This window comes from Vanellus vanellus, assembly GCF_965231255.1.
Source record: "Vanellus vanellus genome assembly, chromosome: 1".
Classification (NCBI taxonomy): Eukaryota; Metazoa; Chordata; class Aves; order Charadriiformes; family Charadriidae; genus Vanellus; species Vanellus vanellus.
Window position 1 is genome coordinate 218,528,618 of NC_138905.1, and position 143,428 is coordinate 218,672,045.

General features: G+C 48.1%; 3 protein-coding genes across 3 annotated transcripts; 2 read left to right on the forward strand and 1 right to left on the reverse strand.

Moving 5' to 3' along the window:
• Window positions 1-45,518: 45,518 nt before the first annotated feature.
• GAB2 (GRB2 associated binding protein 2) lies at window positions 45,519-88,417 on the forward strand (the record flags this gene model as incomplete). Its single annotated transcript, XM_082498170.1, has 9 exons — window positions 45,519-45,795; window positions 75,138-75,378; window positions 79,142-79,728; window positions 80,769-80,863; window positions 81,608-81,890; window positions 82,912-83,002; window positions 85,437-85,539; window positions 86,395-86,520; window positions 88,274-88,417. The coding sequence occupies exons 1-9, from the start codon at window positions 45,534-45,536 to the stop codon at window positions 88,415-88,417; spliced, it is 1,932 nt and encodes a 643-aa protein (XP_082354296.1). The 5' UTR covers window positions 45,519-45,533.
• Window positions 88,418-98,899: 10,482 nt separating this feature from the next.
• On the reverse strand, window positions 98,900-115,901 carry USP35 (ubiquitin specific peptidase 35; the record flags this gene model as incomplete). The annotated part of the gene is made up of 10 exons (XM_082489332.1): window positions 98,900-99,070; window positions 99,739-100,954; window positions 101,533-101,639; window positions 103,216-103,309; window positions 103,434-103,627; window positions 104,344-104,502; window positions 107,403-107,504; window positions 108,857-108,986; window positions 113,849-113,984; window positions 115,052-115,901. 10 exons carry the CDS (start codon window positions 115,899-115,901, stop codon window positions 98,900-98,902), a joined length of 3,159 nt encoding a protein of 1,052 aa, XP_082345458.1.
• Window positions 115,902-136,193: 20,292 nt separating this feature from the next.
• On the forward strand, window positions 136,194-137,092 carry KCTD21 (potassium channel tetramerization domain containing 21; the record flags this gene model as incomplete). Its single annotated transcript, XM_082495263.1, has 1 exon — window positions 136,194-137,092. One exon carries the CDS (start codon window positions 136,194-136,196, stop codon window positions 136,974-136,976), a length of 783 nt encoding a protein of 260 aa, XP_082351389.1. The 3' UTR covers window positions 136,977-137,092.
• Between the last annotated feature and the right edge of the window lie 6,336 nt (window positions 137,093-143,428).

Genomic DNA, 143,428 nt, shown 5'->3' on the forward strand with positions numbered 1-143,428 from the left:
GTTGTGTTACTGGGGCTGAAAATGAGTATTTGTCATAGGGCAGATAGAAACTGGACCTCGTGTATTGGTCTGGGTTGGAGCTGATAAAGGGACATAAAGCAAAATGTATCCTGTGCTACGCGTAGGATGTTTATGAGGCTTTTTGTATGAATTTTTAGTTAACTAGGGCGTTTGATGAAAACACCCTGTTCGTGATGTTTCTCTGTCCATCCTGCTTCTTGGAAGAGTCTGCTGTGACCCACTTGATGCTGTTAAATGCCGTCATTAAGGCTAGGTGGGGCGAAGCGTGGATCTGCTGCTCTGACACTCTTGTAATTTCAGATAGGATCGAGTGGTTGAGTACCACTTGGGGATGAGAAGCTTCGAGATTTGCATTTGTAATTAAGAAGAAGAGCTTTTAAAGCCTATTTCTTTGCATTTCTTTGTACCTGATGCCTCCCACTAACCAACCGTAGCGCGGGTTGTGGAGGAAGGTGAGAAGCCAGAACGACGTGTTTGGGGTTTACACTCCGCGTGCATTACTGCTGAATCAGCTGTAATGTAGGCAAGGTTTAACCTTCTTTTTTTGGTGTGGAAGGGTCTGATCAAAACCTTGGAGTTGTTTCCTTCAAAGCATGGGAAAGTTTTAACCAATTCTATGTATTTAAAAAAAATAAAATATGAGTTTGCTAGAAAACCAGACTCCAAAGCATGATCAGAAACGCAGCTGCAGTGCTCTCCAAGTTGTATCTCAGGCACCCGTTCCCTGTTGGTGTATATTCCTGGATATCATCGTATCTGCTTCTCGCATTTTCCCACCTTTATCCTTTTGTACCGAAAGCCCAGTGGTGTGGGCTGGGCTGGGGTTCATTTTCTTTCCCCCAAGCTTTGGTCCTGGCACTTTCAACTCTCACTAATATTCGTCCGACTGCCCTGAATGTTACAGGGTCTTGGCATTACGGCACCGAGGTGGGTTGCAGGATTTTCACCTTGCACATCCTAACAGGGCAAAGAGGGTGCAAGGGGTTGGACGCTCAATGGGTTTCCAACCTTTCCACCCAGGCTGCTTGGCGGACTCTTGGATCGTTGCTGTCCCTTTGCTTTATAAATAGGGAGTTAAAGCGTACGTGGATTAAGTGAACCTTTCAGGGTCTGCAGCAAGTCCATCACAGAATTGCTGAGGTTGGAAGGGACCTTTAAGATCATTAAGTCCAACCTAAGACTGAGGAGCTGGGAACCAGACGCAGAGCTGGGAACCAGACACTGAGCTGGGAACCAGACACCAACGTCCTTCAGTCTCATCTCCATCTTCCCCGTTTCTAAACTGCATCCCGGAATGCTCTGTCCCTGCAAGTCTCGTGTTGAGAAAGTCCGAGTTTTCTGAGCCAAGTTCACCTCGCGTGCGCCTGGTCCATCGGATGAGGTTAGGAGCGAATGCAGCCTGTTTAAAAACTCAGTCCGGCTGCCAGACAGGAAAATCTGAGGAGCGGAAAGTCAATCAGACGTGGGAAAGGAGGGGGAAAAGGCGAGCGGTTGTTGCCGGCGCTGCGTTTCGTTGTGGGTTTGGCAGCGGGTTTGTGCCACATTGCAAAATTCAGTGGATTTACTCTGTTTCGGGAGTAAACACGTGGCAGCGCACACGTGTGTGCTGGTGGGTGAACTCAGTTGGGGTAATAAGAGTAAATCTTGCTCTGCTTTTGAGAGACTGGGACTAAAACATGGTGTAATAGCGACGCGTATAATTTTGTACAGTGAGCCGCTAATTTACTGCGCTGTTTTGGCCATCAAGCACAACAGCTAGAGGCTGTTAAGATAATTTAGTGGAGGTTTGGGGTTATAAATGCGTTTCCATTGTGACTAAGGGTTCTAATAGATATTAAATTCAGCCAAGGGATTTTTAGTATTTTGGGTTTTTTATTGCATACTCCCCAGTGTTTCTGTTTTGACTTATTAATCTTAAAGAATAAGCTGAGGGATGGCCATTAAATGTTTTTTACCGTATAAAATAGGAGTTGTAAAATAAAAAAAAACAACAGTGGCTGATGCAATTAATTTAGAGTAATCCAGTTGTTCAGCAGTGGGGCTCTGGGCTGTCCTACTCTTGGCTACTGATACTACAGCGTTGGGCGACATGCAAAGCTATTGTAATGCAATTCTTTGTCATATACATGTTTTTCGCTTGGAATATTTTGGGTAAAAGGGAAAATAGTCTTTCCCATCCACCTTGGCCTCATGCAAGATATGTTGTGCAGAATTAAGAACTGAGTTTTGAAATTTAAACACCACTGCATCCAAGTGTCGTGGTGCCTACATATCAGCTTGGGCTCTCAAAACCCCCCCAGGACGTTAGCCATGGATTTCCAGCCATGTCCTGCATCCATACAAAGACCTCCTTTCCACTGGTGAGAAGCAGGCAGTGTGAGAAGGGATGCGATCTGCTGTGGGAATGCCTCGGCTCTCCTACTCTGCTGTCTTAATCCGAATAACAACAACAAAAAGTTTGAAGGCTTAGTTTGGAATTGGATAGCTCTCCAAAAATAGGCTCTCCCTGGAGATATCTCCTACTTCCTGCTGGGCTGGAAAAGCTCTGCCGACAGCCTTTGCGCTTGGATATTTAGGCATCTCCTGGAACCTAGAGCTTAAAGGAATGCAAAATAACAGAAGAAATCAGTTGAACATTTCAGAAGAGCATTTGGTTTGAGCCTTCTGAAAGTGTTCCCCCTCCACTCCTCCTGTGTAGAAGGGCACCTGAGCCAAACCCCAATATTTACAAATATTTTTGAGATCTTCCAGGTTTTGCAGCTCAAAAGTTTTGGAGATCTTCCAGGCTAGACCTTCTTTCTATAAATAAGAGCTCTTGGCTTGAATGCATCTGAGCTCCTGGAAAGTGTGGACCCCAAACGGGGCTCCTTGCATCCAGAGCTGTGTTGGCTCCAATTCTGTTTTATTGTGGTCAGAAGTGGGGAAAAGCATTGCATTAAAAAAAAAAAAAAGCACCAAAAAAACCAACAACAAACTTATGTTATTTTGTTACGTTGTAAAATCTCTGAGTCTCAAGGAATAGCTGATACCATCTGGTATATTTTAGGGGTTTGTCATCAGGAGCTTTATCTTCTTCACTCGCCTTCAGGATGATGGGCTGAGCCTGGAGGCAGCAGACTCGGAGGTTTCCTCTCCGCAGCTCTCTGTGGGCTGCGTACTTTGGTACCCTCATCTTTCCAATTTATGTGAGTCTTCTTTTCTCCTTTTCTCCTAATTCTTAACATCTGGGGGGTTGTCAGCAGGAACCCATTTGTCCCAGTGTATGACTTGTGTTCTGTTTGCTGAGGACCCGGTTTTACGGCACTGGATAGAGCCGCCTCTGCAAGCGCAACTTCAGATGAGCAGGAACGAGGACAGAAAGGCTAAACAGGGGCCATCCCCATCCTGCAGAGCATCCCAGAAACCCACCATGAACCTCTACCTTAACATACAGACATGCCATGAGGAACAACCCCCCTTCCAAGCAGGACTCCACAAAGCCAAGGCCAAGACACAAAAAAGCAGCGTTCTTAACCTGACTCACCACGTGGCGAGACTGGGCTTGGGAAGCTGGAAAAATCTACATTTCCAACGGCGTTGATTAGGGATTTTCTTGTGAAACTCTTTCCTCCCTCCCCTCACTTTAAGGTTTGCACAGGGATTACTGGGGCGATGCTGGTGGCTGGTATTTCCCCCCGGCCACACCAGCAGCAGCTCTAAAACCGTGTCGGGAACAGAAGTTCAGAAACACAGTCTCAACCTTTCCCGGCTTGTTTTTTCCATCTGTTTTTAACAGCGTGTTCTCGCCACTTGGACCTTTCTGGGCTTGATCTTGTGATCCCTGATGTAGTATGACATTTCCAGTTTATTAGGAATGCTTTTGTTTATTTGCTGGGTGGGTTTTTTTTTTTCTTTCTTTCTTTTTTTTTTCCCCTTTTCCCTAGGTTGTGTGGAGGCTTTCTGCCTCGGCTGCCAATACAAACGTCCTCCGTGCCGGGAGGTGCCACCCACACCCGTCCTCTCTGAAATCAGGACGGTTATCTCAGCAGTTGCAAGCCCTTGGAGTGGTTTGGGGGCTGTTATTAAACAAAAAGGAAGGCCGTTGTTTTTTTTTGTTTTTTTTTTTCTGTCCTTTTCTACCATTTCATAATGAAAAGCCAAGTCCTAAAGCGCCGAAGCAAGTGAGTTTTTAAAAATCAATTGTCTTTTTTTCAGCTTGCTTAAGGAAGACCAGCAAGAAGGGACTCAGGGCTTGAGTTTGCTGGTGGCATATTCGGTTTACCCAGCCTGTCCCTGCTCTTCTTAGCGGACTGAGTGTATCGCCTGTTGTATGCAAGCTTGAGTCTGGTTCTAAGCTGGAGGTGGCTGGACCAGCCTTCACGTTGCTTTGTCTTTCCATTTTGTATAGAAATCACCGCGCTTCCCTCCAGCGCTGGATGAATGTCATCAGCTGATGAGTAGTATCAATGCCAGGGCAATACGGGGATTGTAGTTCAGCTCTGCCCATAGTGTGCTGCTCTCCTTAACCTGCGTGTCCTTCTCTAAAACCTCCTTTGTTCTCCATGAAATAAATCAAGCGATACCTTTCAGAGACCTGTATTCAGTTCCTGGCTGACTTAAATCCCACTGTAGGACTTCAAAGATGCTTAGTTGCTTTTTTTAAAATACTTTCAGCCGTACCTTACCAGCCCACAAAGCATGTGATGGTGTGAGAAATTGCAATCTAAGTCCACAGCGCTGGTGTTTCACTGGGGTTTGCATCCAAAAAAAAGCATTTTTTAAATGGGCAGGAGAGTCCTGTGAGCATCCAGCTGCGGGAGGACAGGGCTCATGGTGGCGTGGGCTCTCATGTACCTCACTGGAGCCGCCAGCCCTCGCACCATGAGGAGCAGGTGCTCCAAGTCATCTTCTTGACCTGTAGGTGAGGAAGACGCGGTGGGGCAGATTGTGCATCTCCATCAGGCTTATATTTATTAAACTGAACCGAATTTCAACTGCATTCCTAAGCTGGGAGGGTAAATCCAGCAACAAGCTGGGAGTAAAGATGAGGCTGATTCATTTTGGGTCAGTTCAGCCTGCATTTCAGTAAAGCTTCAGGACCAAATCCTTGGTTGCTGTGACCTCTGCAGGATGCTTTGATGAAGTGATGGTGCTGCCGAATCCCTCTCCTACACCTGTGGCCCTGTACAAATGCAACCCACAGTCGCGGTCATTTGCTCAACGTGTAGGAAATCTTTGTTCTTTGCCATCAGGATCAGAATTTGGGTCTGTAACCATACAGGTTTGCAACCAAATCATTTACATAGCTGAAACTACCCCATCCCCCCCCCCCACCCCCCCCCAAAAAAAAAAAGCCTGGAAAATCCCAGGGAGCTCAGATCTGCTGTGTCTGCTTTTTGATTCTTTAAACGTTGGCCTTCCCGGGAAAGCAGAGATCCCTCCGGAGACCCCGTGACTCGGGTTGCTTCCAGCCAAGCAGCAGGCTAGTAGTTTCTGTCCGGTGAATCTGTTTTCTTCATCAGCTTTCCCGGAGACCAGCCTTCCACCTCTCTCCATCTTTCCATTTTGTGTAGAAATCACCACGCTTCCCTCCAGCACTGGAGGAATACCATCAACAGATGAGTATCCATGCCAGAGCAATACTTGCTCTAAGACAAAATGAGCGTTTTAATATCCTTCCCAAAAATGAACTAGAGTCCCTGCCTGCTCCCGGGGATTGCTTGGGACATGCTTTGGGCAGCATCTGCCCAAGGATGCTCCTGAAGACCTCACCTCCTCCTGTGTAGATTAAGATTTGCTGGTACCCAGCACGAGACAAAGTCGAGGTGAACCTCATCTTCCTGTTGCGTTAATCAGGCTTGTTTAACGGCCGACGCTGTAAAAATAAAAGGAACCAGCTGTAAGAAGGACTGATTGCAAGTGCAGATGCTTTGGAGCAGGGTCAAGGAGACAAATCTACATGTGGCAGCCGGTCCTCAACTGCATGTCATGTCTGGATTCGGGACTGAGAGATATCGAGGGTAAAACACCGGGCAGTACCAGCCCGCTTGGGTGGATTCATCCGACTTGTTGCCATATGCTGAATTAGCCTTTATGGGTTTATTTTTAACACTGGGGAAGGCTTTGTCTGCTGGAAATAAAATCGATAGGCGCTCGGGGTCCTCGTCTGGCTTGAAATGGCCCCGTGATGGGTATGCACTGCAGAGCCCGTGGCCGTCGCTCTCGGCGGGCGCTCGGGGAGGGAACTCGGGGCGGCGGGGGAGGATGAGGATGGAGCGGATGCTGCTGAGCCTGAGTGGAATTTGGCCTCTGGGGGCTTTTGCCCCAGGGATGCCGTGGTTGCATGCCCACTCAGGGCCGGCTTTCATCCTGCAGCAGGATATTGAAAATAATAGGGGTTTTCTCATCCTTGTGGCCGCTTTAGGAGCCAGGCTCTGACACTGTCCCTCTTTCCCCAGGGGAAGCAGCTGCTAATTTGGTTTTTTTCTTCACTTGTTAGACTTGCCGTGGGTCTCCCTTCCAGAGGATTTCTGAACAAGGCTTTCAATATTCATAGACTTAACTACATCGTGAAAAAGGGACCATTAGTTCCTCCAGTTTGATCTCAGATCATTAACTCCGCGCTACTGCTTTCCTTTGCCATCTTTTATTCTCCTCGTCTTTCCTAAGCACTGTTTGTTTTATATCGCTCTGTGTATCCTTTCAGCAATAGTCCGAGCGTATTTATTAGTATTAATTGGCATGTGTGCAACAAATGTCACGCAAGGATTGCAGAAGCCGTTGCCTTGGAGAAATCAGTGTGTTTATCCCACATGGGGGAATCAGAGGCACCAAAGAAACCAGATGGGCATCAGCTGCAGGCATGCCCCGATGGAGCTCTTCCTGAAACAAATCCTAAATCTTTAACATTTCTTCCCAAAAGGAGTTTTGGACCTTGTGATCGTTGGCACGCGCTTGCTTTGGACTACTTCAGCTGTGCCTTGGAAACCAGGTGCTACCCAGGTCTTTATTCCAGCAAACCTGCCCCGGCTTTCACACCGCTTTCAGTCCCGCAACATGCGTTGCTCCCTCCCCGTTGTGCCACCCCAAACCCCAAACCCCCCCGGACCACGGTGGACTGGAGTGGTGCTGCGAGGGGAAAAAAAAAAAAAAAAGAAAAATAATAATAATAGGAGAGACGTGTTAGGAGAGACGTGTTCTGGAGATGATAATGATAATAATTTTCTCGAGGTGTCATTTCAGAGCCACTCACCTAGATTTAAAATGAACACAGGCAGAAGGACAAAAGTGGAGCCTTTGTGCGGACTTGGAAGGTAAAAGCAAAGCCAAGAGGGCAAAAAGTAAAGCTGAAGTCCTTTTATTATATTTTTACCCCACTGAGCTTCCTCTCAGCCTCGACAGGGGACAATAGGCACTTGTTCCCAGTAAATGTCCCCCAGCCGCCAGCCCGCACTGCGGAGGGGACTGGGAAAGGGGCTCGCCGGGGTTTGACCTCGGCCGTGAGCCCCCGGGGCTCGGCTCAGCCCGGCCGCCCGCCCGCGTCCCGCTGCGCCGGGGGAGTTTATTTTTCCAGCTCTCCTACTCAGAAACATTTGGCTAAAGGAAAAATTGTGGAGGAGGTTTAGCTCAAGCGAGCACAAAAACATGTGTCCGTGTAGTATATTGCTTACTGAGTGGTGGTTTGGGTTTTTTTTTTCTTTTTTTTTTTTTTTTTTTCTTTTTCTTTTAAGCATATCTGAGAGCTTGGGAATCATGTGAGGAGGGTGGGGGTGATGCCTTTCAGATGGACGCAGGGCTGTGTAAATAGAAGGAAGGGAAATCTTTTCTGCCTGATGCAAGTTGTCCCAGCCTGTTTTTTCTCTTTGTCATACTACTTCTTTGGATGAATGGGTGCGAAGGTGACAGAGTCTAAGGAAGTCTTTAAAAGCCTTATCTAAAACCCCTACCTTAAGCTACCGTTGTCCCCAGGGTGTCCCCATCCTCTTCCCAGGACCCCCAGAAGCCCCTGCATGAAGAGAAGGGCTGGAGCGTTGTGCCAAGTCCTCTTTTCTTGCCCCGTGAACTGGTTGCTGTGGGGGAAAAAAAGGGGCAAGATGCAAGGAAAGTTGGCTTCTGGGCTTTAAAACTGGGGAGCAGAGCTGCCCCCCTCCCTCTATCCCCAATTTATTCTCGCACCCAAGCTCCTCTGTCCTGCCCTCCACCGCTGCTTCACCCAGAGACGAGGTGCTGAGCAAACAAACTTCAGATGAAAATCTCCCACCTCCTTCCCCCACCGCGTTCCCACCTGTGCCTTTTTGTGCGCCATCCCCGGCTGCCTTTTCCCATGGCCCCTGCGGGGAGCAGGGCTGGGAACACCGGCTGTCGGCACAGCCAGCGCGGCCCCGCAGATGTGAGCTGCCTTTGGCAGCCGAAGGGTGGGGGGGTTATTTGGGGAACAGCTTGAATGCCTGGGCAGATGGTTTCCACCCTGTGCCGTGAGCTGGTGTTGGCAGAGTTGTTCTCGAAGGGAAAACGATGGCGCAGCGCCGTTCGGTCAAGCTGGTTGCAGGTGCCGATGTCCGAATTGAATCCGTGCTAAAGCCTTTCTTGGGTCTGTGCAGTGGCAACAGGGTGAGGAATAAATCCCCTCTAACCCTACAGGGATGTGGACAAGGAGCAATACACATGGGTTTGTCTACCCTGGGATGATGCATCCCAAGGAGGAGCTGTGAAGCTTGGCTGGTAGCAAGGCAGGGACTGTAAAAATAAATTAGATGAAAACTCTGAGCGTGCTGAGACAGCTGCTAGGAAGGAGAGGTGTTAGGAAAAGAGGAAACCGCAGGATTTTAGCAATTTGGGGGAGAAAACCAGAATATTATGTGTGCATCTGGCGTGGGGCAGTGGCTTAGCAGGGTGGAAGGTGGTTCCCTTCTGGCTTTATCCTTTTCTCTATAATATGAAGACTATTCGCTGGTCAAACCACCTTGTGAAGTTAAATTCACACCACCCAAGGAGTCTGGAGGGCTCCAGCTTACATCTCCAGCTGGTGTGATGGACCTGAGTGAAGTGAGCCTGAGGGTATTGCTCCAGAAGGCGGAGAGGTAGTGATGCAGAACCACTGCTGCATCTGCTAGTCCTTGACATCTGTGCTGCCTTGGCCAAAAAATCCATGACCCAGATAAAGACGGAGACGAGGGTTTGCAAGGTGGCTTATTCCACTGAGTCTGAAGCACTTGTCGCAGCCAGCTGAATTCTCCTCGGACTCTTTCCCTAGACAGTTATTCTGTTTTCTGTCCCAGAGCTGATACGAGGACACTAAATGAGGATTTAATAGTGAACTGACTCATCTTGACTAGATCAGGCTACAGGCACGCAAGTCAAATCACCATCTGGGAGGTTCTGTACATGACACTGCTGTGATACCCACTCATGGGTAAGGAGATATGTGGCCTTTACGTGCACAAGCCGTGCCCAGGATGCGACCTCCCATGAGCTGGTTTGTAGCTGGTCTGGTTGGTTGTCCTGGAGAGTTTGCAGTTTCTCTTGTGCCTGCTGTGGGATCGACCTGAGGTCGGTGGGTTACCTGGAGTACAAGACAGTGGTCCCACATGAATCCATGGTCCACTGGAATTCAGAAGGGAGGCAGTGGGGGTACTGGAGAGAGGACCAGCTTGCCAGCCCCATCTCTCTCATTCGAGTTGGTGAGCTGTGGTTTTGTCCGGTAGGGAATAATTTTGCTTCCGCGTGTGCTTCTTCTCCCATGTGAGTTCTGAAGGATGGGAGAGGATGCCTACAGGACATATCATGTTTAACCCCAAACTCCACTGCGTCCTGAACACAGCCACAATACTCCATAAAACAGTACAAGATGGACGTGTGAAAGGACCTTCTTGTAACAGACTTCTCACCTGTGTAAAGTGCCAATGTGGTCCCTACAATGAAGAGTTTCCGATTTATTCCCTCCAGATGGTAGACCTCTACGCTAGTCTGCCAGACTCAGGGATACACGGGCAAGGGTGCCAAGTCTTTTGAAAACTAATTATTTGGTTTTGTAGTGTGATTTTCTTTTTGTTTTCATCCTTGCCCCCACTTTTGAAGGTGCTGAGAAGTACCATCTCTGAAGGTGCTTCTCAGAAAGCATCATTAGATGTCTGTTTTTTGTCCTTGGGGTTTTTTTGTTTGTTTGTTTAAGTGTTTTGAGGGAAACTCCATCTGTTAGAGTACAAAGCTGATCTGAGGCAAAAGGGACAAGCTTGAACGTTAGCATGAAGATCTAGCAGGACATGGTGCAGTCCAATCTCAGTGGCTGCAAGACGTCATCTTGGAGTATAATAGATTTCCAAATGGATTGAGAAATCCAGCAGAAGATGGGCATCCAACTCCCTTATGTATATCTAGAAAATCATGCAGGAACAACGGTTTATCTCTGGCAGCTCCCTGCTGATGAGGTCCTTATCAACTGCTCATCTCTTGGATCAGCCTCACCTCCTCCCCCAAGCCTCCAGAGACTGCACATCCCAGAGAACTGCTGGGTAAAATGGGGGATTTCCTTTCTTACAAAGCATGGAAGCTGGGCATGTTTTATATCAAACGCTAGTGGTGTAAAATCTTGAATAGAGCTGTCAACATAAGCTGCTGGAAGATCTCAGCAGAGAAGGAGAAAGGGACTTTCACTTCTCGCATCCCTACCTTGCCACTTCCGAAGTTTTCCCGCATGGGTCAGTCAAACCAGTCCTTTCCCTAAGAGCACACACAGTGGAAATCTAACAATTTGGCTTCTTCCTGCAGCTTTCGTTGCTTCATCGGGTCCGAAGTGTTGACTCATCAGTCTTTCTTCACGTGACTCCCTTGAAATAGTTTCCCTCGGGCAGACAGCGTGAGGACTGGGCAGCCTCGTCGGCACAACTTCTCTTTGAGAAGCTGCTGTAGCAGCTGGTCCCTCCAGGGCGATTCTGGTCTCTAAAAGGTTTTTAACTTTTCCTAAAAGCATTTAGAGGAAAATCTTTTTCAGCGGTGTTCTTACCTAAAGGAGGACAAGTCTCATGAGTGACTTGAAGATAGAGCTGACAACGTTGTGTGCTGCCTGTCATCTGGGTCTCTGAAATGTTTTGAAATCCCGGATTAAAGGTCACTCATCCTGAAATGTCCTTCCTTCCTCCCATTGGACATGGGGCCAGCAGAAACCCTGACACTGTACGCGACCTCATGCACCACCTCTTCTGATATCATCAGAACCTTCCTAATTTAGACTTCTCTTGTCTTTTAGGGTCGCTTTTTTGGAGCAAACCCAAGGGTTTCCTGCAGGAGCCTGGGGCGGTTGTCTAGAGGAGCAGAGAGCAGTGATTGCTGCTGATGTTGATCTTTGGGATAACCCTGCAACCCATTGCTTGCAGCTTTCCCAGTGCTCCGGCCCCTCTCCGAACGCTTCCACGCTGCCCTGGGTGCCAGCTAGCATCACTGTCTAAGAATGAGAAGTAATTTAGTTCCTAAGCAACCTCTCGCCTGGCCTCTTGCTAAAGAGTGACTTAGCATTTTCCAAAAGGGAAAAAAAAGAGACCGGGGATAGCAATGTGTCAAGGCAGGTTCTTCGAATGTGCTTAACCCTCCGGATGCCGATTTAACGAGCATCCACCCAGCGTCAGCCAGCTGGGTCGCTGCCAAGGGGGCTCGGGGTGCTGCGGGAAGCCAAGTTCAGCCCATCTGTGGGGGAGCTCAAATAAGGATTAAAATCTGTAGCTGCCAGGAGTGTTTCTAAGATCACGAGGACCGTTTTTTTCCTTCTTTCTTCTCACTACTTTCATTTTTCTCCAGACCTTAAGTCATTTTACTGGCCGCTGTCAGTTTATTTCATCTTCCCCCTCGCCCCTTCAAAAACCCAGTAAAGTCAACAAATGTCATTTTATAGGGTGTTTCTGCTGTGGTGACTATTAGTTTTATTTCAAATCCAGCAATGCCCAGCCTGAAAAATGAATTGGTAGGTCACATCCCTGTCCTAACAATCTCTGTCTATCTGAAATATATTCCTACCACCTCCACTAGAGCTGTGCCTCAGTAAATTAGGATCTTTATTGTGTTTATCCTTTTCACATCCCCGTAAGACGGGATCAGGTGGATCATGATTTTCCCAGGTTACTATTGTGGAGAAGCCAGAGCCAAAGCATCAGGCTGGATTTGTACCTTCAGGGTACCCAGCTTTCACGTGGGACATGCTGACTCCTGACCTGCTGTTTTCATTTGCCTCCTCCTCCATCGAGGGTCTCAGCTCCACCGTTGAGGTTGGAGGGTGGGAGGGTGTTGTCTTCTGAGACATGACTGTAAGGAAAGGACAAGCAGCTTGCAAGGAAGATGAAGGAAGTGACACGGTGGAGGTCATCCACTGGACCCCAGAATCAGTGAGGCTGGAAGGGACCTCCGGCAACTATCTAGTTCCACCACCTTTCCTAAAGCAGAGTCACCAAGTGTAGATTGATTAGGATTTTCAGTATCTCCAGGGATGGACACTCCAAAATCTCTTTGGGCAACCTTTGCCGGTGTTTGACCATCCTCACAGCTAAAAAAAAAATTATTCTTATGTTTAAATGGAATTTCCTGTATTTATGCCCGTTGCCTCTTGTCCTGTCATTGAGCACCACCAAGAAGAATCTTTGTCGGTGACATGGACAGTGGGGTCGAGTGCACCCTCAGCAAGTTTGCAGATGATACCAAGCTGTTTGGCAAGGTAGACACGCTGGAGGGGAGGGATGCCATCCAGAGGGACCTGGACAGGCTGGAGAGGTGGGCCCAAGCCAACCTCATGCAGTTCAACAAGGCCAAGTGCAAGGTCCTACATCTGGGTCGGGGCAATCCCAAGCGTAAACACAGGCTGGGTGGGGAATGGCTGGAGAAGGGCCTGGGGGTGCTGATTGACGAGAAGCTCAACATGAGCCAGCAGTGTGCGATCACAGTGCAGAAGGCCAACCATATCCTGGGCTGCATCAGAAGAAGTGTGGCCAGCAGGTCAAAGGAGGTGATTCTGTCCCTCTACTCCGCTCTCGTGAGACTCCACCTGGAGTACTGCATCCAGTTCTGGAGTCCCCAACATAAGAAGGACATGGACCTGCTGGAGCGTGTCCAGAGGAGAGCCACGAGGATGATCCGAGGGCTGGAGCACCTCTCCTGTGAGGAGAGGCTGAAAGAGTTGGGGCTGTTCAGCCTGGAGAAGAGAAGACTCCAGGGAGATCTTCTTGCAGCCTTCCAGTACCTAAAGGGGGCCTACAGGAGAGCTGGGGAAGGACTTTTTACTCAGGCATGTAGCTATAGGACGAGGGGGAATGGCTTTAAACTGGAAGAGGACAGGTTCAGATTGAACATTAGGAAGAAGTTTTTCACTGTGAGGGTGGTGAGGCACTGGAACAGGTTGCCCAGAGAGGTTGTTGAGGCCCCATCCCTGGAGGTGTTCAAGGCCAGGCTGGACGGGGCTTTGAGCAACGTGGTGTAGTGAGAGGTGTCCCTGCCCATGGCAGGGGGGTTGGAACTCGATGATCTTCAAGGTCCCTTCCAACCTAAACCGTTCTATGATTCTATGATTCTATGGTCTTCTTTAATTTGCTCCCATTAGGTCTTTATACACATGGATAAGATCACCCTGAGCCTTCTCTTCTCCGGGCTGAACAGTCCCAGCTCTCTCAGCCTTTCCTCATGTTAGATGCTCCAGTCCATTAATCATCTTTGTGGCCCTTTGCTGGACTCACTACAGTGTGTCCATGTCTCTCTCGTACTGGGGAGCCCGGACCTGGACCCAGCACCTGGATGTGTCCCACCAGGGCTGAGCAGAGGGGAGGGATCCCCTCCCTTGACCTGCCTAACACAGCCCAGGAGGCTGGTGACTTTCTTTGCTGTGAGGACACGTTGCTGGCTCGTGGTCAACTTGGCCTCCACCAGGACCCCCCCAGTCTGGTCGACAAAGACGTTTTCCAGCTAGTCAAGCCCCAGTGAGACGCACCTTGCTGTCTAGTTATCTAGCCCATACATCACCAGTTTGTCTATGAGGATCTTACGGGAGATATTTTGAAAGAAAGCATTAGTATCATCCTGATAAGAAGCACCCACTGCTCTCACCAAGCCAGTTGTCTCCCCATAGAGGGCTATCAGGTTGGTCAAGGATGAATTAGGGGTCTTACTACAGAGGTACATAGGGTCAGAGGGGACTGCAGAAGGTTGAGGTGACATAGTGGTAGCTGCAACAGATATTTCAGGTTTGTTGGAGCATTTCAGCCTCGATATTCATGCTGTAGTAACATCTAGCAGCAGGGGAGGTGTCCCTGGGCAGGCACAGGGCTTCTTTGTGCAGCTCAGCAACACACAGGGGTTTCTCGTTCAGGATTTGCGCCCATGGCTGCCCCTATAATGGGCGTGCTGAGGCCAGCACAGATCTCCTGGTCCACTCATATCCCTGTCTGTGCCAGGAAAACAAAGCTCCTCTCTCTGTGCTGCTGCACGTGAAGCCATATCTCCCCTCTGTCCTCCATGCAATACAACACGCAACTCGGTTGATGTGCAGCGATGAGCAGTTTATATCCTTTTTCTTCGTTTTCCCCTCCTTGCATTGCTTTTGCAGGGATAAGAGAAATAGGAGTGACAGCTCGGTACACTCGTGAAGCCAAAGGCCAAGAGGGGCTTTGCCTGAGGAGCAGTTTGGCCGAGTAAAGCAACGCTTTCTAACCCGGCTGATTGAAGCCAAAGCAGGCACGAGCGTGTCCTTACATTAAGCAAGAGCCTCACCAGCTCTTGAGGGTCGGGATGAACCCAGGAAGACCCGGTGGCAGATTTGGGAATAGGTCCCAAGCAGGAGCTAATGGTTGCTGATGACCCCCTTTGCTGCATCAAGTTGTCTAGATATCCTAAGAAAGAAACACTATTAAATTTTATTCCCCTTTATTTAAAAAAAAAAAAAAAAAAAAAAACACAAAACAAAACAGCCTGGCAGAGAGTCAGCATGCAAGGAATGGGCAGGCACACTGCCTCGTTTGTTGGAACAGCCGACAGATTAAATTAAGGTTTAAAAAAAATAATAAATTAGAGATGGAGACAGAGAACAAGCGTTTTCTATGGGCAGAGTTCATTCGCAAGTCACTCATTTCTCTTGCTCTTCAGGGAGTGATATGAGACAATTAGCTAATTGGTTTGGGGAGGTGACCTGTCAGTGACTCAAGAAGGAAATGTGTCCTGTGCAATTTGACATAAAGAATATATTTTCAGCCCGTCGTGACAGCTGCAAGCACCCCCCATTAAAATCAAGCATGTAATGGCTGTAATAACGGCAAGCTTGGAATCCATCACAGCGAGGGAAAAGCAATGAAAAACCTGATAACACTCACTAAATTGCAGCCGGAGCTAGTATGTTATGTTGTCAGGTTTGAAATATTTCTGAATTATCTTATCATTAGCGCTGCGTAAGCATCCAAAGCCTTTCTGAGGTTAAAATCTGTCCCCGGTTACCTTTTTAAGCCCTCTGCTTCAGCAGCTCATCTGCCTTCAGGGCCAGGTACCTGCACATCTTCATGATGGAGCCGATGGTTGTGTGTGTGAAGTTGGGAGGACCTGAAATCCGTGATTTTAGCCCAAGCCTTTGGAAAGAGGAGCCGGTTGCTCGATTTGCTCAGAGGATGTGGATTTTCCACATTTTTCTATAAGTTCTCAGGACATGAGAGTCAACGGGGTGGCTTCCTGCGTTGGTCAGCATTTAGGGTAGGACTTGAGCTGAGGTCTTTGAAATGTCCCCATCAACCTGCCCCCTTAATTTTGTGCCTTTTGGCAAAAGCAGTAGGCTGGGAGGCAGCAGTGAGAAAGGAGAAGTTTAACCAAGAAGGCAACGTTGTCCTCATGCCCTCAGACCTGTGTGCCTGCGCACCCCCCTCGGCCACTGATCCAACCGACGTAGCAAAAACCAAAATACCGAAGCAAGTGCGTTGCAGAGAGACAGCAGTCATGAGATAATTAGACGAAGAAAAGCAGGAAGTCTCCTTCAGCCCAAGTGATGTAATTTTCCACAAACAGAACTTCATTCACGTGAATGTTTCCAAAAAAGAAAAGAAAGAAAAGAAATGCAAGTAGGGCAACTACAGCTTTAGCTACCAAGGTCAGAAGGAGGAGCAGGTCCCAAACCAGTGCTAGGAGGTACCTGGTTGTAACTGGTTTTCCTTATGGAGGTGGTTGGTCCTTTCTGAGTATCAGGTGCCTGAAAATTATTATTGTTGTTGTTGTTGTTATTATTATTATTATTATGATGTTTTGAAAATTTTGGCTAGCAAAGCAAGTCTGCATCCCTTCCCACAGCCCCACCATGCGCTCATATTTCCGTGTGCCGTGCTCCATGTTCACATGGGACTGGTTTAATGTTCATGCAAGAGGAATAGCCTTGCTGATGTTTGGTGGGTCTGAGTTTCCGCACCGACAGTGATGAGGGAGTGCGAGGAGCAGCCCTGGGGATGGGTACAGCAGAAATTGGAGATACAGTTAATAGGCACATCGTGTCTTGATGGCTTCTGGCCACCTGGCACGAATGAAAACATCCTCCCCATCCCTGCCCTCTGTGAATCCCTATGGGAAAATGCGCTGCTGGGTCGCCTGCATGGATGGGCAGGGCTTGGTGGAAGATCCAGGAGCACTGGGTCAGTCCAACACCTGCTTGGGTCGAAGCATTTAGGCAAACAGTGTTTATATGATAAATAAGGAAGGGCGATGTTTTTCATCTTGTTGGCGTGTCGGTGTCAGACAGTTTCGCCACGGCACAAACAGCAGACAGCTGCTATTTTAATCATTGCTACACAAGAGTTTCTCGTAAAGGTCGTAAAATTAAAATAAACCTCGACGGACTGACCCATCATTAGTGGTAAAACCAGCTATGCACCACTACAGCCACATCCCCACAGCAGGGCAACAGGACGTAGGAATGATTTACTCAAAAAAAAAAAAAAAAAGAGGGAAAAAAAAAAGACATTTTCCAAACCCATTAATTTGTGTTGCAAAAAACTTCTAAAATATCTAGTTTACTTCCTTTTGCCTGAAGTAACAAAGCTGTTTGAAGGGTATGGACAGGTCATGTTTCCCCATCCTACTGTTTTCATCCCTGAAGATTCCAAGCCAGAAAGAGTGGCAGAGCTGCACCGTTATGGATCTTACAGGGACTGGACTCACATTGAGAGGGAAATAGGAGTAAATAAAATAATTACAACCACATAGGGATTAGGAGAGAGCACCAAAAGGGTTTTTTTTTGCAGCATTCGAAAGAGGCTATTGCTCAGCCACCACTTTGTCACTTCATGCAAGTGGTGTTGATGTAATTTGATGACCAAAAAAGGTGAAGCTCTGTTTTATCTAATAACCCCGTGCAACATTTGGGTTTGAAGTTCCCAAATCCCTAAATTGTAGCCGCACTGGAAAAACTCCTTCCTGAGTGCCGAATTTCTTTAGGGTTTATTTTCTCTATTCCAAATACCGTACTCCAGAGCACTCCAGTAAATCTTCCGTGTGTTGTACAAGAAGAGGGATCAAAGCTCTTGTCAAAGAGCTCTCAAAACCTCTTTGTGCAGCTGAGGGAAGTTTCTGGCTGCTAAAGGGCTGATTTTCTTAAAAGTTTTGTCTGCAAACCTTGAAGTCGGGTACCTTGCCCAGAGCCTAGAAGAGAGGCTTATCTTGAACCCCAGGGAGTTGCGCATCAGGAGTTATGCTTTAAACTAGATGAAGGGCTGAAATCTCAATTGTTTTAATGAACTGAGGTGAAAATTCTTTGATAAATCATTTTTTGGGGTCAGAAAAGTTTAAAATTAAAAAAAAAAACCTACAGAGAAGCTTTGCTTTTCCTTACCCAAGAAGGAAATTTGGTGGAAGGGGGGAATAAAAACTCCTTTCTGGCCAGACCTGGGCACCATCTCCCTGGATTCAGGTCATCCCAGGTGTGGAGATCTCCCCATAGGGATTCCCCCCCAACTTTATTGATTGCTGTAGTGGACCTTAGTGGATTGATTGTAGTAGTGGACCTTCCGCCTAATTTTGGCAAGGGTAGGATGTTATTTTTTTTACGTTTGTCTTTGGCTGTTTTCCTGGGTCTGGCTCTAGTCTGCTCTGAGGGCACGAGCATTGATTAAAGCCATTTGCTGGGAGATATTTGCTGAAATGTCCACAGAGGTACAGCCGCGTCGGGAGGTTTCTATACATACCTCTCTCTGGGCTGACTGCAAACATCCTGCCGGGAAGAGGAAACATTTCCTCTGCCCCAGGATAACCTGCCTTCCTATAGAAAGAGAATTGATGTTTCCGGATGGAGCATATGGACATGGAAGAGGAGCCCGCGCGTGCTCTGGCTGTGCCCTGAGTGAGGGCCAGCTCCACCATTGGCCAAAGTCAATGGGGTGGCTTTACTTGTTGAGTGGCATTTAGGGTAGGACCTGCATGAGGATGCTTCTTGGGGATGTTCTCCAGGTGCCGGAGGGTGCTCAGGGCATTTGATTCCTCTATGCAGCAGCTGTGAATGCAACAGAGATCATAGAATGATGGAATCATGGAACGGTTAGAGTTGGAAGGGACCTTGAAGATCACCTAGTTCCAAATCCCCTAGATCCACATTGGTGTGCAAGGGTTGGAGCTGGAGGTAGATTGAAAGCTGCTGAGTGTCATGCCCTAAAAAGAATCACAAAAAACAGGGAAAACGGGAAGAAAGAAGAGAAACAGAGAGGAAGACTCCAGGAAATGAGGTGTTTTTTTGGTTGTTTTATGCTCTTTTTTTTTTTTATAAAATGTCCAAGAAAAGATTTCCTGCTGCACGAAAGGCACAACAGAGGGGGGAAGCTCTTCCTAAAAATAACCGGGAGCTGCCTGGCCTCACTAGACAGCTCCTCCGCGGGGACCCGCGGGTTTGACGGGGGATGGATCAGCCAGTTCCCGAGGGCATGTCCACTGCAGCCCTCTCATTCTCGTTCAGTGGTGATGCCTTGATCCAAAGCAGAACTGACTCTTCCTTCCCTCCCTTGCCCCAGCTCCAAAAATATCTGGAGGGCTGTCATCAGAGGTGATAGGGAGCCGTTTGCAAAAGGGAAGGGGCTGGGAGAAATCCTGGGGTGCTCACACGTGCCAGGCAAGAGGTTAGAAATAAAGAGGGTGGGATGGGATGTCTCACGGCATCTGAGGGTGTTGCGTATCGGAGAGCAAAATGCCACTTGCGGGTGTCGATGCTGTGAAGGTGGGTTAGCAACAGGGAGTGCTGCAGGTGACGCAACTGGTAGGTGAAATAGCGTGATAATTGGGATTTTGAGGGTGTTGACGCTTAGCATGGGCAAGTGGGACTACATTGCAGGACCTGGCTACCTGCTCATCTTACTCTTGCTGCTGTCCATCGATGGAAAGGGGGACCAAGGTGAGATCTGGGTGCAGAAGGCGAGAGATGAGCTCCTCTCACCATCTCTCCCTGCCATGCCCGGTGCTCGTCTGAAAGGGCGCTTCTAACCACCTTCTTCATGTCCTCAGAGAGCTGGCCGAAAAAAAAAAAAAAACACAAAAGGCAAAATAACACCAGGCAAAGAGCTAAGGATGGTTCCCAGCTTTGGCTACCGCAGTGGGCATTTCTTGCAGAAGACAAAAATAGTAATAATAATAAAAATTTCGCTGTTAAGTTTCCAAAACACTCGTGACAAAGGAGAAAAACAAGGAGAGAAGAAAATAACTTGTCAGTCCTTCCTGCTGGGGTTCAGTGGCACCAGCACCGGAGGGGTCACCACATGTTAAATAAATGACCGACAGCTTTTGAGGGGCACAGCTCCGTCGCTGCAGCTCAGCCCCATCCCTGCAGGCCCCGGGTTGAGTTTTTGAAATGCCACTTTTCGTTGCCGCTTGCTGCTTGGGTACAGAGCTGGCCTTGGGATTGCTCTGGCTCAACGCAGCAGCCAAAGAGGCTCCCGGAGGGAGTCGGTGCTTTTATGGGGGAGGAGATTGTCCACTTTTTAATGATGTCAAAATATAGACAAAAAGCTTTGTTATCTCATCCACTTCCCTGCGTCAGCCACAGCTGCAGTCAGGGGGCTGTTATGCCCCGTGTGCTGAGCATGTCCTCCGCTGTCTGGATTAAGGGGATGCTTTTCCCCAAACCAGGCAATTTCACTATTTTGGGTATTCCTCCACCTTTTCCTAGGATGTACGGAACTGGCCATGCTTTGAAAACAAGGTAGAGGCTGGAAGACCTTTGGCCATGACCCAGGCTAGCACATCCCGAGTGGCCCATGGGAGGATGTACTGAGCGTTGGGTGTTCAGCATCCCCAAGCCAAAAACCTCCCAGATCTGAGCAGGTTTTCAGATCTTCCTCTAGAAGACCAGAGGGCGTCACCCAGTCAGCAGGTGGGATATTGCTGCTTTTGAGCCACAAATTTCTTGCAGCAGCACTTATGGCTGAGGCAAGTGACAGGGAAATTGTTGCAGCACCTGGAAGAGTGCCGAGGGGTTGTAGCTTTCAATGGCCATGGTGATCCTTGCAACCTCTCTTTGATAGAGATATAAATCCAGGAGAGCTTAAAACCAGTGGAGGTTGTGTGGATGGTAGCCTGAGTGTCTGAGATGAGAATCTGACCCTAAAACTGTATTCCTGCTGCAGTAGTGACTTGGGCCAGGCTGGAGCAGGTTTGGCTGTTGAAATCATGACTTGTTTCGTATAAAACTTTCATCTTCTCCCTGGTGCTCCTGCTGCTGGGACACTCCCACGAGGGCATCACCATCCCATTCTCTATCCTTCATCCCGTCCCAGGACCCAGAGCATCCTGAGAGCAGTCGCATCCTCCTCGCTTCGCTTTAAACTTCTCTAGTTAAGTGATTCCTGTCTTGAAAAATGCAGAAAATCCCATTTCCTTGAGTTTCTCCAAACCACATAAAGCATTTGGACATATGAGAGACCAGGGCACGCAGGGAGTAGGTTGCTGGACCCGACCTGAGCTACAGTCTGGGTGCAAGAATCTTATTCTGTGAATAGCCATCAATTCTTGCTTATGTGTGGCATCCTGGACAAGCTTTTCATCCCACCTTGATCGACAAAGTTGCAAGCAAAGGACATTTTATTCATCCTATGAGGCTGTGCATAGAAAACACAAACAAATCCTTCCTGGGGTGTGGTTCTTATATGCTCTTCTTGTATAACCTTGGATGGTTCCCGGATGCTCCACATGGTGCCACATGATGAAATAATGATTGTAATCATCAGTAATTTCACATTCTTGCCCAAACAAACCTCAGGGCTCCCTGGAAGAGCTTCCCAGCTGCTGTAGGAACCCGCTTGGGGAGCACACAGGGGTGCCGAGATGTGTGGGGTGGGAGAAGATGGCTTTGTACAACCAAAGTGGTACTGTGAGAGGTGAAAAGGAGTGAAGAGGGCAGTTTTTGCAAAAAGCGGGTTTGAGATGGGGTTTGTTGCATGTAGCAAACACTGGGCATGTGTCTTGCGGTATAGTCCCTCAAGGGATTGGTGTCCCATCCTAGACCCGCGCTGCCTTTCTGTGAACCTACAGACGAGACAATCCCTTCCACCACTACGTGAGAATCACCCCTAAAGCCATGAACAGGGGTTCCTGGAGCCTCTTGTGGCTGCTGGACCAAATGCACAGCCATCTTGTGTCCCCCGAGCACCCCAAAACACATCAGGTTTTACAGCCGACGACAGCTCCGAAACAGCGGCGCTGGATTGATGCAGTGATGTTCGTCTTCCCCACCGCTGCTTGCAAACACGTCAGGAATCCAAGGGGGTAATTAAATCACAGGAGCGATTTACTGTAGGCCCATTCCACGCAGCTGCGAGACGGCTGCTGGTAAATATAAGAATATCAATATTGCGGAGCGATCACAGGTTTGGAAATCAGCGACGCAGCAAGCGCAAAGCATTTCAGTGCCGCAGAGGAGAGGAGGGAGGGATGCCAGAAGCCAAAGATGTGCCATTTGGAGGTAGCAACACACTAACGAGCGACATGTCGGAGCCTCATTAGGTCCTGAGGCAAATGCACAGTGCTCAGAGGGTTTTAAAGCTCTGTGTAATCTTGGAGGGGGGGTGGTGGCATCTCTGCAGCAGCTCAGGGAACACAAGTGCTCCAGGCTGCACGACGGCACCCTGGTGAACCCAGTGCTACCTCTGCCTTTTAGGAGAACATCTCTGTGGCACCTTAATTTTGGCAAATGAAGGCAGAAGCAAGTGCTGAGAGTTGAAAGCCTGGCTCCAGGCATCCACAACAGGAGTCACAACTCCTTTAGAGATGTACCACTCTGGCCAACGGGCAGCCTGCCCGCAGCAGGGCAATGAGGTTTTTCCACCGGTTCTGCCTTGATGCAAGAGCTAAGAGCTAGGTCTGGGAGAGTGCAGGGTGGTGGGATGCCAAAACTCCCTTTGTTGAGCAAAAAGTGCTGGTTGAATTCTGCCCAGAGCACTCTGTGAGTAAGAAAAAGCTGGGCAAATGGGTTTTAATCTCACCCGGGACATTCCTGTTTGCTCCTGGATGTATTTAAGGGAGGGAGTGGTGGCTTGTCTCCTGCTGCGAGTGAATGCGCTCGAATGTCTTCAGCTCCCCCACCACAAGCTGCGTCTTGTACCAGCTCTTTTCCCCTGTAATTATCCATTTTTCACATCCAGCACTGTGCAGACAGCCCAGGTCTGGGGTAATTCATTACCTTTTTGCCCCTAGAGAGCAAGAGGTCAAGACCGCATGAGTCATGCAGAAACTCGCCCCTTTGGGGCAATCTGAAACAGTCTCCCTTTCGTAATAAATCCCTGTGATTTCCAGGTGCTTCTTGCCCGACGCGGCTTTCCCTTGGCTTTCTGTAGCTGCGTAGAACAATTGAAATGGGGATATGTCCCACATGGACGCAGCTTCACAGAACCAGCTGGTACGTTGACGTCCATCAGCCCATTGGGAACAGGCACAGGAGTGTGCCATGCATCCGTCAGCAAGTGTGAGTTGCTTCTGCTGCCAGAAGACGGTATAGGATGTGGCATTAGGATGTCCCTCAATCTTGGGCATGAGCAAAGGGAGCAGGTCTTTTGCTGACCAGCGTGAGCCCAGCCCTGCCAAAACTGAGGTCACGGTGATTTACCTCTCACCCTTCCTGCCCCGTCATCCTCTTGGCATGTCCAGCATGACCATAAATTCAGATCTGTTAAGTGAAACAGCTGGGACTTTGCTAAGAAACTGAATTCAGACATTTTCCAGGGAAAGCACAGCCCGTGCGCATGGCTGGGTTTGCAGATTTGCTGCTTGGGAGGACAGAGCCATCAGGTCAGTGCCATCACCTCCAGACATCCCTCGGGAAGCCCAGTTTCCCTCCCCGGGATCCCCCCTAAGGTGGGACGTGAAGATAATTGAGACCTGTTTGGTTCTTACAAGCAGGATTTAACCACCTTAAATTAGTGTAAATGGATGGGGAAACATCCTATGATCTCCAAGCTATGCAGGTCACCTTTAATTTCCTTTTCCTTCCATCAGTGCTGCTGGCAGACAGGTGTTTGATTTATGAAGCGATGAATAATAGGGCTTTCATGAGTATTGCTGTCAGAGGGATAAACAGGCACCTTTGAAGGCAAGTTTCTGGGAGACGGCCGTGACTTTTTTTATATATATAAAACAATGCAGACACACACACACATACCCCCCATCCTTGGACATTCCCAATATTTTGGGCCCAGCCTGGCTCTCCTCCAGCTGCCTCGCACCGCGTTACGTGCTCGGAGCGACCATCCCCAACCTGCCCCGCTGGGAGGATGATTAATGCTTGCAAAGTGCTTTGAGAACATCAGATTAGTAGGACAGAGCCTCATTATTATATTAGCAATCACCGGTTCCTTGGCCTTTTTCACTCTCGGTGCACTTAGTGCAGCATCTAAAAGCCAAATGCTGTTTACAAGCAAACCTCGGTGCGTTTGGGATGCTTCGGGGAGAGCTTTTTGTGCTGTTCACAGGTTTATTTTTAATGGTGCACCTGTGGTCCAGACCCCGCCAAGGTCCCCGCAAACCACTGCCCTGCTTTTCATGCAAGCACTGCGCGGCTTAAAAATAAAGACCACTGGGTACTCACTGTTATAACTATAGAAACCAAATATTTGGTTCGACTATAAAAGGCAGGAGTGTTTATGACTATAAGGCCAAAGGCATTTCCAGCCAAAGTGGAATGTATTTTAGTTCTGCAGACTATTTATAGAGAGGCAGCCACTCTAAATTTGAATCTTCCCTTCCGTAAGCAATTTTTTGGTGCCTACTGGGATATATCCTTCTCATCTGGGGTTTAGCGACGTCACTATGGGGAGTCAAAACGGTTTGGAGTCACCCTATAAGACAAGATGGCTTGTTTTAGGGGGTTTCTGTGGCAGTTCTGCGAAGCTGGAGGAGAACTTTGCTTGCAAGATGAATAAATATTACCCTTGACTGTAGATTAAATATTTTGATTTGGAGCTACTGTTTTAACCCTTCCAATTTGAAAGTAGGTGTTACTTTCAACTGAAAAATCCAAACACGGTTATGAAATGCTAAAATTGATTGTTTCGGGGGCTTGGAAGGGAGTTTAAAGGATGTTTTCTCCAAGTAAATAATTTTGCAGAATTGATACGGATTAGCAAAATGTTTCTTGCCATGTCTGTCCTTCTGGGGTTTCAGCTAAAAATCATCACCCATCCCTACGCTTTAGACTTGGAGCTGGTGGTGACAGAAGAGAAAAACAGGGTGTAGGTGGGGAAACGTGCTTGTTGTGAGCAGCTCGAAGACCTGCCGAGAACAGGGCTGTGGGGTGTTAGACACCACTTGACCTTGCCACGGTGAGCTTAGCATCGCACCAACACCTAGAAACCTTCTCCTCGTTGGCATCCCCAGAGAAGAAACCCAATGTAAGGGTTGTGTGTGCTTCTCTGAGTCCCGTCATGCCAAAGCGGGTGGTACAAAGACCTATAGAGCAGCTATAAGATGAGGGTGCTTGAGCAAATTGTACATGAAGAGATCTAAGTTTCACTTAGCAATCATGGTGGGTTAGTGCCTTCACTTCATTCCTGCTCATCCCACTCCGTAAGCTCCCTTTGGTGATTTTCCTCTTGCCCTTGGTGTTTACACCCTTCAAATATTTGCAGACAGTTGAGTTGCCGAGCCCCTGCTAAGCTGCCGTTAGGCCAAGCTAAACACATTAGCTCAGAAAGTCAGTCTCTCTGACTCCGTAATAATATTTTGCTTTGTTCTTCTCTGAATTTCCTCCGGTTTATTGATATTTCTCTGGGATGGTGGAACCTGGCCCTGATGGTGATACAGGAGGTGCAGAAAACTGAGCAGTGGGTAGAAAATCCATGTGCCTGTGGCATGTGAAGCCAGAAGGGGTGCTGGGTTTCATGGGGTCTAGATGCCTCCTTGCCTTGTTTGAGTAAGTGCAGACAGGAGGTGGCCCCGTGGCCCCGTGGATAAACCCCGGGATCAGCTAGTAGAGGACTGTGGAGGTCAGTGGGTGCCTGTCTGATGGCCTTTCCCTGGACTTATCCCTCCTGTCTTCTCCTTAGTGAAGATGGAAACTTTGCCTGCAGCATCAAACGGGTCTTCAGAGCTTCTCTCCCAACTCAGCTATGCTGGGGGGAAGGTCCTTTCCTCAGCAGAAAAAAAAGACTAATAAGGCCTATCTCTAGACATAATGATACAGCTTTTGAAGCCCAGCCTGGTCCTGCTGCCCTTCCCCAACCCTCATTCTTCCATGCCCCTGCTGCTATAGTCTATCACTTGATCTTGCTGGCTGAAACAAGGAGACATCCTTGGCTTAGCGTAGGACTTCCTTTCTTCTGCATCCATGGATGCTAGGAGTGGTCATCAGGAGTGCCTGGGCTACATACACATGGAGCCCACCCTTGCCGGGAAGGAGAGCTGTTCTCCAGTGTTTGCTCTGGGTGGAGAACCCAGCAGGGTCCTCGTTGCTCATCCTTGCTGGTGGGAGGATGAGGAAGCCACATGTAGACAGGGCAGGGATCCACAATGGGCTTTGCTCCTATTTACTCAGCTGCAGAAAGTACTTGAGTCAACACAAACCACCTGCAGCAGCATGGTGGGGCAGCATCAGACCCCACGGAGCCAGTTGGGGGGTGCAGGAATGCATGGTGGGTTTAGGAAGCTCACGGCAAAAGCAAAGCCCAGGATCCCCTGCACATCAGGAGGTACCGTAATAAGGAGTGGCTTCCCTCGAACTTTTGCAGAGCACAGGTTTTTTATATATATATCTCCTTGGAAACACCCAGCCAAGGAATGTGGGGTATTTTATCCCAGTGCAGACTCCCCATCTTCCCCAAACCCAACAGCAAGTCAGAGCAGGAAAGCCCCATACCCCACGTATCCTCCAGCATGGCCAGAAAGGTCCCCGTATTTTAGTAATGTTAGTTTCTAAAGGTGGACTGCCTCCAAAGGAGTTTGCAAATGAGGTCCCGTGAAGGAATATGATAACTGTCTTATCATGGTGCTTGTAGGTGCAATCCCTGATCATGGCGTGCCTGACTGGAGAATGGCGCTGAAATAGGGAGGGTTATACTGGTGGGAGAGACATGCAAGCGGGATCAGATAAGCGGGAAAATCTGAACGCTGGGATGGAGGTGCAGCATCCCAAAGCGGAGCAGAAAACATCTTTCAACTTCACTGTGCACCTGCCCAAGCCACCAGGCCACAAAGCTCAGCCTGCCCCACCACAGGATTTGGGACAAAGGCTCCCATTGAGAAGTGGACCTGTTCTTCCCTGGCAGCCTGTGCAGGGCAGTCCTCACAGCTTCCGAGCAAATCACTCAGAGAAACTCTCCGCTCCCTTTGGAAAGCATCCATGACCCCATGTCACTTGAGGGGCACCTCCGAAGGCCATGCTTGGCTCAGCGAGTCAGCTCCTTCATACAGGTTGGCCACAAAGAACATTTCCTTCTGGCCTGCCTGGACCAGACAGCGTGTTCCCGTTCCAGGATTGATCCCAGATGTGAGTTAGCATTACAAATACATCTCAAAACCCTCATTTCCCCCAGCTGCCAAGTCCTCCACCCCCACCCCAGTCCCTCGTCTAGAGGGATGATTAACACATGCTGCAATAAAACTCATCGGTTACTGCTCTTTGCTGCAGGTTCAGGTTCCCACGCACTGTTTTCTACCTCTCGGTTTGCAGCACTGTTGCAGGCAGAAAAATTACTCCCCACCCATTGTATAACTACACTTTCCACCCCCAAAGTGTTTTTGCAGATAGAGGCTCAGTCGGTTTTTCGTAACATCCACTTGAGATTGGGTCTTGATTTGACGCTTGGAAAACTGCGGCACAATAGGGTAAAACCCCTTTCTCCAAGGGTTTTTGACAGATTTAATGGCAGCTGCAGCATCGGATCTCACAAACTCCTACCTTCCAATTTTGCATTCAGCTTTCTGCTGCATGTTATTCTGTCGAGTTCCGTTCTGTGTATTTATCTCATCTAACACCCAGGATATATGAACTTTATGAAGCTAAGAATAAGCAGGGATTAATGTGTTCCATGTCTATCTCCAAGGTCTCTCCCCAGGTCTTCTCCTAAAGGATGAAATTCAGGACACTGTTTAGGTGCCCTCATGAACCTTTCTCTACATACCCCCTTAGTATCCAAGTTTGTTGGCAGCCCATTTTCTCGAGATAAAGAGCATCATGTGAGAACGAGCCCCAGCAAAGCATTTATGCTTTAAAACACTCTCCAGCACGAACCTGGTGTGATGGTCAGGGCAACAAGCGGGGCACAGGATGGAGCTCCCAAACCCCCGAGATTTGAAGGCACCTCGAGGCGTCCTTTTGTCCTCGCTGCACTTTCCAGGCGCTTTCTCGGTGATGAAGCAAATGGAGATTTTGTGTCCTCTGTAATAGCCTGAGAGTCCTGTAGAATCTAAGCACTTTGCAGGCTGCCTTTATGGGAGGAGAGCGGCTTTATCTTTATGACACTAATGGAAAAACAAGACCTAATGACAGCTAATCCTGCTCATTTCACTTACAGGGCTACTTCTGGTGCCAAGTGGTGTTTACGCTGTCAGCTTGGCTTATCCAGTTTTGCCCTGCAGTGCCCTGCTCCTCCACACCCTGTACGTCTTAGTTTGAAGCAGGGATTGCTGTGGAGCAAATCTAGTGATTCCCTTGCTGGAGAAACCCAGGAGCAGAGAAGAGGACAGTCCAGGTGCAGGTTTGGAAACCTTCTGCTGAAGGATGTCCAGGATGCACCTCTGCTGTCTCATGAGCGCTGTGATTCCCAGTACGTGTGGATGGGTTCATCCACCACCCGTTGTCATGTTTTCCATTTGCATTTCTAGAGGAGTCAATGTGGGGAGGACTCAAGGTTTTTTCCACAAACCCACAGGTTTGGGGAGAGGATGAGCGCTGCGTAGGAAGGAGGACCGGGGACTCTTGTTTCTCTGGCTGTGTTCGTGCAGCGTATGGGCTGAATGTTTCCTTTGTGGTATGGTCTGTGAAGGCTTGTGTCTAACCCTTTGCTCTCGTGCCAGGGAGTCCCGGCACTTCCATCCTGGAGCTGTCTCGCTGGGACAAAGGGCATCAGTCTGTGTGCAACTTCCCCAGCTCTCCCCTTAGCCCTTCTGATGGTTTTGTGTCAGAGTGGAGCATGTTTAAGTGGGTCAACAAAGAGGTCATTTTTCCCAGCGCAAAGTACCCTAATAAATTAACCAGTGAGGATTTTAATAATACATGAAAGGAGAGAGGTTCACTGCTTTTGGAAAGGCTTTTCAGCTATTGACGGGGTCAGCAGCTGGGTCAGTGGCCATTGGGATTCCAGTGGAGGGAGAGGTGGTGGGCATCATCCTCCACTGATGAGCATATCTGTGCTGTTGGGCTGAAATAGAGCTATCTGCGTTTCCACCCACTGATACAAGTGTTGTTAACGGCTTTTCAACACACATTAACGGGCAGACGGAGGGAGCTGCTGTGGGGTGGTGGTGAGGTGGAGTTAGCACCCACCCTTCTGTCGACTCCTCTGAAGCCTGAAGCACATGGGCTTCCAGCTGGGTTTCCAAAAAGATGAGGCTTGTCTGATCAGTTAGGGGGGAACAGTAGACTACCTCAGTTGTGTCTGGCTGCAGCCACTTTTAATGGAATAATTTAAATTTAAGGAGAAAAGGCTAATCCACAGAGGTCACACCGAACAGTCCTGTTGATCTGGTAGCTTCTCAGCTGTTGTAAAGAGGTTTTCAGCACCTCAGCTGATTTATTCCTCTGTGGCTTCCTTGATTTTAAAGAAGTCTTTAAACAAGGCAATCTGTTACTGTGACCCCAGGTTATTTTCTGCCCCGTTCAGCCAGATTTGTGGCCATTCTCCAGATCAGAGTAGGAATATTTGATGTCAAGAGCCTGTTCTCACTGTGGTGTTGGTCAGGCAGGAAATAGGAATGACCAGAAATCCTGTAGCATCCCAAATATGGTATTGCAAGGGCTTCTATAGGCTCTAATTTTTAGAAGACAACAGTGACATGAGCACTGCCATTAGAAGTAGGTTATCTTTGAATAGGCTGTCTTCTCATCCATTTGACCTTCTCGTCTACGTTGGCTAAACCATACTACTGTTTATCAAGTGACTTATTAAGCACTTGACTTCCCAAAGCCAAACAGACTATTTGTGCTCCGGAATATCTTCCCCAGACTTTGCTTGCTGGCAGAAGGCAAAGGCTGGGGCAGAGACGTGGCTGATAAAGTGCCTCAGCACTGTTCCTGAAGGAGGCCATGATGGATTCTGCCAATGCACAGTCATACACCATCGCAGCATCCATCAGACCCTAACCATTTATCTGCCTTTGAGGTGCTACCTTCTGGAGAAAGTCTCTTTCTTCCTGCAAGGAAGTCCAGGACTTCCCTTGCTGTCTTCCAGATTCTGGGTGGATGATGTCTGGAGACTGTCTCTCCTAAGGCCTTCTGCCCCAACCAAACCTCTCAATGGCTATTTCCCCCTGATTTTCGGAAGGGGCCCCCTCACTGAAGGACCATGGAGAGATTTGAAAATCTGGTATTTGAAGAGGAGGTGAGCAGGGCAGTATGCAAAGTTCCTGCAGGAAAGCTCATGGAGGTCCTGGAAGGAGCAATCTTCTTGCCTTTCCACTGAAGCATGGGAAAAGAAGATAACAGCTTTCGAGATATGGGGAGAAAGGGATTAGGTTAATTCTGAATAATGGAATTACTTCCAACCCAGAAGGCAGAAGAAATGTTCAGAAGAGTCTCCCTAGGCAGCAAAAGGTCCATGCCCAGCACCAATCCTGGGCCAAGTGGTGTAGCCCCCATGGTTCCTGTACAGCCCAGAGCATGTGGCAAGTTGTTGCAGATGGAGTGATGCACTTCACTCATAGAGAGAAGCAGCGATACATTTACTGATATGAAACAGGGATTTAAGTTTGGTGGTAAACGCGACAGTGTTTTGACAAGATTCGATGGCGAGGCACACTTGGTTAGTTACTGCGTAGAAGACAGGGCCAGACAGAACTGTGAGGGAGACCCTCCTGTTGAGTCGAGGTTCAGAAAGGAAACCCTGCTTTCTAAACTGCTTCTCAGAGAGGAGTCTCGGTGAGGCTGAATCCAATCCTAGTCCCAGACTTGGTCAGCGGTTTGTGTCTAAAGGATTATATATGCACAATCAATCCCGTAGCTAAGATTTCAAAGTTTAGCGTGCTATTAGTCACTTACTGAGGATCTGTTGCAGCAAGCAATCTCTGAATCTCGAGAAGTAACCTTGAGCGGCGTTCCTACTCAAGGGGAGATCCTGGCGTGCAGCCTGCTGCCATGCAGGAGAGCTCAAAGGGCTCTTGGGCTCTTGGTTCACTATTTATGGGGGTAAATGATTGACCTACAATCATATTTGCATATCGACCACAGTGCCAGTGTTGTGGTTAGGTGGGCGCATTGCTTAAGTTAGCCCTTAGCCATTGTGTTGTTTTCTGTCTCCCCGAAACCATGTTGAGTCAGATGCAGCCATCACTACTAGATGCACCGTTGTGACCACCATGAGTGGTTATTGCTTGGGCAGGGTAACAGCTGCTAAAGGTCAGGTTGGCGGTGGAGCACACCGTCATACAAGTGAATTAAAATCTGATAGATCCCAGAAAGATGTCACCCTCAAAAGTGGCTTTTCTTCTTGCTATTTTTTAGGGATTAATAATAGTTCTCAGCATTTCTCTAAGTGAAGCAGGTCCGATGGCTCCTGCAGGGAGAAGCTGCCAGTGGCACAAAGGGTAATGAAACGGTAAATGTTGAAGACAAATTCATCAGACAGGGCAGTCTGGATCACTTGGCAAGCAGAGCCCATTTGAAAAAAAAAAAAAAAAAAAAGAGTTAGAAGGCAGCCCAATGCAAAATTGTACATCAAAGGAGAAGAAATGAAGATTGTTCCTATGGAAAGGGGCAGTGAATCACCAAATTCAGGGTTTTCTGGGTTTAGTAGTAAGCAACCACACAAGCAGCTCCTGACGTGAGTTGAGGCTGAGGCAGAAACAGCTCCTGCGACCTTTGATGTCTAAATGAACAGGTAGGAGGTGCATTTATTTCTCCTTATATACGGCAATGGCAAAGCGTAGTAGAGTAGCTGGCTACTAATGTCGATGCTGAAGAGGAAGAAAGGGAACATGAAAGTATCGCAGTAATAGTGTTTAGCACGGAAAATGCTCAGGCTGCCAGCTGATTAGGTTTTTGGAAGAGCTGAGAGGTTGGAGTGCACAGATGATTGTGATATTTTCTCCCCGTGAAGGTGCTGAGAGCATTCCAGTCTAGTGGAGAAGGGCATCACAAGAGCCCTTTGCAAGGTGCCAAAGCCACAAAGTGACAGATTGAAAGCAACCCCCTCCTTGCTTTTTCCTTCTGGAGATTGTGGCTACATACAAGGACAAATCAGGGGTTACCGGGGTCCGTATGGGCATAAATGAGCATTTCATTAAGAGCCAGTGACATAGAAGAAATCAGTTTATGATCATAGGATCGTCAAATGATTCAGGTTGGAAGAGACGTCAGGGGACCTGGACTGCCCGAATCTGTGATTCACACAGGTTACGGGGGGAACTTGGAGAAAATATTCTGTAGGCACAGGGTTGTGGGGCTGGAAGGGAGGACTCAACACAGACCCCGATGAACTGCTGTCACTGACTGTCGTGGTTTCGGCTGTTGGAGACATCTGGAGAGAAGTACCTCACTGTGACAGGCTTGAAACCAGAAATGTGAGTATTTTAGGTGGCCACCCTCCACCCAGCTGCACAACAAGGGAGATTCGGACCCTCGTGTTGTGCAGATCTGGGGTTGTCCCCATGTACACCCTGAATTATCTTCTGCTGCCCTCCAGCCCATGAGCCGAACTGCCTGAGCATGGTGCCTGCCAGGAGAGCCGTGGTCAGGGCCATGAGCTTGGCACGGCTGATGGAGGGCCTCGGGGAGTGTCTGGATGTGCATGTGCCTTCTGTGGGTGTCTCCTGGAAAACAGTAAATCCCTCAGCAGGTTTCAGAGGGGCCTGACAGCAGGATGAGATCATTGGGTCTCTACGAGTTTCATCTGAAAGGTTGAGCTGGAAGAGGAGAGAAATCCTCATTTAACTTTCACATGAGCTTACACATTATGAAAGACCAGGGGATCCACTCTTTAGGGTGCCCTTTTAAGCTGCAGGATTGAACCCCAGGTCCCCAAATCAACTAAGCCATGAGGAACCAGCCCACATGTGAGTGAGTACTGTTGGTGCTGGTCTCCGTGGAGCTGTCTTTCTCTTAGGGGCTTTTGACTTCATGTCTCACTTTTGCCCACACTTAATGTGTTTTGCCTCACAGCCTCTCGCTTCTCTGTCTTGCCAAAATACCAACCACAACCACGTTTCCTGAAGCAAAGCCAGGGCAGCATGTGAAAATGTGATGGTTGGGCTCTGCCACAACGGTCGGTGTGGACAATGCTGCTTCCCTTGCTTCTTCCAAGCCTGGCATATATGGACGTCGGTCGATAGTCAAACCCAAGTCCATCTAGTGTTGAACGTTGCACAGTGGTCCATAAGCAGGCATCTGGGGAAGACTGCCTCCTCCTCCTCTGAATATTTTCATCGTTGCCAACAGTTCTCAGTGCAGACTTCCATTGCTACACAAGATGGCACCCAGTAAACTTTGGGGGATTTTGTTCCTGTGATCTTGTTCGGTCTCCACTTGGGGACAGCTAAGCTTGAAGCCTCTAAAATATCCTTCAGCGAGGAGTCCCATGGGTCATTTCTGTGTTGCCCAAAGGAAAGTCTCCTTTTGTGTGCCCTGAGCCTGGCTCCTGTTACCTTCCTGTCATGCCCCATCATTCTTGTATTAGGCGAGAGTGAGTAGGTCATCTCCACCACCTTCTCCCTGACATTGATGGTTTCCTCAGCATCTCTTTTATCCCAGCTCTTTTCCAGACTGAAGAGTCCTGTCTCACTTAATAGTTCCTTGCAGAGAAGCCATTCCAGACCTTTGATCATGACCTTGTTGCCCACTTTGGAGCAACTGTGGTGCTGGCCATGCCGCTCAGCTAGCTGTCATGAGAAGCAAAGGGTTGTCCGGCAGACTGTGAGTTCAAGACGAGACAAATCAGGCAAATTCCTCCATTTTTTCATAGTTTACAGACTCAACAGGGCTGCTTCTCTTGCCCCTTCATCTGAAACATCCTCTAATGCTTCTGGTGTGCATTGATATGTTTGTGTTGTTTTCCCTCTGGGATGGCTACAAGAGGAGCACTGAGGCACGGAGTTCAACACACGTTGGTCTCTGGGTATGGTTGCCCCTGACCCACTCATGAGATACTTGCTCGCTCTTTGGACTAAGAGTATTCCCATTTCCTTCTCTCATCCATCCCATAGACCTGGCAAAAAGTACCCAGGTCTCTTGTAAAGCCCATACTGAAATGTATGGTCTATGCCAAGTCCCAAGGACACACTGATGTCACCATTGCCTTTGCAAAAGGCCTGGGTTTGGCTCAGGCTGCAGCAACTTTGTTCAAATTTAAATAATCTTAACCTGTTCACAAAAAACTTGGGTTTAATTGGAGGTAATTTATACGGGGTCATGAAGTCTACCATTTGTCATGGTCAAAAGGGAGCACGTTGCTTCCACAAGAACAGGTCAGTAGCTTGAAGGTGTTGAACCTCCTCCTACCTCCTGTATTTTGGGGCAGAAGGTGTCTTCTGGGTCTGATACCAACTGGAGGACATACTGGTGGCCCAGCCCCGCAGTAGCCTTATATATCTGTCGCCACTAGAGTCAGAGCACATTTGGACAGGGACAAATGGCTTCATTTCCTCTGAAAGGGAATCCATCTGGGTGTGCCAAAGCCACTTAACTACCTGAATCAACACCTAGAGATGAACGCATTTTTTTGTGTCAAAAAATGATTATTGCTGTGAGCAAACAGCTCATGCAGACACGTGCAAGTGGACCACAACTAGATATAAACTAGACATAAAAAGGGGAAATTTCCTCAAGGAAAAGACCATAGAGTCAGTGTGATTGTAGCCAAGGGGTTAAGGGAGTGATTTATTGGCTTGGGAGCCAGAAGGCAAGGAAAGGACCTCACTGCCGTCGCAGATTTGAGCATCCCTGGCTGGGTTAGTTCTCTTCTTTCGTCGTCTGCCTTTTCTCTTCCAGGCTGGCATCTCCGAGCTAATGATGTTTCTCACAGCATCTGGCACAAAGCAGCCCAGATTTTGGATAATGTCTCATGTTGGGGCTACTATGGTAATGTTTCCTTGACAAAAAAGCTACGGCAGGGAAAGATAAAGGTCCAAATTTTGTAAAGGCATGAGGATGCCTGATTCCCATGGTATCCCCGGGGATCTGGTGTTATTTTCCAGAGGGTTTGTGGGAATGTGTTAGGGAAGGTAAAAAAAAGAGAGATTTGAGGGAGCACGTTTCACCAAAGCAAACCTAAGCTCTGCAAAACCTCGCACAACGGGACCATGTGCCAGTTCCTGTGTGTTGGGTGGAAGTTTTGGCCGCTGGGAGAGCAACACCCCTTGCTCCTCTCCCAACTGGTGTCCCAGTAGTGCAACTGTCTTTCTCTCAAAAAAAGAGTCGGGCACCACGATGCTCAAGAAGTGCAGTTTTGTTACATCATCTCACTCTTGTAGAGGTTAGCCCAGCTGGAGATGGTTACACACTGAGACAACAGGACAGCACATTAAGCTGGCTGAAAATTAACAAGCTTTGTTTTTTTCTAAAATTAGAACTCATCCCTGGAAAGGTAAACGTATCCCAAATATACTGTTACAAGCCAGAGAAACCAGGACACCAGTCCTTTAGATGACAGAAGAAATTTCCTGACACTTACTACCATCTTCAGCCCCACAATACCTCCAGATCATCATCTCAAACCAAACAGGGGGTGGTGATTTTTGCTGAGCCTGTTAAGCTCAGAAGAGGTTCTGTGTCACCTTGTAAGACCCTTTTTCTGCAGCCTTTAAGCGAAGGAAGCAGCATGCCAAGGGAAGGGGGAAGCATCCTGACACACCTCTCATTCCTGTTGTGCACCTCTATGTCCATCTATACTTCCATCCGCCTTTACCTGGGAGATTGAGGGCAGAGCAAGGATTCAGTCCTAGAGCTGACACGGGTGCCTATTTCCAAATTATTGAAACTAAGCCTCAAATTGGCTTTTTCAGATTCTTTTCTTGGTTCAAAAGCGTTGTTTGAAATCAGCTTTGCTTTGAAACACAACCAGCCTTCAGGGTTTGGAAAGGGTTCACTGGCTACAAAACCTGTTTCTTATAGCAACCCCTTCCCCATCTCCCTCTGGGGCTCATGGATACTCATGGATGTGGGAAAAAAGAAAACAAAAATGCAATGGCCTGCCTGGAAAATATCTCACAGCTAAGCCCAACCCTGGTGAAAGCGAACCCTGTCCTGTCTTGAACATCTTCCTGGATGTTGCAGAGGGCTGGCGAGAGGAGACACAGGGTAGGAGAGGAGCCACAACCTCCAGGAGGAGGCAGAGGGGAGATGGGCAGCGATGTGTTTTTTCCCATCAAGCCCATCACTGGGCTCTCATGGGGGTGAAGCATCGCTGCAATGAGTTTTTTGAGGGCAGGGACTGGCAGTTCACTGAGGAAGTGGGGCAGGATCCATGGCCCCTGCCAGAATCATAGAAAGGTTTAGGTTGGAAGGGACCTTGAAGATCATCTTGTTTCAACCCCCCTGCCATGGGCAGGGACACCTCCCACTACACCAGGTTGCTCAAAGCCCCGTCCAACCTGGCCTTGAACACTTCCAGGGATGGGGCCTCAACTTCTCTGGGCAACCTGTTTTGGTGCCTCACCACTCTTAAAGTGAAAAATTTCTTCCTAATATTTAATCTAAATCTGCCCTTTTCCAGTTTAAAGCCATTCCCCTTGTCCTATGATTACATCCCCTTGTAAAAAGTCCTTCCCCAGCTCTCCTGTAGCCCCTTTAGGTACTGTAAGGCAGCAATAAGGTCTCCCCAGAGCCTTCACTTCTCCAGGCTGAACAACCCCAACTCTCTCAGCCTTAATGGTGTGTGGCTTTTTTGGGGCAGATCCCTATTCTTCGGGTAGCAATTTGGGGTAGCCCGAAGCAAGGGGCGAGGGAAGGGAAATCGCTGACAGCACTGTGGGATTTGTTTTGCCCTTGCAGAGGCCAGAAAGCTAGAAAAACTCAGTTATCAAAACGCTGTGCTCGGAGTCATTTGTTCGTGCCGCGTTCCCATGTCCAGCCCTGCTTGTGTAATGGCCGGGAAAGCGCTTATCAGAGCCTGATACCAAAGTCTCAGGAGGGAAAAAAAATCTCAGAGCAGTTTGCTTTTTCTACCAGAAACCCAAAGTCGAAAAAAGCAAAGTAAACTCTGCTCTCACTGTTGGCGCGCTCGCGTGGCGCGAGCTGATTTACCCCAGCGGGTCGGTCAGCTCTCGCTCACCTCCATAGGGTTGAGCATCATCAACGGTGGTGACCACATTTTGCAAACAGACTGGAGATGCACCAGTCTTGACATGCATCATGTAAAATAGATATAACTATAGTATCATAATATATATTAGAAATATAATATCACATAATAAGCCACTGGGGCATCCTGTTTGGTTGTCACAGCCCCTTGTCCATGTCAGCCTCCAAAGAGGTGGTGAAGTGCAAGCCAGCCCCCGTGGTGCTGTGCAGGCAACAGTGACGGTGGGGGACGAGGGCGATGCATCTTTGTGCTCAGTTCATCATTCGTGTGGCAGAGCCGCATGCTCGTGCCCAGCGAGACAACACGGCAGTGCCATCACCCCGCGGCTTGCTTCAGCGTCGAGTCAGGATGCGGCCAGGGCAGATGCAGGGGCCAAGAAGCACCCCTGGGGCCAGCATTGCTAAAACCAAAGCACCTCAAGGCCGAGAATGAAAAATCCCTTCAGTGGCCCTGACTTCTGGATCAGACCCAGATTAAACAGTCGGCTGGAGACTCGCTGCAATCCCTTCAGGGTCCCGGGGGTATCGCCTGTAGTGTTGCTTTTGTAGGACGTGGTCCCTGTCCCCATGCTGTTTTTCTCAGGCTTCGACAGAGGTGACAGCAGTGTCATCTTGTCGCTTTGCTGGGTGTCCTGCAGATCCCTAGGGAACTGGGGGCTCTGCCTGTCCCCACGCTGGGACACCCATCTGCCTGCACTTCCTTTGGGTACCGCTCCTGTACCCCCACAAACAGTGTGTGGGGTGAGAGATTTCGGCTAGGAATAACAGAGTGGAATACAGAACAGGGCTGAATAGCAGGAAATTCTTCCAGATAACAAAATCCATGGCACGATGGCAGGGACACGGTGGAGGCCCTGCACATGGACCATTCGTGGCCAGCCCCAGGGCAGGAGCTGGACTCCAGCTCGCTCCTTTTTTCCCCATGCTTTCCTTGCACCTTCCCGCTTGCAAAAGCACCTTGCCGCCTTCAGCAGAAGGAATTACCCAGAAAAGGTTACTTTACACAAGGAAAATTAAAAAATGCCAGCGCTGCCCTTTCTCATGAGGATGGGTGCACGATAGGGGACTGCGCCAGTCCCACGTTGGGGCTCAGGATCTGAGCAGTCTCATCACGTCTCTGTGTGACAAGTTCAACACTCCGCGCTGGGAGTTGGATCTAATTATGGAAAAGTAATTTAGATTCTGAGATAACTGAGGTCAGAAGGGACCTTTAGAGGTCTCCGGACCAACCTCCCACTCAAAGTGGGCCAAGCTCAAAGTTAGGGCCAACTGTAGAGGTAATTACATTATTCCTAGTCTTGTCCAGGCAGGTTTTGAATATGTCCAAGGATGGACATCACTCCATCTTTTTTTTTCATCCTACCATTCATTGTGAAGCCTTTTCCTTCCATCTAACGGGACCTTCCCATTGCCTCTCATGCTTTCCCCATGCATCTCCCAGAAAGTGTTTGGTTCCATCCTCTGTACACCCCCCAGGTAGGTGTATTCCTGGCCCACCCCAAGATGTCCCCTGTGTCCTCTTTCTCAGACAGTCACAGCTTGTCTGGCAGTGTAAATACAACCTCACTTCATGGTATTTTGTTTTTCCACCCCATCCTTAATCAGGCACTCCAGTATCCCAGCAGAAACGCAGTCGGCGCCCTCACGTCCCAGAGAGACATCTTTATTTTCCTAAGATTGACCATGAGCAGCGCTGAGCTACTGAAATCTTTCCAACTGGAGAACTCCCGTAAAATAAATACGGAGGGAAATGTTTTCCACATTGTGTCACTGCTTCGTCGCCCGTCGCGTTTGCAGAGCACGGCAGCGGGGAGTGGGTCCTCCAGCTCATACCAGCGTCCCTTTAGCTCCAAGCCATCCCAACCCCTTCCTTCCCAGGTAGAAAATCTCTGATGGCAGGAGCTGGTTTTGAAGCTTATGAGTTTTTAAGTGATCTTGCAAATATGTTTTAGTCTGTGCTTGAGCCTCACCTCTTTAAAGCCCAATCTCAGCCAGCCGTGAGTGATGCTCGGTGCGGGAGGTCTCACACCGGCCACGCTGCCCTGGGGTGGATTTTGCACGTAGCGATGCAGTGTGTGCTCTGAAGCCTAATTACGCCTCCAACAGTGGGGGGGGGGGGGGGGGGGAATCCCAGGAGGGAAGGTCAGCTTGACAGCCTGAGATATACACTGAGTTGGGGTTTTTTTTGTGTGGCCGTTACTTCCCCTGATTCCCCAGCGAGCTGAGGAAGAGCCGCCTTGTACACCAGCAAGGTTTCCCTTGCCCTGCAGGGTCTCGCCGCTGCAGCGCGGCGTTATTAACGCTGCCAATCAAGCCTCCCACAAAGCGATGCTGCTAACGAACTCACCATGAACTCAGCCACGGCAGACGCGTGATTAGCGGGGATCAGTCTCCATCCCTTTGAAGGGTGAGAGGAGCGGGGTTGGGACCCGTCTGTGCCCAGCATCGTGTCAAAAGGTGACGTGAGGAGGCAGCGGGCATGGAGAAGGTGCTTGGAGAGCCATGGGGGTGGGGGGGTCTGGAAGGGCAGGATGGGGCTCAGGGAGCTCCTGTGTGCTCTTGGGCTCGGGAACATCAAGGCTTTGTGGGGGCAATCAGCCAGCAGAACCGTGACCTGAGCAGACACGGGGGGCTTCCTCGCTGCTTGCAAATCTTCTTCCAAGCTGCATTTGCTTTGAGTTAGCGCTAACGCAGGGAGGGGAGAGGCGTTCTTGCATGAATAATAAAACCGGCATCCTTCTGTCCATCAGATGAGATAAAAAGCCCCCAGGGGCATAGAGGAAGACAACATTATTATACAGGTCACCAATAGGTTATTCTGCAAACCTCCTGAGTGAGGCTTCGCTCCCCAATGCTGGGAGCACCGGCTGCAGTAGGGGACCGTGTCCCTTGTGCAGGACTGTGGGGATGGGGTGGCCGGGGCAGGGTCAGCCCCAGTGTGGGGTAGCACAGTTCAACAGCTACAGTCGGTGCTGTTGTTGCACATGGCAAAAACACCACCACTACTGATTGAGCCAAACCACCCGAAACGTGCTCTCGGGGTACCTGCATTGTCTCTGTCCCCCTTTCCCAGAGGTGATCTTGCCAAGGTGGCTAAAATGGTGGCAGCTGGGAGCAGGCAACAAGGGGACACAGTGGCTGGGAAGAAAAGTGAGACCTTTCCAGGCGTCGCAGTCCTTCTCGTGTGCTCCTGGAGCATGAGCTCCTCTCTGCCACACCAGATGCACCAGGAGCCAGACAGCAAACGTGTTTGATGGGGTACAAGACCACTCTGCATTGCAGAGTGAAAACTGGGGGCATGTGGGGCTGGGACAGGCTTGGGGCTTTCCATGGACATGGTGGCATCGCCACCAGCAGCTGGTGGCCACGGGGGCAATGGTAAGAGCCGTCCTGCAACTGGAGCGTCTCTGGCTCTGGGCAAATCTGGGACAAAAGCACCCGCTTGCTCCACTGTGGGGTTTCCTGCTCGAGTCGTTCAGTCGCTGACTTCATCCTGGTGTGAGAAATTTGCCCGATGTCACAGCTAGGTCACTCATCCCGCCTGCCAGCTCGGATTAGATCCTGTGGTTTGTGTCAGATCAGATTTTGGAAGGTTTATTTCACACTGGTGGTGTGCTGTGCTCCTAGATACAAAGGTGGTGGCAGGGGGGGAAGAAGGAGCAGGGCAGAGAGATTTCCTGGGAAATATATATTATTTCTCCTCTCCTCTCCTCTCCTCTCCTCTCCTCTCCTCTCCTCTCCTCTCCTCTCCTCTCCTCTCCTCTCCTCTCCTCTCCTCTCCTCTCCTCTCCTCTCCTCTCCTCTCCTCTCCTCTCCTCTCCTCTCCTCTCTTCTCCTCTCCTCTTCTCCTATCCCTATATACACTATAAGGGTGTGATGGTAAAATTACTCATATTTAAGATTTGAGAGGTCTGGCTCAGAAGTTTATCCTAATTGAGAGAACATTCCTTCCAACTAAAAACTAACAGCCTCTGACTGTTTCCACCTCCTCGCCTCTGAGCGAGTACTGAGATAGCACTGGGTGGGCCACTCCTATAGGCGCCACCAAGAGCTATCTCTCCCTATTGTCACATTATTTACTGTTTGATTCCTTCTTAGGACTGTGGCAGGTAGCAAGCTCCCTGGGGGTGGACACCTGGCTTTGCTAACATTGAAATTATTGTTTTCCTCCCCTCTTCTGTTTTTCTGACACAATATATAGGCTGGGTCTCTGCAATCACTTGGCAGGGAACAGGGGAGCAGAGAGGGAGATGCTGGCTGAATGTCTTCTCGCTATGATCATAGTTCATAAATTTTCTGTCTGACCTGTCCTTAGTTGCACTTGGGTTATTATGCACTTGCAGTCCCCAGATTCTCTGTCAAGGGACTCTGCACTGACACCACCAGCTGTGTCACAGTGTTGCACCATCAGGACCGCCACAGGGGACATGAGGGACCTCACTCATGGTGTGGTTAGATCTCCCATGATGGTGTCTCAGTTGCTGAAGAGCAGCCACCACTCCAGTTGGGCTCTCCAGTTCCTCACCCAGCAGAGGGGACAGGAAGGGTCCCAAGAGCAGCCTGAGCCCCCCAGAGCATCCCTGCTAAGTGCACTCAGCCAATGAACCCAGGAGCACCGCCTCATCTCTGCCAACCCAACTCTCCAACCCATAAAACAACCAATTCCAGGTACCATCCAGCTGGAAAGGGGTCAGTTTCGAAAACTTTAATTTGCCACGGCACTGTTGAGGTGGAAAGCAATCAAGCAGCAGTCACAGTTCTCGGCACCCAGGGAGAATTTACATCCCGCTGGCAGCGGGAAGGGCATTTTTTTTAACAAACAAGTCTTTAAAAGAAGTACTTGCCAAGCGTCAAAATATTTCTCAATGATATTAAAGGCCGTTAGCAGCTGTAATTTAACTGTGAAGCAACCTGATGCAGGCAAAGGACCACACAGCTGGAAATTTGTGCCGCAAAGGCACCATTTTACGGCCGTTAAGCTGTTGGCCTCTCTACGTTGTAAAGCTGTTAAACAAACACAGCCCTTGGCTCACACCGCGTGTCGGTGAGGCACAGTGCTTTGGCAGGAGCGGGCTGACAGCAACAGGGGCTTCAAAGGAGCCGGGAAGAAATAGAAATAAAGAACAAAGGAAAGTTCAGGTGGAGGAGGAGATGCATGTTGGCCATCACAGCCCTGTGGTGGGAGAAGGTGGTCTTGGAAACGGAGTGTTCACGGGGAGTTGCATCCTCCTCTGGTTTGGCACGGACGTATGGATCCTATACATCCTACTGCTGTCACAGCTGGTGGTCGGTAGACCCTTAAACCACCCCTTTGAGGGAAGTTGATATTCTAGGGCAGCCTAAACAGGGAAGATTCAGATGATATTGATAGCTTTGAATGGGGAAATAGGTGTCCCAGGAGGGTGGGCCACGTGCTGCGTATCCTTTGCCACATATCGTGATATGTTGAAGCAAGTTCTGTTAGTGCCACAAGATGCTCCAAGAGCAACCCCAGCCTGGCAAACACAAGCTGAGCCCTTTTCTTAATAGGAGACATAGCAAATCCATGGGGAAGAACTAAAAATACGGTTGCTGAGCTCAATGCTCAAAAATTCAAAGAAACGGGGAACATGTCCCCCAAAATAAGAAAGTTCCTGGCTATTTCTTTATTATTTCCTTCCATTCTCTTCTAATGGCCAGTGCGTGTTTTTCTGGCTCAGAAGCTGATCTCAGGAGGCAGAAATGGCTGGTCCTGCAGCGGGGACATGCAGTGGGAGATGCATCCAGCTGTGCTGCCTGCAGCCACCTTGTCCAAGACAGCAGCTGCTGCCATGAGCTGGGGTTTTTTTTGATCAGAAGCTGTTTTAGAAAAACACTGGTGACTCTTTATCATCATGAGGGCACCAGACAGAAGTGGACAGGTTAGTGAGGTTGTTGCTCTGTCCAAGGGTCCCACCCTTCAATGATACTCCAGATCCTGAAGCTTCCCAAGAAATTTTGTCCCAAGATGAGTACTTCTCTTGCAACCAGCTTATGTTAGGACTTATCCAATACCACCAGACTGTGTGTGTTATACTGTTTTCTCTGCCAAATATTGACTGTGAGGGGCTTCCCATTGCTACCAGACAGACCAAAAAGAACTAGAGAAGTTGTGGCTCTTGCACTGGCGATAAAAAGGGAAGCCGTGGTAGCATCGTTGGCCTTGCTTGCAGCATTTCCTCCTGTTTTTTTCCATGAAAACACTAAATTCTGGAACCTAGTTTCTGTATTTTGTGGTTTCTTCAGTGCAACTTCTCTGCCATGAATGGATGCTGCAAGGCTTTGACTCCAAACAGTTGGAAAACAACGAGCAAGAAGTGGTGTTGGATGTGTCTGCATTAAGGTGGGGGTTCGTGTGGTTGCACAACTTGATCTTCTTTAGGATCTCCTCATCGGTGTCTGCCCATGTATTAGTCCTGCCAAGTGGCTGCAAAGAAATAGCTCGGTGTTAATAGGAAGAAGCTAATGGGACATTTTTCACCTAGAGCTAGAAAAAATGTTGATGAGGGCTTTTTTCCAATGATTTGGGTGGTCCATTTTGAGGAGATGGACTGGCTAATTATTGCTGCTGCCTGGTGAAATTGTTTTTTTCCCTCCCTGATGGACGTAGCTCCACTGTGTGCAGGTTTTTTTGTCTAAAAGCGGCTGTTTTGTTGAGAGGTGGGTGAGTGTCTCCTGGACGAAACCAAAATCTGCCAGCCTCGCACATCCTCTTACTAAGCAATTTCCTGCTCTGCTGCATTTGGAAGATTGCACTGAAGTTGCTTTCCAGGCACTGGGAGCCAGTTTAAGAATTAGTGCAAAACTAATTTGGTTACAAATCTCAAAGACACCAAGAGAAGCTATTTTTAAGCTGTTGAGAAGTGCGGTGCAAATTGGACTCTTCAGAGAAAAGATCACAGGGGTTTCTTACCCTTATTTCAGCCACCAGATTCTCCAAAATTATGGGATCCTTGTGCAATTGGGTGGCTGAAATCTAGCATGTGCCCATTGCTGATATTTAAAGCTTCACAGGGCTGTACTCACCTCCCAGGGAGCTTCATGGAGGTCCCAGGACACCGCTTGCCTTGCTGCCTCTCTTGGGTTACTAAAGATGTTTGTGGCTGGTGGCTCTTCCTTCTTAGGGGCGTTGTACTTCCTCATGACCCAACCTCTCATAATCACATGAACCCAAAAAACGATGATTTTTTTTTTAAATAATTAAGGTAAAGCTCATAAAACAAGCAAAAGTCTGCAGCCAGGGCAGGATGGTGGGAATTGCATCTTCTCCCTTGGCGTCATTTGGTGCAAACCAAGGTCTGCATCAGGTAGTGCAGGAGCGCTGGCAATACCCCACATCACCCGGCTCATCTGTGTGGGCCGTATCCAGCCCATGTTTTTCATGCATCTCTCAAACCTTCACCACCTGTAAAGGGAGCCTGAGCAAACCCAGATGTTTTAAAGACTACGCTTAGACCTATTCCTTCCCTTCCACATGCCATGGGAGCTGAGTCCTCTGCAGGGCAGCATAGCTCTGTGATGGAGAGCAGCTCGAGGTGGTCCCTCACCCTGTGTATCCCTCCTGCAGTCGCCAGGATGCTTGTGCATAGCTCAGTCCCCCAAAAAAAACCCTCCAGCCCATGGGATGGGAAGTTACACCTGCACGATTCTCTGTGTAATATACATCGTAGCATTTATCACATTGTCGTCGTGGCTGTTGCCCCTCCTGTGAGCTCCCAACTGCATTTGGTGTGGGGAGAGCAGAGGGGCGGCAGTTCCCACTGCCAGGGCTGATGGCTGACATTTATTTTGCCAGTTTGATTCAAAGACCGTAAACCCCTGAGTCCATTCCCCGGGTGGTTTGGCCGGTGGCCGCTGTCAGCACTGCTCAGAAGAATCGATGATAACCTTTTCCTTTGCTAAAGGAGTTTCCTACGTACCAAGGAACAGAAGATGCTGAAAAACAAATGAAGCTTGGATTCTCCACGGGTCTCCCTGGCGTTATTCCTGATATTTAAAAAACCAAACCAAATCAGTTCCCCGTTGGTTTTATTAGCCTTTCTATCCTGGCATTTAAATAAAGATGGGATTGGCATGGTGGGTATCTGCAGGCGTGTGCTGTGATGCTCTCAGGGGTTTCTCTGAAGGGCAGGATACCCAAGGCACTGTATCCAAAGCACCTGAGCTTCTCTGAGCTGCTGGAAGGCATTTCGGCACTGCAATTGCCAGTGATGCTGCCCTGCAGATTGTCCTCCATCAAGGAGCAAAGGGTATGTGGGTCCTGGGAGCGCGGCCGGGCTGTAGGGTAGGAGCAAGGTTGCTCTGAGCATCAAGACTAGTACTTCTTGGGGTCATCTTAAGCTAGAATGATATTTCAGTATTTAATTCTCCCAGACAATCAGTGAGATTTGAGTATTGAACTGATGAACTGAGCTGAGTCAGTGCACTTCTTGCAGGGATGTCCTGAGAAGCATCCCAGAGCATCCCGGGGCGGAGAGGTGTCATGTCCTTCTGTGTCACCCTGTGCCTGGCAGGGGTTTCTTGGCTCTCACGACTTGAGTGGTGGAATTCATGCTTCCTCTCTTGATTGCAGGCATGGAAGAAACGCTGGTTTGTCCTGCGCAGCGGCCGGATGAGTGGCGACCCTGACGTCCTGGAGTACTACAAAAATGACCACTCCAAGAAACCTTTGCGTGTGATCAACCTCAATTTCTGCGAGCAAGTGGACGCGGGCCTGACCTTCAACAAGAAGGAGCTGCAAGACAGCTACATATTCGACATCAAGACCAGCGACAGGACATTCTACCTGGTGGCTGAGACCGAGGACGACATGAACAAGTGGGTTCGCAGCATCTGCCAGATCTGTGGCTTCAACCAGTCCGAGGAGAACACAGGTACCATGAGAGCTGTGTCTGTGGCCAAGACCATCTCCTGTTCTATCCTCCCAACAGGGCTTTTTTTCAGATCAGACCTGTGGGATTGGGGTGCAGCCCACCACAAGACTGGGAGGGCTGCAGTGGTAAAGGGATGGACGTGGGAGCCCTCAACGAGGCTTTCCTACCTTTGATATCTGAAGCAGAGGTGGCTTTGCCCCTGTGAGCCACCTGATCCATTATTCCCCCATAACTGTAGACCTTTGAGTCTCATAAGAAGTTGGTGGGCTTTGGGGTCTTTTTTAGCTGCAACCGTTGTCCTCATCCATCGCCAAAATCCCTTTGAGAATTGTGGGAACCAGCAGTGAAAATCCCCCTCATTCAGAGATTTCAATCCCTTGGTGGGATGGGGAAAAGCTTTACTGGGACCACGTCCCTCCCTGCTGTGGCTGTCCTCACCACCAAGAGGATGGATCCTTCCCATCTGCATCTCCGCCTCCTCCTGGGACCCATTGGGAAAGCACTGGGAGGGGAGAGGAAAAAGAGGAGGGGAGAGGTGGTTTTGTGCAGCAGCCAGACCTGTTCCACTGGTCGTGCTCCACCATCCAAGCCCAGCTGCGTTTTGGCAAGCCTCTGTGTCTGAGCACCTCTGGTCCCCCCAGCACCACGAGGGCTCACATAAATCCCAAGTGAGATGGGATGGGGATGAGCATGGGGTGTAGCACTGCAGTCCCATTACACCTGGTAGCACCTCTGGGCATCTTTGCTTTATTTCATCCATGGTCCAGTCTCACCCAGGGGACGCCAGTCCCATGCTCTGACTACATGAAACTCCCCATAATGACATCCAGCTTGAATCTGTTTTGGTCCCTCGCGGAGCAGCTGCCATCCGCAGGAGCTGTAGCCCTGCCAAGAGCTCGTCAGGCAGGACAGCAAACAAAGCATCGCAGCAGCGCGGATGCGGTCTTCACTGACTGACGCATGAAGCGGGACGTCACCTTGGCAATGGGTGTACAAGTGGTAGAAAGGATCCTCGATAATGCCGCCAGCACAGTCTCGCAGGGAAAGGTCAGGCTAAATAAATTACATCCCGTTCCAATGTCTGCAGCGCAGTCCTCGAGGTTCGGCAAAATCGTTCAGGCCCCTTTTTAAGAGCTGTTTTGTTGCAGGATTTTCCATTTTGCATGTGCTCGGGTGGGGGGAACTGTTTTTCTTCCCATTTAGTAAAATGAGCTTCCAGCCCAGTGGCTGCAGGATCGATACTGGACTTCAGTGAAATATAAATCCGGGCAGCAAAAGGAAAAACAATCTCCCGCTTGCAAGTACATCTGTCCCAAAGGGCACAGAGGGCTCGTCAGACTGCAGAGATCCGAGCGCTATTCCCTGCAGGATCACAGAGTGACATCAGCAAAAGAGGAACAAAAATCCCTATTTGTAACAAAATCACAGCTCGTTAATGCTGTAGGGAAAGTACCCACTTGAAACAGTACCCAGCTGCCAAAGTGTGATTTTCTGAGTCAGCCGAGAAAAAGCCTGCGACGGCGAACACAGCAGATGTGTCCAGATGCTGCAGAAAACAGGGGGCATGAATTATTCAGGGATGGTGCTTTGCTTTGGTGCTTGCCAAAGCAGTGACCCCACACTCACCTTTCCTTCACCGTCCCTGCTAAGTAATGGCAAATAAATCATCAATTTCCCAAAGTAGATAATGTTTGTTTGAAGGACTCACAGAGAGTTTGCAGGTAATGGGTATTGGGAGTCTTGTCCATCTTGGCATACATGAGCCCATCACCCATCACGATGGGTCAGCTGGAGGGAGAAATAAAACAGTCATAGCAATATTTGGAACTGCTGGGCTCCCTCTTCATCATCTCCTGGAAGCCATGGGTTGATGGGTGAGAGAGGATGAGAAGTTTGCATGAGATTAAGACAGTTCCTGAGTAGAAATAGAGTTTGGAACCTCTTACATTTCTTTCTTGGACTTCACCCCCTCATCCTCAAGCCACTCGTTGTAGCCTCTGCCTCGGAGAATGAATGAGTCAGTAATTGGATGCACCAAAAAGGGGAGGAAAAGGTAACCATCACAGGCAGGAATAGCTCCATGCTAATTGTAGCAATTAATTAACTAAACCTCCCTCTCCCAGCAGACAGGCAGCGTGGCGGAACGAGATCAGAAACTGCCAGGGAAGCCGCTGTGCACATTTTTCTGGTTGTTCTCGTTCCGGGGTGTGTGACTGCTTTATGTTGACCCAAAAGCTTTGCTGGGTCCAGCCCCAAAGTCAGGCTGTTCCTGGCTGGGTTATAATTGCATCCCAGCCTGGGAAGTGCTCCATCACCAGCAAAGGCTTTTACTGCAGCTGCCATCACATGCTGAATTACCTCCCGCTTGGAGGGGTACCTCACGTCAGCTGAGCCCCAACCACCAGTCACAAGTTAGATTTTAACCCACTGGTGGTGGGGGAAAAACTCATTAGCTTTTGGGGCAGTTTGGGTAAAAGCCTATTTCGTCAGCTCCCCACATTGGTAGGGAAAAGGCAGATTTTCGATTGCTTTTTAGCACGATTTAGTGAGCAAACAGGCGACCCGAAAGCAGCCGTGCACAGTGATGCGAACTGGCTGCAAACCCTCTGCACCAGCGCGGGATCGTGCTTGGGTGCTGCCCACGCTCCCAAAAGGCAGAAAAATTTAAAAGGCCAAACGAATTTATACCCTTTGATGCTTCTTTCTCTTTGCAGCTCGACAGGGGAGTGTAAATTTTCTGTTGCTTGGTTTTCACATTAGTCCTCCAAGTCCTGTCTAGACCGGGGGACTCTCAGTATTAAGAAACAGGCTGGTGTTTAGGGCAATTTAACGTCATGCTGGGGTTAGCTGCTGGTTTAGCTGATCACTGGTTGCGTTACACATCTGGTTCGTGGAAAGGAAGCTCGTTTCAGCTGCGGGGAACTAAATGTCGGTGAAGCGGAGGGTACCGCCGGCTGCCCCGGTGCTGCCACAGCTTCTTCGTTCCCCGCCCCGACCTGAAAATGATTGTGGAGCGGTGCAATTACATCTGCCGGGAGAAGGGAAATTCACTATGAGGTGTTTACCCAGACTGCGGCGAAGCTCTTTTTGTTTCTGTTAACACCTATTTACTTTAAGAGTTAATTACTGTTTTTGAACAAGCGGAGCCTTGCAGGGTCCTGGCTCCTCCGCAGGTCCAGGGAAGCCCGATGGGGCTCGAGGGAGGTAGATTTGCTCCCGTCTCAGTGCTGCTTTTACGCTGCGATTCGCACTTCCGCCACCTCGGCCGGCTTGGATGCGACGGAGGGAGACCTGCCAGGGACCCTGAGCCCCGGGCTGCGGGAGAAACGCAGGCGTGTGGGCATCTCGAACCATCTGCATTTTCCCTGCCCTAGTGGGCAGGCAGCCAGGGCTCAGCTGCGAACTGGATTTTCTCATACGCTTTGTTTGTCGGAGTTTAAAAAAAAAAAAAAAAAAAATACCAAATCCCACTAAACATATCTTGCATGCCATTAACCCTTCCTGGAGCTGATGCTTTGGCCAACACCCCGCCGTGTCCCATTCCTGATACAAATTAGAGGCGCAGCTACAGCGGCATATAATTTAATTTCTAATGAAGCACCGTGTGTCCTTGCAGTGTGTGTGTCCTTGCAGGGGTCCTGCATACAGGTTAGTTATTTCAGAGAGGTCATTACTTTTAGTAACTCCACCCCAATTTACCGTTCTTCCCCAGCAGCTCCTCTTCCACATCCTCGGTGGGGCACAAACTCTCTCGGGGGCTTGGATTTGTGGGTGCTGAGCAAATACCCAGGGACGTTTAAGAGCTTGTTCATGCACCGTATTAATACCCCTGTGCTAGAGGTTCAACCCAGACATGGAAGCAGGGAAGGGAATATTTGCGGGTGAATAAATGTCTTTGCTCTGAGCTGAAGGCTCCCATTGCTCGGAGAGGGTGAGCAGGGCGTGAGAAAAGGATGGTGCTGGGCTCCTGCCCCGATGGCTTGTGTCTGGCAGCGGTGGCCTCTCCCACCCAGCCCAGGCATGTCGTCTTCTTTTTTTTTTTTTTTTTTTTTCATCTGGGACTTAATTTCTTTTATTTATTTCTCTGCTTTCTGCCAGGGGGCTGCGCCAGGGCAGTCCCGGGCTCCAGCTCGCTCCTTGCTCCAGCTCGGCTCGGCGCTGGCGTTTAGCATTGCGTCTGGGATTGATCCCCAGCAATCTCGAGGCTTTTACCATCCAGCTGAATGCAAGGCAGGGCCGAGCATTAATTTTTAATGGAGAGCTGAGTGTCTCTTCTTCCTCTTTCAACTCAGTTGCACTCACTCCAGCAGAGTCTGCCGGATCAGCCCTAGACACCGGTGACTTTCTGCTCACATCAGTGAGATCTCCTACATCCCACATGCAAAATCTCCACTGTGGGTCTCTTTAGCTTGATGCTGCCCCAGACCCTCCACCGGTTACCCCTTTCCAACCCGTGAGAGCAAATTCATTGCTTTAGTACCCACTTGACTTGGTTTGGCTGGGGTGTCCCATACGGGCCGCTGGCTGGTTGCTCCCCAGCCTGCTGCCTGCTTACACAGGCTGCCCCCAAGTCTATGCTACGAGCCCATATGGCTGCTCTTGCTCCCTCCTCGCTTCTTCCCTAAAAATGTGTTGGTCCCAGCATCAGACCAGCAATTCCGCTTGCTCTGTCGGTTCCTTTTTGCATGGGTGTTTGCTGAGCAAAGGGAGCTCGAGGTCGACTGGAGAAAAAAACACCACAAAGATACCCCTGAAGACTTCTTGGGATGACAGGAGCTGCCCCCCCAAAAAAGGTCAGTGAAGAGGCTGCAGGTAACAAGACTAGAGGAAAAAGGTACATTCACATGCCATATACTACCCACCTCCCCCAAATCCCCCCGAATCACTGGTGTTCACCATCCCTGCACGCAAGAGTGGGGCACGGGGGAGCCCAGGCAAGGTGACAGCCCCAGGGCAGGCCCTGCTTTCCCACTGCCATCACCTCTCCCATGACCAGGCAGAACTAAAGCTGAGGGGAAACGCTAATGACCGCCACAAGGCCAGGTACTTCCTTGCTATTGTGCCTGGCACACGCCTCCTTCCTTCCCTGCTCTCGCCCAGGATGAGTTGCAAGCCCTGCGCCGTGCCGGGGAGCCCGATGGGGGCTGAGGAATGTTCCCTGAGAAATGGGGGCAAGGAGAGTGGTGTGGGGGTTTCCTTGTGTCCCTGAAAGCACCCAGGCCCCAATACGTTGTGTTTCAGTATCTGGAGGCAGCACTACCATGTAAGGGCAGCAAGCTCCTTGCAGAGGCTTGTGCCCTCAAGCTAGACCAGGACTTGACTCTTTGTCTTCAGTTGATGCAAGACGATTCGTCTTGACTTCATCTTTAAGCTCTGGTACGGGTTGTGTTTGGGTATCAACTCACTTGGAGGCCAGTCTGTCCTCCAGCAGACAGTACGACACTTTGTGACAAGCGATGAGCAAGATTATGGTTGACTTGAGCTTGACCCATGGGGTGGACGGGCAGATCTGGTGCGGTTCTCTCCATGTATACCACCTTCCCATGTCTCATTCACCCACCCAAAGACCTAATGTCCCCTGCCCTGTTTGGGATCTGGAGGTGGCCTGCTTTGGGACAGCAATGTTGAGTCCCTGAGCCTTGAGCCCTTTCCTCTCACCCAACGTCCTACCATACGTATAGATGTAGTCTTTTCCCCAGCGTTCCCATCAATACTTTCTGCACTCAGAATCATGGAGCTCCTTCTTTTAAAACACTGTATGCCACATCTGGACCCATTGGTTATACATCTCAAGGGCATTTGGGTCAGTCCCACCCCTCCTTCTCTACCATGTGCTGAGTTTTCCTAACAAGGGAAGGAGCAGTGGCTGTAGATTCACTCTGAGAGGACAAATGAAGATGTCACGTCTTAGCCCCAGGCTTGACCTAGCCTCTCTGGAATGGATGGGGGAGATTTGGCGACCCCAACTCACTTTGCACCAGACTCGTGGTTGAACTTCAGGTGCATGCAAATGCCTCCTTGCCTGAGTCCCAGTTCATCCCTTAGTCATCCTGCCTCTTTAAATTTGTTCCAAGCTTCCTTGACCCTGGTTTTCCTGCTCCGAAAACAGCAAGTTATTTTAAGATCTGACACTGTTCAGCTTTTATTTCAGTGTAAACAATACCGGAGATGGAGTGGTCTTGGCACAAAGGAGCAGCTTGAGAGCAGTTAAGTGTCTGCTGCCTTTTTTCTCCCCCCCTTTTCCCCTCTTTCCCTTTGGAGATTATAGAATCGCTGAAGTTGGAAGGGACTTTTAAGATCATCAAGTCCAACCATTAACCTACCCTGACAAAACCACTTCTAAACCATGTCTCCAAGTACCACATCTACCCTTTTTTAAACATCTCCAGGGATGGCGAATCCACCACCTCCCTGAGCAGCTTATTCCAATGTTTAATAACCCTTTCAGTGAAAATTTTTTTCCTAATATCCAATCTAAACCTCTCCTGACATAACTTGAACCCATTTCCTCTCATCCTAATGAGATGAGCTAGTTCAGGTGCTAATGAGTCTGCTGAAGAGCAGAGGGCCACTAACAACCCAGAATTTGCTTCCTAGAAGACAGAAATAGAGAGAGATCATTGCTGATCTCTAGTCAACCTCTGTCAGGGTCTCCTTGCTGTGATTCCCCGGGCGTTGGGTCTCCTTGCTGTCATTCCCTGGTCATTTTGGAGAGGGAACTGATGTCATTGAGTGTGAGACCTCCGCTGGTGGTTATAATCTGTCCACTTTTTGGGAGAAGATGGAAAAAGATGTCTAAAATGAGGCAAATCATTTGCACACTAAAAGTGCCCATTTCATTCCCTTGGCTCTGCAGGGAACCAGGACTGATGAGCCCAGGTGGAGACATCCACCTTGTAGAGTCCTGAAACTCTGCTGAGATGAATCCCGCCCATCTCAGAGTTGCTGTCAAGACCTTCAAGTGGTGTCATGGTCATCATTTCATTTACACCAGATGAGGATCAACCCTTGCTGTTCTTCCATACCTCCTTCTTGCTGCACTCAGCTCTTCAGCATGTTGTGCTACCAGAAGCACTGCAGGACCAGGGTCAACGCTGCACTGCTGTGATGGTCACGTCCTTAATACCAAGAGCAGATTTCTAGTTCATCTGGGTGCCAAGAAGAGGACCGAAGCAAGGATGCAGAGGGCTTTAGAAACCAGAAAGCAAGAGAAAAGCTCTTTAGGTATCTGCATGATTAGAAGGCTTCAGGGCCTCTGATGCAACTGAATATCTGAGGTTTGCAATTTTGTATCAATGTTTTCTTGACAATTTGGGAATTTAGGAATTTTTAGGATTTTATTTATTTAGGGTTTTTTTGGTGGCTGTGGATATTTTGAAGAGGTGGGGCTGGAAAAATCCAGAAGATCTGTCGGCTTTGTGATTGCAAACCCATAACTCCGCCATCCTGGAGAGACCACCAGGAGAGACGTGTCAGTTGAGCCCCCTTTAACCCTATCCAGCATTGATGGGAACTGGCAGAGGATGCGGCCGTTTGTGGGAGCACCAGGTTTACAGGCAAAGAATGCTCTTATCTCACTGCAAATAATAAAACCATCAACCAGCAAAAAAAGAAAATTTATGCTCAGCTTTCGAAAAAGACCAACAGCCAAATACTCCACTTCTTTGTGACTGTTTCCCAGCAGGCACCCAGCACAAGGGTATCCAACCGGCCTCTTCTGAAGATAAATACGGAGCTGGAGGACTGGGGCCTTTGGGGAAAATCCTGCCCTTTCCTGGCCAAAGTCCCAGTGGGTTCGCTGAGCTGAGGCTGGGATTTGAGCTGGGAGGAGAAGGAAGAAATGTGAAGTTCAAGAGGTTTGGGGTGGTTTTTATAGAGCCAAAAAAAAAGCATTGCCCAGCCTTTCCAACGCAGGTTTCCCAGCAGAGGTTGGCAAGCTGTGTTCGTACCTCTCAGCCCTGCCCAGGGCTGTCTCCTGGGCCAGGTACCCAGAAGGAGAAACCCATTTAAAATAATTCTTCATTTTATAATTGTCTTTTATCGCTACAAGCCCTGTGCACGTCAGGTCAGCCCCATTAGTTTAATGGGCGCTGAGGAATTTTTAGGCTGACTTACTGACCGTGGAAAAATGAGGGCGGCAGACGGTATCAGCATCACATCAAAAAGCAAAACCATGCAAAGCCTTTGGAAACAAAAACAGCTGATGGGCTTGGAGCGAAGCGACCGGCGAAGCGGCACTGTCTGAGCAAAACCGAGGGAGGGAGGGAGGGAGGGAGGGAGGGAGGGAGGAAGGTATTTTGGGTGCCGGCCAGCTGGGAGGAAACTCGCAGTCAGTTTTGCCTCCATTTATATTTCCCAGAGGGGTCCTGGGACTCTTTTAGCCTGTGTGCCCCAGCTGTGCCGCACTGGGGTTCATGGGGCTGTACCCCATTTCTGCAAAGCTGCTCGGGCATCAGGGCAGGATGTGGACCTGCAGGTGATGCCCAACGCATAGGGGCCAGGCTGGGAAATGGGATGGACACAGGACCCCAAACTGTGTGTGCGAGCAAGTTGGAGAACAAGAGAGAAAATCACAGCGACCTTCACAGTGGATAATTTCAGGCAGTTTTTCACAGCGTGACTCTTTTTTTTCTCCCCAAGCCAACTTATTTCCCCTTTTCTTCCATCCACATATTTCACATTGTTCCCTCCAAACCTTTCACAGGGGCCGTGGTTTATATGCCCTGCACGCTGCTTTGTGCTTTGTAAAACCTGATAAAAGCCAGGACAGATTTCGACTCATTTCCCGGACCCCAGTGCCTGTTTGTTTACTGGTTTGCATTGCTTTATATTTCCAATTAAAACCAAGCCTGAGTAAAGGGAAAGCTTTCAAAAGCCTTTAAAGCCTCTGAGCGAAGGCACACGGAGCAGGAAGGAGCCGTGAAGCTGTCGATTGCCGTGAACTTTCCATGACACCACTCAGGGTTTGTTTCCAGACTGATTTTTATTTATGAATGCAGTAGCATTTATTACTGATTTTATCTGTAAAGATAACACTTCTTCCCTAGATGGTTTCTATGCTTCAGTTATAATTACTGCCTGCTTCTCAAACATACTTCTGCATTATTTAGTGTGGTACAATGTCAGAGCTGTAAAGTTGGTGATTTATTACTTGGACTGTGGGGTACACCTGATACAGGGATACCCCATGTGTGCCCTGGCCACATCCCAGCTCCCTCCAGGAAGGCTGAGAACATCTCTCAGGGTACTTCAGGGTATAGATCAGGGTATCATCAGCAATTTTGATGATGATACCAAACTGGGTGGGGTGGCTGACACCCCAGAGGGCCGTGCTGCCATCCAGCATGACCTGGACAGGCTGGAGAGCTGGGCAGAGAAGAACCTAATGAGGTTCAACAAAAGCAAGTGCAAGGTCCTGCACCTGGGGAGGAAGAATGCAAAGCACCAGTATAGGTTAGGGGCGGACCTGCTGGGAAGTAGTTCTGAGGAGAAGGATCTGGGGGTCCTAGTAGACAGTAAATTATCCATGGCCCAGCAATGTGCCCTTGTTGCCAAAAAGGCCAATGGAATCCTGGGCTGCATAGGGAAGAGTGTGGCCAGTAGGTCGAGGGAGGTCATTCTCCCCCTCTACTCTGCACTGGTGAGGCCACAACTGGAATACTGTGTCCAGTTTTGGGCTCCCCAGTTCAAGAGGGACGGGGAACTGCTGGAGTGAGTCCAGCAAAGGGCAACTAAGATGATTAAGGGCTTGGAGCATCTGCCTTATGAGGAAAGGCTGAGAGAGCTGGGACTCTAGCCTGGAGAAGAGAAGGCTGAGGGGAGACCTTATTATGGCGTACAAGTATCTAAAGGGTGGGTTGAAGGAGGATGGAGCTAAGGTCTTTTCAATGGTTCCCAGTGACAGGACGAGGGGCAACGGGCACGAGTTAGAACACAGGAAGTTCCGTTCAAATACACGGAAAAACTTCTTTACGGTTCAGGTGACAGAGCACTGGCACAGGCTGCCCAGGGAGGTGGTGGAGTCCCCTTCTCTGGAGATTTTCAAGACCCGCCTGGATGCAGTCCTGAGTAATGTGCTCCGGGCAATCCTGCTTTAGCAGGGGAGTTGGACTAGATGATCTCTAGACGTCCCTTCCAACTCTGAAAATTCCGTGATTCCGTGATAGATGCAGCCAATAAACCCGTCTTGTGCTATGCTAGGTACTGCACAAGCACTGAGCATAAAGGCAGCCTCTGCTCGAAGGGATTCATCATGCAGGCACAGCATAGACACGGTGCATCTTCTCTTCTGCCTGTAGCCACTTGCTGCCAGAGTTAGCTCGGTCATAGAGTCATAGAATTGCTGAGGTTGGAAGGGACCTTTAAGATCAAGTCCAACCATTAACCTACCCTGACAAAACCACTTCTAAACCATGTCCCCAAGTACCACATCCACCCTTTGTTTAAACACCTCCAGGGATGGTGAATCCACCACCCCCTGGGCAGCCTATTCCAATGTTTAATAACCCTTTCAGTGAAAAAGTGTTTCCTAATATTCAATCTAAACCTCCCCTGACATAACTTGAACCCATTTCCTCACGTCCTATCACTTGTCACCAGCAAGAAGAGGTCAGCCCCCACCTCGCTACAACCTCCTTTCAGGTAGTTGTAGAGGGTGATAAGGTCTCCCCTCAGCCTCCTCTTCTCCAGGCTAAACAACTCCAGTTCCCTCAGTCGTTCCTCATAAGACTCGTGCTCCAGACCCCTCACCAGCTTCGTTGCCCTTCTCTGGACATGCTCCAACACCTCAGTGTCCCTCTTGTAGTGAGGGGCCCAAAACTGAACGCAGCACTCGAGGTGAGGCCTCACCAGTGCAGAGTGCAGGGGGATGATAACTTCCCTAGTCCTGCTGGCCACACTATTCCTGATACAAGCCAGGATGCTGTTGGCCTTCTTGGCCACCTGGGCACACTGCTGGCTCATACCCAGCTGGCTGTCCACCAACACCCCCAGGTCCTTTTCTGCCAGGCAGCTTTTGAGCCACTCCGCCCCAATCCTGTAGCGCTGCACGGGGTTGTTGTGGCAACAACTGGTGACGGTACTTGCTACCTCCAAGCTGGGATTGGTCTTAAAAGGGACACTTGGCCACAGCTCCTAAAAAACTTGATGAAAAATAAGACTGTCCAGGCAAATGAGATGTCATTTCTCTTTCCTGTTACCCCCTTGCTCTCAGCATGCATCTTCTCTCTTTGGGAGTCAGACCTAGGAGGGGGTTACAGTTTCCACCAGGCATTCAAGGAGCAGCTTAGCTGTTGGTCCATGCTGACGATCACTTAAGGCAACGAAGGAGGAAGCAAATACTTATAGTTAAGCATGAAAAACACCCCCAACTTGAGTCTCCATCCTTGGAGATACTCAAAACCCAACTGGACACAGTCCTGAGCCACTGTAGCTGCCCGTGCTTTGAGCAGGGAGTTGGACTAGACTATCTCCAGAGGTCTTTTCCAACCCAAATATTCCGTGATTCTGTAATTTTTATGAACTTACACAGCAGGGAAATACCAGGCTTCAGAGTATGGTGAGGAGCTGAGATGCCTCAGCAATCCCAGCAGGTAGAACTAGAGTTGTGCCCTGGTAGCATCACCAGGAAGGTGGGAGGGCAGAGCATGAGATGAGACATTGCCTCGTCTGAGTCCATATCATACCATGTTGTTTGATACTCCTTGTCTCTGGATAAGTCCAGACTCATGTTTTCTTACCCTTTTTGTTCTGTGTGATGTCCCTCATAGTCCTCCAGCTGCTCCATGGCAGGTGGTGAAGCTCTGGCACATCTCACCCCTCGCTGGGGATTCAGCTTTCTTTCATACTTACTGGTCGTTGTCACATGCTGAGGAATGTGCCTGACTCGTTTGCACCTTTGATTGATTGCCACCCTTTATATCTGTTTATTAGGATAGAAAATAACATTTCACCTCAAAAATTTCATCATGTGTTCTTTCAGCTCCACATGACCAAATTCCATCCTGGCCAACACAGTTGCTCCTTGCCAATTTTTGGTCCGATTGCCTTCCATCATTTTACTGCCAAATATATAAACTGCCCCTGTTCTTGTATGCCGTTGCTTTTGAAAGTAAGCTGGAGTTGAGTGACTCATTGCATTTGCTATTTTTTTTTTCCATAACTCACAACGAATCCTCTTTCTGAAGTGTTGGGCAGGCATCTGGGCACTCTGGCACTTGCAAATATTTCATCACGTGTAAAATTGTAGTGAAGGGCTATTGCACTGCCGGTGGCTCCATCCTCACCTTTATCTCATGGCAGATCACCTACCCTGCTGAGAACCACCTTGTTTGACATTGCTATCTGTGTAAACCATTCCCTCGAGCCTGCATATACTTTGCACAGGCTCAACCTTGATATAAAGCCTTTATGATGGTAATTATTTTTGCTGGCTTGCCATAACAGTTCACATTGCTCTCAAATGAGTCATGATGAAGTCTTTCAAATACACACTTGAAATCCATAAATTCTGTGATGAGTCTTTTTGCTAGTTGGTGGTTGCTTTGATGATTAGTGTTAAGGTCAAAACGTGGTCAATGTATGATTTTCCAGGTGAAAATGCTGCCTTCCTCTCTTGAGCTTTGTCTGAAAATAATTCCTGATGGAGCAGAAGACTTTGTCTTTCATGGAGAGCACTGTGGTGTCTCTTCAATCTTTACAGTTTTTTTTAAAGTATCTCAATCCCAGTTTCTTGACTCCTATGGCTTTTCTTCACCCCCAAAGTTCATTCCATGAGTCTAAGAATGGGGTGATGCGATTTGTGATTTGCACTTGAAGCACATTTCACACTTTTGCAGCTTTATTAGAGTTTTTAAATACCATTATATCTGTTCTTTGGCATCAACGTAACTCCTTCCGAGGGTCTGAAATCCTGCTGGCTTTTCTGTGATGCTCCAGAAGCTCACTTTGATCGTTTCTGTTGCCTTTAGGAAGAACTCAGAGTACAGGCTTACAAATGCTTTGAATTTCTTTGGCATGTTGTGGGAAGGACCACCCTGTCCTCCGCCTGCCACTAATATTTTTATGCAGATAAGCCTGTGATGTCCTAACCCTGGACAAACAGTGCTTCTTGCAGTAAAAAAAATCCACTGACGTATCTCAGTAATAAGAACACACGCTACTGTCTGGTGTCTCCTGGTGCATTTTGAAGGGAAGACCAACCCTGTGTTCACAGACATGTATGACAGAGTGTTTCATTTTATAGATAAAGTGGCTTAAAGAATTAATACTTCCATGAGTGCAAGAATTCCCACAGTTGTATTAGATAAGCTAAAATATTTGCTTTAATAATGTTTATAAATGATGAAGCCAGGCGCAAATCAGTTTTCCCTGCGGGTGCGTTGCTGCGTAAGTGATCTCTATGAAGTTCTCAGCTGTCTCCAAAGTGTTTGGAGATGGAAAGCTGGTGCAGGCTGGCTTTTTGTCCAGTCTGGTCCTGGTAATTCCTGCATTCCTGTGGTCATAGCAAAAAATCCATTATATTATGGTATTCCTCCCAGCATCTGTGGAGAGGAATGGCTCCAATGCACTGCTTATTTGTTACCAATACACATTTCATCTCATGGGTGAAGGACTTGATCTTTATGGAGCAGATCATCTTGATTATCAAGCAGATCATCTTGAGTGCCACCACGCAGCAGGTACAGGACAACCAGGCAATCAGGCACAGGCAGCATGGGTTTATGAAAGGCAGGTCCTGCTTGACAAACCTGATCTCCTTCTATGATAAGGTGACTGGTGAGTAGATGAGGGGAAGGCTGTGGATGTTGTCTACCTAGACTTTAGTGAAGCTTTTGACACTATTTCCCACAGCATTCTCCTGGAGAAATTGGCTGCTAATGGCTTGGGCAGGCGTACTCTTCACTGGGTAAAAAACTGGCTGGATGGTCGTGCCCAGAGAGTGGTGGTGAATGGAGTTAAATCCAGTTGGCGGCCAGTCACAAGTGGTGGTCCCCAGGACTCAGTGTTGGGGCCAGTTCTGGTTAATATCTTTATCAACAATCAGGACGAGGGGATCAAGTGCATCCTCAATAGATTCGCAGACGACACCAAGTTGGGTGGGAGTGTTGATATGCCTGAGGGTAAGATGGCTTTACAGAGGGATCTGGACAGGCTGGATCGATGGGCCAAGGCCAATGGTGTGAGGTTCAACAAGGCCAAGTGCTGGGTCCTGCACTTGGGTCACAACAACCCCATGGATGCTGAGTGGCTGGAAAGCTGCCTGGTGGAAAAGACCTGGGGGTGTTGGTGGACAGCCAACTGGGTATGAGCCAGCAGTGTGCCCGGGTGGCAAAGAAGGCCAACAGCATCTTGGCCTGTGTCAGGAATGGTGTGGCCAGCAGGACTGGGGCAGTGATCATCCCCCTGTACTCGTCACTGGTGAGACCCCACCTTGAGTACAGTGTTCGGTTTTGGGCCCCTCACTACAAGAAAGACATTGAGGTGCTGGAGCATGTGAGGAGAAGGGCAACGAAGCTGGTGAGGTGCTCTTAAAAGCGCAGGAGAAGGCCATCCCCTTATCTCAAAAAACGAGCAGACGGGGAAGAAGACCAGCCTGGCTAAGTAGAGAACTTTCGCTGGACCTCAGGAAAAAAAGGGAAGTTTACATTCTCTGGAAAAGGGGGTTGGCAACTTATGAGGACTATCAAGATATAACAAAGCTATGTAGGGGGAAAATGAGAAGGGCCAAAGCTCAATCAGAACTCAGCTTGGCCACTGCAGTTAAAGACAATAAGAAGAGATTCTTTGAGTATATCAATAGAAAAAGGAAGACTAGGGAAAATGTAGGCCCACTGGTGAATGAGACGGGTGCTCTAGTGGTGGAAGACCCAGAGAAAGCAGAGTTACTGAATGCCTTTTTCGGTCTTCACTGCTAAAGCTGTCCCTCATGAATCCCATACTCTGAAGGCAAAGGGGAAGGTCTGGAGAGAGGAAGACTTTCCCTCAGTTGAGGAGGACCGTGTCAGAGACCACTTGGCCAAGCTGGACATTCACAAGTCCATGGGCCCTGATGGCATGCATCCGCGAGTGCTGAGAGAGCTGGCGGATGTTATTGCTAGACCACTCTCCATCGTCTTTAACAGTCATGGAGAACAGGAGAGGTGCCTGAGGACTGGAGGAAGGCTGACATCACTCCAATCTTCAAAAAAGGCAAGAAGGAGGACCCAGGGAACTACAGACCGGTTAGTCTCACCTCTGTCCCTGGGAAGGTAATGGAGCGACTCATTCTGGATGTCATCTCCAAACACGTTGAGGAACAGGAAGTTATTGGAAGTGGTCAACATGGATTTACCAAGGGTAAATCGTTCTTGACCAATCTGATAGCTTTCTATGATGTTATAAGTGGTTGGCTGGATGAGGGGAAAGTCGTAGATGTCATCTACCTTGACTTTAGCAAGGCTTTTGAGACTGTCTCCCACGACATCCTCATTAGGAAGCTGAGGAAGTATGGGCTAGATGAGGTGACAGTGAGGTAGATTGAGAGTTGGCTGCGGGACAGAACTCAGAGGGTTGTGATCAGCAGCACAGAGTCTAGTTGGATGCCTGTAACCAGTGGTGTCCCCCAGGGGTCAATACTTGGTCCAATTTTATTTAATATATTCATTAATGACCTGGATGAGGGGACAGAGTGTATCCTCAGCAAGTTTGCTGATGACACCAAACTGGGTGGGGTGGCTGACACCCCAGAGGGCCGTGCTGCCATCCAGCGTGACCTGGACAGGCTGGAGAGCTGGGCAGAGAGAACCTGATGAGGTTCAACATAAACAAGTGCAAGGTCCTGCACCTGGGGAAGAAGAATGCAAAGCACCAGTATAGGTTAGGGGCGGACCTGCTGGGAAGTAGTTCTGAGGAGAAGGATCTGGGGGTTGTGGTAGACAGTAAATTATCCATGGCGCAGCAATGTGCCCTCTCTGCACTGGTGAGGCCACAACTGGAATACTGTGTCCAGTTTTGGGCTCCCCAGTTCAAGAGGGACAGGGAACTGCTGGAGTGAGTCCAGCGAAGAGCAACTAAGATGATTAAGGGCTTGGAGCATCTCCCTTGTGAGGAAAGGCTGAGAGAGCTGGGACTCTTTAGCCTGGAGAAGAGAAGGCTGAGGGGAGACCTTATTATGGCGTACAAGTATCTAAAGGGTGGGCTGAAGGAGGATGGAGCTAGGGTCTTTTCAATGGTTCCCAGTGACAGGACGAGGGGCAATGGGCACGAGTTAGAACACAGGAAGTTCCGTTCAAATACACGGAAACACTTCTTTACGGTGAGGGTGACAGAGCACTGGCACAGGCTGCCCAGGGAGGGTGTGGAGTCCCCTTCTCTGGAGATTTTCAAGAGCCGCCTGGATGCAGTCCTGAGTAATGTGCTCCGGGCAATCCTGCTTTGGCAGGGGAGTTGGACTAGATGATCTCTAGAGGTCCCTTCCAACTCTGAAAAATCCGTGATTCTGTGAGGGGTCTGGAGCACAAGTCTTATGAGGAGCGGCTGAGGGACCTGGGGTTGTTTAGCCTGGAGAAAAGGAGGCTGAGGGGAGACCTTATTGCTCTCTACAGCTCCCTGAAAGGAGGTTGTAGAGAGGTGGGGGCTGACTTCTCCCAAGTAACAAGCAACAGGACAAGAAGGAAAGGCCTCAAGTTGCACCAAGGGAGGTTTAGGATGGATATTAGGAAAAATTTCTTCACAGAAAGGTTTATCAAACACTGGAACAGGCTGCCCAGGGAAGTGGTGGAATGGCCATGCCCGGAGGTATTTAAGAGACGTGTTGATGTGGTGATGAGGGACATGGTTTAGTCGTGGACTTGGCAGTGTTAGGTTGATGGTTGGACTTGATGATTTTAAAGGTCTTTTGCAACCTAAATGATTCTATGATTCTATGACTCTGTGATAGTAATGAGAGGGGCACCAAGTGTTGGATCTCATCTAGATCTGTTTCAGCAGCCAAACACACCAAGTTCAGAAATGAGTGATGTAGGTAATTAAGAAAAAAAAAAAATTAATCCCATTCCTGTGAAGAAGGAAGATTCTCAGAATTGGCACATATGGAGTCTGAGTAAGCTGATGCTGAGGGAACACTGCCCTTGCAGCAAGCGGAGCAGATGACAAGCCCATCACAAACTCCACTTCAAAGGTGGTAAAAATTCAGCGTGTTCATTTTCGCTCACTGGAATTCATTTTCATCTGTTTTCAGTGTCAATTTTGATTCACACCTTTTCGTTCTGAATTTGAATGAATTTCAGAAAAAAATCAAGAGTTCCACTCAGAATTGCGCTTTCATATCTAAAATGCACACGATGATGATCTTCGGTCAAAGCAGTGCGGTCCACCCCCAAAAAACAATCCACTCTGATGAGAATGAATTGAAACACCTTGACCTTCTCTCCTTTTACTTAAAATTCACTTTTATCCTCTAAAGGTTTCTTGTAATTTCTGGCTGCAAGCAATCCCTTGGCAAGCTCCTATTTTGATTAAATGGCATTTTCCAGCTGGAGGATGTCAGAACATTTTCAGCTGGCCCTGAGCCAAGCGCGAAGCACGGGTGATGCACCGGGCAAGAAGATGCAGATTTTTTGGTCTGGGTGCTGGTACCATCTGTGGTGTGTGCAACGGTGGGTGCAGCGGCAAGGGTGATAATGTAATCTTGCTCTTCTGGGTTTCAAGGATGGGCTCGCTGCATTTTGTGAGCCATGTTGGAGTAAGAAAGAGAAGGGTGAGGAGCTGCTGAGTAAGCCCATGGGATGGTTCCCAACCCATGAGAGAGCATCAGGGGAGAGAGGGTTTGCTCAGGTCCTCGAATGCTGGAGGGTGTTTAGTTCCTGAGTCAGGGGAGCAGGAATGCCAAAATCCAAAAATATTACCCTCAAGGAGATTGTGATAAATCTGCCTTGCCCAAGTCTCCTGAGGACCAAACTCTATGTTACGCTCTGTTGCCCCGCTAAACCCAGTGCTGCTGCTGCTGTGCATTAAAAATAACCACAAAACCAGCCCGTGCTTTAGTGCACAAGGTTCAAATAGCAACATCCATGCTGGGAGCTTGCCCCGATGCTCAGTGCAGAAATAGCCGGTGGGGAGAAATTTGCTTGTCTGCAGCCAGATGTGACGGTGAGATGGAGGTTGTCCAGGTGGAAACCGTCATGCACAGAGATAAGAAATGCAAAGGCGTAACGTGGAGCTGAACCAATGGTGACCAAAGTCCAGCGGGATGTTAAACCCAGCAGGATTCAGGACCCCAGCCAACCCTGCATCTCCTTTAACCGCCTTCAGCTTTTCCTTGGGATGCTCCCAGAGGGGTGCGAGCCATGGTGGACGGGGGATGTGGGGACGAGGACAGGGCTGGGGCTGACCCTAACCCAAAAACGTTTGTGGGAGAGGCTGCCAGCCCCACGTTTCTGAACGCGGATACCACACTAACATGTTGCTGTGCTGCTTTCAACCCACGCCAGTTCTTGCCTTTGGCACAAGCCGCGCTCCTCAGTCCCTGCCAAACCAGTACAGATGTTTTAACACCCACCGGAGCCCAGATAATTACAAACAGAACCGAGAGACTGGTTGGGGCTGTTTTCGTTGCCTGAACTCTCAGCCGTTCTCAAGCGAGACGCCTCCCACTTTCTGACATCGCTTTCAAAGACATTTTTGTGGGCCACATTGCTAATACCCGTTTTATTAGGGGAATGCCAAGAAGCCCCAACCAGGATGAGGATCGCACCATGCCCGCTGACGTAACAGTGACCGCAGAGCGAAACAAGTGCAGGGGAGAAGAGTGGAGCAGCCAGGAAAGCATTTTCATGGGAAATTAGAGCTGATTTCTAACTAACAGCTTTCCAGCCATGGCATTGCAAAGCTCAGCTCACTTTCAAATTGGTTTGGGGAGTGTTTTTAATAGGATGAAACCATGAGATCAGCTGGTGGGGGCACGTGCCAGAGGATGCTGCAGATCCTTCCCATCTTAGATCCTCATGGGAGACAGTGCCCATTGTGGCGAGTTTGTGAGCAGAGCAGATGAGATGAAGCAAGGAGCAGCATCTCCTGTTTCAACAGAGGGAAGCCAGCAGCAAACACCTTCTTCCTGGTCTGTGCTTGTGCAACCTTAAGATATGGGAACCTGGCCCACAGTCAGGAGCTATGTTCCCTCAGGCTGTTTGCAAATAGCCGGGTTTGAGCTTAACAGATGAGAACTGATTTAGCAGTGAACAAAACCAGTTGTCATATGTATCTCCCCTGGGGCCAGTTAGAAAGTATCTGTGGGGAGGAGGACCAAGAAAGCCTCCTCAGGCTTCACGCCTACATGAGCTTCATGTCTACTCACCCCTTTTCCATCAGGATGCTTTGAGGTCCTCCTGGACATGCAAGACATTGTGACCGGCTCTGCCCTGGTGAGGCCACATCTGGAGTATTGTGTCCAGTTCTGGGATCCCCAGTTCAAGAAGGATAGGGAACTGCTGGAGAGGGTCCAGCAAAGGACTACAAAGATGATGAGGGGACTGGAGCATCTTTCTGATGAGGAGAGGCTGAGGGACTTGGGGCTTTTTAGTCTGGAGAAGAGAAGACTAAGGGGGGATCTTATCAATGCTTATAAATACTTCAAGGGAGGGTGCCGGGGGGTGGGAACAGTCTTTTTTCAGTGGTGCCCAGTGACAGGACAAGAGGTAATGGGCACAAACTTGAACATAGGAAGTTCTATCTGAACATGAGGAGGAACTTCTTTCCTGTGAGGGCGGCAGAGCACTGGCACAGGCTGCCCAGAGAGGTGGTGGAGTCTCCCACTCCGGAGACATTCCAAACCCACCTGGACGCTGTCCTGTGCAACTGCTGTAGGTGCCCCTGCTCTGGCGGGTTGATTGGACTAGTTGATCTCCGGAGGTCCCTTCCAACCCTGACCATTCTGTGATTCTGTGATTCATTTTGTCTTTGCGTTCATTATCACAGCTGATAACAGGTTGGGTGGAAGACGACTGGAACAAGCCCACCAACCATGGCGGGCTTGAGCCATCTTCATGGCTCTCCCCTCAATCCCTGCTGTGAAATTCTTCTGCCCAGCCATGAAGATTTTCATCTGACATTATTCCAGTTCATTTCTGGTTGCTGTGGAGACCAATTTAAATGAAACTCTAGTATTTTGAAAGAGAATATGATTCTAAGTCATTTGCGATGCAAGGTCTCATGCTAATAGCATTAGCATATTGTTTGATTATGGCGATGTGAAGGGAATAAATTCCAAGTCCTTTTTGCCATCATTGCATCTTAAAAGAAGAGGAAGAGAAAAACCTCCAGGTTTTAGCCAATACTGAAGACCTTTACTGCGGGCGCACTCATGATTTCTGAATGCATAAAGCTTTGGGGGTCACCAGCATTTGTAACCTCATCGCAGTGAGAATAGCTCCCTGGAAGAGACCTTTTCTTTCTCTGCTTCCACTGAGCATGGTTAATAGACTGTCTAACGGGCAGGACTCAGGTTTTTAATGATGGGTAGAGAGATCCAGGATGGCTTTTTAAGCCATTTGCATCTTTGCTGGAGCACTGGTGTGGCAGAGCCCAGCTAGAGAGCGGCTGCGGAAGGCACAATCCTCCTCCCATCGCTTGCGGAGATTTTTCTTCTTGCATTTTAAACTCAACGTCTTAGGAATGGTTTTGCCTTCAGGACTTCTTTACATGGTTCTAGTATGTGGACAGGGTATGCCCATAACCCTAAATGAAGAGAAATCGCAGGGCAAACCTTTTCAGAGAGGCTTGTTTTGAGAGTAAAGACTGCAGAGATGGAAAAGGGAGAGCTGAACGTCCAGCAAGAAAACAACCCAAGCCAAACTATTTTATTTTTTCGAGTCTCCACCCCTAGGGGCATGTTTTCTGGGGATGAACTGACCCTTGCTCGCACTGACCCCTGGGCCGCTTTGCTCGCCGGTTCAGGGACGCGGTATTGCAGCCATGAGCGTTAATGACTTCTTTTGTCTCCTGTTTCGGCTTTTGCATTCGATGCAGCTGATGTTGCCCCATCTGAGCGTGCCGGGCTCACCTGAAAAATTCGGGACTCTACCACAACCCCCTGTCCCTGTCTTTTCCCCCAGCCCCTGCTCAGTACCCACCTCCCTTTCCTTTTAACCCATTGGCTAAAATACCACCCAAGGAGCAAAAAAATGACATTAATCCCACGTAGAGGAGAGAAAAACAGGGCGAAACTCCCGTGGTTTGGTCCCACTCATGGATGCAAAAGCACCCATGAAGAAGGGGGCTCTGAGAGGCGAAATCTGGGGACCCTCTGCCTTTCCCCATCGCTGCCTTGCTGAGCGATGGCAAAGCAGACCCTTAACAGCACTGCTGTTTTACTGACTCCCCGGCAAACCGGGAGTTATACTGTTTCTCCCCCAAGGTAAGGAGAGATTGAAATAAATTACTTCTGTAAAGAGCTGGGTATGGCAGTTCTTCTATAATACAAAGTGCAAATATTTGGGCCTTTCGTGTGCTCCCTTGAATAAAAATGGTACTAAATCATGCATAAGTAAAGTGGGTTCACATTTCCTCCTAGCGAAAGTTTTCCTTTGCTCTCCTGGAGCATTAAAGACCTACGCTCCCGTCACCATAAAAAGGGCTATAAAATTTAAAGCAAGCTGTTAAGAAGCTCTGGCTGGGATTAGGCTGGGATTCATTCTTTCTCCTTCTCCATCCCTGCTAAGTGAGGCATGCACCCATGTTTGCTCAAGCAAGGAAAGGCGCCCCCATACTGCTCACAGTGAACATTAAGAACGATAAGAAATTTGTTCAGGACCTGAAAGCAAATTATTCCTGGGCTAGGGGATGCGAAGTTGATGCTGCATCAGCTTCTGGGCTTTCACTGTGCTCATTGGTGGCATGTTAGACCATGGCACTGGGTGAGACTGCATTGGCATGGTGTCCAAGGGAAAGCGCAGTTAGAAAACGCCAAAATCGCTCATCATCATCTTCATCATAAATAATAATAAACAATGATAATAGCCAATAATAATAACCAATGCAATCCTACAAAACAGGATGCGGGAGCTTCATTTCACACAGTGAGAAAATTCAACAAGGGCAAGTGTAGGGTCTTGCTCCTGGGGAGGAATAACCCCATGCACCAGTACAGGTTGGGGGCTGACCTGCTGGAAAGCAGCTCTGCAGAGAGGGACCTGGGAGTCCTGGTAGACAACATGAGCCAGCAATGTGCCCTGGTGGCCAAGAAGGCCAGTGGTCTCCTGGGGTGCATTAAAAAGAACATGGCCAGCAGGTCGAGGGAGGTCATCCTGCCCCTCTACTCTGCTCTGAGGCCACATCTGGAGTACTGTGTCCAGTTCTGGGCTTCCCAGTTCAAGCACAAGGAACTACTAGACAGACAATTGGAGGGCTACAAGGATGATCAAGGGGCTGGAGCACCTCTCTGATGAGGAAAGGCTGAGAGCCCCGGGGCTGTTCAGCCTGGAGAAAAGAAGACTGAGAGGGGATCTCATCAATGCTTATCAATATCTAAAGGACAGATGTCAAGAGGATGGGGCCAGACTCTTTTCAGTGGTGGCCAGTGATAGGGCAAGGGGCAACAGGCACAAATTGGAACACAGGAAATTCCATCTCAACATAAGGAAAAACTTCTTTACTCTGAGGGTGGCAGGGCACTGGCACAGGCTGCCCAGAGAGGTGGTGGAGTCTCCTTCTCTGGAGATATTCAAAACTCACCTGGATGTGTTCCTGTGCAACCTGCTGTAGGTGCCCCTGCTCTGGCAAGGGGGTTGGACTAGATGATCTCCAGAGGGCCTTCCAACCCTGACCATTCTGTGATTCTGTGAAAGCTGGTTTGATGCTGGGCCATCATGAGGGGGAAAAAAACCCTTTTCTTATATAAACGTGTAATCTCTTTCCATAGCTCTTAGCTTTCAACAGCTTTCAACAGCTTCAGCCCTGTCCTGCAGCACTGGGCTCCACAGACTCCTCGTACCTCCAGCCAGATTTGCCAAGGATGCCCCTGGCATCTGCAGGAATGATACATGCCACCCACAGACAGAAAGCAGATAATTTTGCACATCCCCATTGCCTTCTTTTGCCACCTTCTCTCTACCCTGAAAAAGGTAAAAATACCCTCCTTGAGACCACTTTGTCTTTTGTACAGTTACAGCCCAGCATCTTTGCCCTTTCCCTCCATTCCAGCCTTTTTTTATTATTATTATTTTTCCCATTTAATCCTTCATCTAATTGGTTTTGCAATGTCAGAGATGATGATTCATGAAGCAGAGGGTCGGAGATGAGGTTGGCTCTGCAGAGCAAATGAAGCCTGTCCCAGCCCACGCTGCCTCCCTGCTATCATCCTTCATCCCCGGCTGTGGGTTGTTGTCCCACTCCGGAGGTCTCCGATGAGGATGTCCAGGGTGGGATGCTCAAGGTCACACGAAAGTCAGGGCTGTGAGCATCCACGTTCATCTGCTTTTATCTCCAGCGCTGAAGCCTTTATGACAAAAATAAATAGGTGCACACGAGACAACCCTGTCTGGCCAAATGTTAGACCTCCAAATATTGACACAAAAGGTTGAGCTCCACAATCGAGCGGCAGATTTGCTCTTTAAAGGGTAGCCACCATGTATGGGGCATGCTGATATGATACAAAGCTGGGTCACTGCCACCAAGGACTGTTTCCCAGGCCAGGGATGGGATTTTGGACACAGCCTCATCTCACAGAAGCAAACCTGTGTTCTCCATGGAGAAGCATCGCATCATTTCTGTTGCAGTCTCTCTCCCTTCTCCACCTTCGTCCTTCAAAGAATTGATTGCTGTTAAAATAACTGAGATATATAATGCTTTGAGGTCAAGATGATCTGACTTGGCTCCTTTCCCTCTCTTCTCCCTCACTCACTCTCCAGCACTGTGATTTTTTCCCTCAGTTCCCATGCTTCTCCAAGGCAAATGCTCCTATGTTACCAGTATTTTTTCAGTTATTTCATACAAATGCAGGCAGAGCGCTGACACTAATGGGCAGAGGCGATGCTATTTGTTGTCACTCATCTTTTTCTCACTGTCTCTCCCATCAACTCTTTCCTAGGTAATTCTCCCCATCCCGTGTTGGATGCTTAAATAATTGGGGTATTTCATGGTTGTCAGCAGAGGAAACCTGAGGGGACCAGCTTAGGATAAGTATCATTTTAGATGGCTGAAATTGGGTAAGAGAAACCATGCCCTTAGCCCTCTGTGCAGCAGATCCCTGTCCACAAAGCAGTGATGCTCCTCCTTCCCCTTCGCTAGTCTGTCCTGACTGATTTCTCAAAGCAAATGGAAATGAGCAGCAGAAACTGGAAAGGAAAAGCTCAAAAGCCTGATTGATGTCACTTTTCTCCTCACCCTTCAGCTCCTCTCCAGTGTAGAATGCAGCTGTGATGAGTCCTACCTTGCCCCATCCTCACTTTTGGGGAGCTTCACTCCCCCTGCTTGGCACTCAAAATTTGGGCAAAGCTGAATATTTGGGTACCTGTTCCCTTGCACACAGCTTCCCACCCTGATGGAAACCGGAGAGGGGAAATTATCCAAATCAGATGCCCTTTCCAGCTAACCTGCCGGAGGAAACCTTTAGCGGGCGAACTGCCAAAGTGTCCTCAGACTGACAACAGCTTTTCCAAATGCCATCCAACTCGGAGGCGATAGGGAAAGCTCAGTAAATAAACCTTCCTCGGGTGCCACGCTCAATTCTTGTGGCATCCCAGGCCTCCTGGCAGCACGGTGGCATGGTGACTCATCCATCGGACCTGTTGTTTGTTCTCTCCCTGCCAGGATAAGTGTTCAGAGGGCTTGTTTTGGTAGGGTTGTTTGTCTTTTTTTAACTATTTTTTTTATATTTGTGCTGGAGGAGTGAGCTCGCAACAAAAGCGGAGGTGCAGGCAGATTCCCAAGGGAGAAGGTTCCCCCTTTTTTTGCTAATAAATGATGGAGCTGCTCCAAAGAGTTGGGGAAGATGATAGCGCATGAGCACGCTCTGCCCTGTATCCTCCTAGGGATTATTTTAGTAGATTTCTACTATTCTCTCCTGAAAAAAAAAAAAATCTTATAGGCCATATGTTTTAACTGGGATGAAGTCAGCAACGCGGTCCGAGGCATTTCGTAGCCTTATTTGCCAGGGCAGTTCTGGGAAGCCCTTATCTGTGAGGTCCCTTGGACCAGCTCGCCCTTGCCAGCATGGTGTGGGCATCACATGTAATTTTGCACTGCTCAGGGACACCAAGCAAATCTGGCACCTTCGCTGTGACCATCGATGGAAGCAAAGGAATTTAGCTACACCCAAACATCTCCTCCTTCCCAGGGGCATAATTTCAAGTCCATGGGATACAGGGAGTTGTAGTCCCAGCCTCTGACTTCAGGCAGGGAAAGCTGACATTGCGGCTCCGGTGAAAAAGTCCGTTATGAGCAACAATTTCCGAAGGAGGCTGAGTAATTATGTCACTCCGATAAGCCTCGGAACATTGTGCGAAACTACGCGCACATAGCAATAGGCGAGCTCTCTGAGCAAGGGAATTCAGAACTGTCAGCAAGGAGGGAAATACCACTTTGGGGGATTGAAAACATTCATAAAAAATTCCTGGCTGCCAGCCTAGTCCGTCCTGTTGCCGGCTGTGCTCGCAGTTGCATATTTTTGCTTCGAGGATGGAGTTGCAAGGAGCTTTTTTCCCCCCTTTGCTGCAACACATGGCCAAAAAGCCACTTCTTAACCTGGACTAGTGAGTGCTGAGCCTTTGGCCGACCAAAGCCCACCTGGCGCTGTGGGGTTTTGCAGGGCTGTGGTGGCTTGTCCCCGCCGAGCCTCTGGCTCGCTTTCTTGCAGGGACCAGCGCAACAGCTGTAGCACAAGCCCAGCAAGATATATGCATGCAAGCCATGCTGCTGACATCAAATTTTAAGTTGTGGGCGTCCAACACTGCCTTTTCCAGACCGTGAGAGTCCAATTCCCCAAACTCGGCAGAGAACCAGCCAGGAAATGTGGGGTTAAGATGATACTTCCCACATGGCTCCACTACATAACCTTAACTCTGCCCCCCTGGGAATGGCAATAGGAACTGGAACAGGATCTTATCCCTCCTTGGCTGTATTTGATACATTCCCTCAATATAAACTCAAGATCTCAACATAAAGCCAAGGGATTTGAAGGCTCCATCTACGTTGTTAAATAAAGGAGGGCCATGGGTTTATCCATGGCCCCAAGGCAGATGGCCATGAGGAATGGAGAAGCATCATTCTTTTTGGCACATGGCCGGATGGATTTGAGCATCTTTGGTCATGATGCGGGTGGGACCGATGCCTGGAGGCATCTGGACAGGAACCCCTGAAGGTTATTCACTAAGTGACCCACGTGGACACGGGAAAGGAGTGTTGGTCCTCATCGCCTGGGAGATGGACACTGCAGCACGGCAAGTTGAAATGGCTTTGGGACCTCTGGCTTGTAATTCACTCTATGCCTTACCCTCGTGGGGACCTCTCTATTTCAGGCCAACATCAGAGCACAAATGTCTTGACTTTTCCCTTTAACATGTACTTGTCATCAAATACTATTTTTCTGCCTCGATTTCCTTTCTTGCCTCCTTTTCTGCCCCCCAGCGGGACCTGGGCGTGTGAGCTGCCCTTTATTTCTAGTGCAAAAAAAAAAAAACCCACAACATAAAAAATACAGAGCAATCTTGGCAGTCCCCCTCTGAAGCCGCAGGATTTATCTTCTCAGCCCTCGCAATACCCTCCCAGCCCCGTGAAGCAATCCATCTCTCACCTGCTATTACGGAGTTCATCTCACAGACCTAATGGAGTACGCGAGTCCTGAATTGGCTCCTGCTAATGCTCTCGGTGGCCGGGTCACTGCGGGAAGCGAGCTGGGAATTCATTTTGAAAATCAATGCGGACGTCGGTAGAGCAGCTTTCCCCGGGGAAGCGGCGTGCTTTTTACCAGGCATTGCCGCCTGCTCCCCTTCGTCCCCCGTTTTCTTTTATGAGGTCAGAGTAGCCATGGAGTAATTCATCCTCCTTTCAATGAGTGTGTCTTTTGTGCTTCACTCTCCAGTTTCCCCAAGTCAGACTAATTTTTGGGAAAGATTAGAGCCTCCTGGCAATGCAGGATTCACTGGACTCCTCAAAGTGTTGTGATTTGAATTTGCTGAGCCACGGTTTGATGCTCAGGACTGTCTCCTCCAAGCAGCCCCAGCTCTCCCCTTACGCTCTGGCGGCACAAATAAATCGGTGTAATTTCTAACTCTTGGGTATATTTTGGCTTTTCCATGCAATGGCAAGTGCAGAGCCTGCAGGGATAGTGTTGGAGAACTGCTCAGGACAGAGCGACCCCAACCCAGCGCAGCAAACGGTTGTCCACACAGGCGACCTTCATGCTGGGATGGGGACACAGCACTAACATGCCATCTTCACACCTTCCTTGGAAAAGTCTTGGTCAAAGCCCAATGTCATGGGCAATTCCTGGCCATGATCTGGAAGGCAGCAAGAGTGGGGGGCTGTTCCCGAGAGGCACTTTGGATGCAGTCCCCCTGGTTTTGATAGTGACATGGGTATGGGCTCTACCACACTGGCTGAACTCAAAGCACTTGATTTGGGACTAAGACCTGGGACTCGCAGAGCTCTCAAGACTCCTTTTCCAATGGGGATCAGTCTGCACTGCTACAGGATAAATATTTAATAAGAATGAGGGTCAAGGCACTGTTTTGTCCAAGGACACCAAGACAACCATTTACTCCCATGAAAAGCACCAAGGGATCTTTAATGCCCATGCAAAGAAGACAGGATTCAGAGTTTTAAGCTCTCATCCCCCACCATTAATGTCAGTGTTAAATATTGATCCTTTCTGTGTTTAGCACAAACCAAACAACAGAGCCGAGACACGCTCTTTGGCTTTTATTAATGTACTTTTTCTGCATCAAGTGAAGTTTGCAGTAACGCCGGGAAAAAAAATGTAGCGGCAGACAGATCGATTTTGTATCTTGACACAATTCAGAAGTCGGTGAAAAATCACCCCGTGTGGAGCATCGCCTTGTCCCAGCCATGACAGTCATTTCACAGAGAACTCATTTCTCTGCAGTGTAAGAAAGCCTGGCCCAAAATTTCTGGTAGGATCTGGAATTTAAGGGAAGGAATGAAAAAAAAGAGGTTGGAAATTTATCCCCATGTTGGAGCAGGTTCCTTTATGGGTGTCTGAAGTCAAATTTGAGGAGCAGACAGACATTGCACTGGGGGAAACCTGCATGGGAGCAATCCCTAAATCAATGATGGCCAAAACCCAGGTGGATTTACCCTGGGAAAGACGTCCTTTTTGTTAGAGTTTTGATGTTTTCTGTATTTTGCATCAGCACCAAATAAATGTAAATCACAGGTACTATAAAGGGTCACTTTGGTGAACCATGATGAGTGGTTTTCACATGGCAGGAGTACATGCATGGCAGGGTGGCCATGCATGGTCTTCTACATGGTCCTCTGTAGCCAGAGATGGGTCAGCTTTTCCCAAAATATTCTGCAGCTTGTGGGTTTTCTGAGGGTTTAGCTTTTTTTTTTTTTTTTTTTAATGGGGGTTTGGCTGTAAAAATTAATTCTTGGTTCAAATTCTTGGAGCATGTCTACCAGGGGGATGGACTAGCTGGGTTGTTCCTGATCTCTGGGATATTCTCGTTTGAAACTAATTAAATATTTTAAAGTTTATTTACAGGGTAAATAGTAGTAGTTGGGAAGGGAGGGTCACACCTTAGGTCTGCAACCCATTTTACTAGCAGAAAATAGCAGGAACTCTTTTGAGGCCACAGAATTAATGGAGAATTGGGTAAAGTGGGTATATTTTTCATCTCTGCTGTAATTATGCCATCCACATTTCCACTCCAGTTTACCCCACTGTAAAGGGACGGCAGCAATGACTGTACACAGAGGGATGGGGATGACTTAAGTCACATCTCTAAAGCCACCTACAGAAGATCTCTAAGAAAAGACAGAATCAGAAACTGTGGTGTGAAAACTCTTCTCTTCCTTTTCCTTTTTAATTAGGTTTTAACAACCCACTGAGCTCCCCATGAATTGGGCTGCCATCCCCCTGACATCCCTGCAAGCCACTAAGCATGTGATAAAATGATAAAATATGATAAAATTATGAAATACGATAAAATATTTATTTCCCTATATGGTACCTATAGTTGCATGTACTCCAAGTGGAGAGCCTGCTGCTGAGCGCATCATTCAGAGCCATAAGCAAACAAAACCGTCCTCCCTCAATGCCGGAGCATTTAAATAAGGAAAATCCCGGGAACACAGACTGTGGGGTCACTGCGTCCGGCCACTCATTGGTGTGTTTATTCCCTTCACAGATACCCTGAGGAGCATCGCTTCCATGAACCATGCTCCACGGTCCTCCCCGGCAGAGCTCAGCGGTGCCAGCCACCACCTGCTGCGAGAGCGCAAGTCCTCAGCGCCGTCCCACTCCAGCCAGCCCACCCTGTTCACCTTCGACTCCCCCGCCAGTCACCTCCAGAGCACCCTGTCTGCCAGTGCCCCCCAGGACTACCTTTTCCTCCACCAGTGCATGAGCAGAAAGTCAGAAAACACAAGGTATTGTAGCCCGCTCAGGAGCAAACCTTGGGGACAGCTGAGGGAGGGCTGGGGGTGAGCAGCTCAACCCACCTCCATCCTTGAAGGTCTGCAAAACCCAGCTGGAGAAAACCCTGAGTGATGGTCTCATCTCATCGCGGTTGGGCGGAGGAAGTCGGAGTGAAGACCGACAACCTTCTGGGTTGGGTTAAAAACTGTCTGAATGGGCCCAGAGGGTGATGATCAGTGGCACAAAGTCTAGTTTGGGGCCAGTCACTAGCATTTTACCCCAGGGGTCAATACTCGGTCTGGTCCTGTTTAACATCATCATTAATGATCTGGATGATGGGGCAGAGTGTACCCTCAGCCAGTTTGCTGATGACACCAGGCTGGGAGGAGTGGCTGGTACACCAGAGGCTCATGCTGGTACACCAGAGGTACCTCAACAGAGTGGAAAAATGGGCCAGCAGGAACCTCGTGAAGTTCAACAAGTGTAAAGTCCTGCACCTGGGCAGGAACAACCCCAAGCACCAATATATGCTGGTGGCCACCCAGATGGAAAGCATCTTGGTAGAAAAGGACCCCGGGGTCCCGGTGGACACCAAGTTGAACATGAGCCAGCAATAGGTCCTTGCAGCCAAGGCGGCAAATGGTATCTTGGGCTGCATTAGACAAAGTATTGCCAGCAGGTCAAGGAGGTGATCCTTCCCGTCTACTCAGCACTGGTGAGGCCACACCCGGAGTATTGGGTCCAGTGCTGGGCTCCCCTGTGCAAGAGGGACATGGACAGACTGGAGAGAGTCCAGCCATGAAGATGCTGAGGGGACTGGAGCACCTCTTCTAAAAGGAAAGGCTGAGAGATCTGGGACTGTTCTGCCTAGAGATGAAAAGACTCAGGGAGATCTCATCGATGTATATAATAAAAACCTGAAGGGAGGGTGCAAAGAAGATGGAGCCAGGCTCTTTTCAGTGGTGCCCAGTGCCTGGGCCAGAGGCAATGGGCACAAACTGAAAAACAGGACGGTCCCTCTGAACATCAGGAAACACTTTTCTAATATGAGGGTGACCAAGCAGTGGCACAGGTTGCCAAGGGGGGTTGTGGAGTCTCCATCCTTGGAGATATTCAGAAGCCATCTGGACATGGTCCTGGGCAACTGGCTTTGGGTGGCTCTGCTTGAGCACAGGGGGTTGGTCCAGATGACCTCCAGAGGCCCCATCCGACCTCAACCAGACTGTGATCCTTCAGATGGGCCCTAATTCCTGCCTTTAACCAGTGAAAACACAACCAGAGGGATGGGCAGGGTTTGCACCGCTCTGCCGTTCATCCCTGCCGTAGCCCAAAGCATCCTTGGGCTTCGCAGCAGCCCGTGGTGCACAGTGTGGTATTTCTGAGCGAGCGGCAGCTCTCCGCCTCCAGACCCAGCCGGTTGCCTTAAATAGCGAGGAGTTTTTTTGGCGTGAAGAGTTTTGGCTCGCAAGAGCGGCGAGGAGGGAGGGAGGGAGGGAGGGAGGGAAGGAGAGGCGGTTGGAGCCCAGCTGGCGTGAGGTGAGAGCAGAGCCCGGGCCGCAGCCTCCGCTGGGCTTTCCTGCTGCAGCTGCCTTTCCCTACCCGAAAAACAACAACAGCAAAAGGCTCAGAAAAAAAATTAACTTCAGATGGAGTTAATGGAACAGTGTTTAAAAAACAAAAAAACCCCTCTGACGCTCCAGCTGTGAGGTTACCTAAAAGCCACCCGCCAAGAGCCCGACCGCGTCCGGGACACCAGGAAGGAAGGAGCAAGCACTGATGCTTTGGTGGGCAGAAACAAACTGGCCAGTGGCAGCTTCTCAACTGGGCCAGAAATAATCACCCCCCGATCGATGCCCAGTGCATGGGGCCAGGCTGCAGGACTGCTGGGAATCCCTCTCCTTTCAGCTCCAGAGCTCTTACTTTACTCATCCATAAAATGAGGGTAATAGTAGCTAATTGGCAGGCGATGATGGATAATTAACCCATGAGATGCTTCAAGTCCTCGGCCAAAAGGACCCTGCCAGAGCCCAAACGTCTCCTGGGCGGACTGAGCTCCAAAGGCAGCAAGGATTCGTTTGTCGTATGGCAGCATCACTTGTTTTTTTCCCCAAATAAGCCCTATTTTTGAGCGCCATCTCGTGCTGGCTCCATGAAACAGAGTCTCTGTTGTCTCTGCAGAGCATCAACCCCCCCAGAGCTGCATCAACCAGCATCTCCCAACTTTTCCCATAGGACTGGCACTTCCCCAGTCATTTGCTGCGGCTGGAAACCACCTCCATAACCATTTCACTTTTTCCCAGCGCGGTGATTGATATAGGGCAGGACCCTCTTCCACTGGGAGAGGTTTAAATGGGGCTGGCTGAGGCCTTTCTGGCTGTGAGCGTGTGGTCCCCAAAAGCTTGACCCACACATGGTTATACCTCTGCGAGCAAAAAGATCCAGCCCAAGACTATTCACCCTCTCCTGGTGCATATGCATTAGCTCTTCATGGCAAGGTAACCTTGCTCTTGAAGGCCAGGTTGGATGGGGCTTTGAGCAACCTGGTCTAGTGGAAAGTGTCCCTGCCCATGGCGGGGGTGGTGGAACCAGATGATCTTTAAGGTCCCTTCCAGCCTAAACCATTCTATCATTCTATGAACCCTTTTTAGGAGCTTTGCTGTGTTTTCTTCTTCCACACTGCTTCAGCCAGCTTGGGGAAGGTATCCTTATCACCCATGCTCTGCTCTGCCACATCTTACCCTCATGTCCCAGCACTTCCACAGCAATCCTTTCATCTCCCCAAGTCTTGTGGGATGGGGACCTGCTTCATGGTGGCAGGGGTTGAGGATGGGGGAGAGAAAAGTCCCAAGTGGCCAATGCAGGCATCCCCTGGCTCAAGAAAATGTCGTCTGCTGAGGTTATGGGTGTAGAAAGCCAAGCCCATGGGCCTCATCATCTTCTGCAATGTTGGAGCGTTGAAAGAGGAAGCAGTAGGAGGGATAAAACAGGAGATGAAACACCTTGAAGGGAATCAGCAGAGGAGTGGTGGCTAACGAGCAGTCATTAGAGGACTGAAGTCTCCCTGGTGCTTGTCCTCCATCCTGGTTAGGGTCCCAGGGCATGACGGCAATGCAAATAGAAGAATCATTAGCAAGTCATGGACCTAGTGACCACGCTGTCCTGCTCACCCTGGGGGACTCAATTGCTTTTATAAATCTGAGGTTCATTCCTCCTCCACTGTGCATCAGGGCTGCAAACCCCAAATCCCAGCTGGGGACTGTCCTCACCTCCCCAAAGGCTTTCCTTACAAGAGGGCAGGGTGGTTGCATGTCTGGAGGCTTTGAAATAATTCCCATCAGGAATTTTTCCAGTCCCTCTCAAATACATTTGCAAGGCAGAGGTGACAGTAAGCCTCCCTCCTGTGCTGCGGATGGACGGCCAACATGTGATGGCAATGCTGATAGGGTGGCTCTTCACAACTGTGTCTTGGATCACTGTCAGCTGGTGCAAAAATTGCCCTTTTGAAGCAATTTGTGTCTGGATAAAAGGCTCGTTCTTTCCTGTAGCCCTATCGTGGAGCTGGGTGCACATACCTTCCACCCATGACAGAGGCATTTTGAAGGTGTTTCAGGATAAAATAGGTTGTGGGCATGTTTGGATGGCTCTGAGATGTTCCCATTGCCCCGGGGCTGGGCAATGCGGGTCAGGAAGGTGACAAACAGGGGGAGCAGAGCTCAATGCACCCCAGGACCAGCTCTCCCCCCATCTCAGCCCCTTTCTCTCCTTCCTCTGCAGGAGTGCCAGCTTCTCCCAAGCCACGAGGTCTGCCTTCTTCATGCGGAGCGACACGGCGGTCCAGAAGCTCTCGCAGGGCAATGGGCACTGCGTCAATGGGGTTGGTGGGCAGCTCCACGGCTTTTACAGCCTGCCAAAACCCAGCCGGCACAACTCAGAGTTCAGAGACAGTGCATATGACCTCCCACGCGCCTTTGGTTCCTACACCCACCCCAAGTCAAGCCTCACCAGCTCCGAAACAGATAACGAGGAGGTCTACACCTACAAGACTCCCAACAACACCCTATGCAAGGAGTTTGGAGAGCTCTCCACGGACTCCTATGACATCCCTGGCACCCCGCTCTCCGTCTACCAGATCCCCAGGACATTTACACTGGACAAGAACCACAACGCTCTGGCCCTGGCCGCCAGTGACTCGCCCACTGCACCACCCCCGCGGCCCCCAAAGCCTGGGCAAACAGAGCCGCGGTGGGGCAGCCCTCCCCAACGGCCCCAGCCTGGTGAAAGCTTGGGGTTGGCCCCCATGGCAGCCACCATTCCCCGGAGAAACACGCTGCCAGCAGTGGAGAACAGCAGGCTACACCGAGGTGAATTTGGGGATGGGGAGCTGGGGGTGACTTTGTCCTATCTAGCAGCCTTGGACAGGTCAGTCCCACCGGGTTGTGGTAGGGCTGGGATGGCTGTTGGCATCAACCAGGGGGTTGAACAGAAAGAAGCTCTCCCCAGTCAGGGTCTGGCCCTGGTTTTTGTATGCAACAGGCATGGAGAGTCATCCTCAGGGCTCTGCCCACCAGACCTGCTCAGCTGGCTCTTGGCTGTGTTGTGCCTTGAACCTGCTTGCCCATGCAGCCCTTTACCAGATTTTGGTGATTTCATCCATTTTAACTTGCTTTTACTTCAATTCATAATCAGGCTGATCAGAATGTACTTCAGCCTGGAGATGCCTTGATTTTGCTCACCAGACAGGGACGTAATTTTGCACATTTCCAAGCCCCATCATCCCCAGTGCAGCGGAGCCACCCTTCCTATTGGCCATGGATGGGCAGTGGATGAATGTGCCCTTTCCAAACCTTGTGTGTAGGATGAGATAGTTGCAAAGTAACTTAGAAGAGGTAGTTGGAGAGAAAACATACTGTAAATGACACACACAGCTCCCTGAAATGCCTTTTCCATCTCCTCCTACCTAAATAACAACATTTAGGCTGAGGTCAGACCCATGCTCAGCAGTAGACAGACCAGCCTGAGCGCTTAGTACCCCATCCTCACCCTGTCCTCCCCTTACCGGAGGCTGCCAGCCCTTACATCTGCTGAGCGAGCTGTAACGGAGCTCTCCCTTAACCCAGTTTTGTCACCATGATCTACCTTATCTGACGTCTTTACCCCTGGGATTTTGCAGCACTTTGACAGAACCAGGTTAGGTCTGTGTGGCACGTGCAGTCGTGTCGACGCATCAGAGAGATGCTAATTGGGAGGGAGCATAGCAGGGAGTCTGTGACGGGCTAAAACCCACATCTTCCCACCAGTGTCATCAAGGATAGATACCTCCCTCCCAGTACCTTTGTTTTCAGGGGTCCCTTTTATTAGAAGTTGCGCTGGGACACATTGTGCATTTGTGGTTGTGTTGCAGCTTCTTCTTGTGAGACGTACGAATACCCCCAGCACGGGGGCGGCAGCGCTGTGCAGTCAGTCGAGTCGATGAACGACGGGTACAACTCCTACCTGGTGAGTTGGCCTCAGTATCGGCCACCACACTATGGGTACCATTTGCACTTTTATAGATTCAGAGACAAGTTGGTTCCAGGTGGGACCTCACAGCCCAGTCCTGCAGAGCTAAATCAAGAAGGGTTTTATTACTGGTGTCAGTTAACACCATGGTGGCTTTCAGGCTAGAGATGGAGGGCCAACCACCTAACCCAGCACCGCATGCAGAGCTTTGCTTTGGGTCCTTCCACAGAGTGTATCTGCCTGGAGCTTTGACCAAAAAAAAAAAAAAAAGCGTCCAGGAGTTTGGCTTCTTCCTGCAAGCCTGGGATGCTGCTGAGCTGAATTTTGACATGTTGCCAGAAGAGCCTCTTTTGTGCACTTTCTAAGACTTCCTGAGCTGGAAATGACATTAAAGCAGCCTTTCATATTACATTTTAGTCATGGCCAGAGCCCAGGGAAAAATGACTTTCCAGGTTAAGCATGCCTCTGCAGCTCACACTGATCATGAGAAGAAGCTCAAGTCTGGGCGATTAAGACCTTTCCCTCAGGCTGTTGCAATGTCTTGGTAACAGTGGAGGCAGACCCTCTCAGTGCAAACTGATGGCCAAGGAGGGGAAAGACCATCTGACCCTCTGTGGTGAGATTTTAGAGCTGGTCCCACCTCAGGTGTGTGTTCGGTGATGATGAGATGAAGGTGTTTATAGTGGGATGGGGTTGAGCAGTGTCTGATGCTCACAGAACATCCTCCCGCTTGTCCCCCAGCAGGCCAAGGCAGCGGTGGCCCGCTCCCACAGCACTGACTCCGAGGACAACTACGTCCCCATGAACCCTGGTTCCTCACCCCTGATCCACACAGAGAAAGCCAACGACAATGCCCAAAATCTCTACATCCCCATGAGCCCTGGGCCACATCACTTTGACCTGGTGGGGTTGTCCTCAGCCACCCTCCCCGTGCATAAAGGAGGAGCCATGGCACAGTGCCACAGACGATTGAGTGAAATCCAGCCCCCACCAGTCAACCGCAACCTCAAACCTGACCGGAAAGGTAAGAACGCTTGTTTGTGGGCAAATCTTCCCAGGAACCTTTCTATTCTTGTAATACTTCGTACTACATTTGTTGTCTTGTGCACACTCAATAGAGTCCTATGTGGGGTGTGATTTGCTACCACCAGCACAGTTAGACTTTCAGATTGTCCCCATCCCCTTCCTCTTTCAGGAGGGCTATGGTGCAAACGCAGCTTTTGTGGTGCTTGAACAGCCTATCTCAAACCCTTCCTGGCCTTTACCGGAGATGCATGTCACAGGCAGGTCTCACCCCCTTTGCCTGCACCTCTCCCCATGCTCCACCCCAAAATCTCTGTGTTGCATTCGAATTACCCAAATTTCTCCTACTGTTTCCTACTGGCTGAATCTAGACAGCTCTTCCCTCAGGGCTTTGCCTACATCCTCCAAATCCCTCTCCAAACCATTGCCCAACAGGTCACCAAGGAGATGGCCAAGGAGAAGGGCTCCCGTCATTAGGATGTCAGCACCTAACCCCATCAAGATGCTAGGCACGGGCTGAGGCTGGAGCGCAGTGGTCTTCTCTTCCACCTAATGAACCACTTATGATGAAAAGAGCTTTCACGTTACCCTGCAGATGTCCTTTCCCATTCCCTGTGGGGAAATGCTCTGGTGGGAGGCAACTCAGGGTTGGCAGAGCCTGGTCTTGTCCCCATCTAAAGCGTTATCACAGCTTCTTAATGAATGTGTTTATTATACTCTGAGGTTTGGGCATTTTTAGCAGATCTCCATTCCCTGGGAGGCACATCGCCCTTTGGGGGCCAGCCATCCACTTTGGGGCTGTGGGTCAGAGGGAAAAATTCACTGGTTTACCCCAGTCCTGGCGTAAATGAGTGCAGGGACTTTGGTTGGGCGTATTTTTCATCAGCAAGGAGGGCTGGGGAGTTCATTAGCAGAATGGGAAGCAAGCAACCAACAATTTGTTGGGGACCATCTCATTCCAGTCATGGACACTGAATTGTAGGAACATGCCACCTCTGAATAAAGGCTTTTCCCCTCCCCAGCAAAGCCATCACCGCTGGACCTGAGGAACAACACTGTCATTGATGAGCTTCCCTTCAAATCGCCGGTCACAAAATCCTGGTCCAGGCCAACGTGAGTAATGGTTGGGGTACGAATTCTTGCTTTGCTCCGAGAGCGGATCTCTGGTCTTCCTCTCACTGGTGTCCACATGTAGCCACGCTGTCACCTCTGCCACGGAGTAAGCATCACTGGCTGAGTGTAAGTGGGATGTCGTCTGCCCTTCTGCCTCCACTCACTGCAGAGGTTTCTTCTGGCCCACCACCTCTCTTTGTCGAAGGGGCATGTTTCTCGTGGGCCACCTTGAATCAAGCTAGAAGTGAGCCCAGGCTTTGGATGCAGAGCCGAATTTCCCCAGAAGCTGGATGATCCCTTCAGCCCTCATTGCATTCTTTGTTAATTTTAGAAACAGGAGCTGCAGAGCTGGCTCATGCCATGCTAACATCTGCACTGGGCTGAAAGTCCACCTTGCCCAACATCCTACCCCCATCAGGGAACAGCAGGAGCTACTCAGGAAGAGGGGCATTTATAGAGTAATTCTTTCCTAAAATATCCTGCCACACTGGGTGATTTGGGGTTCAGGGGTTTCCTTGGTCACATCAGGGCCTCACTTAGGACTGGGTTAGATGCTGTTGAAGTAGAGTGGCTCCTCCCTTGGACCCCTCATGAGCTCTGTCAAGAGTTGTGAGAGCTGGAGCCATAAAATCATACAATTGTTGAGGTAGGCAGGGACCTTTAAGACTATCAAGTCCAACCATTAACCTAACCTGTCAAAACCACTTCTAAGCCATGTCCCCAAGTACCATGTCTACCCTTCTTTTAAATACCTCCAGGAATGGCAAATCCACCACCTCCCTGGGCAGCCTATTCCAATGTTTGATAACCCTTTCAGTGAAAAAAGTTTTCCTAATATCCAATCTAAACCTTCCCTGGCATAACTTGAACCCATTTCCTCACGTCCTATCACTTGTCACCGGGGAGAAGAGGTCAGCCCCCACCTCTCTACAACCTCCTTTCAGGTAGTTGTAGAGAACGAGAAGGTCTCCCCTCAGCCTCCTCTTCTCCAGGCTAAACAACCACAGTCCCCTCAGCTGCTCCTCAGAAGACTTGTGCTCCAGACCCCTCACCAGTTTCGTTGCCCTTCTGCAGACATGCTCCAACACCTCAATGTCCCTCCTGTAGTGAGGGGCCCAAAACCGAACACAGCACTTGAGGTGGGGTCTCACCAGTGCTGAGTACAGGGGGATGATCACTTCCCCAGTCCTGCTGGCCACAGTATTCCTGATACAGGCCTGAGTCCCCGCATCACAGCCGGTGGCAGGATGATAAATTTGTTTAGGTCTGGATTTCACATGAAAGCCCAGCATGTGGCCGAGCAGCTAATTAAGATCCCTTGAAGACATTTCCTATTTCTGGGATCTGACACCGCCCGGAGAGCTGTGGCTCTGACACTGGACCTGTGGTCCACTGCGACCTGGGGGCACAGGGCACAGTTTCACATCTAGCTCTGCCCCCCCAAAACCCCGCTGTAGTCTCACAACGCAGAGTGACACTCGCAGGGTCTGACCGAGGTGTGTTTTGATTGCCTTGAAAGCAAAGCCTAGCCTGAGGGAAGCCTGCAAAATGAAGCCAAAGCACTTCAGAGCAAAGTCTGCCGGCCAAAAATAACAGGATTCGCACAATTCCAGCTCTGCTGCTAATTCGTGGTCTGATGTTGTCCAATGAAAGGCAGAAGCAAAGCCTGGCTGCTATGACTCCTCTAATAAATTGGATTGTGTGGAGACTGACTGCAGGGCATGAGCGCTGCGTGCTGAAATCACTGCACCGGCAAACAGCAAGCGGGGTTTGATTGACAAGACGTCCGACCTCGGAAAAGCTAATGGATTTTTCTCTTATCAGCTAATCATATGACCCAGCCTTTACTGCAAGGCAACAAATAGCTTTTTAAGACGCGAGCTTTAATGCCAGACGTTGATTACGTTATGTTATTCGGTATAATTAGATTTGGCCAATGGAAAGCAAGACGATGCCTCAGAGATTTTGTTTTCCAGCAAAAAATTTGGACAGGACCCTGCATGGTAAACAAATCCTGGAGGTGAGAAGCTTCACCGAGGTCGGCTCTGCATCCTCCACAATCAAATATTTCCTGTGAGATAAAAGAGTTCACAGACCCTGATTTATGTAGCTGATAGCAGGAGAGTTAAAGGGAGATGATCTTCAAGGTCCCTTCCAACCTAAACTGTTCTATGATTCTATGATAACAAAGCAAGGTGTTATTAAAACATCCTAGAAAGAAAAAAAAATGAGAAGACCAAACCCAGTGATTTCTGACCCGTGGGAAGGTCAGGTTGGAGAACATCAATGCCGCTGGTTCTTCTTCATGCCCGGTCCCCAGATCTGAGCACAGTGGTGTTTGGAGGCATCAGGTGGTGCCCTCTCCCATCCTTCCTTGGCAATGGACAAGCAGCACCTGCAGCCATCACTAACGTATTGACTCTTGTCTTTACAGCCAGAGCTTCAATGCTGGCTCTTTGCAATACTGTCGCCCTGTCTCCTCCCAGAGCATCACCAGCACTGACTCGGGAGACAGCGAGGAGAACTACGTGGCAATGGTAAGGGCCCCACAGCTAAGATATATGGTGCTGGCAAGGACATATATGTTCCACAGCTCTGCAAACGCATTCCTGGCTCATGACGTGGAAGTGCTCGGAAAGCACTGTGTGGTGTACACCCTTATGTACATCCCTACATGAGCGCAACAGGGGCTTTCATTCCTAAAATGACGTCCCATTGGGGTTTTAACTGTCTATGAGAGCAGAAACATATATCAAATACTTTGCCAGGAATTAAGAAGGGATAAAAACATCTATGGGCTGCCAGAGTGTATTTTCCTAATTTAAGTTGATTTTTCTCAGGGTTTTTTTCCCCTAATAGCTGCTGACATCATGTTTGTGTGGAGGGCAGGGGCTATCAGAGCAGCAGCAGGGAGTGGCAGCGCTTACAGGGAGGGGATTTTGTCTCTCTTTGCAAAGCTGCTGACTTGAAGCATATTTTTGAAGCTCTGTAACTAAGGGGGTAGAGGAAATCTGCGCTCGGCGTAGCGTGGTTGGGATTAGTGAAGGTCCCAGGGCTGGGCTGGCCTCACTGAGGTGTGGTTCCTGGGAAATGCTGAAGCCCATGTCTGCTGTCAGGCGTGCGAGTAAAATCAGCACAAAGGCAGCAGAACTGCTCCTATACATAAAATCAAGAGCGTGAGCTTGAGATATTTGTTAGCTCAATATATGATATCTACAGTCACCCAGAGGTTCTGCACACCCTGGTCCCAGAGGCAGGTGACCAAATACCCAGGCTGGGACCTCTATTAAAAGTGCCACCGAGGCATTTTGTTGCCAGATTTGTGTTGACTCCGTTTTGACTTTCTTCCCATTTTAATCCTCGTTATTTCTCCTGTCTCTTCCCTGCATTAGCAAAACCCCATTTCTGCTTCTCCTGTTCCTAGTGGCACCAACAGCCCAGCGCCTAAAAAGAGTTCAGGGAGCGTGGATTATCTGGCCCTGGACTTCCAGCCGAGCTCACCGGGGCCACACAGAAAGGTACGGGGCATTTTATAAACTTCTGATTAAAAGTGATGCAGTTTTTTAAGGGTTTTTATGCACATCGGCAGCACCATGGTCCAAAGCCCTGGGCAGGGTTGGTAAGTGACACAGTAAGCTCAGAGGAGTGATTTTTCCTGCGTATCCGCTGCTATATCAGACTCTGTCTCTGTTGCATGCCTGCAGCCTTGCTGGAAGCGTTACCAGAAGCCTGGATGTGCAGGGGTTCAGGGATGCTGATGGGACCAGTAATTCAGCTGGAGATTGTATATTCAAAAGCTGTCAGGAGATATCCAAAGAAGTATCAGAAATATATATTATTTTTTTTTCTACCTCCTTCAGAACAACAGGTTCTCCAAAACCAGACTTGGGTTTTCCACCGGAGATACTTTCAGGAGCTCGTTCAGAAAATGCTGGGCACCTGTCTCCTGCCAGTCAGGTGCTTTTAAAGGGTGCCATTTGGGCAGGAAAAGTAAAAACCACTTTCAAAAAGTGAAGCTGATGTTTAAAAGCTAGATTACGTTCAGGTGACCAAGCCATTGCCTGGTGAGAAAGAGCTGTGGGGAGAAGATGGGTGTGGAATGGGATGCCTCTGCCAAGTGTCATGTGGAAGGGGAAGCTCCAGTTGTTGGTGACTTTTCTCCAGGTTCATACTCAGGGGAAGCAAACATAGCGAATCATAGGAAAATACGGCAAGGAAGGACCTCAGGGCATCCCCACATCCAAAGGAAACTATCTCTTATGCGGTGACAGATGGGGCTTAAAAGTCTCATATGATGGAGATTTCACAACCTCCCCAGCAAGGCCACATATCAAGATGAAGAGGACACCTGGGGGTGACCAGAGTGGGCTGGGGAGGGACCAAAGGCAGGTCCTACTGGGTGCCACCCTGAGCAAACTGGGAAGGACTGTGTCAAGCAAAGCAGCACCTGAGTGAGGGGATGGTGAAGGACAAGAAGGGACCACCTGTGAGTTGGCCTCAACTTTCTCAAACACCGCCTTGTTTCCTAGGCAAAGCATCCCACTGCTTAGGTCTTTTTATTATTTGACAGTTGTCCCTTGATTGTTTCTTTCTGCCCAGCAGTAATTCTACAGGTATTACAAATTTAAATTATATCCCAACCTGGAAAGGTGATTTTAGACCATTAAAAAAAACATCTGGCTCCAGTTGCAAGCAGCTGGGGGGTCCTCTGAAATGCTTGTAGAGGCAGACAAAGTTCCAGGACTCAAGAAACCACAGAAGAAAAGTATCTCCTTCTTTACAGTATACAGATACAGTATACCTGTTGTTTTGGGGACGAAAATAACCTTGTGCTGTAGGTGTGTAGAGTCAGCACAGCTAAGAGGGATGGAGCTGGTATTTTTACGTGTATCTATAAGAGTTCATGAGTTCTTTACAATAAATTGAGCAAGATGCAATGCTGCATTTGCAACACCAGCAGTTAGATACCACAGTTGCAACCAAACATTCATGTCCCAGAGCTGGTGAGAAGGTGAAGACCCAGGTGTTGTTTCTACCCTCCCATTGCACTGCAGTCTCATGCAATCAAGATGCAGAGCAGACTGAAATCTTTCATCCAGGACCATCAGGGAGGTTAGAGAGAGGATGTCAAGCTGTGGAGTCTGCAAGAAATCCGGGGAGGTGCCGGTGGACTTGCAGCACCCATGATGCTGCTGCTGTGGGAAGGAGAGAGAGGGAAGAGCGGGGAGCTGATGAGTGACCAGGCGGTGGCCGTGTTTCTCTTCCCCGCAGCCCTCCACCTCATCGGTCGCCTCGGACGAGAAGGTTGATTACGTGCAAGTGGACAAGGAGAAGACGCAGGCGCTGCAGAGCACCATGCAGGAGTGGACTGATGTGCGGCAGTCCTCGGAGCCCGCCAAGAGCACGAAGCAGTAGCGCCTGAGGCAGGTGGCGAAACAGGCAAACGTCCCGGTGGTTTTCCACATCTGGGGCGCTGCTGGGCTGCCGGCTCCACTTGGGCTGGGCCTCTAAGACTTGTCTGCAGAAGGGAGGGGGTCTTCATTATTATTTTTTTCTTTTAAGACAAAAACAAACTTAATTTCAGGGGAAGACTTGGCGGATACTGTTTGCCAGTGATAAAAACCAACTACGTTCGGTGGCTAGGTTTGTGCTTTAGCTGCTGGATGTGCTATCCAGGAACTTCGACTTAGCAATACCAGGTTTCACCCTACACATCTTTTGCTTACAGCTGTTAAAGCCACCTTGTATGTGCTAACACTGCATCATCTCTCCCTGTCTTCTACCATACCATACCCCCAAACCGTTGCCATGCAGGTTTGCAGTGTCTCTCATAGGGCGTCATTCCCCAGCTGTGATTCCCCACTCCTTATGGTTGCCCTCTTCTCTGCCTCCTCCCAGTCCCAAAACTGAGCAAAGACCGTTCCTTTTGAAATCACTTTTGTTGTCCCATCTCTTGTAAATAATACGTTCAAAACCTCTGAGGGGTATGCTCCTCCTGGTGGAACAGCCCCCATGGTTTTGGTTGTGGTTGTTAACCTTTAGGAGCTTGAAGAGCATCCAGACTGTCCCATTGAGCTCAGAAGCCCAGGACTTGCCCCATCATACACACACACGTATGTGCCAGCACATGCTCACGCACATGTGTGCATGCGTGAAACAGCCAAGTTTGTTGGGTTGTCTTCTGCTGTTGATGCTCTCCAGCATCTCTCAAAGTCAATGGGCTGGAGACATTTGCTTTGGATGGCAGAATTCAAGCCCTGACCCACTGCCTATCTGAAACCAACTGCCTGGGAATCTGGCCCTAAGAACCAAAATCTGCCCTTTGTGGCTCCAAAAGAAGCCCATAGAGTGAGAGTCCTATATCTGTGGCTGTCATGAGATGCTCTTGGTTGAGTACGAGGAGCACAGGGAAGCTCTGGAGACCCTGTATATCTGGGCTGGCACAAGGATGAGTGACAAGGAGGGAGCGGGAGGCTGTTGCGAGGACTGGGAGAAGGCGGATTCTGTACTGCAGAGGTTGGTCTTGGGTGAGGAGGTCCAGTGGGGTGTATCTTGGAGGAAAGGAGTAATTGAAATGTTGGTTGATGGTGAGGCCTTAGGCTTGAGAAGAGGCTGGTCAGGAGAGTCAGGGCAAGGTGTTGCAATAATGTGGCATTACAGTTGGTTTGTGGTGGGTGCAAAGGGCTGGACTAGATATTTTCTCCCCGTCTTCAGCAATGTTTCTTCAACGCAGAAATGGGGCTTGTTGATGTTAACGACCCTAGGCTCTAATTATGGATGGGAATCTGCTGTTGCCCTTTGCCAGCGCTCTTGACACATCCAAGCTTTGGGATCGCTCCCCAGGCAGCTGCCAGGCGCAGAGAGCCGAGAGGGAAGAGGCAGTTTATTGCAGAGATAATAATTCATGATCTCATGAAAACAGGAAGGACTAATGATTGCCATGGAGCAGCCTGACTGCCAGACAGCGAGCGCTGACAGGGATGAACAGGCCAACTGCAAACTGAGAGCCAAACGAAGGAGACGTTAGAAAGATTAGGTAATAATATTTATTAAATAGCTGGAGCTATTCTTGCTGCAAGCTGAACCCCTCCCAACACCACGGGCTCTACATTCCACCAACACCACCAAGTTGTATTGATTATTGGTGCTTAAGTGTTAACACATTTGTTTAAGCTTGGCCTGAGTTTGGAAAAGGCCAGACGTCACCCACGCAGGGATACGATACCAGTCCCTTAAGGGCTGTGTGCTGGTAAAATACATTTATATTTTCTTCTCGTGTGCCATGAAAGGGAAGGATATTAATGGAAAAGCTCTGACGAACCTTTTAAGACATTGAAGCGTTGGCCTTTTACAGGAATAATGAAGCAAATATCCTAATGCTCATGGTAAAATAATGATCATCTAAGAGAACAAAAAAATACCCAAAGGGGAAGATTTAGCACAGCCAGATGCTTTCTGAAAGCCGGGGAGTGTGTTACAGCCTGCGAGGGCCTTTGCCTCTTGTTGGGGGCTTGCACGCTTGCCTGGTGAGATAATGAAATGAAGACCAGAGTACAGCGCTTCATATTTCTATAGCCCCTTTCATCGCTGCACCTCAGGGGACACTAAACATTGGGCCTGATCCAGAGCCCACTGAAGTGTGTGTTCACCCGGCTGGGCGCAAGCTCCCCATTCCCACCAAAAAGCAAACGTGACTCAAGCGGGAAGATGATTTTTTTTCCTATTTGATCCTCTAAACTACTAGGCAGGCACGGAGGAAGATGAGGTTGGGGGAGAAGGGTTATGGTGCACGCTGGATGTATTTCCCTGCCAAAATTGTGCTGTTCTCCTCCTGTCACACTAAAACTCAGCCACCTCTGGGGTGGATTGCAGCAGCAATTTTGGGAATAGCCCTTTATGCTGCTTTGGGTTTGCCTCAGAACAACAGTGCAACTATTCTCGAGATCAAACTGAGCCCTGCTCCAGTTTGAGTCTTTTTTTCCAGCTGGGAGATGGGGAGCTCAACGAGTCCCAAAAGTACCCTGAAAGTGGGCAGGCGAGGGGGAGGCAACAGCAGTAGTCATTTCTGATGGTCAGTGGCTCGAGAGACAACGCAAGGGGTTGGGACGCATTTTGCTGAGTTGGTGCCCTGTGCTTCTGCTCTGGGACCAGGCGTATCCAGTGCCCACTTCCACATTTAATCCAAAGCATTAATTAAGAACGGAAAAGCCCTTTGTGGTACTGGAGAAACTAGTCCTTTTTCTCCATGTCCCACAAATGTCTGTATTTGTTCATGGGGCAGGCACTGGCATGGGACAGCTCTTTTCCCAGGCTCAGCCCTCCTGTTTTGATGATTTGCTCTCATGAGCATCCCCAGTAACTGGCCCTTTGCTTTTGGCAGACCAAGGACCAAGACAGCCCAAAAGCAGCTATTTTGCAACTGCTGGTTGCTGATCCCTCCTTGCTTTGCAGTGAGATCTATGTTTTCCCAGAAACAGATATATTACTCCTTTTTTCTTTTTTCTGCTAAGCACCCAGCAAATAGCCCCTTCAAACTAAGTCGCAGCCTATAGACTCCATGCATTGCCATATAGACATGACTATATCAACCCCTCCTGAAAGCCATTAAATAATCAATGGCTGCAGTGGAAATAGTCATTCCTGACGGTTGCCGAGCCGATTACAGCAGTCCCTGATGATTAATGTTTGTGCAGTATTTAGTCTTAAACCATATTGAAAAGCAGCTGGTTTAATTACACGGACTGCCAAGAACTTTGTCCTGAAGGCATTGAGTTTATCGCATCCGCTCTATACTTGGATGCTCAAGTATGACTGATTCTTTTGTTAGAAATAGGTATTTTAGGAAGCAGAGAACATTGCAAATGATTAATTTTAATTGCTGTCAAAATGGCTTGAGTCTTCATGTCAGAGCCTGCTCTTCAGCTCTGCGATCCCATTTAAGAAAAGGGGTGTGCTTGCTTGTGTGCGTGTGTGTGTGCGCGCTAGTGGAGAAGGGTTGCCTGTGGGACAGGCATCGTGACCTCAATACTTACTTTTATGAAGTACCAGGGCCATGGCTCAAAGCTCTGCCTGAGCTTTAAAATGACTAAGCTGGTGGTTTTAAAGGCAGAAGTCTCCAAAAGTGTGGATCCCTTGCTGTGAGTGTGTGACTGCTGCTCATGGTTCTTCTGTCCGGTGAGATGCGTGAGCTGCCTTGGAGCTGATTTGCTCTCAATTGACATTTGAGTGTTCGGTGGGAAATACATTTCCAGCTCCGAATGGATGCCAGGATTAGGTTTAGGCTTAGTCTCAAGTTGGAGAAAGAAAATACTTGTGAGTGCAGATTTCACCAGGGCAAAGCTGAGTGTCTGGCAGATAGGACCAACTCCGGAGACGGAACCAAAAGGTAGCTAAGGCTTGGGTTGACTGGGGGCTAATTGGGATGGATTTGGACCCAGGCCCACCAGCCACTGACAAGGGTTATATATGGGGGAACATAGAATCATAGAATAGTTTGGGTTGAAAGGGACCTTTAAAGGTCATCTAGTCCAACATGAGGTTGGGAGGACTGACGGCAAGAATGTTTGCCAGCAAGATTTGAGTCTTAGTCCTCACCATATCCTTCTTTGGTGTGAGTCTTGAGTCAGATCTACAGACAAGGTTTGTGGGTTGTGGAAAGGGGTTTTGCTTGTTAAAGGCCGTGCTCTGGTGGGAAGGGAGCTCTTACCACTCTTGGGACTTACCCAGGATGCTTCACCCTCAAGGGGATCATTCTGCCTGACAACATGATGTCTCAGTGCTCTGGCTTTCAGGGAGCCCCAGGCCATGTGCCCAGTACTGAGCTGGGCAGGAGAAGCCCTACCAGAAGGGTGGTGTGGATCTGGCCATGCTGGGGGGCACCTTGCGCTGATGCTCCCTTGGGTTGATCGTGGGGTAGCAGTACTATGGCTTCGGCTTCACAGGGTGTCCCAAGAGGTCGTGCCATCTCCATCCTTTGATCTTTTCAACACCAGACTAAATCAAACTCTGAGCGAGACGGACAGACCTCATGGCTGACCCTGCTTGGAGCAGGGTGTGGAACGAGAGGCACCTCTCCCCCGTGATTTAACCTGAGACCCTGTGCTGCTGGGGCTGAGTGGGGACTCCTCTGTGTGAGGGAAGAGGCAAAAGGCAGGACCTAGAGTCCTGTAGCATCCTAAACAGGGCCAGGGCCTCTTCTCCAGCCATGAACCCAAGTGACAAGGCACAGCTCAACCCCTAAGGCCATACTCCCCAGGAAGGTGGCCTAATCCACACTGGGGCTATCCCTTGCACCTGGGAGAGGGCTGGCCGGCCCAGGCCAAGTCATCCAGGACACAGACACATAGTCGAAGCAACTGGGGGACAGCTCGAACCTCTAAATTTGTTAGGATAGACATTGACCCAGGGCAGTCTGGAACCCCACGCGAGCCCCTGCACTCTAGGACCCCAGTCCTTTGAGCATAGTGGAAAGAGTTGGCTCCTTTTGGCCACCCATTGAGCATGGCTCCTTGGGAGGGGTAGAGCCATCCCCAAGTCTTATGCGGTAATGGACTTCAGTAAAAGATGTTTAAGTAACTTCCAGGTCCTGTCTGATCTTCCTGGCCTGGGAGAGGAATAAGGGGATGGTTTCCTCATGTCATGTTTGCGTTTTGTCAGTATTTTCCCACCTGGTGACGTTGCTATTCCATGTAAAAGTTAACAATTGCACTGTGTATTCCATTGGAGGGATGTTGTCTGGATGAGATGGGTGCAGTGGGGATGTGCCTATGGAGAAGCCCCACTTGTAATGGGAAGGGCAAAGAGCAGAGCCTAACCCCAACCCAGCCAGGGATTGAGCCAGAGGACACGCATGGCCATCAAAAAGCCATCAGGAAAATCAGAGGGACCGGTCCAGCATCAAATCACAAGAGCCCATAAACCAGTTTAGGGCCCCTGGTGACTCTGCATGCCTCTCTTCTCTGCCCAGAAAGCACCAACCTGCCCATGTGTACTCAACGATCTTGCAACTGTTAACGAGGCTCTTGCAGGTAGAGATGTGCACCTTTTGGTCATGATTCCTCCTTGGCCTGGAGCAGTTTATCCCTCCATCAGCTTGTCCTTGGTGTCTCACCCTTGCAGTAACAATTTTATCTCCTTGTTCGCAACTCCTAGAGTTGTATTGTTAATCAGGTTGCTACTTCAGTGGCTGCTCTTGAGAAAAGTGGATATGTAGCAAGGTGTCATCAAACAGGTCTCCCCCCACCAACCCACGGCAAGCCAATCCTGACACACAGTGTCCAAATTTCAACACTGGCCAGCAACATCTGGAGCAGGAGCTGGGCAACATGGCTCCGTCTCTTGAGCTAAAAGAGCCTCTCGATGGACTTGCTTCCGATCAGCATGCTCTTAATTTTCAGTGCAGTTCATGGCTAAAATTTAATGGGTGCGTTTGTAGGCCAATGGGTTGACTATATGGGAGAGGTTTGCCCCAAAACCAGGAGACAAGAAGCCATCATTTTTATTGTCATTCTTTGGGTGACACCACAGTTGATCTTCAGGTGGGATGAGGGGGTTCATTTGAACTGTCTGTATCCCACTTTCTCTCCGGCTTGTCAAATGAAGATTTTTAGTACTTATTTCCCCACCTCACAGATGTGTCGTGAGGTGTAATAAATTGACATTAATAATGCAAAGAGCTGGTTTGAGTCTGCAGGCAATGGTCTGATGGCATGTGGTGCTACCCCATTGTCATGCCCAGCATCACACACTGTACATTCCGCTCTGCAAAACTCATTAAAACCCCCTCATCCTTAATTACCAAGGTGGAAAAATCTTGGCAGGATTTTCTCCTGAGCGAGGAAGGTGGGGGAAAATCCATTTGCACAGTTTCAGCATTCTGCTGCCACATTGACCCTGAAAATACCATATTTTCTTTGAGAGCCCTTTGGACGTGGTGGCTGAAGCACGGCATGGAGAGAGGAAGGGAGCAGGACCCTGGGCTCCATGGGGAGCCCGCCGATGAATCCCGTAGGGTTAGGACCAAATCTTTAGAGTAGTTACGTCCCACTCAACACAGCCGTTGGCGAAGTCAATGGGTCCCCGTTGACTTTGGGCATCGTTGCATGGGAACAGACCCAGCCAAATTAGGGTAGTTTTCTCCCTTTGTTTCTTAACCTGCTGCGAAGGGGCGTCAGCAGCCGATTCGCGGGGATGTTTTGTGTGTTTCAAAGCCTATGACTGTTCTTAAAGAGGAGTATTTTTAATTTTTTTTTTCCATTTGTAGAAGGAAGGACAAGAGTAATCTGTGGCAAACTGTACAGTACGTGTCTTCTTGTGGTGTCACTGTTTGAATGGTTATTAAGTTTTCAAATCACTGTGGACAGCTAATCACTTAAGTTATTAATTTATTCTTTGGGGGTTTGTTGTTTGGTTTTTTTAAAGTAATTTGAAACAATTATTTATCCTGTAAATTGGTCTTGAGTGAAGCCTAGATAATACTTTTTTTGCTGTTAATAAACATGGTACATGCCTAACGTGAAGGTGATCTCATTTTTAAGTACTCTATATGCAGCGGGAAAGCAATGGGAAAATAAAAGAATGATAATAAAAAGACATCTCTCACTGGTGACTCCCAGCGTGGATTTGGAGTGGGGAGAGAAAGGGGGAATTAATGAACGGATCAATTTGAATTATGCAGCACCTTTAAAGCTTTGAGAGCATCTTCCCAGCGTGTTGCCAAGTATCTCCTACAGCTTCAGGTGTCCTGTCCGTGCAATGAGGGCCCTTAGGATGCAGTTAAGGTTTTTCCTGGTACCGGAACCCAAACTGCGTGGTTTTCAGCTGCTAAAGTGAATTTCATGCTACGTGTCTGCTCCAGGGATACGCTTTGGCGTGTGCAGAGTCAGGACAAATGCTGCCCTCCTCGCCCATCAGCAGCTCAGCACCTGTGAGCCCCAGGTAAGGACACCAAATCACCCATAAAACCTAAACAAAAGAACAAATTATTTTCCCCAGAGTTAAAAGTTCAAATTCCCCCCTTGAAGACACTTATATCTACTTAAAAAAAAAAAAAAAAAGAAAAAAAGACACCTGAGGAAAGACACCTCCCTACAGCACAGTCCCTGAAACGCCCTTTTTTAGACAATAGTATCTCCTCTTATCTGCAACACATCTGGGATCCTGAACCTGGAGTTGAGGACTCCACTGTGGGCTCTCCTTGGCCAGAGGCACGTGCGACGCTACGGGCCATACTATCATATCTACTATAGTATATACTTTACCAATATACCATATACAAATATTACTGTTATTCCTAACACTACTATTAATATAGTACATACTGTGACTGGTATAGCATGGATAGTAACATACCATACTAATGCTATACTAGACTTCTGCAAGGCCTTTTATAGGGTCCCCCATAACATTCTTACCTCTAAATCGGAGAGATACATTTGATGGATGGACCGTTCGATGGATAAGGAATTGGCTGTATGGCTGCATCGAAGGAGTTACAGCCAATGGCTCAGTCAATTGACAGATGATGATCAGGGAAGTCCGGTGCTAAGAATTCTAGGAAATGAACAGGGACCAAACCAGATTACCCCATTACACTGTTGAAACTATCCAGGCTGCCATCCATGCTCAGCGCTGCATGCAGTTTTCATCTGCTCATGTCAGAAAATCTTGGGGGAAAAAAGAAGACATATTCAGGGAAGAGCGTAGCTATGATACAGCCTCTCTGTTTTCCATGGTGGGTTGATTATCTGCCTTGAATATTTAGATTAGGATCTCAGCAAGGCAGAGACTGTCTCCTGCAAAAGCACCATCCAGCATGCGGCTCAGAAGATGCCTCCAGGTGACACTCAACAGCAACATGAAAGATTTCAGCAAACCTCTTTGGACGGGAGGTTCATAAAATACTATTAATAATACCAGGAAACACTGTACTTTTTGTATATCTTCAGAACCATATTTAGGAGGGAGAGGTTTAGATTGGATATTAGGAAAAATTTCTTCACAGAAAGGGTTATCAAGCACTGGAACAGGCTGCCCAGGGAAGGGGTTGAGTCACCATCACTGGAGGTATTTAAAAGACGTGTAGACGTGGTGCTGAGGGACATGGTTTAGTGGTGGACTTGGCAGTGCTGGGTTAATGGTTGGACTTGATGATCTTCAAGGTCTTTTCCAACCTCAACAATTCTATGATTCTATATTTATTACCTCTTAGCACTGCTTTAAGTCTAGCGGACTTAAATACAACGAACACAATCTGCACCCTACAAAACCCCACTAATTGGATTGCGATCTGCATTCGGAGGGCACCCAGCTCTGGGCTGGGGATCCCCATCCCACCTCTGCCTGCTCCCCTCTTCCAAGCCACTACTCTGCAGGGTTGTCCTGCATCCATGAGGTTGGATGCTCATCTCCCATCAGATTCCCCATCTCTTTTTTGACTCATCAGCCCAATAGCTGTGAGTATCGCATTAAGACACTAAGCCTCTGTGTTGAATTAATTCATTTCCTTTATTTATATATAGGAAAGGCAATAAAAGAATATGATAGTATACACCAGAGATTTGATCCCAAGTGTCCCCTCTAGCAGACTTTCTGCTTGTGTTTTCCGTAGCAATGTCTGTGCTTTGCCTTTTCCTCCACAACAACACAATATTCCCACCCCAATACCCCACGGTCAGGATTAGGCCCTGCACCCAGGACCTAAGGCACAAGTCTCTGCCACTTGAGCTGGAGAAATCTCTACTACAGGCGCGAGGGAGGAGCAGGCAGGGACAATGGCCGGGGAGGCACATGGGAAGGAGCAGTGGTCCTGTAGACGCCCTGCCAGGGTTGGCCGCCTGCCACCAAAATCAGCCCCTGTCTCATTACGGATTTATATAATACATTGGTTTACATAGTATGTATTTATACTGGCTTGATATAATATATCTGGTTGGGTTACTCTCCTTGCAAATCAGCATTTTAAAAGAATAGCTAGTGGGCTTAGGGGAGCTCTGTCATTTGCTTCTCAGCTCAAGTTATCCCAAAGGAAAGCCCAAGTTTGAAAGGGCAGATCCAGCCCAGAAAGCCATGAGATGACAGCAGCAGAAAGAGGCAAACCAAGTCCTAAAGACACGTCTGGAAAAATGACTGTGTGTCTGGGCCTGCCGTGTACACTAGCAGTGTCCAGATGTCACCAGTAAAACAACGAGGCTTTGCTGGAGCCCAAAAAAACCCAACTGGACCAGGTCTGTCTCTCTTGGCCAGAGGGGTTTGGGTCCCTCAGTCTCTTTTGGGTGCTTTGCAATGCTGAATAAAACTCCTCTGGTCAACCTGCCACTGCTCACTGTGACCAAGCAGGCTTGCAAGCTCACCACCCCTCCAGATCAGCATTGCCACGTTGGCTGCTTGGCATTTTTCAGCCTTTTCAGCCTTTTTCTACGTTTATAGGTGTGGCAAGGTGGATTCTCAAAACCACATTCAAAAAAAAAAACAACTACCAAGCAGAAGTCCCCCACAAAACCAACTCAGGGCCATGGGCAGGGCTGCAGACAGGATGTGCATGGGATACCTCCATCCCTGGGACCTCGCTGGGTCCCTCTTCATTCCCGTCCCTGTCCCCGTCCCCTCCCCATAGCTCACAGCAGGCAAGACACAGCTACGCTGAAGCAAAAGGGCACTTCTCTGAGCTGTCGGCAGCTGCTCATCTCCGCGTTAGCTTAGTTACATTAAGGCGTGAAGACCAAGTGCATAGGAAGCAGTGGGACCCTCCAAGCGCCTCCAAATCAGCCCTGAGTCCTTTTCCATTGAAATGTTCCCCAAATCCTCCTCCAAGATGCTCGCTGTCATCAGGGTGAGGAAGAGGAGCCCCTGGCTTTGGGTTTGTCCCATGGACATTGACTATCTGGTTTAACCCGTTGGCTAGAAGACAAGTCCATGAAAGGAGCCAGATCCGCCCCCGCCTGCCGCCGGGCTGCAGCCCCCCGATGAGTTGTCATCATCCTTGTCCCTGTCAAAGTCTCTCCACCACAGCGGGGATTTCGGCAAGGCGGAAATGTAGGCAGCTCTGTTCCTCGCTTCTTTTTCCTGCTCCTGGGAGAAGGAAGAGGGGAGAAATAACACAAGGATATCTACAGCTAAATGACCAGGGTAAGGAGATGCTCCCACCTTCCCTCAGGAGCCAGGACTCTGGTTGCCCCAGGGGGCCTTCTCCAAATTAAACCGGGGTGAGAAGGCCACGTGCTCACCTGTAGAGCTCAGCAGTAGGGATGCAGTAAAGCATTGCATCTCTCCAGCGATCACAAAACAGCCCTTCCATAACACCTCTGGGAGAGGAGGGACCCCTCCAATTCCCCCAGGTGCTGCTCATGTCCTATGGGACACTGCTGTTCGGAAAGCGCTGAACTCCACCAGCTGAATGAAATCTGCTCTAATTTGTATTCCCTGCTCGCCCATCTTTCCCGGGCACTTAGGAGAATATTTCAGGCAGAGCTGCCTTGGGCGGGCAACAGCAAGCCAACCCCGAGCAAAGCCACGAGGTGTCCTGCACCAACCTCAACACCCAATTTCATTGAGAAACTGCAACCCGTTTATACCCGGGTGCTAAAAAGGAAAAGGGATTTGGCTTCAGGGAGCGGGAGGATATCTGCACACATGGATTTATCTGCAGGACGCGACCCTGCTGCCACCTGGATGGGTGGGAATGTGGCTGGTGAGCCAGGCAGCCGCAGGATCGCACCCTGCTGTGCAGAGGGAGTTACCTGCAAGTAGAGGATGTTATCTTTGGAAATGGCTTCCATCAAGTCCTTATGGAGGGAGGGTTCACCATGCAGACGGCCAGCCTCAGCCAGAGCCTCATGCAGCGGGCAGCTCTGCCTGCCCGGCCGCTGCCTGTAGAAGAGGACGTAGGCAGTGTCCTTGGGGAAGAAAGAGGTGACATTGCTGACCGATTCGAAGGAGGAGAAGGAAACCCTGGTGTCGTTGAAGAGGTACCACTGAATTTCAAAGTCCAGCTGCTTGTCGGAGGCCAGTTTTGGTGTCCCATCCCTGGGCTGCCCATGGGGGATGGTGTCGGTGCACTCCCTGGAGTAGCAGTAGTAGTGGCCGCTCTCGGAGGAGATGCCCGAATGCACCACCACACTGCAGAGGTCATACACAACAGACATGAAGCCACTTTCTGGAGCATCCCTGTCCTTCCCACGGTGGCAAACATCCTCAGTTTCCTCCGAGGCAACAAGGACAGGAAGCTTGAGCACCACAGGGATGGAGACATTGTCCAAGATCTTCTTCCTCTTCATAGTCCGTGGGTCGAAGGAGAACCGCAGCAGTGTGAGGATGAGGTAGTGTGGACCCTCTGTCAGCTCTGCCACCTTCTCAGCATCCTGCAAGGAAGCACATTTCTCACAGTGGTATTTATTCTCTGCTGTAAGTCTCTCTGGGGATAGAAAATAGTTAATTAAATCCAGGACGGATCTGGAGTCCTTGGGACCACATGCCTGCTCCCCAAAAGCCAAGAGAGGGTCTTTGGCTGCATCCACACCAACAGCATTGCTGCTTAAGGGATTTGTTGGTTCTCCAGGTTCCTGGAAACCCAAAGTTTCCACCAGCATCGGCAGGGCTGCAGGTTCTCCGGCCATGGGGGGTTTCCTCTGGATCCAGGGAGACCCCGTTAGCTGACTTGGGTTTTCAGGAGGCTCAATAAACTGTGGGCCAATTTCTTCCACTGGTAAAACAGACGTGCTCCCACGCACATGCCTGTCAGGTGGGGGGAAAGCCAGCGACAGGTCTGTGAAGGCTTCTTCTCGGGAGGAGACATTCAGACACTTCAAGCAGCGGATCTTTGTCATCATTTTACCCCCAAACATCTTCTCAATCAGTGTCTTGTTTAAGTAATGATGCTCCACTGCCTGAGACATCAAGCTGGATTCCTTGAGTTTCTGGTAGATCCTTTTTCCAGTTTTTTCTTCTTCATGCAATCTTTGGCAGGGAAAAGAAAAAGCTGCGTTATCCACTGATACAACACCAAAAGGTAGTTTGTAAAGTAGGGTTTCTGTTCTTCACTCAAAGGGGTTAATCTGGGTTAACCCTCCAGTGCACAGGTGCCATGTGCCTTGCTGAGGGAGGGAGGTGGGATGAATTTGGGCAGGATTTGGGAACCTGAGGTCTGTGTGTGCTGTTGACCCCCCAGTTCTAGGGTGATCATGGGGACACAAGAGATTTGGGATTTCTAGATAAGAGAAATGCAAAATCAGAGGAGGCTGAGTGGCTTGTCAGGCAAATCTCTGATCTTCGTGCAGTTTCCTTCGCCTTCAGAGAAAAGGCAGAAATTTTCCAGCTGAACTAAGTTCTGACCTTACCCCCAAGCCAGCCCAAACAGGATTTCATCAAGAAGCCCTGGAGTGGTCTCACCATCTTTCACCCCAAGCCTCCACTCCCCCAACTCCTCCAGGTCTCGGCCGCTTTCCCCATTTGCACATGGGTCAGTGTTAAACATTACATCGGATCTAGGGATGCCATCGTCACCGGGCTCTGAAATCACACTGCTTGCCACGTACCGGTCCAGCAAGTACTTGAGATACTCGGAGCAGTCCTGCTGAGCGCCGGGGGTGAACCAGGGCGGCCAGGAGGCAGAGAGGAAACTCTCGGGTGAGATGGCAGGTCGCTGGCAGCAACACAGAAGAAGAAGTGCGTTTAATCCTCAGGATTTGGTTCTCACTTCACATAGGGGGATGGAGGGAGAAGAGGAGGGTCTTTCTGGCTGCTTCGCTGGGAGCAGGGTGCGCCTGTGTGCCTGATGAGGTCCCTATTTTTTCCCCTACAAGGGCTAATCCCAGTGCAAGGGAAGACTTTCTTGTTTTGCTGAAAGCCAGGACTGTAAGGATTAATTTCAACCACTATTTTACATATACTTCTATAAAATACCTATGTCTTTATTTCTTCCTTCAATTTTAAAATGGTTTATTGGCCTGACCTAGAGACTTCTACTTAATTCAGCCTGAATTTAATTTGATGCTCCATTTAATTTGATCAGGATCTCTCTCACCAAATCCTTGCATTAAAAAAAAAAAAAAACCAAAGGAAAATATCCACTAAACTTCCACCCGCCATTCTGATCACTGCAGGCAGGTAATCCGCATTACTGGATAATGTAATCACTGCCGTTAGGAAGCTGTTGTCTCATTAACATGGAAAAAGACTCATCTTTGGCAAAGAAGTGACTTTAAGAACAGCTCAAAGAAGAAAAATAACTAGAAGGCTATTAGGAAATGAGCAGAAAACTATTAACCATAAACTACGCAACAAGCTTCTATATTTGCTCATCAGAGATCACAGACATCCAAACCTGCCATCAAAAACTAGGTTTCTCTGTGACCAAATATTAAATTTAATGTTGTCTATATTTTTCCCTCCAAAGCAATCTATAACGGCATAATACCACAACGCAACAAGCCAGCTCTATCAATCAAGGCTTGGAAAACGGAGTAGCCCAGATGACTGGTTTCACAGTGAGGCAAAATACACTGGATTTTCAAAATCATATTTTTGTAGGGACAGAAAGATACAGAAAGATATATTTTCAAGAGAGGAGCTAGATATGACCTATTTGTATCTCTAGGAGTTACTCAAGTTGAATTTCAGGTTTGTCAAGAAAGAGTTCATAATTAATTTAAGGTTGTTTGGGGTTTGGGGTTTTTTTTTTTACTTTCCCTCAAGTACAGAGGATTTGGAATCTAAAGAGGGGGTTTTGTGGTTTTTTTGTTTGGTTGGTTGGTTTTTTAACAAAACCACTTTTAAGGCAATTGTCATCAATTGCCTGTGCTTTGCTGTGAACCAACGGGAGAAGCGAGCTGCTCCAGTCTTCTTCCTTGCCGCAAAGCAAGAAACAAAAACCTCTGCTTTATACCAACAGGCTTTTCAGCTGGCCACATATGTAAACTATTACCACATGGATTTCATTGTCAAAACTTTTAGTTACTACATCAGTCCAACCCAGGAAGGCCACAGGCTGAAGACAGGCAGCCTGGTGTGAACACAGCTCGCTTTCATGGGGGATAGGAGTTTGCCTCCTCCACCCCCAAAATTAGCCTCTTTCATATAAACAAAATTCGTCCCGTTATAAAAACCCACCAAGATCCACAGCTCCTTATCAGCCTGTTGGAGTCAGCAGGAAGCAACTTGGAGACGAGCCTTTCCGCAGCCGACAGTCCAAACAAATAACAAGAACATGAAATAATTACCTGACTGTGCTCCAAAAACGCAAAGAGCCACTGGAGCTTTGTCATCAGGGGCTGGGAGTTGCCCTCAGTTAAATTCAACACTGAATGCCGAAAGCTGCAAAAGAAAAGCAGAGATGCAAACCATAAGATGGAAATTCAGTGCAGGACGACGCGCAATGCCGGTGCGATGAGCAACTCCCAGAGCAGTCTTGAGTGGGAGCAAGGGAGCGAAAACTCACTCCGAAGCCATGAAAAGAGACTGTATGATGCTGTTCATGTAGCAGGTGTTTCCCAAGTTAATTAACCCAATCTTTCCCGTCTCCGATTTGGATGCCAGGCGTGGGTAGAAGCAGGCCAGCTCATTCTTCTGGGAGGTCCAAGCATTTTGTCCCAAGAGATGTTTAATCCGGTCTTCATTTGGAATAGGAAGAGCCTTGAAAGAGAGATCTGTGTTATGAATTGTTATCTCTCCACGTGAAGAATTACTAACGGGCAACTGCAAAACTCCTCTACTAGAGGTGTTCATGCAACTCATTTCCCCTGCTCTTAGCATGAAGATGCATCCATGCAAGGAAGTGTTTAGCTGCTACTGTTAGTCCTTTAGAGGCATTGAGGATTAAAGTTATAGCTAGAAGCCATAGGCATGATCAGGACTTCTGCAGGCCCACCATAAGAGAAGTATCTTCTCTCAACTTGCCTACATGGGGCTCAAACTCAGGATTTTAAACCCTTTCTTCCACCCCAATTTGAGGTGTTGAGGTTAGAATATCCTCACCGGAAGGGCAGTCTCTCTGCACTAGGCTGCAAACTAAGATGCAGTTTCCATATGGAAAACAGAAAAATCATAGAATCATAGCAAAAAAATCATAGAAATGGTCAAGAAGCACACATCTTCAAGCTGGAACACAAGAGGTTCCACTTAAATTTGAGAAGAAACTTCTTCTCAGTGAGGGTGACAGAGCACTGGAACAGGCTGCCCAGGGAGGTTGTGGAGTCTCCTTCTCTGGAGACATTCAAAACTCGCCTGGACGCCTTCCTGTGCAACCTCATCTAGGTGTTCCTGCTCCGACAGGGGGATTGGACTAGATGATCTTTTGAGGTCCCTTCCAATCCCTAGCATACTGTGATACTGTGATACTGTGATCTTACTTTAACCGCTTCTAGGACTGGTTCGTAGAGGTCTGGAAATCCTGAGAAGCGGAAGAACATGCAGTGGATGAGCTCAGCTAGCTGCTCCAGGGAGCTAGTGGCAGAGTTAGAGTCTTCCTTCTTCAGAGAGGCCACCAGCCTGGGAATGTGAGGGAGCAGCTGGGAAAGAAAAATTCACTACATTACAAAATGGCTCCAAATTACTCACAGAGCTTTAACACACATACAGGAGAATGAAGTTCACCCCCAGGCAGAAAGGACAGTCAATAGGAGTTGACTTCAATCCCATTCTGGACTTCATCCTTCACCCTATGAACTCAACAACAACTGTTCTGTTGACTTTAGTAGTCCAAGTGCTATAGACCTTAGAGCGTTTCATGCAGCATGTTTGTGCTGCTGCTTTGCTGTGCTGCGACTTCCATTCTCTGTGCAGATCAAACTCTACTAAAACACGCACCCACAGTGGAAAGGAGCATTATATGCTGAGTGCCAACTGCAGAGATTCGAATCTACAGGAGAGATCAACCAGCCTACAAGAAGTGTTGTCTGGTGGGCTATATTTTATTTTATACAGTATAAACTAAGCTGGAATTGGTATGGTTGGATGGGTGGCAACCGGCACGTAAACAGCACATTTGTTATTTTGCTTTCATCTAGAAAATTTAAAAATGAACAAGCAGGCACAAACACAAACGATACGTTGCTCATGGGCCCCCTCTGCTGACCCTGCAGCTGCACAGAGAATTAATAACTTATTCCCAACTCTGCAGATGTGCTAGAGTGACCCTGGGCACTTACGCAACCTTTTTCATATTTATACTTTATGTGATTTTTACCCCAGAACAATCCTCGAGTAAAGTCTCAGGATCCCCAGTCTGGCCATTTCCAAGTCCTCCCTTCCTCCCTTCATCTTCCTCTCTTCTTTCTCTCTCTCTCTCTCTCTTTCTTTCTCCTCAAAACGTTGGTGATTTTAACTATTTCCTTTCCATCAGAAAAGTTTTGCTCTGGAAGCAAATGAAGCCCAATACCTTTCTAAAAGTAAATATTTTGCCAAGCTGTGATGGGAAATATTCTCAAAACCCTTCCAAAAAGCCAGGGCAAACACAAAAAGATAAGAAGCAAGACAGGTTTGTGCCCTGGTTGTTTTTTTTTTTTTTTTAAAATAGGGGAGGAAATTTGTGCTTGCTGGGCTGCAGACAGAAACTTGAAGCCAAGAGCAACCGACAGCTTTTGGAGTGTTTCAAATTTTGGACACCCAACTGAAGACAATCCGTTGGAACGACCCTATTTTTAGAAACTGAAGAGTTTCTAAAGAAATTCAGGCTCATTTAAAGTGTCTTCAGCTGAAGAATGAAAAAAAAAAACAAAAACAGTTGAAAATGTTGGCTAGCTTTACTTTTTTCCAGCCTTATCTGTTTATTCTGTGAGATTTAGGTGAAAAGCCAAATGTAAGGGCTTCGATGAAAAAAGTATAAAATCAAACATTAATAGGAGTAATTTTCCACTGCTTCTTTCATCAGTTCAATCATTGCAAACATGCTTTTGCCTTCAACTCTGCTTCAACTTGGCAACACCGACAGGAAGCAAAGCTGTGCTTTAGTGTCAACAACAAAATAATAAATATAAAATATAAAATAATATAAAATATCACTGTGGAAAAGAAAAGAGGAGATTCAGATGCTGCTAAAAGTGTTTTCTGCCTTTAACAGTGGAGAATTCATGAAGCAGAAGTGTTCTAATTCAATCTTACGGCGTTCGTGCTGTGCAATGCTTGGAAAGATGACCCATCACTTCAAGAAATGGTAATGGGTATCACATATTGGTGAGAATTTGAAGTCACACATAGGATTGGACCCACTGAGTCCACGGGACAGTCAGGCACCTGCTTAGGAAACAGCAAAGGCTATCTAAGACTATATTGCCTGTCCTCCACTGCCTGCGCCCTCCGAGATGCTCTCAATGCAAAGGTTTCACCTAACACATCCCTAAGCCAGAGTGGCAACATCTACAACACCTCAGCTGAAATGATAGGAGCAAATATGGGGCTGTATCTTCTAAACCTGACCCTGAAACTACATCCAAAGTCAGCCTGGCTCAGCGTAGCCCTGCTCACCTTCCTGCCCCAGGCCACCCCTCCGCCTCCTTCCCTTTCTTCCTCCAGGCAAATGCAATAGTGCAGTTTTGTGGTTGACTCAGACTAAGCTGGTCCATACTGACCATCATGATTTTCTGCTAGGTTAGGTTTCACCTGGGCTCCTTTTACAACACAGTTCAGCACACGGCCATAGCAATGCCTCAGCACAGGGGAAAGTGGCTGGGAGAAGCAAGCGGTCTAAGAGCACAAGCAGGGAAGAGGAGAACCTCCTCTTCCACCTGCAGGGCTGGCAAACACCAAGTTAAAACAACTTCAGATCAACATAGCCACTACTGATGAGACCCTGAGTGTGGCTTGACAGGCCATCCAACATCTCTGCATTAACTGCATCCTCAGCTGGTGGGCTTTGAAGTTGAGAGAGGACCATGGGGATGCACTTGCCCATAGAGATCACTCCTCCAGCTGGTAGAGCACTGCAGATAAAAAGCGGAGCGTGCACACATCGCACACATTTCACATCTGGAAGGACTGAGCCCCAACCAGCTTTATACTGGTTTATCCCCAGAGATAAGCCATCCAGCTGATAAGCCTCAAGAGAAATGGGAGGAACCATCCGAGGAGACAGCAAAGCCTCATGTCTCCTCTGCACCTTGCTCTCTGACATAGGTTGGCTGCTCTGTCTGTGGCAACCAACTCCTTTTAGGCTCAGGACTTGCTTCCGCATCTCAGCACCAGCTGGGTGGTGCCCAAAAGACTATTTGGGCTGCAGGAGAGGGTGAGCAGCTACCAGGACAGGCTGCAAGTGGACAGGCAGGGTTGGGTTTACATCACTCGGTGAAAGCAAGCAGATGAGGGAAATATTCCCCAACATCTCAGCACCTTAGGCTCCCTCCCACCCATGTTGCCCCATGGCATGGTTACAGTCAGGGTGATGCCCTCATCCGAGTGCCGGACACAGCCTTACCAAGTGAAATGCCTCGTGGGAGTGCTGGAAGCTCAGAAGCATGTACTGCAGGACGGACAAAGCCCCCTCTCTCACAATGGGGTACAGCAATTTGGAGAAGACCTGGTGGGGGAGAAAAAAAGCAAAAGCAAATGAGAAGGCAGGATGGCACCGCAACACGTGTGAGAAGGGCCCAGGAGGAAGCAGAGGCACTGGGCATCTACCACGGCTGCTGCTCTGTCCCTACTCCAGTAGAAGTCAAAGCAAGCAGTCCTCCAGAGTCATCTCCTGTCCAGAGCATGGCCTCAGGGCATCCTAAAAATATTGTGTGGGCGATCCTTACTCTTTCAGACCTCTGCAACGCCTGGCACAGCATCTCCATACCTCCTGATGGACGAGGCCATGCAAACACAGAGCGATGCTGGATTTTCTAAAATGTGCCTCTTCTGGTTTATTGTGACATTTGGAACTTCATCACCAAACTTTCAGACAAAAAGATAGAAAGAAAAGGCCTTTTTCAAAGGCTGAGTAATGATATTTATCCTACCTTACAGAAAATGGCATAAATTTGACAATGCCCTCTACCCCTTTCAGACGATACTCTGAGAGTTTCGAAGAACCACATGTTATTTTGAAGGGCTGTGTCCCTTTCTTATGCACTAACAACAAAAGGTAAGATAAAGAAAAGCCAGGGATGCTTGGCTACTCTCCCACTGCTCAACACACGGGGGGCATCACAGGGACAGAGTTATTGACAATGTTCCAATACTGACAATGATGGTATCAGTAACTTCTGTGGCGACTTCCACTGGAGGCTCAGCCAGGTGTTATCCCCATCTTACGAAGGAGGGAACAGCAGGAGCACAGCACGGAAAATGTTTTTGAAGTGGTGACCAATTTCAGCGCTTGGTCACACGGTTTTCAGTGAGCAGAAAGTACTCACTGCTGAAACAGGTGATGGCAATGGCAGTGGGGGCTTTATCTACACTAGTAAATGAACTAAGGCCAGAGCACAGGCTTTAAACCTGACCTGTGACTGTGTGGACTGTTAACATGCTCACTGGTACGTATTTTGCCCATGCCAACCACCACTGATCCAAGCACATTTGAAGGACAGCGTGTCAGATTCCCAAAGGCACGTTGTACAAGAGCTGTGTAGTTTGGGAAGAAAACTGTTTGGTTGGCTTGAAAATCCTTGATCTGTTTTATTTCATAACATTTACAACATCGGTACCTTTGCAAACCAAGACCTAAAGAACCGCAGGCTGTTCTGGAGAACACCATTCCTGGTTGCAAAAACGCCGTCAGCCCACCACCCCATACACGGCCACGCAGAGGGTGCAGGGGGCACAATGATCTCTTCAAAACCCCTTTTCCCTTTTCTGCACATCTCAATTCGGTTGAGAGGCAATAAGATATCTCAGGTGCAAGGAGAAGTCTGTTGTTCACATTCCTGTTTAAATGAGCCCACTGACCTTTTCAATTTTCGAAAGAGTAACTTCAATCAAGATGCTGAACTTTTTCACTGCAGCCAAACCCTTCAGCAGAGCAATGATCCACTTGTCTATGTTCTTTCCCAGGGGCCATGACACCCAGTCGATCATCCTGAAATGAAATACAACCTCTTAAAGTAAATTTATCGCACATATTGCGAAAGCCAAGCTCTGCTCCGGGTTAAACTTCCTCCAAATTCGTGTCGTCAGTGGGATGACCAAGCAAGAGATGGGCTCCACAGAAGGCATTTCACATGTTATTCAAAGCACGACAGAGCCTGGACTTGAATTGCCCCAATGTCATCAGCACATTGTAGATCATCAGAGTACCTGACCCAAGTCTGCAGAAGAAAGGGGGGATTTCTTCCACTAACTTTAGTCAACTTGAGTTTGAGTTTTTAACATCAATACGGTGCTCTATATACCATAGCTCTGCTTTGTGGATTTTATAATATATCTTCCAGAGGAGACCCAAGAAGGACAACCTCTGTTTTTAAAGAATCATCAGGAAGATCTAAAGGGGTAGTGATGGACATCTGTATCTGCGTGAGGTGTCTCTGCATTGTCGCAGTTAGAGAACAAGTGATGCTGGTATGATCTCTGCATTGTTACTGGTAAGGAAAAACCACTCAGATTCAGACCTTTAAATCCTCTGTGTGGGAAACATTCATGCCCCAAAACACATTACAAAAAATAAATACTGGTAACCCAAATAGAAGCCACATATCCCTGAATGTCACAGCTAACAAATTTCTTCTAGAGCCACTCAATCAAAATGTTGTCATGTTTCTGCAAGTAATAAGTACTTTACAGAAGTCACTCATAAAACAATAACCTCAGACTGAGCAATGACAGGTTGCTTCTGTTTAAATTTAATGATGTTAAACAAAATTGGGAAGTAACTAGGGCTTGGGATCTCCAGGGGTCAAACTTTTGTAACCGTTTCAGTACCTTTGATTTGAAGATATCCTAGATCTTCAGTCTCCCACCTCAGCCCAGCTACCTTACCCAATCAGTCCCTTTTGCTTATCAGTCTGTATCTTGTGCAAAATAACTAACCACCACCAGGCAAAGAGCAGGAACAAGTGAAGTCTCCAAGAAACTGGAAAATTAAAAGTCTAGCCAGTAAAGAAAGCTTGAAGAGCAGAACTTGTTGAGAAATATCAAAAGTCAAGCCAAGCTAAATAATTAAGGAAATACCAGAAAATCTTCCACAGACATTTGCATCAGAGGAGAACAAGGAAAGCCATGCAATCACTGTATACGGAGGATGTGATGGTGATTAAAGATATGATATGGCCTCTAGATGTGACTTACAAACTAAACACATCCTCTGCCTCCACGTTCTGCAACAGGAAGGAATTGATCAGGGCGACGAAGAGGAGGCAGATAAAAGATTTGAGACTGGAAACAAGAGCAATGACAGCTGATACGAAAGCGAAACCCAAAGAGCTCATGAACTCCAAGAAAGAAGAGGTGGTGATTTTCATCATGTAAAATTCAGCTCTGGAGAGTCTTAATGACTCTATTACCTTTGCTTTTGTGCTTTATGTGGAAAGAATAGGAAGACAGTTCCTATAATGAAGGCAGGCAATGAGGGGATGACTGGGAAGAAGGGATAGCATGTCACAGGGGGTTACCATAGGTGTCAAAGTCAGGTTTGTCAGGTTATATGAATTTCTAGTCAAAATACAGAAGTACACCATATCTGACTGGCTATCTGAGAGGACGTTACAAGCAATGTTCTTTGGGATCTAGTGATGTTAGCACAAACAACCTGAACATGGCTGTGAAATTTGTGATGATGCAAAGCTGGGAGGCATCACTAACACAAGAGGAGGATCAAGGTATCCTGAGGAAGACCCTTAGGATTTGAGATGCAGAATGGGGAGAAAATGTATTGATTCAAAATGCATGCAAGGCACAAGAAAGGGTGCTTCGTGAAGGTCACTCATCTGCTTGAAGACAACCGGCCAGACACCAGATGACTAAAAGTTCCCAGTGTAACAGTAGCCATGGAAAAGACCAGCACCATGCTGTGGTGCAGAACAAAAGGTGTTTTCTATGGTAAAACAGTGACCTCTCAACCTGTTGTCTAAGGCCATGACGAACCACACCTGGAACACATCACACAAACCTCATCATCCATGTCCAAGGCCAACGAACTGAAGCGGGAGCAGGTGTTCAAAAAGCCTGTTAAGGTGGTCAGGGAAATGAAGAACCTTTCCTGTGAGAAAAGCTTAAAATAACCTGGCTTGTTTAGCACAGCTACAGGAAAGCAGAAACGGGAAGGGGCTGCTCTGCCTGCATGCATTGAAGGAATAAACACCAGGGAGGGAAAAGAGCTATTCCAGCTATTTTTGTTGGCATGAGAGCAAATGAACTACGAGATGGCCAGAAATATATATAGGTTGGCTATTAGAAGAGGGCTTCGAACCATTAAAACAACCCAATGGTGGGACAGCTCTGAAAGACGAGCAGTGGGAGCAAAAGCCCTTCCTGCTTTGAGGAACGTAGTTGAACATTCATGAAAGGGGTCTGTAATGTCAATATCTATAAAGCAGGGAGAGAGATCCAGAGAGCCAAAGGTCCCTCTTCACCCTGTCTTCTTTTACACAGGCATAAAATAACCTTGTCTGCTTTAAGCTGTTTTTTTTTTACGAGCACTAGTGGCTAAGTTACAGTCCTGCCTGCTGCCTGCCTGCGTTGCTGCAGGAGGAAGGAATTACATTTTAAATTCACATTGCACTTTCCATATTGCAAGACCCACAAAAGTTTTGGAAAGCAAGGCCCTAGTTTTCCAAAGAAGCTGTTGATTTGGTCTGCTAAACTTTTAAAAGAATCATAGAATCATAGAGTCGTTATGGCTGGAAAAGACCTTTAAGATCATCGAGTCCAACCGCTACCTAACTCTACCAGGCCCACTTCTAAACCATGTCCCTGAGCACCATATCTAGACAGCTTTTAAAAATATCCAAGGATGGCAATTCACCCACTTCCCTGGGCAGCCTGTTCCAGCCTTTGATAACCCTTTCAGTGTAGAAGATTTTCCTAATATCTAACCTAAACCTCCGCTGGTGCAACTTGAGTCCATTTCCTCTTGTCTTATCGGTTGTGACTTGTGAGAAGAGACCAACATCCACCTCTCTACAACCTCCTTTCAGGCAGTTGTAGAGAGTGATAAGGTCTGCCTTCCGCAGCTCAGATCCTGATTTCCGGAGGTAGCAAGTGCCTGCATCACTGTGTGACGGCAGATGCCCTCTTCAGCTGGACCTGGGCTCTTTGAAACAGATCCACCCCCAGGAAGAAAGAAAATTAAAAAAACGAATCAGTGAGTACTTCTGAAGCCATGGATGCACGTTAATAGACTTTATCTGAAAAGAGACAAACTCCAAAAGAAACTCTTTAAACGGGATTGTGGTGTACACTTATACCAGCAGGTGCCAGGCTTGCTTTTTTTTTACCACTGTTTCCTCTTTAAACGCTTGATCAGAAGCTCCACCCCACGTCCTGTTTAATCGCCTGCTACTAACTCCCAAACTCAGACTTTGGAGGAAGATTCTTCTGTATGCGACCAGTTTGTTGGGGAGCCTAAACTGAAAGTTTCTTTCAACGTGTACATTCATCTTTGATTTTCTAGGCAGGGACCACACACTCATCGAAAGGCCAACAGTCGTGCAGTTTTCTGGGGCACCTGTCTGCCATAAACACGCCGCCAAAACTTCCGCATTTCTCCTAAGCAGTCTTAATTACATTTTGCAGGCTCTACTTAATGTTTGGCTAACTCTGAGTAATCATTTACTCATCCTCCCGTGTGACAAAGAATGTTTTAAGGAACGACGCAATTGATTTTGCAACCCCTGTATCTGGACACTGGCGCTCTTAGAGGGTTTATCGCCTGGAGCTCACAGCAGCACATTCCCAGGAGGTGAAAAAGATGGAGAATAGGGTTAAGAACTGAACTGATAACTTAATCTTTTGTCTCGGGGTGCTCTGGACTCTGGGAAAACCATGACCTGGGGAAGGCAAATCAAAAAGCAGCAACCCCTTTCTGCATACATAAAGTTCCCATCAGGAATAACGTGTGTTTCTGTCATGTAACTTTATTGTGAGGGGAACACAAATCCTGTAATAAGAAGAGGAAAAGAGATGTTTCCAGCGAGATCAAGTCACAGCAGCTCCCTCGGGTTAAATGCTCGTGCTACTGCATGTGAACGTCACCCATTTAAATGGAAACCTCTAAGGCAAGCAGCATGGGTTGAAGATGCTCCTAAGCAAGTCTGGAGCACAGAAGAGCTGTAGGACTTGGACACAAGTGTGCAAGGAAGATCTGGTGATGCCAAAGAAAGCACTGGCTCTGCAAAGACCCGGTCTAGCTTGTCAGGTAGTATTTTACCCACTACTCTTCATCATGCCTTGATGTCTCCATTATCTCTGCCTTCACAGAGGGCAGGGATAAATGTTGTACAGGACCAAGATCCAAACCAGCAGCACCCCATTCATCTGACAAGGTCAAGATGGGATCATTGAAACAGTTGGGCATACCTCCCTCTCCAAGATTTTTAGCTGTGACTGGTGATTTAGGATGATGTCCTTCTGGAGGGAGACAGGGATCAACATGAAATTCTGCAAAGGAGATTTTTGTGAAGAAAAGGCCCTCAACAGATTCTGGAAAAAAATCAAAGCTCTTCAAGAAATCTTATGTTGGGCAGCCCATAATACTACTTATTTCTAAGAAAAAATAAATCAACCAAATAAAATAATAATAATCATAAATTAATAAATAAAAAGTCTTTATTCTAGTTCCCTAGGCCCTCAGGGCTGGAAAAAAAGATCCAGAAATTCCCCTTTTTCCCCTACACTCCTCACTAGACAGCACCAGCCAAACTGGTTGGGATAAAACCATGCAGAGGAACTGAGTGCAGCTTTAGGGCAAGTTTTTCTCCAAACTTTCACTACTGCAGTTTCTCCTACCTGCCGATGGCCGTCATCATTTGCACATCAGTGATGCTGTCATCATTGGTTAGGTTTCTTATGACGCCATCCATGAGCTCCAGAGGGACAAATTGGACCACGCTGGCCAAGGCGTTGGATGGTGCTTCCTGCTCCTCTGCAAGACATGGATGAGCGCCAGCAATGAAGATGTTAGTTGCCAGGAAAACCAGGCACATGAGGTCATTTCTCATCTCTAAAAGGCAGATCATTTCTGCCTATGTAAACAGAGCGGATAGTCAGCTGGTGTAAATGAGCAATGTGGAGTCCGCACTTCGCTGTGCTGAGAGGACAATTCCCCAAATCCCAGTGTAGCGCATAACAAGGTTGGGTCGTAGCAGACGGGCTGTTGCATAAAGCCATACACAGCCCAAAGGGAGGAAGAGATCACAGGCACAAGAACATTCTTGGGCCAACACTGTGTCCCAAATTTCCTCTGCGTGCTCTCTTTATACTAAGTACTCACATAATTGCAATGGGATGCAGCTGGAGGTTTCCCCACCTGGAGCACCTTCAAAAGGATGAACGTCCTTTCATACAGAGGGCACTGAAAAACCCATCTCCTCGTGGGCTTAGGAATAGCTGGAGCAGGAGCTCACCTGCCAGCAGAGTCTGGCTTTTCATGGCACTGGTACCTCCAAAAATCTTCTGAGACCCTCTGTAACAACCTAAAGACCCCAGAAGTGGGATAAATATTTTCTGTCCCACCTTAAGATACAACCACCCTCCAGAGAAATAGTAGGGCTTCCTACCTCTACGTCAGTGAGAAATAACTCCTTAGCTTTACCCTTAGTTTCAGGTAAGGAGCAGGCTGTGGGGTCCCACCAAGTCAGCTGTAAGAAAATGACATTTCTAAAAGCTTTCAAGTCCCACCCTAAGCTGCTGCAGGTATGGTGCTTTCCATTAAGCCCAGCTGATGCTGGAAAGCACTGAACACACAAACGTGTGCTGCAAATATTTCAACCCAGTTAACAACTCCTGTGTACAGACTCTGTATGGTTTCAGGGGATATTGTTTTTCTAGCCTAAAGCCCTGGGGAACTTTTAGGGATGCTTTTTTATTATATTTCAGCGGTGGCTGCATTTCTGGAGTGGATGAGAACCATGCAGGACATCAAACTAACAAAATTTGACTTCATCAGAGCCAACATTTACATCCTCAGCCTTTTTTTTTTATTTTAATTACCTGTTGAAGAAATGATAGTGAACAGCTCCTTCAAAGAGGGCAGGATGGCTGAGGTCTGAGTCCTCCAGATCCTCTGCAGCAGACCACTCACTTTGTTCACCTGCTCCAAAAACTCCATGATGTCTTCTTCTCCCTCAGAGACGCACTGGAACTGCCCGATGCACCGGATCAGCTGCTGGCAAAACAAGACCTGATGTTTGCCTGTGGGAATGCACTGGGGATGCTGGATTAAGAGTTTGCTGATCTTTGCACACTGCTTGGGGCTGGGCCTCTCGCAGACTTTCCGGAGCACCTCGATCCTCAATAAGCTGAAGATGCTGTTTGCCGAGGGGCTTTCCAAGACAAACTGCAGTCCTAATTGGATATAATCAAGTACGTAATGGCTTCTCTTCCCCAGAGGTCCATAGCCTTCCTGGAGGAGACTCAGCAGGAAGCGGACGTTGAAGAACTCCTCAAATTCCTCTGGGTGGTAGTGGCCATAGACTTCCAAAACCTCTTTCCCAATCTCTCTTTTATACTTGGTGTCCCCCGTGAGATAAAGCTTGGTAGACAGCTCCAGCATGGACCAGCATTGTTCACTGTCCATGGGCTGCTTCGCTGCCTCAATGACGCGCCTCACAAGTCCTTGCTTCACGTTGTTGGGGTATGAGGACATCACCACGGCTTCCAGTATTTTATCCATCTCTGCTCCCAGCTGCTGAAAGAGAGGAAGAGAGTAGCAGGTTAGTTCAAGCAGGGTATGCTGAGCTTTCATGCCCAGGTTGGCAAGGGAGGTCAAAGAAGAAGAGCTTGTGAGCTGTCTGGGACCACTATGAAGATGGTAATTCTTGTGCCCTTTTCCTGGTGGCATTCAGAAAAGATTCCACTCTGGTGGTCTTTAACTGAGACTAAAGCCCCCAGACTGAATGAATACACAAAAATAGAGAACTTCTTCAGACTAATCACACGTTTGAGCATTTTTGTCTCGTAAACAACCAACTACAACCTTACACTTGACCCTAGGGATGGATGAGCTCCCTCTCCCGATGGGTTCAGCAGCTCAAGGTGGTGCCCCATGTTTCACAAAATCCAGTCCCTACTGGAGACAGCCTGCCACAGACCCACGGAGGGGCTGAGTCAGGAATTAAGGGAGCCAAGGTCTTCCACTGGTGTCTGCTGGCCCAGGTGTCCTCAAGAGGCAAAGATGCTCCTGATGATTGTCTTCACACTCAGGGACGGAGAGAAAAGCCCTGGTAAGCAGAGGTGGGATTGCAGCCTCTCTGTGCAATAGCAGAGGTGTATATTTGACATTTACGCGGCGCTGCCAGCCACCCCGGCTGAGTGGTGCAGCCTTGGCTGCTCCCCAGGGACCTGCCGCATTTGTATGCAGGACCAAAGCGAGAGGGGAGAGAAAGTGCAGAGTCAGGCAAAGTTTCCCATTCTTCATGGCCCGAATTCACCAGCAATAAAGCGTTAGAGGAGGAACTGCTTAAAAATACCCTAAGAATTTCCCTGGAAGAGCCCAGAACATTTATAACCAGGTGCTGGATGCACTACTGCACAAGAAGCCCCGTTACAGAGTGATAAAATTAGACAGACAGGATTTTTTAAAACATATTACAGGAACTATATAAAAGCTCACCCACAGCAGGTCTCCCCAGTGCAATGCACTGCACAAATACACTTTTGGAGAACGTCCCTTCCTGCCTACAGTCTGAAATGATCTATGGAGGAGGGAGGAGGAAGGTACGTATCATCTTCGTTACCTAAATGAGGGATCAAGGCAGGACAGATCCATCAATGCTCATGTGTGTCTGACTAGAAGAATAATCACCACCCTTCTGTTCCTCAGTTCTGTTCCTCGATCTGTGAAATGAGGACAACACGCAGCAATTCCTAGTGGGGTTGGTTGAAACTACCTATGTTAGCACTTGGAAAACACCTGAAGCTTTTCAAATTGGTAGTGTTATATTAATGAAAAATATACGCGCAGGTGGCATGTAGTCCAAGTATGGTTTCCACAGATGACATACAGAAGGGACCTCAGAGGATGCCATCCAAGGACCATCCCATCCCTGGAGTAAACCTGTATCTGAGCCAGAAAGTATCTTCTCTTCTGCTAGACAGCTGCTTGCTGCTGGAGAAGGAAAACCTGTGCCAGATACAAACCTCAAGCTCTGGCTCACAGCTGCTTGCCTGGGAAGCTTTCCCACTCAACCAAACATCACGTCTTCCCACCATTGCTTCCCCCACAATCTCACAGGATGAAAAAACCACATTATATGCATGGCCTCCTCCCTATTTAGAAAAGACAACAGCCTACGCTGCAGTGGGTCTTAAAGCACCACCTTGGCCTTTCCGTCTCCTGCCTGTTGACTCATACGGTCCTCTGCTCATGTGCTGGATGCATTTTTCCCCATCAAGCACCACCGCTGCCTTCCCTGCAACAGCTATGGCAGGGCTAATGCTCCTCATCACGTTGTTTTCACAGGATAGAAGACATAAGCAGAACTCTTGAGGGACCAGCCTGCTTTAAACCACTAACAAAGGAGGACAAGGCAAGAGGAGAGAATAAAAGCCCACAGGTAATGTCTTTTTACCTCAAACAGAAAGTACCACAGTGACAGCAAAGGCTAAAAGCCAACCTGCAGAGCAGATAGGGCTTGAAGGCAGACCAGAAATCAGGAGGAACAGTTGTCCTAGCTGTAGCTCAGTGGTCACCTTGGCCATACAGAGATTGGCACACAGACCTGCAGTTGAGCTGGTACCCCCTTCACCTCCTCTCTGCAGCTTTACAGCCTGAGCCTGGACACCCTGGGCATCTGGCAGATAGATAAAGGACCAGGAGGAGACAGGAGAATCACTGAGTCACAGAATGGAGCCGGATCCGTCCCTGCCTGACGCCGGGCTGCAGCCCCCCAACAAGTTGTCATCATCCTTGTCCCTGTCAAAGTCTCTCCACCACAGCGGGGATTTCGGCAAGGCAGAAATGTAGGCAGCTCTGTTCCTCGCTTCTTTTTCCTGCTCCTGGGAGAAGGAAGGGGGGAGAAATAACACAAGGATATCTACAGCTAAATGACCCGGGTAGGGAGATGCTCCCACCTTCCCTCAGGAGCCAGGACTCTGTTTGGTTGCCCCAGGGGGCCTTCTCCAAATTAAACCGGGGTGAGAAGGCCACGTGCTCACCTGTAGAGCTCAGCAGGAGGGATGCAGCAAAGCATTGCATCACTCCAGCGATCAAAAAACAGCCCTTCCATAACACCTCTGGGAGAGGAGGGACCCCTCCAATTCCCCCAGGTGCTGCTCATGTCCTATCACAGAATCACAGAATGGTCAGGGTTGGAAGGGACCTCTGGAGATCACCCAGTCCAACCCCCTGCCAGAGCAGAGTCACCTACAGCAGTTGCACAGGACGGCGTCCAGGAGGGTTTGGAATGTCTCCAGAGTGGGAGACTCCCCCACCTCTCTGGGCAGCCTGTGCCAGTGCTCTGCCACCCTCACAGGAAAGAAGATCCTCCTCATGTTTAGATGGAACTTCCTATGTTCAAGTTTCTGCCTGTTACCTCTTGTCCTGTCACTGGGCACCACTGAAAAAATCTACAGTGCTCACTGGTTGTGTCTCACCATTACGTGGTTTCTTCCCTGGAGCAATCCACGTTAAGCCTGGCACAGCTGTGTGGAAACACCACACAGGCAGGGTGGTCAAAAAATGGCTGCAGATCTTTTAGATCTAACCCCATAAATCACCACAGTCCACAGCCCACTGCTGTATGCGGTGTTGGGTGGCCTCGCTGCCCCTCTCAGGGGTGATGGCCACCCACTGCTGTCCCCTGTATGACTGGGCTTTTGGCTACTTCAACATTGCTGAACTTCACCCAAATTTTCAACATAAAGAGTCTACTTCCATCTGAATTTTGAGATAAACTTGCAGCTCCTGAAAGGGCTTGGTTCTTTTTCAGAGTGATCACAGAAGGGGACATGACGATGGGTCAATCCACCCTTGCTGTCTGGAGTGCAACTACCTCTCATCTGACATAGTTCAGTGAGGAAAAGGGTGAAACAAACACCTTCCATAGTCAATAGACAAACAAGTCCCAATGGAAAGTATCTAAGGACTGTAAAGGTAAACCGTTTTCCTCATTAGGAAATGCCCTAATGTCTCATATTGACATTAGGACCTTGAAGACACACAGGGAGAACCACCTGAGTTGACCTTGTGGTGGAGGGTCCATGGTCTCCTCACCAACAAGGGACTTCACAGTACAAGGCTGGGCTTTAGGTAACACAGTCCCACCTACACCTCTCCAACGACCCCGGTGTCAGCAGGAGGGGACAAATACACCCATGTTTCTGTTGCGTATCAGGGTACACCAAGCTGCTCCTTGGGTGTGAGCCAGACAAAGTCAGGATGGAGGATGCTACCCAGGGAGCTCCTAAGAAGGTGACATTTAGAATATATATTACAATCTTAGAAGTATATTAAAAAAAACATTCAAGTTGCTTTGTATTATGTAATAATAAATATAACAGCCTTAAAACTACACTAAAAGAGCATTCTACAATAAAAGATCATTCATGTGTCAAAGGTTAGGAATTAAGATGGCTAATTCAACCCTAGCAGAGCTCCAGAAGCTGAGAGAGATTATTTAAAGGATCTCATATTAACTTCTTTTTTTCCCCCCCCAGGACCTGCCTGGAGAATGAGTCAGGGTTTGCAGTGAAGGAGACTGTTGTCTGCAAGATCACTGTCTCATTTGTCGTAGAAATTGGAAGTGTGTCATAAATAACTCAGGGAACTGCAGGAGAGGGAAGGACAGTTTCATTGCTGGGCAGCCGAATGCTGCCTTGGAGATCTGGTCCCTGGCTCTCCTCTGTTTAATACTGAAATAAAGAGACTAAATATTCAGATAATCAGGCTTCTATAATGAGTGCTCCTGAAGTAGAACAACCTTTCTGCACTTCGTCTTCCTCACTGGCAATAAAAACTCACAGAAAGTTGGGAGGATCGGCTCCTTCGTGCTTGTAAAGAGAATCGAGTTCCTGAAGCACACGAAGATGCTGTAGAAGGTCAAAGTGTTAATTATTAATCTGAAGAGCTGCTTTGAGGTTCCCATCTGTTATGTAGCTCACATAAAACAGAAAGTACACAATATGAGCTTCACAGTGAAAAAGAAAAATCCCATGAAATGGCAAAACTGTTCTGCTCCCCTGGTGAACGACTGGCAGGAGCAACATGGGTAAAATCACAGGAGCAGGAGAGAAGGGGCCTTGGGAGGTCTCTAGCCCAACCCCTGCACAAAGATGAAATCAAACCAAGCTGCTCAGGGCTTTGTCCATTCAGGTCTTGAAAACACCCCAGAATGGATGGTACTTCCAGTACCTAAAGGGGGCCTACAGCAGAGCTGGGGAAGGACTTTTTTACAAGGGCATGTAGTGATAGGACGAGGGGGAATGGCTTCAAACTGGAAGACAGGAGATTTAGATTAAATATTAGGAAGAAATTTTTCCCTTTAAGGGTGTTGAGGCACTGGAACGGGTTGCCCAGAGAAGCTGTGGCTACCCTATCCCTGGAGGTGTCCAAGGCCAGGTTGGACGGGGCTTGGAGCAACCTGGTCTGGTGGGAGGTGTCCCTGCTTATGGCAGGGGGGTTGGAACTTGATGATCTTCAAGGTCCCTTCCAACCTAAACCATTCTGTGATTCTATGAAGATCACCCCAGGCAACCAGCCCCAGTGCCCAATTAGCTCATAGTGGGAAGTTTTTCCTTTTTTCCAGTTGGAAACTCTTGTTTCAATTTACGTCTCTGTTTTTTTTTTTCCTCATTCTCCTGCCATGCACTGCTGTGAAAAGCCTGGCTCCATCTCTTGAATAACCTCCTCATGGGCACTGGGGTCTCCCTGGCTAAGTCCACGCTGGGTTAGTCCGTCCCAGGTGAGTCCATCCCAGGTGCATGACTTTGCGTTCATCCTTGCTGAATTCCACGAGGTTCTTGTCAGCCCTGGCCTGTCCTGGTCCCCCTGTATGGCAGCCCTGCCCTCAAGCGTATTGACCATTCCCCCAAGTTTGGTGTCACTCACAAATTTGATGACGTGAGTTTCAGCTCCTCCTCCAGGTTGTTGATAAAAATATTAAAAAGGAAAGGTCCCAGGATAGTTCCAGCCAGTTTTCTACCCAGTTAGCAGTCCAGCCATCTAGACTGCAGTTTCTTTTGTAACTTTGATGCAAGGACGCTGTGGGACATCATCTTAAAAGCCTTACTGAAGCTAAAGCAGACAACATCCATGGGTCTCCCCTCATCCACAAATCTATCAGTCCATCCTTAAAGGCCATCACTTAATTCTGGCATGATTTACCCTTGGTAAATTAATTCTGGTCATTCCCAGTCACCTCCTCCTTCATGTGCCCAGACACAGTTTCCAAGACAATGTGCTCTAAAGCCACAAATAAAATGAAGTATTTCGTCAACATTTGCAACAGGCGTTTTTTCTTACCACGGGATGTTGTCCTTGTGAGGACAGATACCCAACCATGCTCTAGAAACCAGAGAGGGAAAAGAAATATAAGCAAACAGCAGCATCGAGCATATTATCTTCACTCTCCAAACTGAGTAAACTGCCAAAAAAAAAAAAAACAAAACCAACCTCAGGTTGAAAAGTCACCTTGGGCTTTGCCTGGATCTAATCATCGTAATCTGTACTGTTCAGAGGTGTCCTTATATTTCTCTTCTGCCTGTGTTTTTTCTTTAATTAGTATTCATTTCAATTGAAGGCTATCCAATTACTTCTAAATCAATTCACTCCCCTAACCCTGCCAGCAGCAGATTTCCAGTAAAGGCTCCTTAGTATTTTTGCAGAATGCAGTATGCGTTCCCACACCCCAGATCTTACAAAGCTCTGAAAACACAGATTTGAGATGTACCTTACCTTTAGGAAACCTTGGTAATAAATTCAGCACATTTCCTACAATGGCATCATATATAGTTTGATAAACACCACGAAAGGAGGAAAAAAAATCCCACCATCCAAACACAGAATGATAAATAAAGTGATTTGCTTCTTACAAAGAAGAAGAAGAAAACATGATCTGCCTCCCTGAATTCTCTGGAGGTCTGGAAGTACAGAAACGAGACTCACCTTTTATTGTCCTTAACTCCTGCTCAAATGGTTTCTTTTATGTCAGCCAAGACATTACTGTTATTCTTGCTGCATCCTCCAGGCAGCTAAGCAATTAGGGCTCGATCCTGCAGCGTCCTGAGCTGCTGCAGTTTGGAAGCGAGCGCACACAGTGCCTTGCTGGAGCACAAAATACTGCACAAAGAAAAAATACCTTATCCTCTAAAACGTCTACAAAATTTGCCATGACTTGGGATACAACTTCTTAAAAGGACCTCTCTAAGTCTGTTTTCCAGGAACATCAAAGTAATTGTGTCCTAATGATTTTTTGCAGGGAAAAAATGTCCCCTTGATTCATAAGCAAAAGGGATTATTTTTTTTTTGGTCCAAAGTACCTGCCTGTTCAGCCAGCCAAGGAGGAGAAACCACAGCCTGCAACTCATCACTACCACATCCGATAGATACAGCCTGACCAGCAGGAATCGGACAGTCACAGGCTGTCACTTCCCTATGACTATTTTTCTAAAAGGCTAAAAAAGCCCTCTAAATAACTAGGAAGAAATTGCAATTTCCCCGCAGAGTTGGAAATCATCAAACAAAGGCCACTGCTGGGCCCTCATCCATGCCACAGCACCTCCTACTTCTGCCTCCCTGTGATCTAATATACTTTACGCATCGGGTTATACTCTTCATTTAGCTGAGATCTAGTTTTTCTGGCTAAATAACCTTAATTAATGGAAGCTATGTGATTCCAATTCAATGAGCTTCTGCGCGTACATCCAGCACTCACAGCGACTTATTGCTGTGGTTTCTGTCCCAAGTCCTCTCGATGACACAATTGCTGCTTCTCTCTTTACTTCCTTCTTAATTATTTCACACTCAGCTACTCATTATTCTCTGAAGCCTCAGCCTACCTTATACATTATTTGCACTGTGATAATGCCTGGAGGCTTCAACTGAAATAGAGCCCACCAGCCTGCAAACTATCTGTATATTTATATCTATAGGAATATACACAAGGGACTATATATCTCACTCGAGCGACACGGCTTGTTGTAGCAAGGTCAAATATTGAGGCCCATCCAGATCAAACCATTTGCTCGAGGAGATGCGATAGGTTGTGGCCAACCAAGAGCCAAACCTCTCCAGACCTGCAATTACACGAACGGCGATGCTCCACCTTGCTTCGCTCGCTTCAGCTGCCGTCAGAGCGGCACCCAATGAAGCGCCACGGCAAAGCAGAGGGTCAGGTCCATTTTTATGAGATCTGGGCAGAGCTAATAACTGCAGAAAAATCCAGTCTAATACCCCTTTAGAAACAGAAGTGAGGCTCTCCCCATCCGCAGTCATAACAGGGAAAAATCGCCAGCGCAGAAGCCTGCCCGAATTTTTTACACGTAATTACAATCTGCCTTTCTAAATTCGCCTTCTCTTTTCGAGGAGATCACGTATTCTTCGCTTCCTGTCCCAAACTGCTTTCCAGTGACAGATTGCACTCGTGTTGAGTGTCTCCTACTCGCTAGAGCTAATTACTTCTGGCTGGCAGGGCTCTCCGTGCCTTCCCGTCCCCTGCTGCTCTGAATCACAACCGCCCTTCAGCACAGCACCCGTGGAGATTCCCCTTCAGCCACAGGCAGGAGCAGATTTGGAGCAGGAGGTTGTCCCCACGCTCTGTGGGACCTTCCACCCTGCTCAGCAGTTTTCCGTCCTCTCTGGAAAATAAAGATTTATTTGAGGGTCGTCACCCAACTGCATGGCTTTGCTGTACATCAGGATCTCCACCTTGGGAACAGCGAGTTTCTCTCCTGTGGTCACACATTTTTCTAAGGGGTCCTTAAAAAGTAACTAACCAAAAGGCATCTATTTGCAATCAACCTAAACTTACCATATAGGATTCCACACCTTTACTAAAATTTGTTGGTGTTTTAGATCCACAGACCACTGCGAACCCTTTTGCTTTCTTCTGCAGTACCACATTTTTCATCAATTTCTTTTTCGTTAATTTCATTAATTCCTTTTTCCTCTAAAACCTAGGGTTGACCACACCATACAATTCTGTCAGCTATCTCCAAGTGACTCACCGTGGCCGTAATTCATGGACAGCAGCACTGGACTGGCTGTCCTACCCAGCTGTATAAGCTGTCCTGCTCCCTTATTTCTCCAGTGCTGCTTCTTTGATGCCTTTGGTGCACATAACTCCCCCAGTCTCTTCTCTTGCTTTGTGTTTCTTGCTCTTAGGCACTCACTCATCAAATAAAAAAAGGCTTTGGATGGATGTCAAAGTGATCAGCACAACAATACCAAATAAAGCCCAAGGCCCTAACATTTCATCCTCTCTTTCTCTGGAAAGACTCCTCCTCCCGGCTCCATTCCTCCTGTCCAGTCAACAGCTACTAACACACGTCTCTAATATGTAGACAGAATCATAGAATCATCTAGGTTGGAAGGGACCTTTAAGATCATCAAGTATCCTTTCCTAATAAAGCATCTCAAAACCATCACTCACGTATTATCAGCCATCCTGGTATGGATGCAGGCACAAGGAATTAAATTCCTCTCTCCCACTGCCTTGAAAACCAGCAGCAGAGAAGGGCAGATAAGGCAGGACTTGCTCTAACCACTAGACCAGCAGGGACAAACCACTGGCTCTATGGCCTAAGCCCAGCTCCAACCACAGACAAAAATAACTCACTCTGGTTGTTTTTAATTTTCTAAATATATTTGGCATTGGATGCCCAAAAGCTTTATTCTGCCTGCAATACACAAGTTTTTACCAGGGTGGTCACTCTCCCTCACACGCCCCAGATGAAGATATCTTCCTTTTCTTCCCCAAAAAGCCTTCTGCTTCCGTCCTTAGCCGGAGCTCTCAACCCTACTTCCATGAGGCTTCATACCAGGAGCACCCGGATCCCGCACTGACCTTCAGACCAATGTCCTTTCTATTATCATCCCTGGAGACCGTAAATACATCTACTCCGGAAAGCTGGTTCTTTTCTTGAAGGTATTTATAGCATTAACATCACTCTTCTTTCTTCAGATTTCTGTCTGCTTTTGTCTGTGTATAGAAACTAAACACCTGGATCCAACCCAAGGAAAAAACCATGTCCTGTTCACCAAAGAATACCGGACCAAGGGCCAACACGGCCAAGGCTGGCTGGGATTCATCCGACACTGCCTCACTGCTTGAAGATACAGAGATTTCCAATTTTTTGGTGGTGCCTTCAGGAAAAATGGGATATGACGCTCATTTGAGACCTCTGTTTCCCTCCAGCCCCCAACATATTTGGCTTTGTATCAGCCAATCCAGAAACCAGGAAGGTGAAGTGAGACCATGGCAAACTTTAAAGACCCCATCACAAAATGTTCAAGGCACTTCAACCCCCCTCCCCAGGTGAAAGCTCAGCCCCTTCCTACATCCTTTCAGCCTGAGGTAGGGCATAAATTTGAAATTTCTCTGACGTGAGTTCCGTGATACAAATACAACAGGATACAGTTGAGTTCCCAAAGTGTTTTGAAAACCTCACAGAAGTGGCAAATATTTCAAAGTCTACTTTTATCCTTTGGTAACACCTAGAAAGTCCAAGCTAGGGTAGATTTAACCTGAACGGGGTTTGGATCTGGACTGCTCTGAATTTGGCCCTCACTTTTAGGACCTTTTGGCTCCCTGTGGGATGGGAACATCCCTGGGTGCCTCTCCCCAGGTCAGCTTCATTGAGGAAAACCTCAATCCGTCTCGGCCAGTTCCTCATAACGAGATGCTCCCTTGCAAACAGGTTTGCAAAGCCCTGCAGGCACCGGGGAAATGCACCCACGCCCACTTGCCAGTATTGCTCCTGCATCCCTCCCTCCAAGCATCCTCCTGTAGCCAGATCCTCAAACATCCAAATACTCGAGTATCCCTCCTCCAGTGTTCCCTCCTGCATCCTGACCACAGAGCATCTCTCTCTCTAAGCATCTCTCTGGGAATATTGACTCCTGAGCGTCCCTCCAGAACCCTTCCCTTCAAGCATCCCTCCCTCGAGCATCCTTCCTGCATCCCAACCCTCCGAGCAGCCCTTACTCCAACCATCCTTCCCACATACCCCCTCCAAGCCCTCTCTTACATCCCGACCCCCAAAGCATCCCTACAAGTAACACTCCTGCATCACACCCCCTCAAGCATCCCTCCTGCACCCCTTCCCCAAGCGTCCCTCCCTCTGAGCATCCCAGTTCCTGAGAACCCCGACTGCATCCCAGCCCCCAAGCACCCCTTCCTCCCATCTCCTTCCTGCATCCCGACCCTGAGCATCGTTCCCCCAAGCATCACTTCCCCGCAAGCATCCCTCCCTCTGAGCAGCCTGACCTCCAAATACCCCTCCTGTACCCCTTCCATCAACCATCCCTCCCTTTGAGCATCCCTCCTGCACCCCTTTCCCCAAAACTTCCCTTCTGCATCCTGACCCCCGAGCATCCCTCTTGCATCCCGAACCCAGATCATCCCTCCCTCCAAGCAGCTCGACCCCCGAACAATCTCCTGCATCCCTTCCTGGTCACCCCTCCTGCATCCCTTCCCCTCAGCACTCCTCTGCATCCCTCACCCTGAGCACCCCTCCTGCACCCCTTCCCCCGAGCACCCCTTCTGCATCCAGACCCCCGAGCACCCCTCCTGCATCCTTCACCCCAAGCATCACTCCCTCACCCCTTTCCCCGACTACACCCCTTCCCCTGAGCACTCCTTTTGCATCCCTATCCCCAATCATCCCTCCTGCATCCCTTCCTCCGAGCATCCCTCCTGCACCCCTTTTCCCGAGCATCCCTCCTGCACCTCTTCTCCGGAGCATCCCTCCCTCCGAGCAGCCCGACCCCCGATCATCCCTCCTGCATCCTGCATCCCTTCCCCTGAGCATCCCTCCCTCCGAGCAGCCCGACCCCCGATCATCCCTCCTGCATCCCTTCCCCTGAGCATCCCTCCCTCCGAGCAGCCCGACCCCCGAGCACCCCTCCTGCATCCCTCACTCTGAGCATCCCTCCTGCACCCCCTTCCCGGACTACCCCTCCTGCACCCCTTCCTCCGATCATCCCTCCCGCACCTCTTCCCGAACACCGCTTCCCCCTTCACCCCTCCCTCCCATCACCCCAACCCCTGACTCCCCCTCCAAGCCCCCCTCTTTATCCCCCCCTTTCCCCACGTTACCTCCCTCCGTGCCCGTGGGGCTGCGGCGTGGCCGGCAGTGAGCCGCAGTCCTGCGGGCAGCTCCGGGGCAGGGCCGAGGGTTGCGGTGAACTACAAATCCCAGGGCGACCGGGCCGGGCCGAGCCACGCTGCCCCCCCCCGCTTCCTCCTCCCGCCGCCGCCTCCGCCTCCCGCGGCGCCCGGCGAGGGACGGGGCTCGGCGGCTGGAGGGGGCGCAGGTGGGTACCGCGGCGGGGATGGGAGGGGAGGGGGGAGCCGTCCGGCTGGGGAAGGGAAGGGGGGGGTTGGGAGGAGGTGTAGGGGTGTGGGAAGGGGTTGGAGTCACCCCAATGTAACCACCAGCACCACCCCCGAGGTGGGGAAACTGAGGCACGGGGAGCAGTGGTTGGGGAGACGCGCTGCCGCTCCGCCGAGAAATGCTTTGGGATGCGGGAAGGATGGGAGCCCCACCACTGGGGGGGATCTTTGTGGGGTTTTTTTTGTTTGTTTGGTTGGTTTTTTTAGTATTTTAAGCTAAATTAATAGCGCATGTGCCTGGATACGTAGGGAGGAGCCTTACCTATGGTTCCCCTTAACAGCATAGCACTCAGTGCCACTCTGCAAACTTTGCATCCCCCCTCCCACCCTCACCCACTTTCAGTGAAACATCTCCAAAAATTAAAGGATTTACAGTGGTTTAGCAAATCCAAGCTTCCCACACCCGGGGCTGGCTCTGCATCCAGCCGATCTGCCACCAGCCCTGGACGGTGGTGTGAGGCCGGCTGGGTGATGTGCCGTACCCTGCAAAGGGGCTGATTCTGGATGGCGCCTACCTTGTTAGTGGTATTTCGGAGGGGTTTTTGCTAGTGTGCAGCTGCATCCATGCTGACAATCAGTGGCCCTCTTAATTGCAGGAGCGCCCTGGAAGTGAGGGTGTCAGCGGGCGATGGGGTGGAAGCTGCATTGCTGAACCACCCCGGCTGTGCACTGAGCAGTACGCAGGTGGTGGTCCACCACGTGTGCGGGTGAAGTGGTCCAGGAAAGAAATAAAGAGTATCTGGAAGATACTCCAAGGGTGCCAAGTGATACCCATGGGGATGCTGGGACATTAGAAATCGGTGACAATTTTTGCCAGGGCTGGCATTACATTGGTATATTGGACTGTGCAAAGGATTACATCAGCTGCTTGGAAGGAAAAGTGATGCTCCTGCTGCTATGAGACCCCAAATGGGCTCCCTCCTGGCAGCCAGTGACAATGCCCTCCTGGCAATCTGTGTTGCCCACACAGCAGCCCCTGAGCCTGCAGGTGTCGGAGGTTACACCAGGAGAGCGCCGAGCACTGCAGCGCTTTGTTTTTATTCTCCAAACCTTGCTGCAGCCACATCTCTGCGCTCCCTCTCCCCCTCCATCTTGTCTTCTGCCGTTCTCCTTCAGTAGCTGTTAACCTGCATTTCGTTCTCCTCCTCCTCCCCGCCGTGCACTGCTGCTTTCATTCCTCTTCTCTCAAGAGGAACCTGACCTTTGTTTTATATCGCTCCTTCCTCTTACTAACTGGGCACCAGCTCTATTTTCCTGCTGTTTCCCTACCCCCTCCTCGTTATTGCTTCAGTTCAGCGTCCGCAGAGAGCGGCACGCTCAGCCTTTTGTGTTCACCTGCATCCCTAAGCAAGCAGCCCGGGAGATGCTCGAGAGCATCAAGGTGCAGGTCTGGGAAGGGAAGGACACACAGCATCGCACCCACAACAAACGGGGGATGTTATGAAACTCCCATACCCGCTTTCCCATTGTTCGTGCACCACGCTGGCAGAGGAGCGTTTCCGTGTCTAACAAAGCACGGTTAAAAAATTAAATATAAATAAATATAAATAAGTGGTGGCTAAAGAGCTGCTCTCCGAAGGTGGACAGTCGGCGTGACTATCGCTGGTTATCACAGCCGCCGGCAAATCGATACCGATGATCCTCTCTTCCAGCGAGAAGGGAAGGGTGAGCTGTCGTTTCCTGCCATGCGCCTGATGGGAATTTGAGTCCCCTCCTGGGAGCTCGTCACCCGTGTCCCCGTCGCTGGCCTCAGGGGTGAGAGGCCTTTCCCCAAACGCCACCTGGAAATTTCCAGTGGCTCACAGCGGTCACGAAAAAAAAAAAAAAAAGCAGCTGCTGGCCCCCCTCCGGCACTGCATTTCGGGATATATTGCTCCTGGCAGACATGCCACGCTCTGCTTCACCGACTGAATTTTAAGCCTTGAAGTGCTGCACTGTAATTATTGGAGGGGATGGTATTAAATGAGTGTCCAAAATTAGGTGGGTCCATCCTGCAGAGATGGGAAAACATGAGTTTTCCTCTCTAAGATTACTATAAATAAGCATAGAGGGTGTAGAAACCATATTGTAAATGTTTAACCTTCTGTAGTTGAGGATGAGCTGCGATAAGTAACTGTGCATCAGGGGTATGTGAAGGAAGGGTGAGTCTGTCCTTACGATGGATTTTGTTCCAAATCCTTCCTTAAACCCAGTTCTCACACTGGCTGCTCAGTGGTCAACTGAGATTTTTATCTTTTTTTTTTTTTTTTTTAAATCCCCTAAATATTTATTATTTTGTTTCTGCCCTCCCTTTGTTGTTCTTTTTGTTATTTTTTTTCATCTTTCATGGGGCGACTTCCAGGCTTCATACTGCCTCATCTGCTGTCCCCATAACACAGCGGGGCACAAACTGGGAGCTGAGGATTTCTGGATTTCCTCTGCAAAATCGTCCCCTTGAGGAGGGACAAGGCAGGAAATTTGTCCGCAGGTGCAGTCGCAGCAAGTGCCACGGGGCTGGGAGTGCCCATGTCTGCAGTTCACGACTTCATGAGGTTGTTGTTTTTGTTTTTTCTCAGGACTCGGGTGTTTCGCGGAAACTGGAATTTTTACCTCAAACAGAAATGTGGGTTTTAGTAAGATGCCATGGAGCAAAGTGGTATGTGCCGAGTGCAGGGAATCTGGGGCAAAACCGAAAGCAGAACGAGCATTATGCAGAAAGAAATGTTTTTGGCTGATTATGCCTTTGCCATTAACGCGCTCTAATGAAGCAGACTGGAGCCCCATCCTGCGAACAGCCGTCTTCTCCTGCCGCACCGCATTTAAAGTCGCCAGTTGCCGTGCAGGTGCCCAGATATTTCTTTTTTTCATACCTCCTTTTTAGCTGAAATCAATCCTGCCCCTCCTGATGCAGAATCGCTTCCTATAGTGCATTACCCCATCAGCCTCTCATAACGTTTATCCAGCTGATGTGGCTTTCGCCAGCTCTCTTGGGCAATACTCAAAAAGCCGGAGAGGTTTTTAGTCTGGCTGCTTTTCCCAGTGCTTAGCAGAAATGGTCCCCGGCTTGCTTTAATCTTATTGCTGCTTAAGGCATCCTTCATTGTGCCGGCCTAAATAATTCATCTCCTTTCTTCTTTTTTTTTTTCTGCTGTGCATGTATTTTGCTGTTCATTGTTACTCCTTAACTGTTTCTCAACGAAGCTGCACATATTTCACTGCCTTAAATACAGGTTTCCAAAGTTTTGGTCATAGAGGGATGTTTTACGGGTGAGCTATTGAGGGCTACACTATAAAATGAACCAGCAGTGCGATACCTTATGTATAAAATTAAAACCAGGGGCAAAGGCTGTGTAAATGGCCACGTATCTCTATGTCTGACAGCAAAAGACCCTGTTGCTGTCACAGCATCCATTAACTCATCTTTCAGGGGATGCTACAACTTTTAATGCCTTTAATGCCATGTGGAAAGGCTTCAGAGGCCATCAGCAGCTGTGGGATGGACTTTGGAAACCCTCGTCATCCACTCCTACCAAATTACAGATCGCTCTTGCTTTGCTGCTCTGTTTTTAATTTCATGAATGAGATCCTCTGAACGACACCAGGATCAGCCTCTTAACCCCGTCTTAGGCGTTGCCTCCGAAATCCCAGAGAATTGATTCGTTTTCCTTCCCTGCCATTTGTAAAGTGAAATTTGTGTTTGCAACCAATCACTGCTGCTTTTGCCAAGCAGTATTTTCCCAATAAATACTTGTATTAGGGTTTACTTGTCAGGGAAATCAAGGCATTGCTAAATATCTCCCCAAACAAAAACTTCTTTTGTTTTCTGATCTGTTTAGTACCTTTTCTCTGCCCTGCTGGTGTGTATAGCTTCGGCTAAACTAGTATTAGCTTGATTTTGTTAATGCGGAGAGAGTTTTCTGCAGACGTTCAATGAGGCTGCTAAACAGAACCAGGCACACCATATCTCTTCGGTGTTTCATAAACTTGCTGTTTCAGAGTAGGTTATGTTTAACTGGAATGAGCGACGTTATCATTTTTTTATCTCAATAAGTAACCAAAAAAATCCTGTTAAAAATTGTCTTTAGATAGATATAGATAGATAGATAGATAGATAGATAGATAGATAGATAGATAGATAGATAAATGTCTTAAGGAAAGATCCATGTCTCTTTGAAAACCATATAAACATATTTATAACTTTAGACTTTCCATTAAACTGCATTTTTTGGCTAAAAAGATAGACTACAGCTGTACCCACTTTTCAAAGTGTTTAAATACATAGTAATATTTGTTCCATTTCTTTACATTTTATTTACGTTGGCAAATCGTGACTGATGCTTTTTTTTTTGGATGATTACTTGTACACTCTTGTTTTTTTGCCAAGTTGGGCGAAAGAGGCACTTTGTTAAATTATGTCTACAGAATTTTATTTATTAGCTAATTAAAGCTCTCTCAAATGTGATGAATGCGTAAGAGGGGAAATAAGCTTATCCAAAGCTGTTCTACATTTAAAATTATTAAACAAAGGAAGTGTTACAGATAATGAAGGAACTGAGATGATGGTTCTAAATACGTGAAGGTGTCAGTAAGTGAAAATAGGTAGATTTTGTCATTTCACACATTCTTTCATGCCTTCCTGCTGCGTCAACCCCCATCACTCTCCCAGCTTCGAACCAATTATCTACTGAGCTAAAATCCTGGGGTAGGTGGTTGTTACAGAAACGTTCTCTTCCTATTCTCTGGGGATGTTGTGAGTAAAACCCATTTAAATTTACAAACGTTGTTCTGTTGAAATGCACAGACAGCAGCTTCTGTTCCATAGTTTGACTTCTCCAAGAAGTTCACCACTGCGTGTTTCTTTCAATTTACATCACCTGGAAAGACTATGACTTTAAATCAACCGTAGATTTTTTTTCCCCATGATATTTAATACGTCTGGTTTTAAAAGGAAGATATATTTAAATACAAGTCACTCTAAAAACACAAAATAAATCCTGTGCTCTTCGGCTAAATTCACATCTTCCACTCTCAAATTAGATCTCTGGCTGATCTAATCGGAATGAATTTTAAGCGCTACTTGGGGAACAGCTACACAAAAGGCTTTACTGTAATTCTCTGCTTCCAAGAACTATAACCCAATTCATACTTCTCCTTGGTGACTGCAGGTTATAGCCACCCATGTTGCAGATCAGGTGCTCTCTTGGTGTCTCCTCTTTGCAGAAATGCCACCAAGGAGAAGTGATTTCTGTGCTGCATGCTTGGAGAACCTTTATATTGCATTAGCAAAGTACCCAGGCCTGATAAACCGGGGTAGGGAGTGCAAATGCTGTTTGGATGAGCAAAGAGAGAAAACTGACAACCCATTTAATTATAATTTTTACGGGTTTATGAAAAACTTTTTTCATAAACAAGTTTATGAGAAAAAAGCAGCAAAGATTTACTGTCTTTCCTCAGCTACTCTCAAGTAACATTAGTTGGTCAATGCATTAAGTCCAGGCTGATGATGAATCCAGCAGACGTATTGCACGCTCATTTGTGCTTCGGTTTTGGGTCTTCCAAGGCTGCCAGGTGATCAGATTCATCTTCACACCGTGAAGATATAAACCTGCAAGTAATGGGATGAGTTAGGTAAAAGCAGATGGTTAACTTGTCATATGTTGATTCTACTTTATGAACAACAGCTGTGCAATAGTTATCCTGCAGCCTTATCGACGGGCCAGATGTTTGCATCATTAAATTTTTGAAATTTAATCCAGTGCAGGGGCAGCGGGGAGGTCCAAAATAAAAGCAAGCTGGTGTCCTGGGGAGACTGAAATCCAGCCTGGATGGGTCTGTAGGCTGCAGAATAGCCATACGCAGAATGAAATGGTCAGGGCACCTGTCTGAGCAGCGTTCAGAGGTGGGAGAGGAGCAGAGCCCACACGGGGAGGGGGTAATGCCACATCTGGCAATCCCTGTGCTGCTATACTCGCAGCTCTTCCAATGCCAGAGCTAAAGCTTGGTCAAATTCCTGATGCTGTTGCTGGCAGCATAGATGCTATCTTCTGCTTGGAAGAGCTCACATTTCTGCCATATTTTGTTGGCAGCCTCCCTTTTGAGACTGCTGATAAAGAAACCAGTTACAAGACATTATCTGTTCAGATTGGCCCAGGATGTCTTGCCTCTCATTCAATGTATATAGCCAGATAGTCTTTGGATCAGAATAAACCTAGGGTGGATATTGAGTTTGAAATGAAAATCTATATCATGTCACTGAACATTTCGACCATCCGATGGTCTTTAGGTCGTAACTCTTGACAATGGGCTCTGCTAAATGAAGGCTGTAACCTACGCATTGAGGGAAACATCTCACTCTGCATCTGGCTAAGGCTGGCAGAGAGCATGAGAAAACTGCTCCCGTGGTGCAGATAAGCAGGCTTGGGCTCAAACAACTGAAAGCATGACCTATGAAGAAATAACAGAAAAATTCAGGTTGCTTAGTCTGAATCAGCCTGAGTGGCAGCAGAGGGAAGCAATGAACGTGGCCTTTGGGATCATTGTCAGGATCATGTTATTTGCAGGGAACGCTTCTGTTCTTTGATGAAACTTGAAAAAAAAAAAAGTAAAATCCATTTTAGGCTGGTTTTGTGAATGTCAGGTTGTGCGTGTAGCAATGCTTTTACAGACGTATTGCAAGCCCTTAGGGGAAAAAATACATGGCAGCCGCTCATACCACAGAATTAGACCAGGCGACACCTCTGTATGATCTGTTTTGAACAGCTCTTGACTCTAAATTGGGTAGAAGTCTTCAAGAGTGGGAAGTACACACTGAGACTACAGTGCTAAGGGGAGTTTAATGGTGAAAGAAGTAGGTTTTTTTCCAGGGTGTATTTGGCTGAAGTGAGTAACAAGGGTGGTCTTCGGTCATGAGGGTAGAGGGGATGTTGTGTTGGTCCACACACGCGTCTTTATTTGCCAGTTTTCTTGGATACATGGGACTAAAGGACACACAGGCAAAGCACTCAGTGGATTTAGAGATCTGCTTCTTTCCATTAATTTTTGTGCAGTGAGATACAGACTGCGCTACGGGCTAAAGCGCGCTAAACAACAGAGTGATATGTTAGTCTTAAACTAGAAATGCAATACAGAGTCTCTTTTGACCTGGTCATTAGCTGCCCTAGGTTGGGCAAGTTTTTCATAGCAAAATGTGCTTGCTATCTAGAAGTGTATTTGTTTTAGGGTGCCATTACCACTACTATTTGGGGTTTTGCAGACATAAAAGAATTGATATTCCAGCATGTGATGACGTTCATCCTATCTGTATTTTGCTGAGACTCCAGAGCTGATAATAGTGTCATAGTGTCTCTGATTATTCCGTGACTAGTTAGGAAAATGCCTGCACTTAAATTTAGTTTTCAGAGAGGTGTCTGGCAGCTTTCTGTTGAATGACCATAGTTAACTACAGCAAGAGCTACCTCCTACCTCTGCACAAGCAAACACTGATGGGTTTCCTGCAGATTAAGTCAAAATAAAACTGGGAATGAACCGATTATTGATTTGGATTCAGCAAACAAGGAAAAAGAGATTTGCAGGTCCTCAGCTAGCAGGAATGAGGGCCCAGCTTTTCAAGGCAGCTGAGCTGATCTGCAATGGAAAGGGCTCCTTCCTCTTCCCTTGCTCCACCCCGGCTTTCATCTGGTTCCAAGATGCAGCAGAAACATATCCTGAATAGAAAATGATGCTTTTTCTCCCTAAACTGGCTCACTATGGGGTCAGATAAGTACCGGAGCTGGCATAAGGGAGGAGGAAGGTATGGTGGATGGCAAAAGGAGCTATGTCCCTTCCAGAGACAGTGATCCTTAACTGCGCCATAAAATTGCATCCTCCTTTCGTCTCAGCTAATTGCAGAGAAGCTGCGTGGAAACTACGTCAATGGGGATATGGCCTCAATTAATTAGGAAATGTTTCCTAAGGTGAAGCACGTTGGAAGGAGAAAGCCTGTTGGTTTTCTTTTTTTACTGAATGGAACCGCAGACTGTCACATGCTTACAGCAGCACTGCTCGCTGGCTGTCTGCTGGGCTGACTGCACTCAAGTATGTATCAGGGGATTCTGCTGCAACAGCTTTGTTGCTTTAATTATATCTTCAGATGCCACGGAAGATGTTGAGATGTGGCTGGTTCTTGTCCTGTCCTTTTTTTTTTCCCCTCTAAATTCTCTGTTCATGAGGGAGATGGGATTGGGTGAGCCCAGAGCATAACTCTTGCTTTGAAGACAGCAGTCGTTCAGCTGTAGGCATCTGTGGGAGAGATTTCACTTTTAGCATGACTGTAAAGTTTTGGAAGACTCATGATTTCTGGAACTAAACTGAACTAAACAAAGTCCTCTTCAAGTCTGTTAGGAGAAAAAAACATCCTTGCACTTGTTCTCAAGATACAAACTCGAAAAGTAATTCCCCACTTTTAATTTCTATAGTGAGTTCTTGCCATGTAGTTACCCTTTAGAACTCTTTATCTTTGTAGTTTAACCTTTCAAATGGGCAAATGCAGTTAAACGTGTGGTGTTGGATTATTTTTTTTATTTTTTATTTTTTAGAATTAGTTCAAGCATCGTGACTTTTCCATCATGTCAGAACCCATCACGCTCAATGTTGGAGGAAAACTCTACACCACCTCTCTGTCCACCCTGACTAGCTTTCCAGACTCCATGCTGGGGGCCATGTTTAGCGGGAAGATCCCAACTAAGAAGGACAGTCAAGGCAACTGCTTTATCGACAGAGATGGCAAAATCTTCCGCTATATCCTGAACTTTTTACGAACTTCTCACTTGGACCTCCCTGAAGACTTTCAGGAAATGGGCTTACTTCGACGGGAGGTGGATTTTTATCAAATTCAGCCATTGATTGAGGCCTTGCAGGAGAAGGAGGTAGAGCTTTCTAAAGCGGAGAAGAATGCCATGCTCAACATCAGCCTCGATCAGAAGACCCAGACTGTTCACTTCACTGTCCGAGAAGCACCCCAGATCTACAGCCTGTCTTCCTCCAACATGGAGGTGTTCAGTGCTCATATCTTCTCCACGTCATGTCTGTTCCTGAAGCTTCTTGGTTCTAAACTTTACTATTGCTTCAATGGAAACCTCTCTTCAATATCCAGCTACCTGCAGGACCCCAACCATTTGACCTTGGATTGGGTTGCAAGTGTGGAAGGCCTTCCAGAAGAGGAGTACACCAGGCAGAATCTAAAGAGACTCTGGGTGGTGCCAGATAATAAGCAAATCAATAGTTTCCAGGTGTTTGTGGAAGAAGTGCTAAAAATAGCCATGAGTGATGGTTTCTGCATAGATTCTTCTCACCCACATACTTCAGATTTCATGAATAATAAGATTATTCGCCTAATTCGGTACAAGTAGGAATGGCTGTTTATTATGGTGCCAACATAGAGATAACGCAGGTTAAGTGTTTCCCTTTAAAACACACTTACAACCTAATTCAGAATCGTGCTTATCTGGATTAAGAGTCACTAACAGGGAGATGATTTTCCTTTAATGTATTTACCAATACGACCTTTCAGAATATGTCGATATTCTAGATGGAAGGAATATTGTCTAGCACCTGAATTAAGGATTGGTTCTGTCTCTGCCTCCACCTCTGACCTGCTGGACAATTGTGGGGAAAATCACTTAACTTCTGTCCTTACATTTTCCAGTTGGAAAATGGGCGTGATCCTTAACCTATATTGCAAGGGTGATGTGAGTTTCAGTAGTCAAGGTTTGGAAGGCTTTCTGGAGATCAGATGTGGTGAAAGATGCCATGGAGCTGAAGCACAGCGGACAGTCCAGGGCGCACATTTTCGATGTCTTGCCATATCACTTGTGCAGAGCATCCAAGAAGCTTGGTTAGATCCCCAGATGGACGCACCCAATATAACTGTAAAGGATGGGGCAAACTGCAAGTGAGTAAGGGATCCTGTCTGTTTGGGTTCAACAAAGGATTTCTGTCACCATCTGAAGCGGACTCTTTTTTTCTGAACCTTGTGAGGAAGCCCTTGCTCTGTTCTGCTGTCAGGAACACCATGTTTGAATGATGTGGCTGGCGTGGGGAACAACCCAGGAACCCATAGCAGAGAGAATAATGTTCTTACAAACCGAGAAGATTGTGGCTGGTGGGGGTACTTTTCTTTGGATGCTCTTAAACCTTTACTTCTACATTCCAAAGGCAGCCAGTACAACTAGTCCTTTTCTTTCTCTTACAATGTTGTATTTGTCTGGAGGATGCTGCTGAAGACACTTTCTGAGGTGGAGACATTAAGAGGACAGAGGTCCACAAATATATTCTGAATGTTTGAGCCTCTTCTGCCTGGGCATGGCCGCCTTTTGGGCACATCTCCCTTCAGCAGTGCCTGGAGTGCATGGGATGCTTTCTGGGTAGGATGGATTTCATCTGAAAAGACAACTTTCCCATCAGGTCACGCCTAGTATTTTTCATTACAGAACTAGAAACTCACTTTTCCTATCCCAGTGCATTGAGCCTTTTTTTTTTTTTACATCATTGTGAAATGGTCAGGTCACTAAGGTAGCATTTTATGCACTTGCTTGGCTTTAGTGTCAGATTGTCGGAGGTAAGGCAGTGGGAAACCAGAGGCAATGACAATGGTCAAGCTCTTTCCTACACGCACGGTCTGTGCTATAATGAAGATCATAATCCACTAGCTGCATCTTAACTCTAAACACCATTTATGCCACATTCAAGGTGGTTCATTCTCAGCTAATTACGTTTAAAAGTATCTTAGCTGTCTTTCCCTAACCTGATTGCTATGTGTGCATGAGACACCCAGTGGAATGTTTCCCGTTATCTCTAATGAGATAGAAGGGAAAATGCAATAACCAAGTTTGGCGTTTAGAATTTTAGTGCTTCCAAAGTTCTTAGCACAGGGCTGCAAAGGTCAGTATTGCTCATATTCTTGTTTCCCAAAGTAACTAGTCTGTCACTACATTAAGCTGTCCTGTGAACAGACATGAAGAAGCGTTTTGTTACTGTTGTAAAATACAGTGACATACATATATTTCTACTGTCCCAAGCTGTAATTGCATGAACACCACAAATGAGCATGCCGATGGTAGAAATGCACATTCTGCAGCTATTGGCAGCCCATTGCAAACCACTTCCCCTGTCTGACTTGGTGCTAAACCACCATGATATATGTGGGACCATGTTGTTAGGAAGCACTGACTGGGCTTGAAGCCCTCAGAGCCATTAGCTCTGGGCAAGTTTTGTGAATTTTGAGGATTGTAAACAGGATTGTGTGGCTAAATTCCAACCTAACTCACCATGTTCTCCTAGTTTTAGTTGCATTAGGTAGAACTTCTTTTTTCCCTCATCCCTGTCCTGAATTATAAAGCAGGAGTAATCTGTTCCAGGGGTTGCTGCATGCCACTGACAAAGCAAAGCAACTCCTGTGTGAATCTTATTTCTGACATGAGTTTGCCACTCAGTTGGACATTCACAGTGATGATCTATACACATAATATGATTATGATCTGTAAAATACCATACACGAACCCTCTTTCATCAAATCTATGCCTTGAAACAGATATGCCTTTGCTGAATTTATGCTAACAGAGCTTTTGGGGGCTGTTGCCAGTATTTCTTTTTAGCCCATGCCTTTGAGAGTAGATTTTAAATAATCTGTAACAGTAGTTCTTGTATGTCAGGATTAAAATAATACTTATCTGTAGTAGTTTGTTTCCTGTCAGCTTGAGTTTATACAAAGGTAAAAGCAGTGGGCTTAAATCTCATTTGGAAGAAGTCTGATCTACACCCTTTAGAGCTCTGGATCAGTACTGCTTTAACAAAATAAAAATATTCCCTGGGAGAGTTGAATCATTACTGCATTTTCTGGTGAAAGGCAAGTAAGAGGAGTCCGTAAAAGCACTATGCATAGCTTAATCTAGAGCATTTACTTTTCCTCCGCTGCCTTTTCTTTTCTTAGGACTGTAGCAGCACCCACACTAAAAGCAGTTATGCAGTTTCTTAAAAGTCTAAACAAGAAATGAAGAGTGCCTCAACCTGGCCTAGAGACTAACTGGGGTAATTCTGCTGACATGGAAATACAGGTTTCAGTCCCCACAGTCTGAGGAGAGAACTTAACCCAAGTCTTCTCCTGGTGTGCTTTAAACCATCAGTCTGGTATGCAAAAGATGGACGACTTGAATGTTTATCTGTGCTCAGGTAACTAAATCAGGCAAAGGTACGGCTGGCCACAAGTCTCTGTCATATATGAATATGCAGAGAAATGCAAAATATCTCTCTTCTATATGCAGAGAGGTGCAAAATTTCCAAAAAGTGTAAGGACATGAGTGAAGACGGGCATTGGGGAGGAATAGAAAAACTTGAAATACCTCTAAATTGCTAAGCAGAATAAACATCTTCAAGCATGAGATACTATTTATAATGCCACAGTCATTCTGCATGCTAATCGAGTACATGAAATAAGCAGTAAGTGAATCATTTGTGATTGCAGTCAAACATATGTTATACAAAAGCAGTTGCTATTTCAAACTACATACTAAGCTAAATTTATATCTGCTCCTTAATTTTGCAGTCTGTGAGTTACATTATAATGACTGTTTATAGGAATGTTCTCTCTCCAAAACATTTGTTCCCTTTTTATCTAGATAGCTGGCTTTTTTTTAACCTTCTTTTTCTGAGCCCTAGAGCTGTAACTTGCCTTTGTTTACTAGTCAACAGCACTGATGATTCTTCTTCTCAAGAGTTTTCCTGAATTAGAGAAAAGTGAAGGTGCACAAAGCCATGTTAAGTACAGCACAACCCCATCATTAGTCATGAGAAGTACTTGGTATTTATTAGCAGTAACATCTAAAAATTATTTCACTGTTGAGTGGAATATTCACTCTAGGAACAAACATTTTTTTCCTGTAAGGTCCTGAGAACAAGGAGGGATCTAGTGAGGTTTTTTCCCTTAAAGTCTGAAGGTGCTTTCTCCTACATCCCATGTGTCACTCCTGTTCTGATTCTGCCATATGCCAGTCTCCCTCAACATCTTCATCTACAAAATGAGGCTAAGACCTTCACTTTTTCTAAAATGGACTAAATGCAGAGAGCCACTGAATAGAGCAATCGATAGTGTTAGAGCAGAAAAAATATCAGAGTTAAGGCAGATGATAAATTAGTTATTAGCTGTAGTCTAATGGCATTTTCAGATATGGGCATGTGCACAGCACAATGGGATTTCTTATATGACAAAAAGATTATTATGAAGCATCTTAGTGGAGTCCAGAAAGAATCACTCATGGATTTCTCTGTGTGTTGTTAGGCGTGATAGCTCTTAAATACCTAACAGTGTCCAGTTATAATGAAGGGACTGAAACCATACATAAATACTAAGACATCTTTAGTTCATGCAGCTGTTGTTAAAGGTCATTAGAAGTCAGTGAGAGGAGTATTTGTTGCTGCAGGTGATGGCAGGGAGATAAAAGAAATAGGTGTAAAAAGTTAGACCTGGAAGAATTCACATGTTAGCAAGAAACCCAGGATTTAGAAGGGCGAGAATAAAGAATCTTGATGTGTTCAGGAAAAAAACGAGCAAGGTAACAATGGAGACAAAGATTTTGCTACAGAAGGAGGCTGCGATTTCCAGGTTTAATCTCCTATTATGCAACTTAAATATTGTCCATGACAAGAGTTACGCTAGTAACTTGTCAGGAGTAGAGAGCTTTGCTTCAGTTTGCATGTGCTTGAAATCACTAAACATATGCACTGCTGTGGTTACCCATATATTATCTGGGTTGCTGAATATAAATCAGTGCGTAAGTTCAATGGCAGTAAATACTCGCAATCAATCAGATTTATTCCCACTCTAGGAAAGGCTGGTGGGGTCCATATATAAGGTTGACAGGAGTAATAAATACTGCCTTCAGCCCATGCCATAGTCTGTGGAAAACAAATCTAGGATCTTCTGAAACTTCACAGATAAATAAAGAAGTTATGAAGAAGATCCTTCGGCGACTTTCATTTTCACCCCATCCTTTTGAATAAGGTGTCAGTGCTCAGAATTTTCAATAAATTTTGAAATATTTGACTGCCATTCTGTAATGACTGCTGTATCCACACACTGATGGACACAAACATGCAGGATACAAACAGTGCTAATATGTGGCCCTCCCAGTAAAAGTCTCCTATGTGAATTAGGACAGGCAGTCATGTAGATATTCTGTGCGAGAAGGGCTGGATCAAGCATAAATATGCAGATCATGCTCTCAGATTCACTTGGGAATAACACAAGGGATGGTTTCCCTATGAATTCAGAACAAACAGAGCTATAGGGAAGGACTGTATGGAATGATTCCTTTTCTCTTCCTCCTCTTGCCATTCCCCTCTCTCTTATTTTCTTGCTCCTACTCCTAACTGTAGGATTTTCCCATTGATCAGAATTTGATCCCCAATGCACTAAAAGCCGTGCTTTTGAATGAATACTATTTGGAAAGTGTCAAAAGATGGGTTTTATTTCTTACCACTTTCCTAGAGAGCCCGTAGGGCTATCACATTTAAAAATCTGGTTGCATTTCTCTGCCTGTAACTCCTTTGTGAACTGTTACTAATACGTATTTTAGAAAACACTAAATAAAATGTGAATGAAGCAGGAGATGCTCTGCCTGACATACATTTCTTGAGGAAAGTGCATGCAGCTATGCTTGCTGAAATCTGTAGCTATTCCTGTCTCTAAGGATTTTAAAAGTGCATCATTGCAATGCTTACCTAGACATCTCCATGGCTGAGAATTGTAGGAAGTTCCCCAAAAATTAGTGCAGGTGTAGAAAACTTGGATGAACAAGCTTTCCTAAATAATCAAAACCATTTAAAATGCATTAGTACATTTATGTTTAAAACATTTCTAAACAGAGGATTCATTTCTCTGGTGAAAACCCTTCTAAACCCTAATGCTTTACCGCTGGTTGAACTTGTCTCTAGTCCCTGAATTTGAACAAACCATAATAAATTGTTGCTGTACAGGAAAAACAGTTAAGTTTAACATATTAGCTATATGATTTCATGCAGCCCCTACAAGGTGGGGGCTATCTATTCATAGATAGGTGAATGCTTGCTGTCGGGAAGCAAAAAGGCATCAGCTTAGTGTGCATCCACCCATCAGGCTGGCAATTTCTTTCAGGTATTAAAAAATTGAGCTTTTTCCTCTGAAAGAGCACTTTATACCTGGAAGCTGCCCCAGAACCCTGTGACACTGGCTGGAGATGGCACCTCCCTGGAGCAGAGCTAAGCTGGTATAATAATTAGAAGTGGCTTCTGCCCGATGCCAGGCAGCTGTGAGCATGAGAACAGCCATAATTCCCCCATGCCCTTCATCCAACTCACCCACAGACACCATGTTTCTGGGCATGTGGGGGGACACTGGTCTCTGTCCTGAACCAACAGCCTGTGCTGATGGTGAGTGGCATGGTGGGCTCCCCAGCACCCTGCCCGATGTCGCAGAGGGGATGCAATGGAGCATCCAGAGAGGGATCCTAAAAGATTACCCAGATCCAGGGTGAGACAGAGCCCTCCATCTCTTTAACCATATCCCAGGGACAGGGGAGTCTTCTGGAAGAAGCAACGGCTGACATTGAGCCCTGTAGGAACTGCATTTCTCAGCTCTTATAAATATAGAGAAGGAGTGTGAAGGGATGAAGTTGGGGCTGCACTCAGATGATGCCAACCCTGTGTGAGACCAGTCTTGATGAACATGGAACTGGTACCACAGCCTGTCCCCTCCTCACTGAGATGCTGGACACCAGGAGCAGTCCCAGCCCAGGCTGCTGCAAGTACATCCCCACAACAGCCCCACACC